The sequence below is a fragment of the Cibotium barometz genome, chromosome 19 (assembly GCF_041138505.1).
Source record: "Cibotium barometz isolate CiBa-2024 chromosome 19, ASM4113850v1, whole genome shotgun sequence".
NCBI classification, from domain to species: domain Eukaryota; kingdom Viridiplantae; phylum Streptophyta; class Polypodiopsida; order Cyatheales; family Cibotiaceae; genus Cibotium; species Cibotium barometz.
The window spans coordinates 6,170,265-6,314,443 of record NC_141064.1 but is presented as its reverse complement, the minus strand read 5'-3'; the positions used below and the strand labels follow the sequence as shown (position 1 = coordinate 6,314,443).

At 42.5% G+C, this 144,179-nt stretch overlaps 1 protein-coding gene across 1 annotated transcript; it reads right to left on the bottom strand.

Moving 5' to 3' along the window:
* Positions 1 to 67,464: 67,464 nt before the first annotated feature.
* LOC147628153 (COP9 signalosome complex subunit 4-like) lies at positions 67,465 to 141,993 on the bottom strand. Its single transcript, XM_086813186.1, has 14 exons — positions 141,772 to 141,993; positions 141,421 to 141,572; positions 90,392 to 90,495; positions 90,083 to 90,143; positions 87,408 to 87,500; positions 87,220 to 87,320; positions 86,834 to 86,942; positions 86,689 to 86,733; positions 86,511 to 86,579; positions 86,335 to 86,426; positions 86,160 to 86,202; positions 69,243 to 69,302; positions 68,143 to 68,202; positions 67,465 to 68,041 (listed from the first exon to the last, which is right to left on the bottom strand). The coding sequence occupies exons 1-14, from the start codon at positions 141,926 to 141,928 to the stop codon at positions 67,967 to 67,969; spliced, it is 1,221 nt and encodes a 406-aa protein (XP_086669312.1). The 5' UTR covers positions 141,929 to 141,993; the 3' UTR covers positions 67,465 to 67,966.
* Between the last annotated feature and the right edge of the window lie 2,186 nt (positions 141,994 to 144,179).

Sequence of the window (144,179 nt, the reverse complement as noted above, 5' to 3'; positions counted from 1 at the left end):
CTACTTTGATTAAAGAATCAAGCAATCTAGGAGGTAAAGTGTGGTTTTTTATGGTCTTTTTTTTTGAATCTCCAAATGTTTCTCTCTTCTCAACCCCTCTCAAGCTTGAGAATAATTCAATTGAATGGCTTTTTAATACAATTGAAGTTCTTTAATGAATTGTAGTGATAAAACACATAAATTTCTATTTATGCTTAAATTATAATGTTTTTTTAAAGCATTTCTCTCTCTCCCCCAAAGAATGGTCATTCCTATGACCTATTCTATATTCAAATGAAGCTTCTCATGAAGCAATTCTCTAATCTAAAAGTAATTTCTATGCTTGTCAAATTGAGGCCAAATAAATGGCTTTTTAATGCTGTTATGCTATTTAATTCATGGAAAAATTAGGAATCAAGTCCATAATTGGATATTGATCCAATTAATGGTTATTCTATTATATGATATTACTAAACTTTATTTTTTCAAAATTATTGAGAATTATCAGTAATAGCAGCGGAGCTATGGGAAAATTTTTAAAAAAATAACACATAAATCATTTTCATTCATAATATGAAAAGAGGACTTCCTACCATATTCTAGGATTAATCATCCTAGATTAATTGAATGATTCTCATTATAATCATGAAAATTTGAATTTTTATGTTCATGCATAAATAGTTAATTCGGAAAAAGAGGAATTTCTAGTAATCCATTTTTATGTTAAAAGAGTAATCCCCATGACAATGGAAATCCATGTATTCCAATGAAGTAAGAGAAAAATTGGGAAGCTAAAATAATGTATATTTTATTTAAATTTTAAGAGAAAATTTAGTTAAATTTATCTTTTTTGCATAGATAAGTTTAAATGATGAAAGAGGAATTTCCACCATATTAGAATTCAAATATTTAAATGAGGAAGGTGTAATTCCTAGTGTAAAGGAGTTAATGGAGATTTTCATTTAAGTTTTAAGAGAAAATTTAGTTAAATTTATCTTTTTGCATATTAGATAAGTTTAAATGATGAAAGAGGAATTCTCACCATATTGAAATTCAAATATTTAAATGAGAAAAGTGGAATTTTTAGCTTAATGAAATTAATGGATATTTTTATGTAATTTTTAAGAAGCATTTTAAATAGATTTAATTTATGGTAAAAGAGGAATGATAATTGGATTGCACTCATTAAAATGAGAAAAGAGAGATTTCAAGTTTATTAAAAAAAATAGGTATGATATTTAGTTAAAAAGAAGAATTTTTATGATAATTAAGAAAAGATGGATTTGAATTAAATTTTAGTGTCAAAAGATGAAATTTCCACCATAATTCTACCTAATGAATGAAGGTTGAGAAATTATGTGATAGTAGGAATATCTTTGGATATTATAATTGGTAAAATCACTAAATGGATATTTACTCAAAACTAGATGTTTATCTGAAGGGAATCCTTGTGGAAATAAACCAAATGAATTTGGTTAGACTACGAGGGGGACAGACAGTAAACCTACTTGTCCATCTCTCGATCTCAATCAAGTAAAACTTCATGACCAACTCCAGTTTCTAATCACAAAGAATAGACTACCGGAACTAAACTAGTTTTTCCTAACCAAACTCACTAAGAACCTAGTTGGACAATCAGACTGAATGATGGGTAGATTACCCTGATGAGAGATTAAGGATCCTCATTATGAAATTGGGAATTATGGGAAAAGGGTTTTTGGAACCAATCTCAAATTGGAATTTTACTTGCATTGGAACCTCTGTTTTTTTAATTTAAAGGACTGTTTTATGCCAGAATGCTGGAGGAAGCATTTGGCTTATGTTTTTCTAAGAGGAGGTTCATTGGAACATCTGGCGGGGAGTCGTCAAGGGACGTCACTCCCCACAAAGCTTGTCGAGGTCTTGACCAGCCTGGGTACGGTTAAAATGGTGCGATTCCAGTACGATGGGCAAGGACCGATGAAGCGGTCCCTGAGTGAAGTGCTAGGACACCTAAGGAGGATCCTAGAGGGTTCTGACTAGGCGATGCACGGGCTTGCGGTTGCTAGGATACCCATGCGTACGTCGAGGAAGATTTTGGATGGACTAAAAGGAAAGATTTTTGGGAACCAAATTTTGATACTAGATCTCGTTGGTTGGCCAGCTTGTCTTCAACAGAGAGTCCATAGAATATTATTGTAATACAATGGACTCGGAATTTTGGAAAATGAATCAAAAATATTATGATTTCTATTGAAGGATTGTTTTAAAGCCAATCGAATCTGTTATAAATGGTAATTTCATATTGGGTGTGTACGTGGTATGCCTACCTTAATTTTTGCACAAATCGCCGGCTAGGGGGCCTGGGAACTCTTTTCCTCTCGGTACTTGGGCAAAAACACAACCAAATCTTTATAAAGAAATCCCACCAATACAGTGGTTGGTCGGGTGGTTGGCTAACCCATGGGCCGGATGGGGTTAGGCTGCTGGATCGGAGGATTCCTGAGAAACAACTACATATGATTAGTTATGTTAATTAGTTTAAATCCTGAGAGGACCTTGTTCTGTGGGAGGGGATCAGCAGGGGCGGCTGTGCCTTGTAAGTGAGGAAAAAAGCAGTGATTCCATGGACCAAGTGCAAGTCTCTTCTTAATTTGACTATATGACTTCAAGTTTGGTCCGATCAGTTTAATTAGTTAAGACTTTGACCCGTTAGAGTAATTCCCCTATTAGAACATTTTTCCCAATGGCGGAATTGCCCGTGCCTTCCGAGCGAGGGGAGTCTTCGGGGCCCGGTATCGGAGGGAGTGCCAAGGCTAGCCTCTCGTCCTGGACATCTGCAGGCAAGGCCCCGAGTGTGTATCCCCACCCCGCGCGGGAGGCCGATGCCGCTTCCTCGCGCGCGGCATGGGCACCGCGAAGGGGGCAGGGACCTCACAAAATTAGTCGATGTGGTTGTTGGTAGCAACTTTAGATGTAAGATTTAAATTAGTTGATGTAGTTGTTGGTAGCATTGTCAAGTGGTGTAAGCATTCTCTAGAGAGCTTCGGTGTAGTACCTGACATTCAAGAAGGTTTGGGTTCAACCATGGATGGTGGTGATGATTTAAAAGTAGTGACATATGATGAAATTTTAGTCCATGAGAATTAGAGAGAAAAATATGTGTTGTTGTAGTCAGAGGGCAAAGAGAATCTATTGGAAAAGGGGTCATATTGTTGGTCTTTCCATATTAGGCCGTTGGTTTTTAAGTTTTAAGGGGAGATGATGTGGTGGTGTGGTGGTGGTTGATCAAGCCATCCAACAAGTTCAATCATCACTACCTTCTTTCGATAATGGTGCTAATATTGGAAGTATGTTTAAGGGCATGGTATGAGATCAGGGTATTCCAACTATAATATTTTATAGGTATAAGGGTTGGTTTGAGAATGGTATTATATGAAGATCAATGCACGGAAACAAGGGGAATATAAGAAAGGCATGGGATCACACTGAACTAGGAAGGGTAATAATAATTCAAGAATTTATACAAATCAATTCTAAGCAGATGCCTCATAGGATTAGGACAATGATAGATGGTTTTAGAAGAAACCAACTAGTTATCCTTGATTTCTACAAGTAAGTGGGCATTTTAATGAGGTTAATATGACAGTGAAGCATCTCAATCAGAAAGAAATGTCAACATCGACATTTTGGTACTAGGTCTGGAATACAAAATTCAAGCATGTTACCCTTACCAAAACAAGGGAGTTTTCAAAGTGCACTATATGTAATGGTATAAAGGATCAGTTGGGAGCCATAAAGATCCAAGATGAATGTAATACATTGGTGCAAGAACCTCTACTATGCTTGGAGATTGACCTCACAATTAAACCTAATAAGTACTTATGCATAATACATGATAAGATGGAACACAAGAAAATAATGATCCTTATATTGAAGGTGCATTTCAAAGAAACTAACAAGTTAACATAATTTCTAGTGTCACTAATGGGAATGATAACCCATAGACATGGACAAGGGCACTATGGACATTTTCCTATCAGCTTATGGCCATCTGATCCAAATTTCACTATAGGTTCTCTTGCCTTGTGTCCAAGAAACCTTGAGAGGTGTTGTGATAAACATAAGTATGGAAATCTTGTCAATGATGGTATGCCCAGATCTACTAGCACATTGTTGAATGGCTTAAAATCTAGAAAGGCTCTTGATCCCCATTACCCACATGTTGGATTAATGGGTGCTTGTTCAACTACATTTAATGACGTTTGGATAGCAACAAAAATAGTGAACACAAATCCTAGTTCATAATTCAAGAAGTTGCCAGATAATTTGATGTTGTAATTGGAAAATTGTGCCTTAGAGAAAAAGAATTGGTATTTGTTCGCATGTCTATACACAGTTGATTGCCAAAGGAGTATTTAAGATAGTCCAATTAGGATTTCTAATAATTGGTCATACACATGAGGATATTGATGCAATGTTTAGTAGGCTTTCTGAGAAACTAAGGGATAGCTAGATATTCATTGCCCCCCACATTTAATGAAACTATTCAGGGATAGCTAGATATTCATTGCCCCCCACATTTAATGAAACTATTCAAGGATAGCGAAGTATTTGCTCCAACCCCAATCTTGGTGATAAAGGTCCCAAATTTAAATGGCTTCATTGATGGGTACTTGTCTAATGGGGACAATATGTGCTAATGGGTCACTCAAGATGATTACAATTCAGATTCTTTCATGCAAGAAAAGGTTATAGTCGTGTAATATAAAGTGCATCCTAAATCCATTAATTGGTTTCTAAAGGGTGGTGGTATTTAATTATGGAAGAAGGATAGTGATGGTAACACAATACTATGATAGGGGCTTCATGTGTTATTCTAGTGTTTGAGAGGATTACATATGATATTGGAAAAGGGGGTGTGTCCCCCCCACATGCTTGCAAAGTTTGGTGGTATAATGGTATGCGGAAGAGCAGGATTTTCCATGGCCTCTTAAGCACCAAGAGACTTGAAAAATCCACACTGGGCGCTAATTACTAACCCAAATATGCTCTAATGGTGGTGACAAAACTTTGCAAGCATGTGGGGGTGGGTCCCCCTCCACGTGCTTGCAAAGTTTGGTCCCCATCGGAGCATGTTTGGGTACAATGGTATGGGGAAGAACCAGATTTTACATGGCCTCTTAAGCACCAAGAGACTTGAAAAATCCTCACTGGACTCTAAGAACTAACCCAAACATGCTTCGATAGGGACAAAACTTTGCAAGCCTGTGGTGGTAGGTCCCTCACACATGCTTGCAAAGTTTGGTCCCCATCGGAGCATGTTTGGGTACGATGGTATGGGGAAGACCCGGATTTTCCATGGTCACTTAAGCACCAAGAGACTTGAGAAATCCGCACTGGGCCCTAATTATTAACCCAAATATGCTCTGATGGGGACCAAACGTTGGAAGCATGTGGGGGTGGGTCCCCCCCACATGCTTGCAAAGTTTGGTTGCCATCGGAGCATGTTTGGGTACAATGGTATGGGGAAGAGCGGGATTTTCCTTGGCCTCTTAAGCACCAAGAGACTTGATAAATCCGCACTGGGCGCTAATTACTACCCAAATATGCTCCCATGCTCCGAATATGCTTCAATGGGGATCATAAATTTGCAAGCATGTAGGGGTGGGTCCCCCCTACATGCTTGCAAAGTTTGGTCCCCACCATCGGAGCATATTTGGATACGATGGTATGGAGAAGAGCGGCATTCTCCATGGTCTTTTAAGCACCAAGAGACTTGAGAAATCTGCATTGGGTGCTAATTATTACTAACCAAAATATGCTCTGATGGATGGTGACCAAACTTTGCAAGCGTGTGGGGGTGGGTCCCCCTCCACGTGCTTTGCAAAGTTTGGTCCCCATCGGAGCATGTTTGGGCACATTGTTATGGGGAAGACCCGGATTTTACATGGCCTCTTAAGCACCAAGAGACTTGAAAAATCCTCATTGGGCACTAAGAACTAATCCAACCATGCTCAGATGGGGACCAAACTTTGCAAGCATGTAGGGGTGGGTCCCCCCCACATGCTTGCAAAGTTTGGTACCCATCGGAGCATGTTTAGGTACGATGGTATGGGAAAGACCCGGATTTTCCATGGCCTCTTAACCACCAAGAGACTTTAAAAATCCGCGCTGGGCACTAATTATTAACCCAGATATGGTCCCACGTGCTTGAAAAGTTTAGTCCCCATCGGAGCATGTTTGGGTACAATGGTATGGGGAAGACCCGGATTTTACATGGCCTCTTAAGCACCAAGAGACTTGAAAAATCCTCACTGGGCACTAAGATTTAACAAAAACATACTCCAATGGAGACCAAACTTTGCAAACATGTGGTGGTGGGTCCTTCACACATGGTTGCAAATTTTGGTCCCCATCGGAGAACGTTTGGGTACGATGGTTCATCACCATACATATATATATCTTCCTCGACATACGCATGGGTGTTCTAAGCACCGCGAGCCCATGCATCGCCTGGTCAGAACCCTCCAGGATCCTCCTTAGGTGTCCTGGCACTTCACTCAGGGACCGCTTCGTCGGCTCTCATCGTCGGCCCTCACCCATCGTACCGGAAGCGTACCATTTTTCACCATACCCAGGCTGGTCAAGATCTAGGCAGGTTTTTGCTGCGTGAGCTGTCCCTCGAACACTCCCCGCCAGCTGTTGCTACCAAACTTCCCTTAGATAAACATATATGCCAAATACTCCCTCCAGCATTCTGGCGTAAGACAGTCCTTTAAGAAAACAGGGTTTCTATACAAGTTTTTAGTTTTGATTTTGATTGAAAACCATGAATAAACTTAAATCCGTATCCCAATACTTCTAGATCCAAGTCTAAATTCTAATAGAATTCCTCGAATTCTGTTAATTTGATCCTCATATCAAAATCAAAAGTCTTAACTTAGTTTCAGATTCGGTGGGGATTTGAGTACATTTTTCCTGAACTGGGCACATCGTCATTGATGAAAATTGACGAAGGAATTAGGTCTTGGTCAATAGTCTGAATCAGAGTTTGGGTCTGGAAAGGTTCCTCCTAAACTATCTTTCTCGAAAGGTACTATTTCAATTTCTCTTTTTCTAAATTTCGTTCTACGAATATTTACTTACAGATTTCTAAAACATGAATTTCTTATGATGAATAAAATAATCATTTATCTCGATCTCCGACTTCGATAGTTTAATTGAACTTTCTCATTTTACTATCTTAGTGGATATGAAACGGTAGCATTTCTTCTTCACAGATTATCTACTTATTCATTTTTTCCAATTTTTACAGGAATTAAATAGAGGGTTTAGAGAACCCTTATTTAAATACAATCATCTTATATGTATCTTTTTATGCATAAAATCTAATTCTGATGAAAGTCACACTTTATCATCATAAAAATCACTTATGATGAAAATCACTCTTTTAATATGAAAGAATTTCTTTTATGCATCCATTTATGCATAAAAATCATTTATGATAAAAATCACACTTTTAATATAAAAAAATACCTTTTATGCATATGTTTATGCATAAAAAACATTTATGATAAAAATCACACTTTTGATATAAAAAAATATCTTTTATGCATATGTTTATGCATAAAAATCATTTATGATGAAAATCACACTTTTCATATAAAAAATATCTTTTATGCTTATGTTTATGCATAAAAATCATTTATGATAAAAATCACACTTTTGATATATAAAAATATCTTTTATGCATATGTTTATGCATAAAAATCATTTATGATGAAAATCCCACTTTTCATATAAAAAATATCTTTTATGCATAAAAATCGTTTATGATAAAAATCACACTTTTGATATAAAAAATTTATCTTTTATGCATATGTTTATGCATAAAAATCATTTATGAGAAAATCACACTTTTGATATAAAAAATTATCTTTTATGCATATGTTTATGCATAAAAATCATTTATGAGAAAATCACACTTTTGATATAAAAAAATATCTTTTATGCATATGTTTTTGCATAAAAATCATTTATAATGAAAATCACACTTTTGATTTAAAAAAATATCTTTTATGCATACAAATCAATATGATGAAAGTAACTCTTTTGTAATAAAAAAAATTATTCTTTTATGCAAAGAAACAATAATGATAAAAGTAACACTTTCATAATTAAAAAAATTTATCAATAAGTATCTTTCATAGAATTTAATTCTATTAAAAATCATTCTTTTATAAAAATTAATCAATATGCATCTTTCTATGCATGAATGAAAATGACACTTTTAGAATACTCTAACGATGGGGATTATTTTTTTTGTTTAATAAAAGATGAAATTTATTTCACTAATTTTCAAAAAAATTCGCCATAACCTCCTTTGTATGGCTGACCATTTTTTAATTTTTAACTTACTAAAATTAATTAGAAGTTTACCAAGAGTATTTAAATCATTCTAATGTAAACAATCAAAGAGAAACATTATGAAAAACTTGATTTTATTCTTTAATCATTCATCTAGGATAAGAATGGTTGGATTTACTAAAGAAGAGAGGGGAATGCCTTTTTTCAATGAGGCATAACATCATTTGCAATTTAGAGAAGACAAAAATCATAAAAAAAACCATAAAAAACCATAAAATGAGTGGAAAAGAGAAGAATCTCCAACTTACTAAGGAATTTTAGAGCTTTCCTTTGGCTTGATGGTTTGAGGGTTCTACTCTTGTTTGGAAACAAGAGTGGCCACCAATCTTTTGGAAGAGGGAAAGTCAAAAACTAATAAATTATGAGTAAAATTCACTGTTTTTGGCACTTGGGAGAGGCAGGGTAATAGTGCAAAACACTAATGAGTTTCAACAAAGGGGAAGACTTCTATTTATAGAAAAAAGTGAGCTTCTAACCAAGCCAACTGATTCTAGAATTTTCCAGATCAGTTTGGTCAGTTTTTGACCATTTTTTGGTCAATTTTGCTCACTTTTTGGATCTAGTTGAAACAGGAGAGAGGAGAGATAAAAATATCTCATTATTTGGGAGTTCAAAACTCATTCAAGCATGTGAAATAGGCGCCTCCTTCATGAGGGGAATTCCCCCATACTGAGGTGTCAAAAATGCATCATTGCACCTAAATATCTCTCTTTTTTCACTATTAACCTTGTCCTTAGTCAACTCTTCATCTTATGTGAATATTTACTCATTTTTGGGGGATTTTTCTTTTATTCTTCTATTTATCTCCTCCCTACATTTGGTTAAATCTTATTGGTCCATAGGAACCTTAATTTAAAATTTTAAAAAAAAATCTTCACCCCCAGGATAATGCCTCTTGAACAGATTATACTTAATTTCTAATGCACCTTCTGAAAATCTTTTTGCATTTCTGTTTCAAGGGGAACTTATTTTAATAAGATGAGGTATTTTTCTATCCAAAAATATTTAAAAACTAAATTACCACTTTCTAGAAGATTTTCTCTCTCTAGGCCAAAACTGGTAGAAACAAGATCTTTTATATTTCTGAAGAGGGATTTGATTACAGGGGAAGATGTTGGACATCTTGAGAGGCTGGGGAGGAATCTTACATTCTCTCCCACTTGAAAAATGCGAGATGCCCTCATCTCGCAAACTGGGGGTAATCTCGCAACAAATCGGTTTCATTCTCCTAGGTGGCATCTTCAAAAGGATAGAACTTCCATTTTACCAATAATTCTCTGAGAATTCTGTTCCTGAGAATCTTTTCTTGAACATCAAGAATTTCTTTAGGTTGGAGTTCCATCTGCCCTTGGGTTGTGAAGAGGTTAAGATTTCATCATCAAGCACATGATTTGGGCTTGGCACATATTTCTTTAGAAGGCTTACATGAAATACATTATGAACTTTGAGATGAGGAGGTAGAAGAAGTTCGTAGGCTAAGTCACCTACTTTCTTTGTAATCAGATATGGCCCACAATATCTTGGGAATAATTTCTTGTACTTCCCAAGAGATAGAGAACTTCTTTTGGGCCGTACTACTCTAATGAAGACCATATCTGCTTCTTCAAACTTTCTGTCTGTCCTCTTCTTATTAGCATACTGCTTTTGTCGATCCTGGGCAGCTTTAATATCTTTACGAATTGACTGCATCTGCTGCTCCATGTCGTCAAGCATCTGTCTGGACATCTCGACCCTAATCAATGGGTCGGACCAAGTTAATGGAGTTAAGCAATCTTGTCCATACAGAGCTTTAAAAGGGCTCATCCCGATACTTCAGTGATAAGAAGCATTGTAGGCGAACTCGACTAGGTGCAGATAGCTTAGCCACTTCTTGGGTTCCCTACCACCACAGCATGACCGAAGTATATCTTCGATTACTTAGTTTACCCTTTCAGTTTGACCATCGGTCTCAGGGTGATAAGCTGTGCTGATATCCAAGAAAGTTCCCATTGCTTTGAAAAATGCAGTCCAGAACCTTGAAGTAAACTTGGGATCTCGATCACTTACTATTCTCCTAGGTAGGCCATGCAATCTGAAGATTTCTTTGAGGAACACTCTGGCCACATCCACTGTAGTAGTGTAGGTTTTTTTTTACTGGGATCAGATGGGCAACTTTGGTTAGTCTGTCCACTACCACAAAAATGGAGTTGTAATCTGATTGCACTAAAGGTAACTCAGTAATAAAGTCCATACTGATACATTCCCACTTCATCTGGGGGATGTCCAATGGATGTAACTTCCCAGGCATTTTTACTCTTTCAGCTTTGACTTTATGGCATGTCAAACATTGATGTACATAATTCAGTACATCCTTTTTCAGACCAGGCCAAAAGAAGCTTTTCTTTACAGACATGTAGGTTTTGATGAAACTTGGATGTCCTGCTATAAGGCTATCATGGGCTTCCTTCAGAATTTGATCCTTGGTTCCCTCATCATTGGGAATGCATAGCTTGTGATTATAATACATAATGCCATCATCCAGGTTGTACCCTTCAACTCTGTTCAACTCCTGTGGAGTTTTGCTTTCCTGCATAAGTAGGGTAGCAATAGGGCCAAAGAATCTATCCTGCATGATCTTTTCTCTTGCTTCAATAATCAAAGGATTTGATATTACAGTAATTGCAAGCAAGGAGGCTTTTCTGCTGAGGGCATCTACTACCACATTTTCTTTGCCTGGGCGGTACTTGATTTCAAAATCAAATTCCTGTAGGGTCTGCATCCACCTTCTTTGGTGCATGTTGAGGTCCTTCTAAGTGAAGATCCACTTTAAACTCTGATGGTCTGTAACATCAAAGTGAATCTTTTTCCCAGTAGGTAATGTCTCCACAACTTTAAGGCATAGACTACTGAAAGTAATTCTAGGTCATGGACAGCATAATTCCTCTCATGCGTTTTGAGCTTTCGGGATTCATAGGCCACTGCATGACCTTCTTGCATGAGTGCACCTCCCAGGGCAAAACCACTTGCATCAGTTACTACCTCAAAGGGTAGAGAGAAATCTGGCAACTTCAGAACGGGACTGGTTATACCAAGGCAGTCTTCAGCTTATCAAAAGCACTCTGACACCTGGCAGACCACTGAAATGGGGTATTCTTTTTGAGAAGGTTAGTCAGGGGGGAAGCTATGAGAGCATACTTTGGTATAAAAATCCTATACCAACCAGTCAATCCCAAGAATCCTCTGACTTCTTTAACTGTCTTTGGTTCAGGCCAATCTATGACTGCTTGGACTTTTGTGGAATCTAGAGAAATTCCATCTTTGGATACCAGAAACCCAAGTATTCAACATGGTCGACAGAGAAAGTTCATTTGCTCTTTTTTGCAAAGAGTTGGTACTTCCTTAGAATCTCAAGAACTTTTCTGACATGAGTCTCATGGTCATCTGCATTCCTTGAGTAAATCAGAATGTCATCAAAGAAAACTAGAACAAAATCATCCAAGTATTCTTTGAGGATGTCTTGCATTAGGCGATTGAATGTAGCTAGGGCATTAGTTAATCCGAATGGTATGACAGTAAATTCATAATGCCCATAGCGAGTATTGATGGCTGTTTTTGGTATATCTTGATCATTGATCCCGATCTGATAATACCCGAATTTGAGATCTATCTTTGTAAAGATCTGGGCTCCATTTAGCCTATCTAGAAGCTCATCAATTCTTGGGATAGGTGTCCAGCTGATTTAGACCTCTGTAGTCCACACAGAGTCTAAGTGTTCCATCTTTCTTTTTCTGAAAGAAAACTGGTGCACCCCAAGGTGAAACACTGGGTCTTACAAACCCTTGTTCTAATAGCTATCTAAGTTGTTCCTTGAGTTCAATAGCTTCAGGAACTGGCATTTTGTACGTGCATAGGGCTACTGGGACTGAGCTCCGGGGGTCAATTCAATCACATGATCTACTTCCCGAATTGGAGGCATTTCAGTTAGTTCTGCAGGGAATAGATCATCAAATTCACTTAACCATTCTGGTTCTTTAGCCTTAAGCTTTGAGCCTATTGGGTTCATTTTGACAACATAAATTTGCTGCTTCTTCCTAAGTCCTTTCAGCAACCTAGAAGCTTTTACTAATTGAAGGTCTGGGGATCCGAAAACTCTAGTTCCTTGAACTTTGTTCCCGTGAAGGTCATGGAAGGAAATGGTTCCATTGTGACAGTGTATGTCAGCTTGATTTTTGTGGAGCCATCCATTCCAAGGATCTCGTCAAAAACTCCCAGAGGTAAGACTTTGAACGGACAGCCAGTTACATTACCATCTAGATTGAACTGGATAAGATCTGTCTCATGGTGAGTGAAAAGAATCTTCCCACTGGCCAATTCAACTTGCATAGGTTTCCCTGATTTTTGTTCTAAGACTAGCTTACGCAAGCATCCAGGGGAAATGAATGAATGAGAACTGCCTGAATCAATCAAAATCTTAACAGGCTTACTTACCCTGATACTCTGCTAGAGTATGGATGACTGAGAAGTGATGGTTAGGCCCTTGGTTTTCAATTGCAGCATAGATCTGCCCTCTTTCCTCTTCTACCACATTTGAAATTGTGACTGCTCTGGCTGCTGCAGTCTGAGGTGGGACTCTTTCTCTTTGGTTGCCCCAGTTCTGGGAAGGAGTTCTGAGGTTACTCTGGATGACAGAGGCAGATGGCTGAGCTGGAGTTCTTCTGGGGTTTCCCTGGCTTGGGTGAGACGGACCTTGATTGGTGGACTGGTATGAAGGGGTTGGTCTCTGAACTCAGGGTCCTTAACTTCCCTGTCCCCTTGACATGGCAGGAGTCGGGCAGTCTTTCAGTTGGTGACCAAAACCTTGGCACCCAAAACATCGGTTTTCACTTCTGAGCTCATCCCTCTGATTTCTTGAAAGAGGGGGGGCTCCTAAGAAAGTATTCTGGGGGAAGGTCTTCCTTCACTTTGGAACCTTCCTGCATCCTGATTATGATTCGGGCCTTGCTGCCTCTTCGGGGGTGGAAAGTTTAATGGGCTTGGAATCTTTTAAAGTTAGAGGGTGCAGGCTTTGGCGGGACCTTTACTACAAAGGCTTTGGCAAAATCTTTTGCCATTCTTACTGCTTCAGCCATGGACACTGGCTTGGCATTTTTGACCAGTGTGTCCAAGGGTTCGTTCATTCCCTGAATGAACCTGGCCATGAGTTGCTCTTCATCTAGAGGTGGTGAATATTTGAGTAGGAGAGCAAAGGCCTGGTGATATTCCTCGATGGTTTTGCTCTCCTGCTTTAGCTCTAAGAATTTGTTCATTTTGATTTCCAAAAATCCACGGAGACAAAATCTCTTTCTTAGATAGGTTTTTAGGTCATTCCAGGACTAAGTATTTCTGTCCAGACGGTTGGTGTCACAGTGGTTCCTCCATGCTACCCTGGCTGTTTCCACTATTTTCAGTCGGGAAAGAGCCATTTTGCTCCACTCATTGTAGCCTATGACGTCAAAATATTCTTCCATGGCTTCCACCCATTTCTCCACAGCCTCGCCCAGGTTCTCCCCTTCTCCCTTGAAGGGTCCTGGTTGAGTCCTATTGCAAACATCAGGGTCAAGCTCGTCATCTTCAGAGAGAGGGTCTGGCTTATGGCCACGGTTTCCTCATCTCATGATTCTGCCAAAAATTTATATATTATTAAATTTTTATTTTGATATCATCGACGAGATCCTAAGACTTAAGAGGTTCGGAAAACAATTTCTTAAACAAGACAATGATCTTATTGGAGATCTATGACATATGTCCGATAACAGATTTTTCTTTATCAGATCGTCCATAAACAATCACTTATACAACAAAAAAAATTTCTTCAAAAAACATTTTTATATTTATATAAAAGTTGCAATATGTACATAGAGCAGCTCGGCTCCAGAATTCAAAATCTCCTCGGGAGTTGCATAAGACGACGGTACTGGGCCATAGGCATGCCCCGATACAAGCGTTCACTTACTAACAAGGGAGCTATTATTTTCTCCTTAGGAATAAAACAACTAAGGAGTCTGTAGACTTGGCATGAAAGTCTGAAATTCTGAGGCGTCGAATGATATAGAATGACGCCACGCACCATTTTCAGCTTTAACATAATCATAGCCAATGAGAGGCTTTGCCACAGCATTGCACGGTGGTCGCAAGAGGCGTGGACATACTGCCCTGCAAACCACTTATGCTGTAGTCTCTCCACTGGGTTAGGCAAATATAAATCCTCGAAATGGCGTGCGAGTCTTGCTCGGCTTGTTCGAGTTGAAGCGGAAGAAAAGAGATGCTCGAAGGCGAACGCAGTCATATCTTGAGACTGAGTGAGGTCGGGAATACTATATAAATAGGAAATTTTCATCTATAAAAATAATTTCTTTGATTAAAAATTCTTCATTAAAAAAGCTTACATAATGAAAATACATTATGAAAAATGCTTTTTCTGAGTTTTTATTATCAATTTCTGATAAGAATTTGTTTATCCTTATTAGCTTTCAACTTGGCTCTGATACTACCAACTATGAGATCCCTCTGCCCCCTCCACACACCGGACTCCCTGTATCTGGCAGCGGAACCAGCCCCCTCATGCGTGGGGCAGGGTTTCTCACTCGGGGCCTCACCCACGAATGTCCGAGCAGCACGAGACTAGGCTGGTGGTCACTCCAAAAACTGAAACCGAGAAAATTTTCCATGCTCGGAAAGCAGCGATTCCACCTTTTTGAATTTTCTTAACGAATTTTTCTAAACGAGATCAATTCTAAACTATCCTTCACCTGAATAAACCTGATAGAAGGAAACTATCACTGATAAAATTTGATCATCTGAGTAAATTCAACGCTTTTTTCCTAATCAAGATCAGGCACAGTCGTTGATTCACTCAATTGAGAAATTTATCAGGGAATTAACTAACTATTCGAATCCTAACGTAATCCTAAGATTTTTCAGTTTGATTATTAAAACTCCACTGATTCCAGCCTAACCCCATCTAGCCCATGGGTTACCCACCACCCTACCACTGGAATCGGTGGAACCAAACAAGTACTCACCCACCCATAATTGAAATGCCTTTCTTAACTTTCGCTTTAGAAAACAGATACGCACACACTCCTCTTTAAAACTTTCATATAAAAATAATCCATTGACAAAATAAATATGGTCACAGATTTCATAATTCAAAATTTCCATTCAATCCCTTGTTTCACAAAAACAGTACCACTCTGGACTCTCTGTTGGGACCAACTGGTCAGCAACCAGATCCAGTAACAGATTACAATAATTATTTCGTCACCATACATATATATATCTTCCTCGACATACGCATGGGTGTCCTAAGCACCGCGAGCCCATGCATCGCCTAGTCAGAACCCTCTAGGATCCTCCTTAGGTGTCCTGGCACTTCACTCAGAGACTGCTTCGTCGGCCCTCACCCATCGTACCGGAAGCGCACCATTTTTCACCATACCCAGGCTGGTCAAGACCTGGGCAGGTTTTTGTCGCGTGAGCTGTCCCTCGAACACTCCCCGCCAGCTGTTGCAACCAAACTTCCCTTAGATAAACATATATGCCAAATACTCCCTCCAGCATTCTGGCGTAAGACAGTCCTTTAAGAAAACAGGGTTTCTATGCAAGTTTTTAGTTTTGATTTTGTTTGAAAACCATGAATAAACTTAAATCCGTATCCCAATACTTCTAGATCTAGGTCTAAATTCTAACAGAATTCCTCGAATTCTGTTAATTTGATCCTCATATCAAAATCAAAAGTCTTAACTTAGTTTCAAATTCGGTGGAGATTTGAGTACATTTTTCCTGAACTGGGCACATCGTCATTGATGAAAATTGACGAAGGAATTAGGTCTTGGTCAATAGTCTAAATCAGAGTTTGGGTCTGGAAAGGTTCCTCCTAAACTATCTTTCTCGAAAGGTACTATTTCAATTTCTCTTTTTCTAAATTTCGTTCTACGAATATTTACTTACAGATTTCTAAAACATGAATTTCTTATGATGAATAAAATAATCATTTCTCTCGATCTCCGACTTCGATAGTTTAATTGAACTTTCTCATTACCATCTTAGTGGATATGAAACGGTAGCATTTCTTCTTCACAGATTATCTACTTATTTATTTTTTCTAATTTTTGCGGGAATTAAATAGAGGGTTTAGAGAACCCTTATTTAAATACAATCATTCTATATATTGTATCTTTTTATGCATAAAATCTAATTCTGATGAAAGTCACACTTTATCATCATAAAAATCACTTATGATAAAAATCACTCTTTTAATATGAAAGAATTTCTTTTATGCATCCATTTATGCATAAAAATCATTTATGATGAAAATCACACTTTTAATATAAAAAAATACCTTTTATGCATATGTTTATGCATAAAAAACATTTATGATAAAAATCACACTTTTGATATAAAAAATTATCTTTTATGCATATGTTTATGCATAAAAATCATTGATGATGAAAATCACACTTTTCATATAAAAAATATCTTTTATGCATATGTTTATGCATAAAAATCATTTATGATAAAAATCACACTTTTGATATATAAAAATATCTTTTATGCATATGTTTATGCATAAAAATCATTTATGATGAAAATCACACTTTTCATATAAAAAATATCTTTTATGCATAAAAATCACTTATGATAAAAATCACACTTTTGATATAAAAAAATATCTTTTATGCATATGTTTATGCATAAAAATCATATATGAGAAAATCACACTTTTGATATAAAAAATATCTTTTATGCATATATTTTTGCATAAAAATCATTTATAATGAAAATCACACTTTTGATTTAAAAAAATATCTTTTATGCATACAAATCAATATGATGAAAGTAACTCTTTTATAATAAAAAAATTTATTCTTTTATGCAAAGAAACAATAATGATAAAAGTAACACTTTCATAATTAAAAAAATTTATCAATAAGTATCTTTCATAGAATTTAATTCTATTAAAAATCATTCTTTTATAAAAATTAATCAATATGCATCTTTCTATGCATGAATGAAAATGACACTTTTAGAATACTCTAACGATGGGGATTACTCTTTTTGTTTAATAAAAGATGAAATTTATTTCACTAATTTCCAAAAAAAATTGCCATAACCTCCTTTGTATGGCTGACCATTTTTTAATTTTTAACTTACTAAAATTAATTAGAAGTTTACCAAGAGTATTTAAATCATTCTAATGTAAACAATCAAAGAGAAACATTATGAAAAACTTGATTTTATTCTTTAATCATTCATCTAGGATAAGAATGGTTGGATTTACTAAAGAAGAGAGAGGAATGCCTTTTTTCAATGAGGCATAACATCATTTGCAATTTAGAGAAGACAAAAATCATAAAAAACCATAAAATGAATGGAAAAGAGAAGAATCTCCAACTTACTAAGGAATTTTAGAGCTTTCCTTTGGCTTGATGGTTTGAGGGTTCTACTCTTATTTGGAAACAAGAGTGGCCACCAATCTTTTGGAAGAGGGAAAGTCAAAAACTAATAAATTATGAGTAAAATTCACTATTTTTGGCACTTGGAAGAGGCAGGGTAATAGTGCAAAACACTATTGAGTTTTAACAAAGGGAAAGGCTTCTATTTACAGGAAAAAGTGAGCTTCTAACCAAGCCAACTGATTCTAGAATTTTCCAGATCAGTTTGGTCAATTTTTGACCATTTTTTAGTCAATTTTGCTCACTTTTTGGATCTAGTTGAAACAGGAGAGAGGAGAGATAAAAATATCTCATTATTTGGGAGTTCAAAACTCATTCAAGCATGTGAAATAGGCGCCTCCTTCATGAGGGGAATTCCCCCATACTGAGGTGTCAAAAATGCATCATTGCACCTAAATATCTCTCTTTTTTCACTATTAACCTTGTCCTTAGTCAACTCTTCATCTTATGTGAGTATTTACTCATTTTTGGGGGATTTTTCTTTTATTCTTCTATTTATCTCCTCCCTACATTTGGATAAATCTTATTGGTCCATAGGAACCTTAATTTAAAATTTTAAAAAAAAATCTTCACCCCCAGGATAATGCCTCTTGAACAGATTATACTTAATTTCTAATGCACCTTCTGAAAATCTTTTTGAACTTCTGTTTCAAGGGAACTTATTTTAATAAGATGAGGTATTTTTCTATCCAAAAATATTTAAAAACTAAATTACCACTTTCTAGAAGATTTTCTCTCTCTAGGCCAAAACTGGTAGAAACAAGATCTTTTATATTTCTGAAGAGGGATTTGATTACAGGGGAAGATGTTGGACATCTTGAGAGGCTGGGCAGGAATCTTACATTCTCTCCCACTTGAAAAATGCGAGATGCCCTCATCTCGCAAACTGGGGGTAATCTCGCAACAACAGATCGGTTTCATTCTCCTAGGTGGCATCTTCAAAAGGATAGAACTTCCATTTTACCAATAATTCTCTGAGAATTCTGTTCTTGAGAATCTTTTCTCGAACATCAAGAATTTCTTTAGGTTGGAGTTCCATCTGCCCTTGGGTTGGAGAGGTTAAGATTTCATCATCAAGCACATGATTTGGGCTTGGCACATATTTCTTTAGAAGGCTTACATGAAATACATTATGAACTTTGAGATGAGTAGGTAGAAGAAGTTCGTAGGCTAAGTCACCTACTTTCTTTGTAATCAGATATGGCCCACAATATCTGGGGGATAATTTCTTGTACTTCCCAAGAGATAGAGAACTTCTTTTGGGCCGTACTACTCTAATGAAGACCATATCTGCTTCTTCAAACTTTTTGTCTGTCCTCTTCTTATTAGCATACTGCTTTTGTCGATCCTGGGCAGCTTTAATATCTTTACGAATTGACTGCATCTGCTGCTCCATGTCGTCAAGCAACTGTCTGGACATCTCGACCCTAATCAATGGGTCGGACCAAGTTAATGGAGTTAAGCAATCTTGTCCATACAGAGCTTTAAAAGGGCTCATCCCGATGCTTCGGTGATAAGAAGCATTGTAGGCGAACTCGACTAGGTGCGGATAGCTTAGCCACTTCTTGGGTTCCCTACCACAGCATGACCAAAATATATCTTCGATTACTTGGTTTACCCTTTCAGTTTGACTAGGGTGATAAGCTATGCTGAGATCCAAGAAAGTTCCCATTGCTTCGCAAAATGCAGTCCAGAACCTTGAAGTAAACTTGGGATCTCGATCACTTACTATTCTCTTGGGTAGGCCATGCAATCTGAAGATTTCTTTGAGGAACACTCTGGCCACATCCACTGCAATAGTGTAGGTTTCTTTTTACTGGGATCAGATGGGCAACTTTGGTTAGTCTATCCACTACCACAAAAATGGAGTTGTAACCTGATTACACTGAAGGTAATCCAGTAATAAAGTCCATACTGATACATGTCCAATGGATGTAACTTCCCAGGCATTTTTACTCTTTCAGCTTTGACTTTCTGGCATGTCAGACATTGACGTACATGATTCAGTACATCCTTTTTCAGACCAGGCCAAAAGAAGCTTTTCTTTACAGACATGTAGGTTTTGATGAAACTTGGATGTCCTGCTATAAGGCTGTCTCATGGGCTTCCTTCAGAATTTGATCCTTGGTTCCCTCATCATTGCAAATGCATCGCCTGTGATTATAATACATAATGCCATCATCCAGGTTGTACCCTTCAACTCTGCTCAACTCTTGTGGAGTTTTGCTTTCCTACATAAGTAGGGTAGCAATAGGGCGAAAGAATCTATCCTACATGATCTTCTCTCTTGCTTCAATAATCAAAGGATTTGATATTACAGTAATTGCAAGCAAGGAGGCTTTTCTGCTGAGGGCATCTGCTACCACATTTTCTTTGCCTAGGCGGTACTTGATTTCAAAATCAAATTCTTGTAGGGTCTGCATCCACCTTCTTTGGTGCATGTTGAGGTCCTTCTAAGTGAAGATCCACTTTAAACTCTGATGGTTTGTCACATCAAAGTGAATCTTTTTCCCAGTAGGTAATGTCTCCACAACTTTAAGGCATAGACTACTGAAAGTAATTCTAGGTCATGGATAGCATAATTCCTCTCATGCGTTCTGAGCTTTCGGGATTCATAGGCCACTGCATGACCTTCCTGCATGAGGGCACCTCCCAAGGCAAAAACACTTGCATCAGTTACTACCTCAAAGGGTAGAGAGAAATCTGGCAGCTTCAGAACGAGACTGGTTACCAAGGCGGTCTTCAGCTTATCAAAAGCACTCTGACACACTTGGCAGACCACTGAAATGGGGTATTCTTTTTGAGAAGGTTAGTCAGGGGGGAAGCGACAGCATACTTATAAAAATCCTATACCAACCAGTCAATCCCAAGAATCCTCTGACTTCTTTCACTCTCTTTGGTTCATGCCAATCTATGAGACTGTTTGGACTTTTGTGGAATCTGGAGAAATTTCATCTTTGGATACCAGAAAGCCCAAGTATTCAACATGGTCAGCAGAGAAAGTGCATTTGCTCTTTTTTGCAAAGAGTTGGTGCTTCCTTATAATCTCAAGAACTTTTCTAACATGAGTCTCATGGTCAGCTGCATTCCTTGAGTAAATCAGAATGTCATCAAAGAAAACTAGAACAAAATCATCCAAGTATTCTCTGAGGATGTCTTGCATTAGGTGATTGAATGTAGCTGGGGCATTAGTTAATCCGAATGGTATGACAGTAAATTCATAATGCCCATAGCGAGTATTGATAGCTGTTTTTGGTATATCTTGATCATTGATCCTGATCTGGTAATACCCAGATTTGAGATCTATCTTTGTGAAGATCTGGGCTCCATTTAGCCTGTCGAGAAGCTCATCAATTCTTGGGATAGGTGTCCAGCTGATTTAGACCTTTGTAGTCCACACAGAGTCTAAGCGTTCCATCTTTCTTTTCCTGAAAGAGAACTGGTGCACCCCAAGGTGAAACACTGGTCTTACAAACCCTTGTTCTAATAGCTATCTAAGTTGTTCCTTGAGTTCAATAGCTTCAGGAACTGGCATTTTGTACGTGCATAGGGCTACTGGGGCTGAGCTCCGGGGGTTAATTCAATCACATGATCTACTTCCCGAATTGGAGGCATTTCAGTTAGTTCTGCAGGGAATAGATCATCAAATTCACTTAACCATTCTGGTTCTTTAGCCTTAAGCTTTGAGTCTACTAGGTTCATCTTGACAACATAAATTTGCTGCTTCTTCCTAAGTTTCGGCAACCTAGAAGCTTTTACTAATTGAAGGTCTGCGGATCCGAAAACTCCAGTTCCTTGAACTTTGTTCTCGGGAAGGTCATGGAAGGAAATGGTTCCATTGTGACAGTGTATGTCAACTTGATGCAGCATAGATCTGCCCTCTTTTCTCTTCTACTACATCTGAAATTGTGACTGCTCTGGCTGCTGCAGTCTGAGGTGGAACTCTCTCTCTTTGGTTGCCCCAGTTCTGGGAAGGAGTTTTACTCTGGACGACAAAGGCAGATGGCTGAGCTGGAGTTCTTTTGGGGTTTCCCAGGCTTGGGCGAGACGGACCTTGATTGGTGGACTGATATGAAGGGGTTGGTCTCTGAACTCGGGGTCCTTGACTTCCCTGTCCCCTTGACATGGCAGGAGTCGGGCAGTCTTTAAGTTGGTGACCAAAACCTTTGCACCCAAAACATCGGTTTTCACTTCTGAGCTCATCCCTCTGATTTCTTGAAAGAGGGGGGCTCCTAAGAAAGTATTTTGGGGAAAGGGTCTTCCTTCACTTTGGAACCTTCCTTGATTATGATTGAAAGAAAGTAACAGAGGTGGGTTAGTCTCTCACCAAGGGAGTGGCTCATGAAGGAGTCACTACTTAGCATCTCACGGGAGAAGCTCACCATTGATTCTTGGAATAGATAACATTATCATGAATGAGCCATAATCCCATTTACATTGGTATTTATACTCCACCCAAGAGTTCACACCTACTTACTAGTTGTCCATGGCCTTGGGCCCATAATGCTTTCTTACAAACCATCCCTTCCCCAATGGTTTCGTCCTCGAAACCTCAAATGAATACCCCAAATTCGGAGAAGAATGTTCCATGTGGCTGAATTTACACCAACCCATATTGCTCTATCAATGCTTCATATCCCTCCAATGCTGAAATAGGTTGCCATGAAGCTTCTTCCTTAGGTAAACCTTTCCATTGAACAAGATACTCCACCAAGGTACGAGTGCGAAGTACCTTTTTCCTTGTACCCAAGATAGCTTCTGGAATGTATTCAATCATTCCCTCTTCATTCATTGGAGGTAACTCATCAACCATTTGATCGATCATACCCACATATCCTTTCAAGTGAGAGACATGAAACACATCATGAATCTTTGTTGTAGATGGAAGTAAGAGTTGATATGCAACCTCCCCAACTCTTCGTATCACTTGATAAGGACCATAATAGCGATGAGCTAGCTTGGTGTTGGTGCTTCCCTTCAAAGACACATATCTTGACTTTGGTATTCTCAAAAGAACCCAATCTCCCACTTTGAATTCCAATGGTCTTCGATGAACATTGGCATATTGTCTCATTTTCTCTTGTGCAACCTTCAAATTACTTTTGCATTGTTGCAACAAAGCTTGCATCCTTTCAGCTTCCTCCTTGGCATTATGGTTAGAAGTCTCATATGTACCCACCAACATAGGCAAATTGACCTTGTAACCATATAAAGCCTCAAAGGGTGACATGCCAATGCTCACATGATATGTTGAGTTGTAAGCAAACTCAGCCAAAGGTAACCAATCATCCCATGTGCTTTGAGTATCATGACAATAGTGGCGTAGATATGTTTCCACCCATTTGTTTACTCTTTCTGTTTGACCATCGGTTTTGGGATGATAGGCGGTGCTTGGAGTAAGCTTGGTTCCCATATATTCAAACAATGTTCTCCAAAAAGTGCTCATGAATTTGACATCGCGATCACTCACAATTTGTGACGGCATACCATGCAACTTGAAAACCCCATCAACAAATTGCTTGGCAACATTTTGGGCTGAATATGTGACCTTGGAAGGAATGAAATGGGCCACTTTGGTCAATCTATCCACCACAACATACAAGCTGTCCCACCCTTTCTTTGTGCGCGGAAGGTTAGTAATGAAATCCATTGATATATGACTCCATTTGCCTTCGGGAATGGGCAATGGCTGAAGCAAACCTCCCGGTTTATGTGTAGGATCCTTGTTCAATTGACATGACCGGCACCCACTTACATAAGCATGAATGCTCTTCCACATCCCCTTCCAAAAGAAACTTTTCCTTATTGCATCAAAGGTTTTGTAGACACCCAAATGACCAGCCATAGGAGTACAATGCATCTCTTCCATGATCTTCTTGATAAATGATGAAGTAGGAACCAAGTAGACTTTTCCTTTGTAGTAGAGGAGACCATTTTTCAGCTCATAATGGGGTAACTCTTCACATACACCTTGCTGTAATTTCTGCACTATTTGTGAGGTTTATTCATCAAACAAGTACTCTTCTTGTATCTCCATGATCCAATCTTTATGCACCTCAGAAATAGCATACAATGAGCAGGCCCACATACGAGACAAGGAATCGGCAACCACATTTTCTTTGCCCTTTGTGTATGTGATTTCAAAATCATAGTTTTGTAGTGTTGCTACCCACCTTCTTTGCTTAGGAGACAAATTGGGTTGTGTGAGGAAATACTTCAGCACCCTATGATCACTTCTCACATAAAAATGACTCCCATATAAGTAATGGTGCCATTTCTTGATAGCATGGAGTATAGCAATCATCTCTTGCTCATACACATGGAGTTCTCTTTCTTTGTCATTCAGCTTTCTACTTTCATAAGCAATGACTCCATGGTCTTGGTAAAGTACCGCACCAATCCCTCTTCCACTTGCATCCACCCTTATTGTGAAAGGTTTGGTGAAGTCTGGACATACCAAAATAGGTGCTGATGTGAGCATCTTCTTCATATCTTCAAAGCTTTTGTTGGCAATGGCATCCCAAAAGAAGGTTTCCTTCTTCAATTTATCCATCATTGGGGCTGCAATTTCTGCATAGTGGGCAATAAAGCGCCTATAGAATGAAGATAACTCCAAAAATCCCCTCAATTGAGTAGTGTTTGAAGGAACCCGGCAATTCCTAATACATTCCACTTTCTTTGGATCGACACAAATGCCATCCTTGCTCACAATGTGACCCAAATATTCCACCTCATGTGCCATGAAGGTACATTTTGTCTCCTTAACATACAACTTGTTTTGCCTCAAGACCTCCAAAACCTCTTTCACGTGCTTCAAATGCACTTCCTCATCTTTGCTATAGATAAGTATGTCGTCAAAAAAGACCAATACAAACTTGTAGAGGAAAGGTTGAAGCACTTTGTTCATCAATGCTTGAAAAGTTGCCGGTGCATTGCATAATCCAAACGGCATAACCATGAATTGGTAAAGACCCCTTTTTGTACGAAATGCTGTTTTGAACTCATCACCACTTTTCATCCTTATTTGATGGTATCCGGAACGCAAATCAATCTTTGAAAAGCATGTGGCACCCTTCAACTCATCCAAAAGATCATCCACCCTTGGTATTGGAAATCGATTTTTGATGGTGATCTTATTCAAATCACGGTAATCAATGCACATGCGGAAAGTACCATCCTTTTTCTTCACAAGTAGCACCGGCGGAGAAGCAAAAGGAGATTGACTTGGTTCAACCCATCCCATGTCAATGAGTTCTTTGACTTGCTTTGCCACCTCTTCCTTTTCAACCTTTGACAAACGATAGGGAGGCTTGTTGATTGGTTTGGCATTTGGTTCCAAATCAATAGCATGATCAACACTCCTCTTTGGCGGCATTGATTTTGGCATGGTAAACACATCTTCATAATCCTTGAGTAGCTTAACCATGTCCACATTTTCGATGCAATCCTTTTTGCTATTATCTTCCTCTTTGCAAAGCTGTAGTACATAAACATAGCCCTCTTTCTTGAACTCTTTCTTCATTTGAGTAGCATTGATCATGAAGAGCTTGGACCCTTGCATTCCATTCAATGTAATAACCCCTCCATGATGCACAAAACTCATGAAACTTTTCTGTAAGTTCATGGTAAAAGAGTTCAAAGTGGACAGCCAATCACATCCAAGTACTATGTCAATTGGTCCCAACTCAATCACCAAAAGATCAACTTTGCAAGAGTAGTTCTTGGACAACTCCAATTCTGTACTTTGACACTTCATATTGCAACCCATTGAATCACCATTGGCCACTTGCACCATGTGCTTGTTTGGTAAAGAAGTTGGTTGCATTTTGAGAGTGTTCAAAGACCTTTTATTGACAAAACTATGCATGCTTCCAGTATCAATGAGTGCATATGCTGTTCTCCCATTCACCTTGATCTTCAATCTCAATGTGTTGGCACCCTTACTTCCCGCATAAGCATCATGAGAGATTGTACACAAGGTAGTATGTGCACTATTGTTTTCATTCCACACGCATAGAGGCATCCCATCATCCATTTTGTCATGAGCAAACTTTAGTTTCCCACCCGGATCAAAAGGAAACTCGGGATTTTCTTCATCAAAACCATCATCATGAGAACCTCCACCCTTATGAGGATCTCCCCATCCTAAGGCATCATTGCATTCAAGGAATTCCTCCTCCTCATGATTAGCATTGTCCTCAGTGATAATGTAGCTTATGGAAATATCCTTGGATTTGCATACTTTGAAGTGATCCTTGTTCCATTTTTCTCCACATTTGAAACATAGACCTTTGAGCCTCATTTCATGCAAACGGTCCTCCTTGATAACCTTGCTTTTTGAACCCCCATTTGCTGGCTTGGACTCATTGTATGTAGCTTTGCTGGACATAAATGGTGGTTTAAATGGAAGTCTATTAGACCCTCTACCATACACGGTAGGAAATCTTGCAAGATTAGGTCTTGTGTTTGCATGAGAACCCATGTCAGTCCTTGTGATCACTTCCCCTTTGATATTCCCTTTGCTAGCCCACTTTGTCAAGTACTTCTCTTCATGAATTTCTGCAAGCATCATTGCCTTCTTCAAAGTGGCGGGTTCATGAGACTTGACATCACCACCAATAGGAGCTTTCAAGCCCCTTATATACTTGACAACAAGATAATGCTCATCAAAGTCGTCCAAGTATAATAGAAGCTTTAGAAACTTGTGAGAATATTCCTTCACGGTAGTGATTTGCTCTAGCTTGTCCCATTCCACAATGTGATTGTCCCTTTGCATGCGAGAAGTAAACTCTTCTGCCATGTCATTCTTGAATTCTTCCCAAGTAGTGATGACATAACCATGAGATTGCTTCCTCCTCCACCAAGTGTGAGCAAAACCTTCAAGATGAAGTGAGGCGAAGTAGACTTTGGCAATCTCGCTCCTTGGGCTGATTTCGAAGTAGAGATCCATCTTGTTTGCCCACTCTTCAAAGTCTTCGATAGAATTTGATTCTCCTTTGAACTTATTAAATATGATTTTGTCCTTCACAGCATTGTCAAAATTACCATGCATTCTTGAACCCCTCTGCCATGCTCTTGGATCATCAAATCCTCTTCCTTCACCCAAGTGTCTATGCATTTGCTCATCTTCCAATTGCCAATCACCTGCATCTTTAAATCCCTTCTGTTCATACCCTCTTCTTGCATCTTGCATAAAGGATGAAGTTCTTGGAATACTGGCATTTGATCTCTCATAAGAAGCATCACCCATAGGTCTCTTGCCCTTGTCCATGTAAGAAGAATGTGGCATCATTTGAGGTGGCATCATTTGTCTTACTTTGTTCTCTTCTGGCATAGAAGGCTTTCCATCATGTTTGGCATTATAATGTACACCATCCATTCCATTCATATCGGCTTCTTGATTGAGCTTGAGAGGAGCCAATTCACTAATGGCTTTCTCCAAGTCTTTTAATCCTCTTTGCATCACGTCATCCAGGTAGTGGTGTCGCTTGTCAAACCGTTCCATGAGGTGTTCACCAAATTGTTGTTGCCGATTTGTTTGGTTATTTTCAATCCTTTGAAACATACTCTCCATAGCCATTAACATCATGTCCACTGTTAGCGGAGTAGTTCTCAAAGATTGAGGCATTTCCACTGGCTGAGATTCATCTGGAGATGGTGCTTTTATGGTTGAACTTTCTTCATTCCTCGTTGATGAACTCATTGCCATCATTGCTTCTGGTTGTCTTTGATCATTTTCATTCCGGGCTCCCTTGTTTTGACCTCCTCTAGTCATTTCCATGCGCGTAATTGATCCCTCCTTGCAAAGACCACTTACTTGATTTTTTTTTTCTCTATTCAAACGGTATCCGATTTGGGTGATCTTTATATCAACGCGAAGCTCTCGACGAGACGAATAAGAATCCCCAAAAATAGATCTGAAAAAGTCAACAGCCTTTGACCAATCAACTGTACCGGCTGAAAGTCAACTCTTGATGTTAACCGCTCAATTCTTATCCGATTTGGGTGATCTTTATATCGATGCGAAGCTCTTGACGAGATGAGTAAGGATCCCCAAAAATAGATTTGAAAAAGTCAACAGCCTTTGACCAGTCAACTGTTCTAGCTGAAAGTCAACTCTTGACTTTGACCGCTCAATACTACTCCGATTTGAGTGATCTTTAGCTTGTTTGAAAGAGGTTTTCGGGTAGATTGAAGGGCTTTCAGGACAGATTTGAAAAGCTTTTGAAAAACCCTAGAAATTCAAGGATTTGTCCTGGCTGCAAGTAGGCAAATTTTGCAAAAAATTTGCCATAGTCTCCCCTCTTTTTGCACCAAATCTCAATCAAATCAAAGCATCTCAATCAAGTATTAAAATCCTTATGCATTTGACCACTATAAGCAAATCAATCCTCAATCATTTTTCCATCTGAGCATGTGACCTTATGGCATCAATTTTGTCCTTTTGCATAAGAAGTCGATGTAGAGGATTTGCTTGTTTGCTCAAGTCGAATGAAGTGGTCGATGAAGCGCGTCGATGCTTGCCGATCTCCCGGCCAAGCACTTCTCACCCCTTCACCAAGTTTACATCCAAGGTGAAGGTTGAGGCCATTTCTTTACCACCAAGTACCTAATCCTCTTCCTTACCGCGTTACCCGGCACTAACGGCAAGGAAGATTCAAGACATTCTCCCCTTGGCCTCTCCTCCAAATGCCAAGGTACCCTTACTTCATTCTAGATTCTAGGAATAAAGTGGGGTACAATCGTGAGTGGAATGTGGTTACAAGCTCAAATGAATGAGTAGAGTTGACTTACAATTGATTTATAGCATGACTCATGCTCATTCATATCATAATACATGGTTCATAGTGCTTCCTTCATCACATCCACTCATGGCAATGTCAATACATTTCCACATACATCAACAACATCCAAGTGTCACGAAGCGGTGATCTCGGGTCACGTTCTGGGTGCGAGTTCCCGCTCGGGACTAGAAAATCCAGTACAAAAGTGAAAACAGAGAGCACTTGCTGAATCCTGCACCTCAAGACCTATAGCTCGTCTCGAAGAGGACGACGAGCCGGTCGTTTTGAGTACTAGAACTCCAAAAACGGAGTTTGTATGAGAGAGTTATGACCAAAAACGTGCAACCGGCAATGGAAAACAGTGTCACCAAAAAGTGGGCTTCCAACCCAAAGCATTTTATTCAATCCCCCAAATGTGCCAAAAGCTATGCTTACTTATGCCAATATGCAAGGCATAGCATTGAATGGCTATGTGTAGCATTCAAGCATTCATAATGCATAAAGAGCAGCATGAATGGCCATGATTAAAGTCCAATTTCTGAAAATTAGGATTTTATGTGTAATAAAACCCTAATTCACTCCATAGCTTGAAAGAATGCTTCAAAATTGTAAGGAAGTGATGGAGCAACTCACCAATGTCACTCGGGAAGCCTTAATGCTTGAATTTGTTGAAGGAGATGAAGATTAGGGTCACTTTGGTGAAAAACGTGGGCAGCTTTGGTAGTGATTTTCAGCCACATTGGGAGCCCCATTGCTCATGGAAAATAGGTGAAATACTTCATAAAACATTGCTAGATACATGAGAGACTCAATGCCCTTTGCTCATGTTGAGATTCCATGGCTAGGGTTTGCAAGAAAGCTCCCAAACAAAAAAACGTTTTTGATTAACAACTGCTAATCAAGATTAGAAATTTTTCCCAATTTGGTCCACTCATTCAAAAAAAATAGGTCCATGTGCTCAGATTTGAACCACAAACTCTACCTTAGCCATATCCCCTTCCCCCATGAATCAAATGAAGCAGAAATTTCACGAAATGAGAAGAAGAAAAGAAAAATTACTAATCATGGATCAAAAGCCATGCTCTGATACCAATGAAAGAAAGTAACAGAGGTGGGTTAGTCCCTCACCAAGGGAGTGGCTCATGAAGGAGTCACTACTTAGCATCTCACGGGAGAAGCTCACCATTGATTCTTGGAATAGATAACATTATCATGAATGAGCCATAATCCCATTTACATTGGTATTTATACTCCACCCAAGAGTTCACACCTACTTACTAGTTGTCCATGGCCTTGGGCCCATAATGCTTTCTTACAATGATTCGGGCCTTGCTGCCTCTTTGGGGGTGGAAAGTTTGAAGTACTTCCCTGGGCTTGGAATCTTTTAAAGTTAGAGGGTGCAGGCTTTGGCGGGACCTTTACTACAAAGGCTTTGGCAAAATCTTTTCCCATTCTTACTACTTCAACCATGGACACTGGCTTGGCATTTTTAACCAGTGTGTCCAAGGGTTTGTTCATTCCCTGAATGAACCTGCCATGAGTTGCTCTTCATCTAGAAGTGGTGAATATTTGAGTAGGAGAGCAAAGGCCTGGTGATATTCCTCGATGGTTTTGCTCTCCTGCTTTAGCTCTAAGAATTTGTTCATTTTGATTTCCAAAAATCCAGGGGGACAAATCTCTTTCTTAGATAGGTTTTTAGGTCATTCCAGGACTGAGTATTTCTGTCCAGACGGTTGGTGTCACAGTGGTTCCTCCATGCTACCCTGGCTGTTTCCACTATTTTCATTAGGGCAAGAGCCATTTTGCTCCGCTCATTGTAGCCTGTGACGTCAAAATATTCTTCCATGGCTTCCACCCATTTCTCCACAGCCTCGCCCAGGTTCTCCCCTTCTCCCTTGAAGGGTCCTGGTTGAGTCCTATTGCGAACATCAGGGTCAAGCTTGTCATCTTCAGAGAGAGGGTCTGGCTTATGGCCACGGTTTCCTCATCTCATGATTCTGCCAAAAATTTATATATTATTAAATTTTTATTTTGATATCATCGACGAGATCCTAAGACTTAAGAGGTTCGGAAAATAATTTCTTAAACAAGACAATGATCTTATTGGAGATCTATGACATATGTTCGATAACAGATTTTTCTTTATCAGATCGTCCATAAACAATCACTTATACAACAAAAAAAATTTCTTCAAAAAACATTTTTATATTTATATAAAAGTTGCAATATGTACATAGAGCAGCTCGGCTCCAGAATTCAAAATCTCCTCGGGAGTTGCATAAGACGACGGTACTGGGCCATAGGCATGCCCCGATACAAACGTTCACTTACTAACAAGGGAGCTATTATTTTCTCCTTAGGAATAAAACAACTAAGGAGTCTGTAGACTTGGCATGAAAGTCTGAAATTCTGAGGCGTCGAATGATATAGAATGACGCCACGCACCATTTTCAGCTTTAACATAATCATAGCCAATGAGAGGCTTTGCCACAGCATTGCACGGTGGTCGCAAGAGGCGTGGACATACTGCCCTGCATGTAAGATTCCTCCCCCAACCCCTTTTTGATGTCTAGTATTTTCCCCTGTAATCAACCCTCTTCAGAAATATAAAGACCTTGTTTCTATCTGTTTTAGCCTAGAGAGAGAAAAATATTCTAGAGAGAGAATATTTAGATTTTGAATATTTTTGGATAGAAAAATATCTCTTATAATTCAGATGAGTTCCCCTGAAATAGAAATTCAAAAAGAATTTTCCAATGTGCAATTGGAATTAATTGGAAATAGGTATAAAGAACCTTAGTCTAAGGGTCTAGATTTTCAGAAATCTTTAGACTATGGTCCAATTAAGGTTCCTATGGGCCAATAGCATCAATCCATGTGTAGGGAAGAGATAAATCCAAATTTGTAAAAAGAAGATACCCAAAAATGAGTAAATGCTCACATAAGGTGAAGAGTTGAAAATGTACAAGGTTTATTAGTAAAAAACTATGAGCAATATTAAAAATATGAGATATTTTGGGTATCCAAAAATGAGTAAATGCTCACATAAGATGAAGAGTTGAAAATGTACAAGGTTTATTAGTAAAAAACTATGAGAAATATTAAAATGATGCCATTATGACACATATGTAAGGAAGGGGAATTCTTTAAAGGAGGTGCATATTTCACATAAGATGAAGAGTTGAAAATGTACAAGGTTTATTAGTAAAAAACTATGAGCAATATTAAAATGATTCCATTATGACACATATGTAAGGAAGGGGAATTCTTTAAAGGAGGTGCATATTTCACATAAGATGAAGAGTTGAAAATGTACAAGGTTTATTAGTAAAAAAACTATGAGCAATATTAAAATGATTCCATTATGACACATATGTAAGGAAGGGGAGTTCTTTAAAGGAGGTGCATATTTCACATGCTTGAATGAGTTTTAAACTCATAAAAATTGAGATATTTCATCTCTCCTCTCTCCTCATTCAAGTCTAGTTCCAAAAAGTTAGCTTAACTGACCTAAAAATGGTCAAATATTGACCAAACTGATTTAGAAAATTCTAGAATCAGTTTGTTTGGTTAGGAACTCAATTTTTCCTATAAATAGAAGCCTCCCCCTTGTTGAAAAATAGTTAGTGTTTATGCATCGTTACTCTACTCCACCTAAGCCAAGAACTGTGAATTCATTTAATAATTCACTAGTTTTTGGAGCTTCCCTCTTTCTTCAATCCCCATTAGTGGCTCCATCAACATACTTAACCAATTGATTGGTTGGGGGCCTCTACCGTGAACAAAGAATCAAGCAAGTTGTAAGGTAATTAGTGAATATTGATCTTTCTATAATTTCTCAATGTTTCTCTCTTCTCAACCCCTCTCAAGCTTGAGAAGTTTAATTGGTATGGTTTTTTTTTTTAAATACTATTGAAGTTTGAATAGTAGTGAAGAGTTACATAAGTTAATAAATGCTATTGAAGTTAATTTTTATTTATGTTTAAATTCTAATGATTTTTATGTAAATTCTCTCTCTCACTCAAGAAATGGTCATACTCATGACCCGTTCTCAATCCAAATCAAGCTTTTCATAAAGCTTTTCCTTAACCCAAGAATAAGCTATGCTTGAGGCCAATTTAATGGCTTTTTTCTATGCTTTTAGTTTATGCATATTGATGATTCAATCCACTATAGATTAATGATCCAATTAGAGATCATTTTAATTATTTCCTTAATGATAAGCTTTATCCCTTAGAAAAAATTGAGATTTATCAGTCATAGCAGCGGAGCTATGGCAAAATTTTTATAAAAATTATGCATAAAATAATTTCATTCAAAGCATAAAAAGAGGACTTCCTACCATATTCTAGGAATTATCATCCTAGATTAATTGAAAGAATTTCATTATAATCATGGAGAAATTGAATTTTAATATCATGCATAAAGGATAATTTTTTTATATCAAAAGTGTTATTTTTATCATTTTTAATTTTCATGCATAGAAGTATGCATAAAGGAAAAAATTTTATATCAAAAGTGTTACTTTTATCATTTTTTAATTTTTCATGCATAGAAGTATGCATAAAGGAAAATTTTTTATATCAAAAGTGTTACTTTTATCATTTTTAATTTTCATGCATAGAAGTATGCATAAAGGATAATTTTTTTTATATCAAAAGTGTTACTTTTATCATATTGGATTTCATGCATAGAGGTATGCATAAAAGTTGAATATTTTATTATAAAAGTGTTACTTTTAGCATAATTGAATTTCATGCATAGAGGTATGCATAAAAGATATGGGAAGTGATAAGATATGATAAGATGCATGTGGATGTGGATGTGGATGTATGAATGTGGATGTATGGATGTGAATGTGGATGTGGATGTGGATGTATGAATGTGGATGTATGGATGTGGATGTGGATGTATGAATGTGGATGTATGGATGTGAATGTGGATGTGGATGTGGATGTATGAATGTGGATGTATGGATGTGGATGTGGATGTATGAATGTGGATGTGGATGTATGAATGTGGATGTATGGATGTGAATGTGGATGTGGATGTGGATGTATGAATGTGGATGTATGGATGTATGAATGTGGATGTATGGATGTGAATGAGGATGTAGATGTGGATGCATGGATGTAAATGTGGATGTGGATATATGGATGTATGCATGTAGATGTGGATGCATGAATGTGGACGTATGGATGTGAATGAGGATATAGATGTGGATGTATGGATGTGAATGTGCATGTAGATATGGATGTATATATGTGAATGGGAATGTGGATGTGGATGTATGTATGCATGTAGATGTGGATATGGATGTGTATGTATGAATGTGGATATGGGATGTGGATGTATAAATGAGGATGTGAAAATGGAGATAAGCATGTAGATGTGGATGTATGGATGTGAATATGGATGTGGATGTGGATGTATGAATGTGGATGTATGGATGTGAATGAGGATGTGGATGTGGATGCATGGATGTAAATGTGGATGTGTATGTATGGATGTAGGCATGTAGATGTGGATGCATGAATGTGGATGTATGGATGTGAATGAGGATATAGATGTGGATGTATGGATGTGAATGTGCATGTAGATATGGATGTATAGATGTGAATGAGAATGTGGATGTGGATGTGGATGTATGTATGTATGTATGTGGATGTGGATGTATGAATGAGGACGTGATAATGAATGTATGCATGTGGATGTGGATATGGATGTGTACGTATGAATGCGGATATGGATGTGGATATGGATGTGTATGTATGAATGTGGATATGGGATGTGGATGTATAAATGAGGATGTGAAAATGGAGATAAGCATGTAGATGTGGATGTATGGATGTGAATGTGGATGTGGATGTGGATGTATGGATGTGGATATGGATGTGAATATATGATATGTGATGTGAAGGAATCTGAAGTGAAGAGATGGAAAATGATATGATTGGATGAGTACACATATAAATGAAATGTGGAATAAGTAATGTGGATTGCATGAGGGATAATGTGGAAAAATGAGAGTTAATATAGAAATTGTATTTGTAAACTGTTGTAAATGCTGTTTGTAAATGGCTGTTTTATGTCAAGAATGCTGGGAAAGCATTTTGACCGTCTTGTGATTAAGGTCGTGGAGACCTAACTGATAAAGTTGCAACTGCTGACGGAGAGTCAATGGAGGACGTCTCGCGTAGCAAGGTCGGCCGAGGTCTTGACCAGCCTCGGTTCGATTAAAATGGTGAGCTTCCGGTACGGTGGATGAGGGACCAAGGAAGCGGCCTATGAGTGAAGCGCTAGGTCACCTGCGAAGGATCCTAGAGGGTGCTGACCATACGGTGCTCGGGCTCTGGGTCGCCCAGGATACCCACGCGTGCGTCGAGGAAGATATTGGAACAAGGAGTAAGAGTTGTTTTCTGAAACCGGGCATGGATCTGGTTGACTGACCTTGCTGGTCCTCAACGGATGAGTCCATGGCTCTTTTATATGGATCTGTTGGTTGATCTTGCTGATCTTCAACGAGAGTCCATCTTGATAAGTGATTATATTGTTGAGTATTATGGGCTAGGAACTATTGAAACGGCCCCTGTGTGGACAGGTGGTGAGCGTTCTAGTTGCCAATGATGCCATAGATACTCTGATGAAGGAATGATGGGAAATTATGAATCAACTGGATAATTTGGGAGATTGTGATCAGTGGTACTATGGTTTCATTAAAGGATTGTTTTAAAGTTAGCTGATGCTAAGAAAAAGGCAATTTTTCATATTGGGTGTGTAAGTGGTGTGGCTAGTTTTATGTTTGCATGAAATTCCGGCTAGGGGGCCTTGGAACTCTTTTCCTTGGTACCCGGGACAAAACCTAACCAAATTCCAAATTGGATCCCATCACTACAGTGGTTGGGCGGTTGGCTAACCCATGGGATCGGATGGGGTTAGGCTGGACTGATGGATCCGTAAATCGAGACTCAATTTCTGTTATTACGATAGATAAAGTAAATCCCGGATAGTAATTGTTCTATGGATAGGAATCAACGGCTGTGCCTCCTTGGTGGGGAAAAAAGCGTTGATCCCAATGATCCAAGTGCAAGTTTCTTCCTTGATCTGACCAAGTATCTTTATAGATGCAGTCGGATCTGTTTGATCAGTAAGAGTTTTGACTACGTTAGAGTAAATATTATCCTGGTGGAATCGCCCGTGCTTTCCGGATAAGGGGAGTTTTTCCGGGTCTGGTTTTGGAGTAACCGACGGATTAGTCTTTTGTCCGGATATCCGTGGACGAGGCCCCGAGTGTGGGACCCTGCCTCGCGCAAGAAGTGCTACTTCCGCTGCTAGTACCCCGAATCCGTTGCGCGGTGGGAACAGGGATCTCACAGTTGGTATCAGAGCATTTGGTTAATTAAGATCAACTGAGAAGACAAATATGTCAAAAATTTATCAAGAAACACAAAAAGGTTATAATTGTGTGATATAAGTCATGTAATTTGATATTCAAACTAAAATTCGTAAATTGGTAATTGGGTCTTCAGATGGAAGTACCGCAATTATATAGAATCCCTGACTTGCTTGAGGCCTAGACATGATGGTATTTACCTTATAATTCCAAGGGCCGTGACTACCCGTATATACCGAGAGTATACTGCAGCTCTTTACTGACAGTATATACGAGTAAATCTAAGACTTGAAATTATAAGCGTTAATGCTATCCAGATGATGCATTCGAATGTGGTTGATATGATTTTTAATTCTGTTTGAGAATTGATGAATTGAATTGGATTCTGATTGAAAATTCTGATTGAAAAATGATGATTTCTGAAATTAGTTGAAATATAAAAATCTGAACAAAACCACAATGAGGATGAATGGGACGAGTCCCAGTGATGATATTCATAACTGGAATGATGATAATGAATTAAGCAAATCACTATGAGATTAGTGGGTTGTGCTGTCAAATTGTTACTGTTAACACTTGATCAGTAGATCAAGTTAAGGGATGACAAATTGAGAACTTGCTTGACTGAAATTCCCGTGGGTGGAGGAATGTTCAGAAGGAAATTTTTCGGTCTAATGGACCATTATCATGTTAAAGATATGAATGATATGATCTGAATATTAATGATGAGTTCTATATAAGGGATATTTATCCCAGTGTTCTGTTGGGTTGACCAGAATATAAGGAACCCCAAAATAAAATTGGATGTTAAGAAAAAGAGTTGTCCTCTACCTTGCGAGATGAGGACATCTCGCACTTTTTAAGTGGGGTAGAATGTAAGATTCCTCCCCAGCCTTCGAGGTATACAGGAGTAAGAATCTCCCTTTCTGATCTTATAATTATCCCCTCTCTAAAATAAAAGAAAGTTCTGTTTAACAAAGGAAGACCCTTTTCCTAGAATACTTCTCAAGAGTCCCACCTGTTTTAAGGATTCAGAACAATGAGTTCAGAAGTGAGAATCGATGTTTTGGATATCAAGGTTTTGGTCTTCATTCGAGTACGGCCCAAAAGAAGTTCTTTATCTCTTGGGGAGTATATGAAGTTATCCCCCAGATATTGTGAGCCTTATATCTGAATTCAATGAAAGTAGGTGACTTAGCCTACAAGCTTCTTTTATCTCTTCATCTCAAAATTCTTAATGCCTTCTATAGAAAAATGTGTCAAACCCAAATCATGGAAAGACGGTAAAACTTCAGTGGCAAGTTACCGTTGGCTTCTAAGTTACGCTAGCTCCTTCCTTTATATAAGTCGTAACTTTTACTTGTCGCTCACAGTAATCTTACTTCCATCGATCTCCTTTCTTTCTTAATCTCCTGCATGGCTTGGCAACAAGAACTAGTTTTATCCATAATGATTCCTCACCTTCAAGACGCAAGAGAGTCTGTGAAGAAAGATTTTATAGAGCAGTATGAGCGCTCACTTTTCCCTCACTTGGGAACTTCTGTAGCGCAGACAAAATGGCGGACCTATCAAGACATAACTAGGGTAACACCCTGGGGTCAGCAGCACTTTCGTAACAATGTCCGCTTGGCCATGGTTATTGAAGCTTTGGGTTTGGGTCCCCGATACTACTGCGTCATGAGATCAAGGCATCCTGGGTTTTCTGAGCGGGTCTTCTTACTGGCGTGTTTTCTTCCTCATGAGAAGATATGCCTTTACCCCGTTTTTGGCTTGCCTCTCAGAGGTCCTTTTGTTAGAACACCTCATACCACTGAGATAGGCGCAGCAATAACCCACAGAATCATTCCCATAGATGAGTTACCTTATACTTGTGCAGCTTGTGAGGACTGCTTTTGTGATCATATGATGGACGGGCTTATGGAAGTGTAAAGAGTTCTATCTTTACTGTATAAGTTCCGAGAATGAATAAAGTTTAAATCTTGTTCTTATTTTGAATCTTGCTCTCTTTAAGACTTATCTTGGTGGTTAATCTTGATTAAAATTTTTCTCTAAGTCTCATATTCGTGAATCTTGCGAAATTATCACAAGTTGCGAGATGAGGACATCTCGCGTTTTTTAAGTGGGGTAGAATGTAAGATTCCTCCCCCAACCCCTTTTTGATGTCTAGTATTTTCCCCTGTAATCAACCCTCTTCAGAAATATAAAGACCTTGTTTCTATCTGTTTTAGCCTAGAGAGAGAAAAATATTCTAGAGAGAGAATATTCAGATTTTGAATATTTTTGGATAGAAAAATATCTCTTATAATTCAGATGAGTTCCCCTGAAATAGAAATTCAAAAAGAATTTTCCAATGTGCAATTGGAATTAATTGGAAATAGGTATAAAGAACCTTAGTCTAAGGGTCTAGATTTTCAGAAATCTTTAGACTATGGTCCAATTAAGGTTCCTATGGGCCAATAGCATCAATCCATGTGTAGGGAAGAGATAAATCCAAATTTGTAAAAAGAAGATACCCAAAAATGAGTAAATGCTCACATAAGGTGAAGAGTTGAAAATGTACAAGGTTTATTAGTAAAAAACTATGAGCAATATTAAAAATATGAGATATTTTGGGTATCCAAAAATGAGTAAATGCTCACATAAGATGAAGAGTTGAAAATGTACAAGGTTTATTAGTAAAAAACTATGAGAAATATTAAAATGATGCCATTATGACACATATGTAAGGAAGGGGAATTCTTTAAAGGAGGTGCATATTTCACATAAGATGAAGAGTTGAAAATGTACAAGGTTTATTAGTAAAAAACTATGAGCAATATTAAAATGATTCCATTATGACACATATGTAAGGAAGGGGAATTCTTTAAAGGAGGTGCATATTTCACATAAGATGAAGAGTTGAAAATGTACAAGGTTTATTAGTAAAAAAACTATGAGCAATATTAAAATGATTCCATTATGACACATATGTAAGGAAGGGGAGTTCTTTAAAGGAGGTGCATATTTCACATGCTTGAATGAGTTTTAAACTCATAAAAATTGAGATATTTCATCTCTCCTCTCTCCTCATTCAAGTCTAGTTCCAAAAAGTTAGCTTAACTGACCTAAAAATGGTCAAATATTGACCAAACTGATTTAGAAAATTCTAGAATCAGTTTGTTTGGTTAGGAACTCAATTTTTCCTATAAATAGAAGCCTCCCCCTTGTTGAAAAATAGTTAGTGTTTATGCATCGTTACTCTACTCCACCTAAGCCAAGAACTGTGAATTCATTTAATAATTCACTAGTTTTTGGAGCTTCCCTCTTTCTTCAAGCCCCATTAGTGGCTCCATCAACATACTTAACCAATTGATTGGTTGGGGGCCTCTACCGTGAACAAAGAATCAAGCAAGTTGTAAGGTAATTAGTGAATATTGATCTTTCTATAATTTCTCAATGTTTCTCTCTTCTCAACCCCTCTCAAGCTTGAGAAGTTTAATTGGTATGGTTTTTTTTTTTAAATACTATTGAAGTTTGAATAGTAGTGAAGAGTTACATAAGTTAATAAATGCTATTGAAGTTAATTTTTATTTATGTTTAAATTCTAATGATTTTTATGTAAATTCTCTCTCTCACTCAAGAAATGGTCATACTCATGACCCGTTCTCAATCCAAATCAAGCTTTTCATAAAGCTTTTCCTTAACCCAAGAATAAGCTATGCTTGAGGCCAATTTAATGGCTTTTTTCTATGCTTTTAGTTTATGCATATTGATGATTCAATCCACTATAGATTAATGATCCAATTAGAGATCATTTTAATTATTTCCTTAATGATAAGCTTTATCCCTTAGAAAAAATTGAGATTTATCAGTCATAGCAGCGGAGCTATGGCAAAATTTTTATAAAAATTATGCATAAAATAATTTCATTCAAAGCATAAAAAGAGGACTTCCTACCATATTCTAGGAATTATCATCCTAGATTAATTGAAAGAATTTCATTATAATCATGGAGAAATTGAATTTTAATATCATGCATAAAGGATAATTTTTTTATATCAAAAGTGTTATTTTTATCATTTTTAATTTTCATGCATAGAAGTATGCATAAAGGAAAAAATTTTATATCAAAAGTGTTACTTTTATCATTTTTTAATTTTTCATGCATAGAAGTATGCATAAAGGAAAATTTTTTATATCAAAAGTGTTACTTTTATCATTTTTAATTTTCATGCATAGAAGTATGCATAAAGGATAATTTTTTTTATATCAAAAGTGTTACTTTTATCATATTGGATTTCATGCATAGAGGTATGCATAAAAGTTGAATATTTTATTATAAAAGTGTTACTTTTAGCATAATTGAATTTCATGCATAGAGGTATGCATAAAAGATATGGGAAGTAATAAGATATGATAAGATGCATGTGGATGTGGATGTGGATGTATGAATGTGGATGTATGGATGTGAATGTGGATGTGGATGTGGATGTATGAATGTGGATGTATGGATGTGGATGTGGATGTATGAATGTGGATGTATGGATGTGAATGTGGATGTGGATGTGGATGTATGAATGTGGATGTATGGATGTGGATGTGGATGTATGAATGTGGATGTGGATGTATGAATGTGGATGTATGGATGTGAATGTGGATGTGGATGTGGATGTATGAATGTGGATGTATGGATGTATGAATGTGGATGTATGGATGTGAATGAGGATGTAGATGTGGATGCATGGATGTAAATGTGGATGTGGATATATGGATGTATGCATGTAGATGTGGATGCATGAATGTGGACGTATGGATGTGAATGAGGATATAGATGTGGATGTATGGATGTGAATGTGCATGTAGATATGGATGTATATATGTGAATGGGAATGTGGATGTGGATGTATGTATGCATGTAGATGTGGATATGGATGTGTATGTATGAATGTGGATATGGGATGTGGATGTATAAATGAGGATGTGAAAATGGAGATAAGCATGTAGATGTGGATGTATGGATGTGAATATGGATGTGGATGTGGATGTATGAATGTGGATGTATGGATGTGAATGAGGATGTGGATGTGGATGCATGGATGTAAATGTGGATGTGTATGTATGGATGTAGGCATGTAGATGTGGATGCATGAATGTGGATGTATGGATGTGAATGAGGATATAGATGTGGATGTATGGATGTGAATGTGCATGTAGATATGGATGTATAGATGTGAATGAGAATGTGGATGTGGATGTGGATGTATGTATGTATGTATGTGGATGTGGATGTATGAATGAGGACGTGATAATGAATGTATGCATGTGGATGTGGATATGGATGTGTACGTATGAATGCGGATATGGATGTGGATATGGATGTGTATGTATGAATGTGGATATGGGATGTGGATGTATAAATGAGGATGTGAAAATGGAGATAAGCATGTAGATGTGGATGTATGGATGTGAATGTGGATGTGGATGTGGATGTATGGATGTGGATATGGATGTGAATATATGATATGTGATGTGAAGGAATCTGAAGTGAAGAGATGGAAAATGATATGATTGGATGAGTACACATATAAATGAAATGTGGAATAAGTAATGTGGATTGCATGAGGGATAATGTGGAAAAATGAGAGTTAATATAGAAATTGTATTTGTAAACTGTTGTAAATGCTGTTTGTAAATGGCTGTTTTATGTCAAGAATGCTGGGAAAGCATTTTGACCGTCTTGTGATTAAGGTCGTGGAGACCTAACTGATAAAGTTGCAACTGCTGACGGAGAGTCAATGGAGGACGTCTCGCGTAGCAAGGTCGGCCGAGGTCTTGACCAGCCTCGGTTCGATTAAAATGGTGAGCTTCCGGTACGGTGGATGAGGGACCAAGGAAGCGGCCTATGAGTGAAGCGCTAGGTCACCTGCGAAGGATCCTAGAGGGTGCTGACCATACGGTGCTCGGGCTCTGGGTCGCCCAGGATACCCACGCGTGCGTCGAGGAAGATATTGGAACAAGGAGTAAGAGTTGTTTTCTGAAACCGGGCATGGATCTGGTTGACTGACCTTGCTGGTCCTCAACGGATGAGTCCATGGCTCTTTTATATGGATCTGTTGGTTGATCTTGCTGATCTTCAACGAGAGTCCATCTTGATAAGTGATTATATTGTTGAGTATTATGGGCTAGGAACTATTGAAACGGCCCCTGTGTGGACAGGTGGTGAGCGTTCTAGTTGCCAATGATGCCATAGATACTCTGATGAAGGAATGATGGGAAATTATGAATCAACTGGATAATTTGGGAGATTGTGATCAGTGGTACTATGGTTTCATTAAAGGATTGTTTTAAAGTTAGCTGATGCTAAGAAAAAGGCAATTTTTCATATTGGGTGTGTAAGTGGTGTGGCTAGTTTTATGTTTGCATGAAATTCCGGCTAGGGGGCCTTGGAACTCTTTTCCTTGGTACCCGGGACAAAACCTAACCAAATTCCAAATTGGATCCCATCACTACAGTGGTTGGGCGGTTGGCTAACCCATGGGATCGGATGGGGTTAGGCTGGACTGATGGATCCGTAAATCGAGACTCAATTTCTGTTATTACGATAGATAAAGTAAATCCCGGATAGTAATTGTTCTATGGATAGGAATCAACGGCTGTGCCTCCTTGGTGGGGAAAAAAGCGTTGATCCCAATGATCCAAGTGCAAGTTTCTTCCTTGATCTGACCAAGTATCTTTATAGATGCAGTCGGATCTGTTTGATCAGTAAGAGTTTTGACTACGTTAGAGTAAATATTATCCTGGTGGAATCGCCCGTGCTTTCCGGATAAGGGGAGTTTTTCCGGGTCTGGTTTTGGAGTAACCGACGGATTAGTCTTTTGTCCGGATATCCGTGGACGAGGCCCCGAGTGTGGGACCCTGCCTCGCGCAAGAAGTGCTACTTCCGCTGCTAGTACCCCGAATCCGTTGCGCGGTGGGAACAGGGATCTCACACTGCAAACCACTTATGCTGTAGTCTCTCCACTGGGTTAGGCAAATATAAATCCTCAAAATGGCGTGCGAGTCTTGCTCGACTTGTTCGAGTTGAAGCGGAAGAAAAGAGATGCTCGAAGGCGAACGCAGTCATATCTTGAGACTGAGTGAGGTCGGGAATACTATATAAATAGGAAATTTCCATCTATAAAAACAATTTCTGTGATTAAAAATTCTTCATTAAAAAAGCTTACATAATGAAAATAAATTATGAAAAATCATTTTTCTGAGTTTTTATTATCAATTTCTGATAAGAATTTGTTTATCCTTATTAGCTTTCAACTTGGCTCTGATACTACCAACTATGAGATCCCTCTGCCCCCTCCGCACACCGGCGGACTCCCTGTATCTGGCAGCGGAACCAGCCCCCTCATGCGCGGGGCAGGGTTTCTCACTCAGGGCCTCACCCACGAATGTCCGAGCAGCACGAGACTAGGCTGGTGGTCACTCCGAAAACCGAAACCGAGAAAATTTCCCATGCTCGGAAAGCAGCCATTCCACCTTTTTGAATTTTCTTAACGAATTTTTCTAAACGAGATCAATTCTAAACTATCCTTCACCTGAATAAACCTGATAGAAGGAAACTATCACTGATAAAATTTGATCATTTGAGTAAATTCAACGCTTTTTTCATAATCAAGATCAGGCACGCACAGCCGTTGATTCACTCAATTGAGAAATTTATCAGGGAATTAACTAACTATTCGAATCCTAACGTAATCCTAAGATTTTTCAGTTTGATTATTAAAACTCCACTAATTCCAGCCTAACCCCATCCAGCCCATGGGTTACCCACCACCCTACCACTGGAATCAGTGGAACCAAACAAGTACTCACCCACCCATAATTGAAATGCCTTTCTTAACTTTAGCTTTAGAAAACAGATACGCACACACTCCTCTTTAAAACTTTCATATAAAAATAATCCATTGACAAAACAAATATGGTCACAGATTTCATAATTCAAAATTTCCATTCAATCCCTTCTTTCACAAAAACAGTACCACTCGAGACTCTCTGTTGGGACCAACTGGTCAGCAACGAGATCCAGTAACAGATTACAATAATTATTTCGTCACCATACATATATATATCTTCCTCGACATACGCATGGGTGTCCTAAGCACCGCGAGCCCATGCATCACCTGGTCAGAATCCTCCAGGATCCTCCTTAGGTGTCCTGGCACTTCACTCAGGGATCGCTTCGTCGGCCCTCACCCATCGTATCGAAAGCGCACCATTTTTCACCATACCCAAGCTGGTCAACAGGTTTTTGCCACATGAGCTGTCCCTCGAACACTCCCCGCCAGCTGTTGCAACCGAACTTCCCTTAGATAAACATATATGCCAAATGCTTGCTCCAGCATTCTGACGTAAGACAGTCCTTTAAGAAAACAGGGTTTCTATGCAAGTTTTTAGTTTTGATTTTGTTTGAAAACCATGAATAAACCTAAATCCGTATCCCAATACTTCTAGATCCAGGTCTAAATTCTAACAGAATTCCTCGAATTCTGTTAATTTGATCCTCGTATCAAAATCAAAAGTCTTAACTTAGTTTCAGATTCGGTGGGGGATTTGAGTACATTTTTCCTGAACAGGGCACATCGTCATTGATGAAAATTGACAAAGGAATTAGGTCTTGGTCAATAGTCTAAATCAGAGTTTGGGTCTGGAAAGGTTCCTCCTAAACTATCTTTCTCGAAAGGTACTATTTCAATTTCTCTTTTTCTAAATTTCGTTCTACGAATATTTACTTACAGATTTCTAAAACATGAATTTCTTATGATGAATAAAATAATCATTTATCTCGATCTCCGACTTCGATAGTTTAATTGAACTTTCTCATTACCATCTTAGTGGATATGAAACGGTAGCATTTTTTCTTCACAGATTTATCTACTTATTCATTTTTTCCAATTTTGGGGGGAATTAAATAGAGGATTTAGAGAACCCTTATTTAAATATAATCATTCTATATGTATCTTTTTATGCATTAAATCTAATTCTGATGAAAGTCACACTTTATCATCATAAAAATCACTTATGATGAAAATCACTCTTTTAATATGAAAGAATTTCTTTTATGCATCCATTTATGCATAAAAATCATTTATGATGAAAATCACACTTTTAATATAAAAAATACCTTTTATGCATATGTTTATGCATAAAAATCATTTATGATAAAAATCACACTTTTGATATAAAAAATATCTTTTATGCATATGTTTGTGCATAAAAATCATTTATGATGAAAATCACACTTTTCATATAAAAAATATCTTTTATGCATATGTTTATGCATAAAAATCATTTATGATGAAAATCACACTTTTGATATATAAAAAATATCTTTTATGCATATGTTTATGCATAAAAATCATTTATGATGAAAATCACACTTTTCATATAAAAAATATCTTTTATGCATAAAAAACATTTATGATAAAAATCACACTTTTGATATTAAAAAATATCTTTTATGCATAAAAAGCATTTATGATATAAATCAAACTTTTGATATAAAAAAATATCTTTTATGTATATTTTTATGCATATAAATTATTTATAATGAAAATCACACTTTTGATTAAAAAAATATCTTTTATGCATACAAATCAATATGATGAAAGTAACTCTTTTAAAATAAAAAATTTTATTCTTTTATGCATACTTTTATGCAAAGAAACAATAATGATAAAAGTAACACTTTCATAATAATAAAAATTTATCAATAAGTATCTTTCATAGAATTTAATTCCATTGAAAATCATTCTTTTATAAAAATTAATCAATATACATCTTTCTATGCATGAATGAAAATGACACTTTTAGAATACTTTAACGATGGGGATTACTCTTTTTGATTAATAAAAGATGAAATTTTTGTCACTAATTTTCAAAACATTTCGCCATAACCTCCTTTGTATGGCTGACCATTTTTTAATTTTTAACTTACTAAAATTAATTAGAAGTTTACCAAGAGTATTTAAATCATTCTAATGTAAACAATCAAAGAGAAACATTATGAAAAACTTGATTTTATTCATTAATCATTCATCTAGGATAAGAATGGTTGGATTTACTAAAGAAGAGAGGGGAATGCCTTTTTTCAATGAGGCATAACATCATTTGCAATTTAGAGAAGACAAAAATCATAAAAAACCATAAAATGAATGGAAAAGAGAAGAATCTCCAACTTACTAAGGAATTTTAGAGCTTTCCTTTGGCTTGTTGGTTTGACGGTTCTACTCTTGTTTGGAAACAAGAGTGGCCACCAATCTTTTGGAAGAGGGAAGATCAAAAACTAATAAATTATGAGTAAAATTCACTGTTTTTGGCACTTGGGAGAGGCAGGGTAACAGTGCAAAACACTATTGAGTTTCAACAAAGAGGAAGGATTCTATTTATAGGAAAAAGTGAGCTTCTAACCAAACCAACTGATTCTAGAATTTTTCAGATCAGTTTGGTCAATTTTTGACCATTTTTTGGTCAATTTTGCTCACTTTTTGGATCTAGTTAAAACAAGAGAGAGGAGAGATAAAAATATCTCATTATTTGGGAATTCAAAACTCATTCAAGCATGTGAAATAGGCGCCTCCTTCATGAGGGGAATTCCCCCATACTGAGGTGTCAAAAATGCATCATTGCACCTAAATATCTCTCTTTTTTCACTATTAACCTTGTCCTTAGTCAACTCTTCATCTTATGTGAGTAATTACTCATTTTTGGGGGATGTTTCTTTTATTCTTCTATTTATCTCCTCCCTACATTTGGATGAATCTTATTAGTCCATAGGAACCTTAATTTAAAATTTCAAAAAAAATCTTCACCCCCAAGATGAGGTATTTTTCTATCCAAAAATATTTAAAAACTGAATTACCACTTTCTAGAAGATTTTCTCTCTCTAGGCCAAAACTGGTAGAAACAAGATCTTTTATATTTCTGAAGAGGGATTTGATTATAGGGGAAGATGCTGGACATCTTGAGAGGCTGGGGAGGAATCTTACACATGGCCTCTTAAACACCAAGAGAGTTGAAAAATCCACACTCGGCGCTAAGAACTAACCCAAACATGCTCCGATGTGGACCAAAATTTGCAAGCATGTGGGGGTGGCTCCCTTCCATATTCTTGCAAAGTTTAGTCCCCATCACAGTATGTTTGGATACAGTCGTATGGGGAAGACCCGGATTTTCCATGGCCTCTTAGCACCAAGAGACTTGAAAAATCCATACCTGGGCATTAAGAACTAACCCAAACATGCTCCGATGGGGACCAAAATTTGCAATCTTGTGGGGGGTGGGTCCACTCCACATGCTTGCAAAGTTTGGTCCCTATCGGAGTATGTTTGGGTACAACGGTATGGTGAAGACCGGGATTTTCCATGGCCTCTTAAGCACCAAGAGACTTGAAAAATCCGCACTGGGCACTAATTATTAACCCAAATATGCTCTGATGGTGGGGACCAAACTTTGCAAGCATGTGGGAGTGGATCCCCGCCACGTGATTACAAAGTTTGGTCCCCATCTGACAATGTTTGGGTACCATGGTATGGGGAAGACTGGGATTTTCCATTGCCTCTTAAGCAAGAGACTTGATATATCCGCACTCGGCGCTAATTACTAGCCCAGATATGCTTCGATAGTGACCAAAATTTGCAAACATGTGGGGGTAGGTCCCCCCCACATGTTTGCAAAGTTTGGTCCGCAGCATCACAGCATGTTTAGGTACAATGGTATGTAAAAGACCCATATTTTACATGGCCTCTTAAGCACCAAGAGACTTGAAAAATCCACACTAGGTGCTAAGAGCTAACACAAACATGCTTCAATAGGGAACAAACTTTGCAAGCATGTGGGGGAGGGTCTCCCCCACATGCCTGCAAAGTTTGGTCCCTATCGGAGCATGTTTGGGTACGATAGTATGGAAAAGACCTGGATTTTCCATGGCCTCTTAAGCAAGAGACTTGAAAAATCCGCATTAGGCGCTAAGAACTAACCCAAACATGCTTCAGTGGGGTGGGGGACCAAACTTTGCAAGAATGTGGGAGTGGATCCCCCCTACATTCTTGCAAGAATGTGGGAGTGGATCCCCCCTACATTCTTGCAAAGTTTGGTTTCCATTGGAGCATGTTTGGGTACAATGGTATGGGGAAGACCCGGATTTTACGTGGCCTCTTAAGCACCAAGAGACTTGAAAAATCCTCACTAGGCGCTAAGAACTAACCCAAACAAGCTCTGATGGGGGACCAAACTCCGCAGGCTTATGGTGGGGTCCCCCCCCACATTCTTGCAAAGTTTGGTCGCCACATCGGAGCATGTTTGGGTATGATGGTCTAGGGAAGACCCGGATTTTCCATGGCCTCTTAAGCACCAAGAGACTTGAGAAATCCGCACTCGGCACTAATTATTAACCCAAATATGCTCTGATGGTGGGGACCAAACTTTGCAAGCATGTGGTGGCGGTGGGTCCCCCCCACATGCTTGCAAAGTTTAGTCCCCATCGGAGCATGTTTGGGTACGATGGTATGGGGAAGAGCGGGATTCCATAGCCTCTTAAGCACCAAGAGACTTCATAAATCTACACTGGGCGCTAATATTAACCCAAGTATGCGCTGATGGTGACGAAACGTTGCAATCATGTGGGAGTGGGTCCCCCGGACATGCTTGCAAAGTTTGGTCCCCACATCGGAGCATGTTTGGGTAAAATGGTATGGGAAAGACCTGGATTTTACATGGCCTCTTAAGCACCAAGAGACTTGAGAAATCCTCACAAGGCATTAAGAACTAACCCAAACATGTTCTGATGGGAACCAAACTTTGCAAGCATGTGGGGGTGGGTCCCCCCACATGCTTGCAAAGTTTGGTCCCCCATTGGAGCATGTTTGGGTATGATGGTATGGGGAAGACCCGGATTTTCCAAGGCCTCTTAAGTACCAAGAGACTTGAAAAATCCATACTGGGAGCTAATTATTAGCCTAAATATACACCGATGGGGGGACCAAACTTTGCAAACTTTGGTCCCCATCAGAGCATGTTAAGGTACAATGGTATGGCAAAGATCCCGATTTTACATGGCCTCTTAAGCACCAAGAGACTTGAAAAATCCACACTAGGCGCTAAGAATTAACCCAAACATGCTTTGATAGGGACCAAGCTTTGCAAGCATGTGGGGGAGGGTATCCCCCACATGCTTACAAAGTTTTGTCCCATCAGAACATGTTTGGGTACGATGGTATGGAAAAGACCCGGATTTTACATGGCCTCTTAAGCACTAACAGACTTGAGAAATCCACACTGGCACTAATTATTAAACCAAATATGCTCCCCATATGCTTGCAAAGTTTGGTGCCCATCCGAGCATGTTTGGGTACGATGAAGAGCCAGATTTTCGATGGCCTCTTAAGCACCAAGAGACTTGAAAAATCCGCACAGGGCGCTAAGAACTAACCCAAACATGCTCCGATGGGGACCAACTTTGCAAGCTTATGGTGGTGGGTCCCCCCCACATGCTTGCAAAGTTTGGTCCCTATCGGAGCATGTTTGGGTACGATGATATGGGAAAGACCCGCATTTTCCATGGCCTCTTAAGCACCAAGAGACTTGAGAAATCCGCACTGAGCACTAATTATTAACCCAAATACTCTCTGATGGGGACCAAACTTTGCCAGCATGTGGGGGTGGGTTCCCCCCACATGCTTGGAAAGTTTGGTCCCCATCGGAGCATGTTTGGGTACGATGGTATGAGGAAGGGCGGGATTTTCCATGGCCTCTTAAGCATCGAGAGACTTGAAAAATCCGCACTGGGCACTAATTCTAACCCAAATATGCTCTGATGGTGACTAAACTTTGCAAGCATGTGGGGGTGAGTAGCCCCCATGTGCTTGCAAAGTTTGTTCCCCACCATAAGAGCATGTTTGGGTACAATGCTATGGGGAAGGCCCGGATTTTACATGGCCTCTTAAGCACCAAGAGACTTGAAAAATCCTCACTAGGCGCTAAGAACTAACCCAAACATGCTCCGATGGGGACCAATCTTTGCAAGCTTATGGTGGTGGGTCCCCCCTACATGCTTGCAAAGTTTGGTCTCCATCAAAGCATTGTTTGGGTATGATGGTATGGGGAAGACCCGGATTTCCCATGGCCTTTTAAGCACCAAGAGACTTGAGAAATCCGTACTGGGAACTAATTACTAAACCAAATATGCTCCGATGATGGTGACAAAACTTTGCAAGCATCTGGGGGTGGGTCCCCCCCACATGCTTGCAAAGTTTGGTCCCCATCAGAGCACGTTGAGGTACAATGGTATGGGGAAGACCCATATTTTACATGCCCTCTTAAGCACCAAGAGACTTGAAAAATCCACACTAGGCACTAAGAACTAACGATGGGGACCAAACTTTGCAAGGATGTGGGGGTGGGCCTCCCCCATATGCTTGCAAAGTTTGGTCTACATCCAACAATGTTTGGTATGGGGAAGAGCGGGATTTTCCATGGCCTCTTAAGCAAGAGACTTGATATATCCGCACTCGACGCTAATTACTAACCCAGATATGCTTCGATAGTGACCAAAATTTGTAAACATTTTGGGGTGGGTCCCCCCCACATGTTTGCAAAGTTTGGTCATCAGAGCATGTTTCCGTACAATGGTATGGGGAAGACCCATATTTTACATGGCCTCTTAAGCACCAAGAGACTTGAAAAATCCACACTAGGTGCTAAGAGCTAACGCGAACATGCTGCTTCGATAGGGACCAAACTTCGTAAGCATGTGGGGGAGGGTCTCCCCCACATGCTCGCAAAGTTTGGTCCCCATCGAAGCATTTTTGGGTACGATGGTACGGATAAGACCTGGATTTTCCATGGACTCTTAAGCACCAAGAGACTTGAAAAATCCTCACTGGCCCCGCTCTAAGAACTAACCCAAACATGCTTCAGTGGTTGGGGACCAAACTTTGCAAGAATGTGGGAGTGGATCCCCCCCACATTCTTGCAAAGTTTGGTTTCCATTGCAGCATGTTTGGGTACAATGGTATGGGGAAGACCCGGATTTTACGTGGCCTCTTAAGCACCAAGAGACTTGAAAAATCCTCACTGGGCACTAAGAACTAACCCAAACAAGCTCCTATGGGGACCAAAATTTGCAAGCTTGTGGTGGTGGGTCTCCCCCCCACATTCTTGCAAAGTTTGGTCCCCATCGGAGCATGTTTGGGTATGATGGTATGGGAAAGACCCGGATTTTCCATAACCTCTTAAGCACCAAGAGACTTGAGAAATCCGCAAGCACTAGGCACACTAATAATTATTAACCCAAATATGCTCTAATGGGGACCAAAATTTGTAAGCATGTGGCGGTGGGTCCCCCCCACATGCTTGCAAAGTTTAGCCCCCACATCAGAGCATGTTTGGGTACGATGGTATGGGGAAGAGCGGGATTCCATGGCCTCTTAAGCACCAAGAGACTTGATAAATCCGCACTAGGCGCTAATAATTAACCCAAGTATGTGCTGATGGTGGTCACAAAATGTTGCAATCAAGTGGGGGTGGGTCCCCCCGACATGCTTGCAAAGTTTGGTCCCCATCGGAGTATGTTTGGGTACAATGGTATAGGGAAGACTTGGATTTTACATGGCCTCTTAAGCACCAAGAGACTTGAGAAATCCTCACTGGGCACTAAGAAATAACCCAAACATGCTCCATTGGGACCAAACTTTGCAAGCATGTGGGGGGGGGGTCCCCTCCACATGCTTGCAAAGTTTGGTCCCCATCGAGGCATGTTTGGGTATGATGGTATGGGGAAGACCCTGATTTTCCAAGGCCTGTTAAGTACCAAGAGACTTGAAAAATCCGTACTGGGAGCTAATTATTAGCCTAAATATACACCGATGGGGGGACCAAACTTTGTAAGCATATGGGGGTGGGTCCCTCCCACATGCTTGCAAAGTTTGGTCCCCATCACATGGTACGATGGTATGGGGAAGAGTGGGATTTTCCATGGCCTCTTAAGCAAGAGACTTGATAAATCTGCATTGGGTGCTAATTACTAACCAAAATATGCTCTAATGGTGACCAAACTTTGCAAGCATGTGGAGGTGGGTCCCCCTCCACGTGCTTGCAAAGTTTGGTCCCCATCGGAGCATGTTTGGGTACAATGGTATAGGGAAGACTCAGATTTTACATGGCCTCTTAAGCACCAAGAGACTTGAAAATTCCTCACTTGGCACTAAGAACTAACCCAAACCTGCTCCAATGGGGATTAAACTTTGCAAGCATTTGGGGGTGGGTCCTCCCCATATGCTTGCAAAGTTTGGTCCCCATCGGAGAATGTTTGAGTACGATGGTATGGGGAAGACTTGGATTTTCCATGGCCTCTTAAGCACCAAGCGACTTGAAAAATCTGCACTGGGCGCTAATTATTAAGCCAAATATGCTCCAATGGGGACCAACCTTTGCAAGCATGTGGGGGTGGGTCCCTCCCACATGCTTGCAAAGTTTGGGTATGATTGTATGGGTAAGAGCAGGATTTTCCATGTTTGATGATGAGAGCTCGGATAGGAAAGTACATGCAGGAAAGTATATATGATTGCATAGCAACAAAGACATTTTGATTTTGTTATATATGGTATAAATGGCATTTTGGAGCACACATCTTGCTAACAGGCATTTCACTCTTTATCTATAACAACCTTGTTCCAAAATTAATCCCTCTCTAACTAATAACCTTGTTGTAATAGGCACTTATTGGAACAAATTTACTATGTACTCTCTTTTTGTACTCCCCTCTATTTTTTTAACAAAACAATTATATACTCTAGCTTTGATCCAAAAGAATCAATAGTGTAATGTACATATATATAAAGAGTTCTGTACATATGGCACTAACCAAAGCTTCCAAACAAGGCTGAAGGCTTTGTTCCAAATAAACTTCACCTTCATCTCACTCAAAAGACCAAGTCACCAAATTCTCTTCCTAAAGAATTTCTCTATGTGAATTATCTTCCTAAATTCTCTTGTGACATGCTCTTTAACCTTGACAAAATCCAAGAAATTGCTGAGGTTAGAAGATTGCAAACTTCCTCAAACTTAAAAAATTAAAAAATTGATACATTGCAAACTTCCTCATACTTAAAATTATACAAGAAGGCAAGAACATCACTTTATCCAACATATATTATGATAGCCAATTGGCACAAAAACACCCCTCCATGTGAATCCAAATACCATATGCGCGCCAAATGGCTATCATCCCAAATAGCATAAAAATTATTACTAGAGAGAGAGAGAGAGAGAGAGAGAGAGAGAGAGAGAGAGAGAGAGAGAGAGAGAGAGAGAGAGAGAGAGAGAGAGAGAGAGAGAGAGAGAGAGATAAAGAATTATATCTACAAACAGCGCCAAATGGCTATCATCCCAAATAGCATTAAAAATTTACTAGAGAGAGAGAGAGAGAGAGAGAGAAATAAAGAATTATATCTACAAACAGAGATTATTTCTCTCTCTCTCACTCACTTTATGATCATAAATGCTAGCTCTATCTCTCCCCCTCTCTATGAACATGAATGCTAACCCTATCCCTAAACCTAACAAAAAAGATGAAAATGAATTCTGTAAAAAGAGAGTAAGAGAGAGAGAGAGAGAGAGAGAGAGAGTCTCTCTCTCTCTCTCTCTCTCTCTCTCTCTCTCTCTCTCTCTCTCTCTGAACATGATGCTAACCCTAACCCTAAAAATACCAGCTTCTCTGCCCTAACCCTAAACCTACCTCAACCTTAACTCAAGCCCTAAATAATATCAACTTCCCTTGCCCTCCCTCAATATCATGAAGATGTCATCATGATGACATCAGCAAATAGTACTTGCAATCATCCCCCAATTATATTCATCATAAATTCACACAGGCAAACATGTTTGAGCCAGTGGTTAAAAGACACCCCCTTGGTTAACATTACACACACTCCTTTGTCAACAGAGCCACTTTATCAACACACCATCCTTTGTTAACAGTGAGGTAGTGTAAAAACTATTGAAAAATTACCTTTTCTACGAACCAGTTGTATTCATCAAAATTTCACATGGGCACACACGCTTGAGCCAGTGGTTAAAAGACACCCCTGGTTAACATTACACACACTCCTTTGTCAACACAGCCACTTTATCAACACACCATCCTTTGCTAATAGTGAGGTAGTGTAAAAACTATGGAAAAATCGCCTTTCCTACGCACGGAGGAAGTATTAGACTTTATGGAGCTTTTCAAGCCCCTCCAACACCTAGTGCCCCCTCAATCATTGGGAAAGAGACTGAATAAAATAAAAGTGCTCAAAATTCTACAAGGTTTGGAGTTGGCCCTTCTAGAGGTAAGCCTTTCTCCTTCCCTTTTCTCCTTGATGCATAACTTAACGGTTAACTCAGTGCTTAACTCAGTGGTTCCATAGGAAAGCCCAACTCAATGATGTCTCTTTGCAAGAGAAAAGAGAGGTTGGAGAAGCCAACAAGCAGGCCCTATAGAAAATTGTTGAGGCAAAATCTGAGTGTGACCAGGGGATAGCCCAAGCTGAAGAGAGTGGCCAAAAAATGAGGTCAGGGATGCAAAACTGGTGTATCACAAAATATATAGAAAGGAGGGACTTGAGTACAGTGGTTGCTTCAGCAAAGATGTTGAAATATATGCTCAACTTAAGAAAGTAGTAGCTCTGAAATACTCTTTTTAAGCAATAGTCTCCCACTTTTGACATCTAGGTTTTGTGGATGCTCACTTTTGACAAGTTAGGCTTCTTTTTTAAAATCCATTCTATAATATCTCTCATATAGGACCTCAGGATGCTCACTTTTGACAAGTTAGGCTTCTTTTTAAAAAAGTCATTTTGTAATATCTCTCTCTTTTTATGTTGATAATATAAATCTATGCCCTTATGTCCTTATTCTCACTCTAATGTATACAAAAAAAATGATCTTGTTGAAACTCCCTCAGCTCTTTGCCTAAGTCTTTTCCCTGAGTCTCTCTCTCTCTCTCTCTCTCTCTCTCTCTCTCTCTCTCTCTCTCTCTCTCTCTCTCTCTCTCTCTCTCACACACACACACACACCCTTTGAGAAAAAATTAAAATTGGTGGAAAAATGCTCCATACATATGCCCTTATTTGTCGCTCTTTGCAACAGAAGTATCACTCTATATCTCAGGCAAAAGAAATAGACACAACAAAAGAAGTAGACAGAAGTATCACTCTATATCTCAGGCAAAAGAAGTAGACACAACAAAATTTCAGTTGGTGGGAAAATACTTTAATCAAATGTCCAATTCTCTCATATCTTTGCCTTAGACTCTCTCTCTCTCTCTCTCTCTCTCTCTCTCTCTCTCTCTCTCTCTCTCTCTCTCTCTCTCTCTCTCTCTCTCTCTCTCTCTCTCTCTCTCTCTCTCTCTCTCTCTCTCTCTCTCTCTTTGCAATGATAGTCATTTGGCGTGCATACATTTTTTGGTTTCACTTGAAGCGTTTCTATCGTGCCATTTGGCTATGAAGTAGTTGGAAAAAGATATATTTTTTGATAGTCAAACATCTTTATATTTTTTTAAGTTTTTTCTAGTGAGAGAAATTAGAAAAAAGTGAATTTCTTACAAGGCCCTCCAAATGACCTCCAAAATGTCGTAATGCATCTATATATCATGATGGCATATCTACTTGTCATTATTCCATCGCCTCTTTCTCCTTCCTCATCATTCCTTTAACCCTAACATATATATTACGATGGTCTATCTACTCGTCATTATTCCATCGCCTTTTTCCCCTTCCTCATCATTCCCTTAACCCTAACATATAGGAAACCCTTAGTTATAGAAGGGGGGGAGAATAAGAGAATGAGGGGAAAGACATTGAAGCACTTGAACCTACAAAACATGAAAAAGAAAAAAAAAGAAACTAAGTTTTAAAAAATTAAACAAAAAAAACCTAAATATACACAATAGCCTTAACTGCTTAAAGTACCTTCTTGCGATGGAGAGGATAAGGGAGAGAATAAGAGAAAAGGATAAAAACATTTGCAGAGGGAGCACACATGAGAGGACTTGCACAAGAGAAGTAAACCTTTTTCAAAAATAAAATATTGGAAGGGAAAATAGAGGAAAGCCATATCCACTTTAATTTTTCCCAAGGTCTGTATGTGCATTAATAAGAGCGTCGGTGTATGCACCATTGTCGGTATATACATCGATAACATCATTGATGTATATACTGACACTGTTATCAATGTATATCTTAACACTGTTATTATCAATGTATAAATTGATACTCTGTAGAACCCCAATGCATATATTGACGTCGCGTGACTTCTCTTTTTTTGAATCATAAGTTATCAACATCTTTTATTATCATATTTGTCAATTTTATTATGCCCATGATGGATGGAAGCCATACTATGTCATGGTTTGAGGACTTAGAAATTTTTCTAGGGTTGTAAACAATCCCAATAGCCTATATTGCAGGGCTTGTGATTAATTTTCTTCCATGGTGTAAACTAGGAAGTTTAAACCTTATAATTTTCTTTAAAATATGTCTCACCTATCGAGTCTCAAAAATTACTTTGTGACTAATATTTCCCTTTTATATTTAATTATGATTAAATATCTAAATAATCAATAAGCTAATTACCTCAACCCCAAGAAGATTCATAAAATATTTAACATAAAGAAAACTATAATGATTATGCCTTATAGAAAATTATAATGATTATAACTTGTTAAAAAAATAGATTAGTGTTTCGTTGATATCTCAAGCTAAAAAGCTGTGATTTTAGTGATCTTTAGCTACTTAGAAAGCTTGCGAGTAAACACATGTCTTTTGTAATTTTGATCCTAATTCTAATCTCTCAAGATTGTGAAAATCATGTATGAATGTGCACTGGTACAATTTCACTCATATAGGATGGTGACCTAAGGGGTGAGGGTAGCCTCTCACATGAGGGAGGAAGTTGATTATGTGGAGAGGTGGGTAAGGGAGAATCAAATAGATCCACTCCATGTATGCATGTGCATGGCTAACTTCACTTGCATGGCCTTTCTAGTTTGCATACTCATGCTAGCTCCACTAACACTACTCGTGCTTATCTAGACCTCTCATTTAGTTAACTAATTGTAGCTCTAGTTATTTGATCTCTAACTTAGTTAACTATGCCTCTAACTTAGTTAACTATGCCTCTCACTTCGTTAACTAGTTATGGCTCTGGTTAAACCCTAAATTCCACTTAAATTATTATTCGATGTTTAAATAAATACATTAATTCAACCATCCAATTTGGCTATCTAATTCCACATACGCATATTTAAATTTTAAATTTTCTTGCACCAAAGCTTCTAGCCTCTTCACATTCACCTCTCTCCTTGTGCACAAGGAATTTTTTCCAAGGCTCAGCCCCAAGGTCTAGACTAATTACATAATATTCATGATCATTCACATTTGTAGAAAATGTCATTACATCAAGGTGGAAATTTATATCTATAGAAAAAGTGTAGTTAAAAGTTCACATAAAATAGTTAATACTTCTTATATAATTAGAGGGATCTCACATTCGCCCCCACTGAAAGAAATCATCTCACAAGCCATGGGGATAATCCTTCAGTAAATTTTCTTCCTTCTCCCAAGTGGCATCTTCTATTAACGTACATTCGACTAGACATTTCCTTAAGTTTGTTTTTCTAAGTGGTTTTTCTCGAACATCCAATATATGATTCCAAGTTTTAATTCCATCTAACCCTGGGCTAGAAAAGTAACTTAGCTTCTTCTAGAACATGGCTAGGATCTCCTACATACTTCTTGAGCAAGCTCACATGAAATAGATTATGCACCTTCAAATATGGAGGAAGTAGAAGTTTATAGGCTTACTATCCCACTTTCCTCGTATGTTACTGACACAGTATGTGGCCCACAATATGTTAGTGACAACTTCTTCTACATAGCCAATTGTTGAAATAGAAACCAACCATCTTCTATCATTTACACGAACCTTTTTTTAATCTCATGTGGGGTCTTACTTTCCCACAAAAGCAAGGTGATGATGGGTAAGATTGATCCTTTCTTTAGCTTCACCCATCAAAGGATTTGAAACCATGGTCTTTGTAAGGAAGGAAACTTTCCTCTAAGTGCATCCTGCAAGATTAAGGTCCAGTTGTACCAGCATTGTTGGATGTAGGTGAAGACAAAATCATATTCTAAAGGCTCTCCTACCATATACAAATGGTCGCTAAAAACACTTATTGCAAGATTGGTAGAAACCTGAAAGAAGTTGCGTTCTTCCCCCCCTCGTCTGTTGATTGCGCCCGACCCTACCCTCTTTTTTTAGATTAGTCAAACTCCTGAAGAGGTCTTGCTTTCATGCAAGAGAAAGTTAATGATGGGTGTAAAGAATTTATGTTGGTTGATCCTTTCTTTATCTTCGCCAAGCAAAGGATTTGAAAACATGGTCACTACAAGTATTAAGATCATCTCAAGTAAAGATCCATTTTAGACTCTTATGGTTAGTCACTAAGGTCAATCTTGGTCCAAAAGAGGCAATGTCTCCATGATTTCAAGTTATTCACTATTGCAAGTAATTCCAAATTATGGAGAACATAACTTTTCTCATGCAGTCAAAGTTTTCAAGACTCATATGCCACATCATGTCCCTTTTGCATAAGGACTTTTGCATAAGGACTCCTCCTAAAGCGAATCCACTTACATCATCTATAACCACCTCTAAAGGCTTGCCAAATTTGGGTAGCTGAAGAAAAAAATTAGTTACTAATGTAGTTTTTAGCTTGTCAAAATCACTCTCACATTGAGGTCCATTGAAATGGAGTATCCTTCCTTTAGAAGAAGTACAATTAATGGAGAGGCTATCTTAGGATATCGTGGAATGAAATTTTGATACCATATCCAATTAACCTCAAGAATCCTCAAAGTTCCTTCACTCACTTTGAATCTTGCCAATCTAAGACTGCTTGCACCACCTCGACTAGGTCTGTGGATATTCTATCATTGGATATACCACAAACCCTAAGTAATCAATAATATGATCAATGAAGAAGGTACACTTACTCTTTTTAGCAAAGAGTTTATGCTTCCTTAGAATCTCTAAGGACCTTTTGTAAATGTCTCTCATGATTGATACCATCCTTGGAATAAACCAAAACATCATCAAATAAGATGAGGAAAAAATCATCCAAATGATCTCTGAAAATCTCTTACATGAGATGGTTAAAAGTAGTGAGAGCATTTATGAATCCAAAAGGCATTACTGTGAACTTATAAAGTCCATATTGGGTATTAAAGGATCTCTTTAGAATATCCTGCTCCTTGATCTTGAACACCTAGACTTATCAATCTTATTAAACATTTGGACACCATCTTTAATCCTGATCAGATAATACCACGACTTATTGATCTTGATCTAATAATACCCCGACTCGACGATCTTGATCATACCCCGACTTATTGATCTTTAGGATATCCTACTCCTTGATCCTGATCTGATAATCCTCTAACTCAATCTTGATCTTACCCCAACTTATCAAGATCTTTGGGATTTCCCAATCTACTAATACTATGACTTATCAATCTTCGTAAACATTTGGGCAATCGGTCCAAATGGAGGAAACATTTATAATCTAGCTCCTTGCCTAACATATATCGCTTATTTCTTCCTAGGCCCTTTTCAACAAATTCGAGGCCTTTACTTATTATAGGTATATATTTTATCATTTTTTTATGCTTAATAATCGTAGAAAAATATGCTTGATTTAATGTGTGCAGAAATCAGCTTAATGGAATGTGCAAATGTGCACAAGGTTATTTTATGTGTAAATGTGCACAAGGTTATTTTATGAGTTATTTTTGTGGCCACATACCAAATGTTTGTACAAATTATTTATGCACGCTTCTATATGGCACTGCTATATTCCTAGCACATATGCTATAAGAGTTTTGATTATTTACACTTACTATGACTCTAGTGCTTGAGCTATTTTTGTAAAAGTGGGAAATCAAGCTAATCCTCTTCATAATCCATCTACATGGATTGACTCAGCAAGAGATGGAGACTATCCCTCTAATTTCAGTTTTGCAGAAGCTTCATCATCCAAGTTTTCTATATTGGACAGTGAGAGAGTATTTCTTCAAAGAAATTATTTATATATAAAAAAAGAGGAGGAACTCTGTGCCGATTTCAAGAGAGGAAGAGTTTAAAATTTTTCATTTTTTTTCCAAAGCTTTCCATAGAGCTCAAAGAGAGCTCTATGCATAAGGTAAGGAATTAAAGAGAGCTCTATGCATACTTGAGATTTGTATCTAGAGTTGATTAGGGTGTGTAGAAATAAATTAAATCATCATTGCATTCGAGCTAAGTGATAGTTTCATCCATCACATTGCATCAGAAGATAATTCTAAAGGAGCATGGGATGAAACTATCACCTAGTCTCAATGCAATGATGGCTAGAGCTCTCTCATCTGTCCCTATCCAAAATCTTTTATCTTACCCTTCTAATCCTAGACATTTTTTTCTTCTACTATCCCCTCAAAAGCTCATCTTTCATGAGAGCAAACTTTAGTTTGCTTGCTATGCATGAAAACCTTCACCATTAAATTTATCTAATATGAGTGGATTCGACATAGTTTCCTTATGGGTGGGGATGGGAAGGCCTTTGCAATGGGGCTACCCAAAGTCAATATCTAGTCCCTTACAAAAGTGGAGATATGCAATCGATGAGATTAACACTTCCCAAATTCAAAAACTGTACTTGGGATATTAAATCAAGGGGGACAAATTATTTTTTATGATATAAAAGTGTTTAGTAACACTCCAATGGTAGAGTAGAGCCCTGAATGGCTTTGGAACTTAACTATAATTAGCACTAATTATCTTATTAATACATGTATTTTTTGGTAACAAAGCAAAGAATGATTTGAAAATTAAAGCTTCAATGTGCTCGACAATCTGAAGTACATATTCTCCATGGCAGAATTATTGAACCCATGTAGCAAAAACTTCCAAAAACAATGCATTAAAAAATTTATCCTTTAGGCTGAAATTTTTGCCGCCAAATTGCTACCCGCTTTGTTGTTATTTATTTGATCAACAAGACTCTTCTTTGATGAGTTACAGCTCCTTGAGATGATGTACTAGCTCCAAGTTAAGCTTCTTTGAAGAGAATGAACTAAAAAATGCTTGATTCTTGATGATTTGGAACTTGACAAAAGAGGAAAAAACTGCTTGAAAACTAATTAAAAAAACTAATCATTTTCCTAATCTAACCTATCCTATGGTGTGCATAGCTACTCAAGGGATGATGGGTGGCTCTGATACCAAATTGAGATTTGCATCTAGAGTTTATTAGGGTATATAGAAATGAGTTAAACTCATCATGTTTAGCATGCTCAAAAAACATCAAAAAAGAAATTAATACTAATGATAATGCTAATGATAAAAGTAAAGCATAATGACAAGATAATGACAAGGCAAGAGGTTTAGCTCAAAAGCTCATATATTTGATCTATTAGATAGAGTGTCTTCTATAGGCTTCAGTATATCTCCATTAGCCATTAATAATTGCCATAAGCTTGCTTAGATATCCCCTAATCTTTTCTAGATTTGAGCACTATCTCCCTTGAAGTGAGAACCCATAAGGCATTCTTTCCCACTTCTTCTAGCACCTACTTTAGGCCTCCACATGGACTAGCCAATCCACCTTTTTCTTGTCCTTTGGGTTAACCATTTGAACCATATTCTATACCTTATGCGACAATTACAAATTTTTGAGGACCACACACCACTCCCCCTTGCTACAAACATATATCCCACATCACTTGCTATTTCAAACATGCATAAAGTAAGAGCAGGTAAGAGCGCTTAGGCATAGAGATCTCATGCATTTGGTAGAGCCCTCTACGCATTTGTATAAGGGCTCTACCTAAGGTAAGAGCCCATATGATGCAAATGCATAGAGAGCTCTCATACATTTGGTAGAGCCCTCTATGCAAATGCATAAGGGCTCTACCTTATGCATAGGGCTCAAAGATATCTCTATGTCCTATGTATTTGCATAAGGGCTCTACCTTATGCATAGAGCTTATGCATTTGGTAGAGCCCTTATACATAGAGATCTATCTTCTGCATAGAGCTCTCATACATTTGGTAGAGCACTCTATGCATGCATAAGGTAGAGCCCTCTATGCATGCATAGAGAGGCATAGATAGCCCTGTAAATGCATAGAGGAAACTCTATGCATGCATAGAGCTCATAGAGGAAACTCTATGAGCTCATAGAGGAAACTCTATGCATGAGAGCTCATAGAGAGAGCTCTCATGCATGTGAAAAAAAAGTTCTGCCATAGCACCTGGGGGTACGACAATGGGTTTAGAGCTTACCATAATGAATGGAGAGGAAGAATAGAGATCATGTAAGAAAGATGAAAGACATACACATCAAAGAAACATGGGTTATATGAAAACAAATATGCATTATACTTTATGCATAGCGTATAAAGTAGACAGCTCATACTTTATACTCTATGCATTATACTTTTTCTTGTTCTTTGGGTTAACCCTTTGAACCATATTCTATACCTTATGCGACCATTACAAATTTTTGAGGGCCACACACCACTCCCCCTTGCTACAAACATATATCCCACGTCACTTGCTATTTCAAACATGCATAAAGTAAGAGCCCTTATGCATAAGGTAAGAGCGCTTAGGCATAAAGATCTCATGCATTTGGTAGAGCCCTCTACGCATTTGTATAAGGGCTCTACCTAAGGTAAGAGCCCATATGATGCAAATGCATAGAGAGCTCTCATGCATTTGGTAGAGCCCTCTATGCAAATGCATAAGGGCTCTACCTTATGCATAGGGCTCAAAGATATCTCTATGTCCTCTATGTATTTGCATAAGGGCTCTACCTTATGCATAGAGCTTATGCATTTGGTAGAGCCCTTGTACATAGAGATCTATCTTCTGCATAGAGCTCTCATGCATTTGGTAGAGCACTCTATGCATGCATAAGGTAGAGCCCTCTACGCATGCATAGAGAGGCATAGATAGCCTTGTAAATGCATAGAGAAAACTCTATGCATGCATAGAGCTCATAGAGAGAGCTCCCATGCATGTGAAAAAAAAGTTCTCCCATAGCACCCGGGGGTACGACAATGGGTTTAGAGCTTACCGTAATGAATGGAGAGGGAGAATAGAGATCATGTAAGAAAGATGAAAGACATACACATCAAAGAAGCATGGGTTACACGAAAACAAATATGCATTATACTTTAAGCATAGCGTATAAAGTAGACAGCTCATACTTTATACTCTATGCAAATGCATAAGGGCTCTACCTTATGCATAGGGCTCAAAGATATCTCTATGTCCTCTATGTATTTGCATAAGGGCTCTACCTTATGCATAGAGCTTATGCATTTGGTAGAGCCCTTATACATAGACATCTATCTTCTGCATAGAGCTCTCATGCATTTGGTAGAGCACTCTATGCATGCATAAGGTAGAGCCCTCTATGCATGCATAGAGAGGCATAGATAGCCCTGTAAATGCATAGAGAAAACTCTATGCATGCATAGAACTGATAGAGAGAGCTCTCATGCATGTGAAAAAAAAGTTCTCCCATAGCACCTGGGGGTACAACAATGCGTTTAGAGCTTACCGTAATGAATGGAGAGGGAGAATAGAGATCATGTAAGAAAGATGAAAGACATACACATCAAAGAAACATGGGTTATATGAAAACAAATATGCATTATACTTTATGCATGGCGTATAAAGTAGACAGCTCATACTTTATACTCTATGCATTATACTTTATGCATTATACTCTATGCTTTATACTCTATGCATAGCGTATAAAGTAGATAGTTTATACCTAAACCCTAAACGTTTAAAGTATAATGCATAGAGTATAAAGTAGATAGCTTATACCTAAACCCTAAACGTTTTTAAAAAAACATAAATCATAAAACAAGAGCATTGCCTTCTTTAGGGTTTGAGCTTACCTCAAGAGTTAGCCAAAGAGAGCATGTTCTAAAGAGTCTTTACCTTAATAAAAACCAAAAACATAAGGAAGAATATTAAATCAATAGAGAGAGAGGGATTGGAAAGGCAGAATGGAGAAGAACATAGAAAAAACAAGCATTTTGATTCAAAAACATAGAAGGGAGGTAACATATACCTTATGATTGAGATCAATATGCTTATGGAAGAGAGCACTATGCTTGTGGATGAGCAAGGAAGGAAGAAGATGAATGAGATAAAGGTCAAAGAGAAGTAGGTAGGTCATGCAACGAGGGTATTGCAATGCATTGTGGGGCCCAGGTGAGAGAATCCAATTTTTCCCCTATCAATTGGTATGGCTACACACGCGGCACAGCCACACTAGTAGTCGTCGTGTGTATAGTCACATGTAGTTGCTAGGGTCGATGCCATCGATATCACTACTTGCACCACTCTCTCTCTCTCTCTCTCTCTCTCTCTCTCTCTCTCTCTCGGATACCTTTCATGGTTGGCTAGTGTACATACATTCCTCTAAGGTTACAAACGACATAAGAATTATAGAGTTATGCAATTTAAATCATCAACACATTATACAAAAAGAAAGAAGTCTTAATATCTGCACACTGTAGCCTAATCCATGATATCTTTTATGAAATGAAAACTCATAGAGTGAAGCTTAAAGGAAAATGTTAGCATCATAGATGTGCTCCATTGATTTTTCTCTCTCCGCATTTGATCAACTAGGTGTCATGGTGCTATAAATATATTTGCTTGTTTAACAAAACCTAATCAATAGGATCATACTCTAAAATCCAAACAAGATGAGTCTTACCCATATGAGATGCGCAATACTCACTAGTGTTTTAATATGGCATGGGTTTACACATTTCGTAGGTAGTAAAGTTCCGTTGAAAGGCCATTGAGGGGTTGAGAGGGAGTTCAACTTGCCTCGCATGGGCCACATGGAGATGCCAAAAGAGGGCAGAAATGTTATGATCTGCGGGCGCGCTACATAATTTGTGTTGGAGAGGGCGCGTTTTTAAATGGAGTTGGTGGGACGGGGGGACACGGTGCATTGGCCTTTTGGGGCAAAAGGCCAGGACATCGACACTTTTAATTGGTTTTCGTGCTCAAGTGTGCAGCCATGGGGAGATGAGAAAGCAACTGTACTGGATCTTCAGACAGCATGCTACACTCATGTGCCATCAACCATTTTCTAAGCTGCTTGGCAACTCGGCAGATGCCATACCACATTACCACGCATACACACAGGTTTCGGAAAGCGTGATGCTTTTTGGGCATGTGCTAGAAATCCACCTATATATAAAGCTCTGCCGGTTGCAGTCACCCACAACACATACTTGCAAAGGCCCCTGCACATACTCACAGTTATGGCTATGGGTCATCATGATCTCAGCTACAAGACGCAGCACTCCTCCTCTTCATCTCTCTCTAATCATAATTGTAATCACATGAGTGGCAGTCAAGATCACGATGGAAGGAGAAGCAGGCCGTTGCCACGGCGAGGGCAGGTGAAGGCAGCCATCGCTGCGTCGCTCGTCCATTCTCTGTCATCTCTCTTCACCCTGAAGGGCCACCCTTCTTCTTCCTCATCCTCGCATGCATATGACGCCGAATCTTCAATGGGCACGTCTGCAACCTCCTCCGATTCTCCCTCCTCTCCTCGGTCACCTAGCCAGCACTTTTCCTAGGAGTAACACAAGTGAAGGGAGACGTGGCTTTTATTTTCGTTTGTGTAGTATGAAGTCGCAGAAATATAGTGATATTTTAATTGTACTCTTTCGTGCGTGCATTTGTGCGCCTGCATGTGCATGTGAGAGGGAGAGAGAGAAAGAGATTGAGATTGAGATTGAGATTTTGGTCCGTACCCCCCCCCCCCACCACCACCACCACACACACACACACACACACACAAAAAAGACAACATTCGGAATGTTGAGGCAAACAATCTAGGTGCTATGGCATATGCATCGCCTAATACAAGTTCACGAAATTAGTCTCGAGTTGAGCGAGATGGATGATTGACATTATGGGTTTACAGCTAAACATGAATTGCGATAGACTTGCAATTTAATTTATGATGGTGGCAAATGCAATCAATAATAAGCATCACAGAGGCATCACTTTTAAGAAAACCCCATATCACCTCCGTGCTGATGGTAATTATATATACATAGATTATTTTGCGAATACATTCATTCAAAATGTTGTAGCTGTTAATAATGAATGTAAAGACTCTTTCATAAGAAATCTGATTAAGAACTGGTTTCCTATGCACTATACAGCGTTTTTTAGGCTTTCAAGTTTATGCATAAGCATTGTGATTAATTTGGTGGCATACCTGAGCGAGGCCTATAAAAGAAAAAAATGACACAAAGTCAACGCCAATCAGGTAATAAGTCAATGGCACCAGGTAAGGCTATCAAGTCCAATCTATCCCGATGCATAACGAGGGTTGGCACTTTTTTTTTCTTCTATTTAAGCATCAATTTTGTGCTGTAATTCTGTGTTATAGAATTTATAACCATGGTATAACAATCTAGAAACAATACGATAAGTTTTTTCATCGATTGATTGTGTTGACACCTTATTTAACTTGTGGAAATGGAAGCTTGATTGTCTCTCTTTTACATTAGGATGTTTAAACAAACGATGGCTTCTCGAAATCCCAAGGAGGCACCATCTTGAAGCAAAGTGGCACTGTAACAAAGATTTTCATAGGTTTTACTTCAGGCCATTGAAGTACTTCACTTGTTGTCATCAACAAATCACCAAGCAACGTTGGAAGGGAATATCCTGCCTTAGGAATTAATAAATCATGGGCTTTCAACTTTACAACGGTTTAAAACGAAAATTACTTTAAGCTTTCACCGCCCTCTCCAACTTAACACTCTTTGTTTCTTCCCCTGCTATGGTTTGTCTTATGTCAACAAAAGTGGGCCTCATAGAAATTATTTCTTGCTTATGTTTTATCACAAGGCAAATGAAGACTTACGTTTTATCACGTTTCACTTTTCCTGTGGTTTTTAAACACTTCATGTTTTGTGCTTATATCGTCAGCATGGCATGTAACAAAGGTCATGCCTCTTTTTCTTGGCCTCATGCCATGCGCCGTGCATGTATGTGTGTGTATGTGGCCTTGTACTTTCTATTTTATAACAAGTATGCAATCCATTTTACACTTGCCCGGTGGGGTCATCCAAAAAAGAAGATGCTTTTAAGTTGCTATAAATTGCCTTCTAAGGTGAGATCCAGTCTAAGAAAAAAAATGAACAAGGCTGTGAGATAAGGAGCAAAGATTGCTGCCTTCCAGACATATTTAATTAAATGTGTGTACAGTGGAAGAGATTTTGACCACCACACAAGAGTAACAAAAATCTTGTAGCCATGAGCATAAACTGGGTGATCTTATCTTTACCAGTGTGTATAACTATGCATGCTTACATGTGTGTAAATACCATGTACAACAAAAGCAAGTGATAAGGTTGCTGCTTACTCGACGATGCAATCACCTACCTCCAAAGCATATAGACACATTCGACATACCTAGAATCTGAAACTCTTAAGCATCAGCTGTAACAAAGGTATATCTCATTCCGCTGTAACATTACTTGCATGGTAAAACCTGGTCATCATCTATCAGCTTATTTCTGAGGGACAAGTTGCAGTCCCACCCAAACCAGCTTGACTTAACAAAACAAATCTTGGGCTAAGATCATGACCCAAAGTTGTGGCTGATGGGAAAAATCTAACCTATCCTTGGTTGCACTATCATCCGAATTTGTGTAGGTCTACACTAAATTTAAGTGCAATTATGCAAAAGCCAAAGAAACCAACTCAAAAACACAGGTGGTCTCTGTAGAGAATCTTGGCTTATAGCATACAGGCCACTAAACAGCTACAGGAAGACCTTTCCTTGCCATGCTATCCAGAACATCATTTAGAGCTTGACAAATGTTGACAATCTGCAACAAAATGAAACACAACATTAAATCTCTGAAAACAGGAGCTTAAACTTTGAATTAAAAAGCCAGGGCTTCATTTGAAAACTTGAAACACCACGAACCTGTTGATCCCATTGTTGCAGCTCTTCAATGTCAGTACCAAAGTGGATGACCCCTTCTACCTGCAAGCAACCACACAAAAAAGATGAGTGTGCATGCATGTGTGCGTGCGTGCGTGTGTGTGTCTGTGTCTGTGGGAGATCGAGAGAGAGAGAGAGAGAGAGAGAGAGAGAGAGAGAGAGAGAGCGAGAGAGAAATGAGTCTTTTAACATCAACCTATATGGCGACACGGAACTGCAGAAGTGAATGTTCTTTTTTTTTTAAAGCTGGACCGTGAGATTAACAGGAAACAATACACATTGATATGTGATATTTTCTGAGACCTGTCATTCTGAAGAAAAACCATACTAACAAAATACACATTTCACAGCTGCCGTACGCCTCCTATCACAACATTCATCCTTTGAAAGCATTTTGCCCAATTTAGGGTATTTTTTACCATTTTTTCCTGTTCTGCTTCTGCCTTCAATTTGTGCTCCCCATTTTGGCCACATTCACCCAATTTTAACTGCTGTTGCACGCCCTTGCTTCCATGTGTCCAATTGCAACCCCACAGCTTGCCCAATCCCAGCTCACTGCTTTTCTTCTCCCCTTCTAATAAGCCCTCCCCTCTTCTTCTCACTTCCTCTTCTCCCCTCCTCTCCCTTCCTCTTCTTCTCCTATTCTCTCTACCATATTTTCATTTTCTTCTTCTTTTCCCTTGAGTAGATCCTTCTGTAGTCACAATTTGATACCCACCCGGAGGCAGCTTGGTAGTCGCAATTTGGTCCCCACCCAGAGGCAGCTTGGTCTTCCCACCCAAAGGCGATACAACTTGTGGCCGCTTTCCCAATGGAGGCCTGCAGAGATTTGAATTCAGGACCCCCCCCCCCCCCCCCCCCCCCCCCCCCCAAGTCACTCCTCTTAATTTTCATTTGAGCTTCAACATTTCAAGAGTTCTAACTTTTGTGATCTTTGAAGTTTCTCCCTGATTCCTGAAAATATTGTTTTTGAAACCTACCAAATTTTGGAGGAACAAAAAGTCTCGACACATTCTAAAATAGTTAACTGCGAAAAAGTAGAATCAAAGCAATGCACTGACAAAGTTTAATCCTATGCATACCTGATCAATAGAACCTTTCATCCGATCTTCAGATATCATCCTCGCTGCTATCTTTTCAGCCTACAGGAAAAAACTGATAATAATCAAGTCTCTCCTAAATCACACTAATCATTACACAAACCACCATTGCTGAACACATAAATCTAGGTGCACCAGTGCGCTCAGCACTGAGTATTTCAGCTCAAGCAAGAGAAAGTCTCGTCACCGACTAATCACGTGAATGGGGTGTAACATGGAGTCGATGATTTAAAGTTTTGTGGGTAGACTCAAGCTTGCACTTTGGTTGTTTGGGAAATAACCTGAACTTCCATTACTATATAACAAACTCCTGGTATTGCTTTTGTTTGTTTTAAAGGAATCTTGGAACAGGCAAGAGTCAAAGCATTTTAAAAGGCTTGTAATGCCCTAATGGGGGACTGCCCATCTTTCATCCCTAGTTCAATCACAGATAATGCATTTGGTCAACATCATCTGCATCATTGGCAAACCTGGAGAGGCGTACGGTGTCCAAATATGGATTGCTGAAGCTGGTGCAGCTGTAGGGAGCATTTCACCAATCTCCCCACCACCTCCAAGAACAGGAACCAGAATCTGGTCCTGACCCCACAAGTCTCCTGGTCTTTGTCATTGGTGGCCATGTTTGTAGTGCAATCTGAGTGCAACATTGAAACAAAAACCAAAATTTCTACTCGTAGGGAAAAACATTTTAGTCTGAATATCTGATGTCAAAGCAATAAATTGTGATTGATACCAGTGTAAAGTGCTCTTCTGGAAGAGCTTTCTTAATAAGTATTTGATGCTCTAACTTATTTTGGATAATTAAATAATTTAAGATTCATTCACACAACAGACATTGGGTCCCAATGCCCAAAGATAGTACGGTCCCACATTAGGGCATTACAAGATTTTTAAAATGCTTTGTAAGATCAGATGATTTTCACGTATTCAAGTCTCCTTGAAAACAATGCACACAAAAGCATTAGGCCAACATCATCAGCGAATCCAGCAAGGTGGCCGCCGTCAAAATGTGGATTGCTGGAGATGGTAGAGAGCATTTCACTGGTCTCCCCACCACCTCCAACCAAGCACAGGACTTGACCCCAGGAGTCAGCCTGTCTATCTCAATTTTCATAGCGCAATCTAAGTGCAACATAAAAACAAAAACCAAAATGTCTTCCTGAAGGGGAGAAATTTTAGTCTAAATATCTGATGTCTAAGCATTGCATTGATACCACTGCCAAGTACTCATGTAGAAGCAAGCATTCTCACAAAGTATTTAATGCTGTGAATCCTTTGAGACAGCAACTAGATAATTGAATACTTGAAAATGTATTTTGTTTACTGATAGGAACATGAAATACCAAGCTTGGCTATGACTGAAACACGTGCGCCTCACTGTCTCTCTCTGCAAAACGAGACCGAGAACCCTTTTGTCTCCTTCAAAACTTTGCTGCATTGCAAGCCGTCAAGATCATGCAACTCCTGGCTTGTGCACTGGGTTACAAATGAGGGAGATTTTAGAGGAATTTCCCCCCTCCCCTACCGCTGGTCAGCTTGACTACTCCAGGACAAAGGAGGAAGACCCCCAAAGTTGCCTTGCTAGGGTGCTTTCGAGATTCAAATACCCAGCTTGAACCCTCCAAAAACAGACCCAAAGCTGTACCTTGCTGGTCAATGCTCCAACTGATGTTAAAACCTGTTCCATCTGTCATCTGCTGCTGCTGATGTTCTGGTCATTTCTCCAATCACAAGCGTGCACCTGCTCATTGGCCCTGCCCCTTTATACCATCAGGTATCACAATAGCACTCTCCTAATCTACCAAATAGGTGCCTCAGTAGTGATGATGCTTGCATCTGAGGCCCGATGCATGTGCCATTCATACCGCATAAACAAACAACTCAGATTGTATGCACATCACATGAAGAACCCAGTCTCTAGAACTTCCTCTTCTCATATACCTTCATAAGCTTGAAATGTATCCAAGAGAGTGTTGACAAACACGTGAAAGCAACGAACTTTTTCAACAAACTAATCAAGTAACCCACGAGAACAGAAAAACAGCTAGTGGGGAGATCCCATGGAGAGAGAGAGAGAGAGAGAGAGAGAGAGAGAGAGAGAGAGTTATATTAACGTCTTCAAAAGACCACTAGGGTCTTTGAGACCAAAAATATGTTACAAAGTATCCATGGGTTACAATGATCCTGGTAAATAACATAAATGAAAAAGAACCTAAAACTAACAGCATCGGCTGCATACTAGTGGCTAACTGAGGTATGGCCTGTACAACTAGAGAGACTGAGGCTCATGGGGTGGTGGCATCCTGGAGAATTCAGACCCAGCCTCCTCAACAACTATGTAGAGCTCCTCAATATCCACCTCTTGTGGGAAAGTACTGTCATGTCTCTCTGGAGTATCTCTCGGATTTGAGAGAGAGAGAGAGAGAGAGAGAGAGAGAGAGAGACGAGAGACAAGAGAGAGAGAGAGAGAGAGAGAGAGAGAGAGAGAGAGAGAGAGAGAGACCAAAAATACTTGATAAGAGCTCTTCCCTTACTAAACTGCCCACTTGCCTTCTTTCCAAACTGCTCTGATCTTGGCTGATTCTGTGTTCTTCTTCTTGAGTTGCATTGAGGATGATTCCTTTGAATCCATATCTTTGTACCTTCATGTTCAACTTTCAAGTTTGGTACAATTAGTCATTGCTGCATAAATACCTTGTCATGAGACTCAAATAAAAGCTCCCAGTCAATCAGTCGCACGGCTTCACATAGCTAAACATCTAATTATGCCTCCTCGCCTCCATCGATGTACCATTTCTCAGGTAAACGGGCCACATTGATCTGAAGGGCCTTGGATGCATAAGTTCATTTTCCTTGGCTTCAGTTGTCACCTCTGATTTGATATGTTCTCTCAAATCTTCCTTGACCACTGCTTTGATGCTATTAACAGTCTCATTCAAATCGTACTTCATCTCTTCTTTTACCTTTGCAGCAACTTCTTCTCTGGATAAGGTTTCGATTGCCTGGCTTGGTTTGTTTTCAAGGGCTTTGAGATGATCTTCCAATTTACGAAGCTGCTCCTTGACTACTTTGTTCTCTTCTCAGAGTTTGTGATTTGTTCCAGCAGGTAGATACCACTCGTTCTATACAGGTCTTCTTGGTGACATCAAAGCAATCACAAAGGAAAGTTTTGGCATACTTGATTGCATGTGAGCCAGCCCTCCTTATAGTTAGGAAAAGGTACTTGTTCTTGTATGTGGTGAAAAACGGCTGGTTGAACTCAGGTGTGTTGTGTTGGAGCCGGCAAAGTTGGTGGGCAGAACCTGGCCGAATGAGAGAAAGAGAAAGTGTGTGTGTAATGTCTTCAAAAGACCTCAAGGGTCTATGAGCCAAAAAATAATACAATAGCTCCATGAAAATACTGATCCATGGGAAAGTTCAAAACTAAGAAAAAGAAACTAGCTACGTATACTATAAACGTGTGTCATTGAAAAGGTAGTACAAGAGGCTACGTGGCTGATACAAGATGCTAGTATGTACAATAGGGTGGGAGGAGTGCATGCCTCATCCAATAATAGTACAATCCTCCTCCATAATAGAGCGCACAGCTCAGTTGATGTACCTCACCTGTCATGAAACCACTCTCTAGTGCTGGATTACGCCCTGGATCCCTGGGGGCAGGGGTGTCTTAACTCTCGAAAGGGATCAGAGTCTCTCTAGTGACTCTCCAGGAGCGTGCGGCGAAAGGACTTAAGATCTGGTGTTTATTCAGTAGAGAGAGAAAGAAGAAAGAAAGAAAGCTGTATTGACGTCTACTAGAGGCCGAACTAGACCTATGAGACAAATCAATGTACAATTGTCAATGTCTTCTGGATGTCCAGAAAAAAAATGAAGTAAACTATGAAAGTACTGAGCTAGTGGGGGGGTGTGATGGATGGAGCACTACTGCTAGAGGCTCAGTATGCAACCTATATGCGCAGGGTATACAAGAATGCAATGCAGATCTGTCTAGCTCCAACCAGCACCATAATGGGGGTGTAATATGTGATACATAGGCGATGGCGAGGCAAAATTCCTCGGAGCATGATCTCCGAGTGTGAGTGTAAGTGAGCTAGCCGCTCCTGGATATGGTGTTGATGTCGAGCCCGTATCTCTGTGATCTCCCTCTAATGTAGTCTCGGAGTCTGGCGTCTGGCTCGGAGGTCCGCAGCACGCTGAAGTGTAACCCCCTCCTGTGTCAGAATAGGCACTTGGACAGATCTCTAGAAGAAATCAGTGAGCTGGAGCTATCGCCCACCTCTCCCTGTGGTATGAGTCTGTAGCAGTGTCTCTCTATGGCGCTGTGTCTCTAGCAAGAACTCGCCAAATCTGCGCTGGTCTGCGGACTCCATGATCTGGCGGAGTGAGGGATGTCCACTGAAGATGGTGGTGTATCTCTCTCTAATGACACTATATGCTGTGCATCTGCATACATAATGTTCCTCACTCTCAACCTCCTCCTAGCATAGTCTGCATATCCTCTCTGCTCTGGGGATCCGTGCTGCCCTACCTGCCTCAATCTCAAGCTGGTGTGATGACACTCTGAGCTGGCCAATCACCACTCGGGCACTGTGAGAAATGTACACATCCATGTATCCAGGTCTCTGTATGAATCCATCCGCTGAGATACACATAAACTGATCTCTGTAGTATAGCATGTTCGGCGGTAGAGGCTGACTGGGTGTAATCCAAGTCTCTTGAGTGTATCACTGCCATAAATCCTGTCGAAGGACTCTGTTCCTCTCACTGTGAGAGAGCTGGGTGTGGTGCATGTCTATCATACTGGAAAGGTGGCAGGTGATCTATGTCAAGATCATGCTGAGTGAGCCACTGTATCATCTGTGAATACCGTGATCTCCTATCTCCGGCGCCTCAAAAGCTCTATGTGAGAGTCGATTTGATGGCATATCTCTGACCCTCTGTATGAAGCAAATCGTCTCGAAGAGGGCCTCTACTAGCATAGGAGGTACAGCAAACTCCGTCCGGACCATGTCATATGGGACGAAGGGTTTGCTGCGGATCATCCGTGAGAGCATGAGAATCAGAGGCCTCTCTTTCTAGGACCATCTGGAGGTGGCAAGTCCAGGTGCCCATACTGCTGCAGCATACATCAACGCAGGGGTGACTAGTGTGTCAAACAACCACCCCTTCGTGCGGGGTTCTTGGAAGTGTGCCTGGTAACACTGTCTCTCTAGCACGGCCAGAGCTGCATATCCTTGTGTGAGTCTATCACTAGCTGCCTGTGCCATAGTAAATCTTCTTGGCAGAGTCGTAAATGTAATCCCCAGGTACACATATGAGTCTACCACCTCTACCTATCCTTCTGCTAGCGTGAAGATGGCCTGTCTCGTCGAACCGGCCTTGAGGTGTGGAAAATCATGGCCTTGGTTTTCCCAAGGTTCACTGTAAGCCCCCTCTTTGTGCAAAAGTCATCGAGTGCATGGAGATGGTGTTGTAGTCCCATCTACGACTCAGAGACCACAATAATATCATCTGCATATAGCATAATGTGGACTGTGGTACCTGAGATGTCTACCCCGTCCCCACCACCGTGACCAATGAAGTCAGCCACCTCATCGATGTATAGCCCAAATAGTGTAGGAGAGAGTGGGCATCCTTGCTTCACCCCTATGGTGCTAGCAATAACATCAGATAGCCCCCCGGGGCATCGTATGCGCCCGAGACCTGCTTATATAAAGCATAGATGCCCCAAACCATCTCTGATGGGATCCCCAATGACTAGGCGCTGGAAGAGTCTCTCTCGTGGCACCATGTCAAATGCTTTGCGAAAATCCACAAAGCAGTAGTATAATCTCTTCTCCCGCGCCCTAGCCTGGTCAATCAAACATCTCAGAGTGAATATATGGTCAATAGTGGAGAAAGCTCGTCGGAATCCAACCTGCCCTGGTGCTCGCAGTCTCTCCTTCTCTGCATATGAGCTCAACTCTGCCTCGAGCACTGCGCCATAAAGTTTGGCCAATGTATGACCAATCATGATAGTCCTGTAGTTGCTGGGGTCTAGCATGTCTCCCGCTTTGTGGAGAGGCACAATGGTGTGCATAGTCCACTCAGTTGGTAGGCCCTCCACTAGTGCCCTATTAAAGAGGTGAGCAACAAAGGGTCCCAGTGTGTCAGCTGCATAAATAAGATGCTCACTCTATATCATGGTTAGTTAGTACGAAAGGTACGATACGGTACGGTACGATAAAATACGGTACTAATTGGTACCTTAAAATTTTTTGAGGTACGGTACGATATTAGTACGTTTTTAAAAAAAATACTTCCTAAACTTAAAAATTGTAGACAAGAAGTTACAAAATAGTAGAACCATGAACATAATGTCATCATGCCATTAGAGTACAAAATTGCTACAAAAGGATAGGCCAAAAACTCATGGCATGGGCGACCGCCAACATGCGTACATACATGATACTACATACTACAATACATCATCGATGGGCTAGAAGGAGATAGATGCCCAATGCCTAGAGAGCTATAACATATCAAAAGTCTACATCATCACCAACATCTGCATGATCATCAACATGATCACTACTAGAGTGTCCATCAAGAGAGTTCTCTGAAGAGGACTCTTTGAAGGTGGACGAGACACTCTGGGGATCATTCTCGCTAAGTAGGTTGCCATCATCATCAAACAAGGGCTCTCTAGGCAGTGGGGTATCATCATGAGGGGGCAATGGAATATCATCATGAAGGCGGGGATTGGAGCTCGAGGATTCCCATCTCACATATGTGCGAAGGCCACCCTTTGCCGATACCGAAGGCGGAGGCCTATGAACTCCAACTGCTCGGCCCCGTCCACGCTGACTCCTGGTGCTGCGAGTATCTGCTGCCACAAGCTCACTATAGAGCTCCATGAAGATTGCCTCCTCCTCCTCATCAGGCAATATGATCGCTTGCCTAATATGGCAATGGCAAGTGCACACGCTCCTGACAAACAGCTCCCCATAGGCTCCAAAGGGCGATGAATGGCTCTCTAGAAGACTGAAATTGCTCCACGCAACAACACCACCACCACCACCACCACCACCCAAAAAAAACGTACGGTATCGTACGAATCCGTACGGTGCCGTACCGTACGGCAAGAACGTACGGTTTCAGTCGTATGACGTACGGAACTATATACCTGTGTGGTCAGCCGATCTCCCATGTTGTAACTAGCGCATAGCTCTCTCTACCATCGAGGCGATAAAGAAAGTAGAGGTGGTAGGGCAGGATTCCTGTGGCTGTGGTATCGGCGGCTGCTGAGGGATATGGTAGAGGCTCTTTGCATATGTGTGCCATGTGTGTGGATCCTCAATCGGGGTACGAGGGCGAGGCTCTCTCATCCTGCGCCATGCAGTGGCTGCATCTCTGCTCATGAGAAGGTAGTATATATCCCAGTACTGTGTCTCCTCATATGCAAGCCTCTTACGGCGTGTGAGGATCCTCATTTGTCGGCTCGCCTGTCTCTGTGTGATGGTCCCCAATGCTCTCTGGGCACAGAGGTGTCTATATAGCTCTCTGCACTCATCATCATACCACCGATTCTGGGGCATGCTCCCAAATCTATCTGTATGTGCAATGTGTGTATGATGGGGGAAGCTGCGGGTGGCAGCCGTATGTAGTAGAGATGACAGCTGGGTGGTGAGTGTGTCTAGAGGTGACAGGGGATCCATCTGGAATAGCCCGTCATATACATGATGCTCATATATGTCTGCCAAGTCATGGGTGAAGTAGAAGCTTGTATGCGATGCCTGTGTGGGCTGTGTGTGGGCTGTGTGGGTGCTGGTGTGGAGCTCGCCAGTGACAATAAGAGGTACATGTGATCCGCACCAATAGGACAGGGGGGGATGGTGAAAGATGTCACTACCTGTATGGTCTCCATGGACCCCATGATGTAGTCCACTGTGCTACCCCCCCTGATCGTGGAAAGCATGTCAGTGCTCCTGAATCCTGCCAGTGTCTCATCCCGTTATAAATAACGAGATGGTGTCGCGCTCCGAGCTCAAGTAAGTGATGACCATATCTGGTGTTATCCGGCCCATGTCCTCTGACACCCTGCAAGCTCCCGTGTCCTCCACCTCTAGTGTCTGCATCACCTCAAGGTGCTCGAAATCATAAATGTCGCACTGTCGGTTCTGTGTCCGTGCATTGAAGTTCCCCATAAGGAGGACTTCCCCCAGGTTGGAGTAGTGTATGATCTCATCTGAAAGGGCTGCATACGGTGACTCTCCCAATGGCCCTGTGTCCTCCTCCTCGCCTCTACTCTCATCCTCTGCTGTCATGGCATATCTCGATCCTCTAGGAGAGAAGTAGCATAGAGCAATGTATAACACCCTGTTTGCTAAGAGCTCCAATCTAATCCACATGTATCTAGCCTCCTAGTCACGTGTTACCACCTGTAGGCGCTTCTGTAGCTCTCGCTTGAAGAGTAGCGCTATACCTCCAGACCCTCTCGATGTGCTCTGCCGTGTGGTCCCCATGTATGTAAGCTCCCACTGATAGCCCTCTACTTTGGGTAGCCCCCTCTCTGGGCTCTAGAGCGTCTCTGTAAGTAGTATGATGTCCCGTCCCTCCATGACCTCCTCCATCCTCCCACGATGTGTCCAAAGTGCTCCATTGCAGTTCCAAACTGCTATGTGTATCTGTGAATCTGGATCCTCCATAGCCGATGTCCCATAGACCGCCTGGCGCTAACCGGTGGCCTTGCCATCGATGATGACACGGCCATCGCGCTAGAATGCTCTCTTGCCCTCTTTCCGGGCCTGTAGGACTCTCGGCATGCATGTTTTCCTATGTTCTATCTGCATCCTTGTAAGGTCATCATCCAAATAGATGGGATCTCCCTAAAATCCTCGCAGAATCATCCTCTTTCTCATGAAGGTGACCCTCTCCGTCCCTCCTACAAACTGTAGGATGAGGACTCGCTTGCGTGTTGAGTCTTTCCCGGCTCTCCATGCTTTGGTGAAGGGGAGAGAATCCTCTTCCCTATAGCCGAGCTTCATGCATAGAAGCTGTCCATCTTTCTCGGGAGTGGAGTCAGGTGTCTCGGCTATACCTGTGACTCGAATGTTGAGGCAGCGGGCATGCCTCATCTTCTCCTCCTCAATGGTGGTGTGAATGATTTGGTGTTCTTCCCTCTGAGTCTCCTCCCTCACTTCTTTACGGATGTTCTTCTTCACCACCTCAACCCATACTGACTGCTTGGCTTCGAGTTTTCCCTCCATGTCCTTTGTGATCTCCTTGGAGATCTCTTCTTTGATGGTCGTGAGAGTGTTGTCATGGATCTCCCCTTCTTCCTTCTCGGTATTCTTGACGGCTACCAGTTCCACTTTCAATGCACTCACCTCCTCCTTGAGTGCTGTGTTCTCTTGTTCAAGGTCTGTGACCCGTGCTTCGAGGGCCATGATGTGCCGGTGTAGTTTGTTCTCCACCTCATTGAGGTTGGAATCGGATGTCTTCTTGTTCTCTTTGATTAGTGCCTTCATTGCCGTCTCGAGGGCCTCGAGCTTCTCTTGGAGGCTCAGAGCCATTCCTCGAGCTTACTCTGCAGAACTTCCCACAGAGAGAGAGAGAGAGAGAGAGAGAGAGAGAGAGAGAGAGAGAGAAATGAAATGAAATGTTATATTAACGTCTTCAAAAGGCCAAAGTGACCTATGAGACCAAAGTTACAACCATGTGACATCTGATACACTATCTGGAAAAGAAAAGAAAGGACTGAAGGTAAGTATCTAGCCCTACAATACATCAGTAGGGAGCATCCGGAAGCAGCAACTAGGGAGAGTGGGAAGCTAATGCTACTAATCAAAATGGGGTACATGAGTACATGGATACATGAATATGGGGGCGTACAAAAGTGACAGTGAGTACAACAGTATATGGCTGGAGTGGTAATCATCCTAGGAGCTCTAGCATGGGTCTCTGCCGGATGGCTTGGATATCTGCCATAGTGAGATGCCTGGTCGGACGAGCCCGATGCCTCGCAATGATGCTCTGAATCCTCCGGTGTAGGCACCGTCTTTGATGTAAGGATCCGCAAACCCTCGGGCATCTAGATCTGCCCAACTGGATAGCTCTCTCAACTAGAATCCCACAGGGTGCCCATTGTTGGGCTGTCGGCTGTGTGTCCTCCCGGGTAGTCCCTCTAAAGAAGTCAATAATCTGTCTCTGTGTGGACTCCCTGCCAGTCGGGCGTCTGCTCCTCATAATGGACTCTCTGAGCCTGCGGATCTCCAGGAGATAAAAACCCAAGCATCGCTGATCACAATAGTCCATGACTCTAGCCAGTGGTCCAAATCCCTCTCTGAAAAGGCAATGGTAGCGCCCTCGAATCTCATAATATGCTGTGCAGCGACAGATGTAGTGCTCCTCCGTCTCTGGCTCTATCCAACAAATCTGACATATCCTGTCCCCTGGAGGTATGCCTCTAAATCTGCCCGTCTCTATCTCTAACTAATGTGAAGAGGTGCGGATCTGCCCAATGGCGCACCTCAATCCATGAGACCTGGAAGGGTGGAAGTCTGTCTAAGCTGAACCGGTGGAGCTCAAACCAGGATGCTATCTGCGCATACCAACATGAAGTGTCTCCCTCCATGGCTAGCTAATGAGAGGACTCTAGAGCAAGTCGTGCATACTAGTGTCAGGGAAGCTCCCAGGTGCTATGAATGAAGGACACTGATCTGGCAAGAGCCTCAACTACGATAGGTGGTGCTCCCATCTCGACTCGGATAATCTCATGGGGTACCAAGGCCTTAGCCCGAATCATCCTGGAGATCATGGACACAAGTGGTCTCTCCATCGATCTCCATCCATCGTATGTGCGTCCTGATCGACTGTGACGATCTAGGCTAGGCCCCCAGATCTGTACTCCATATAGCATAGCCGATGTGACCAGCGTGTCAAAAAGCCACAGCTTAGTGCGTGGCTCCTGAAACTGTACCTATGAGCACATCCTCTCTAGACCTCCTAGTGCTGCATGTCCTCTAGTCAATCTGACCTTTGCTGCCTCCCTCATGGAAAATGTGGGCCTAGTGAACACCACTCCAAGATATGTGTATGAGTCAACATACTCCACTGTCTCCTGCCCATATGTGAAAATAGGCGCTGATCTCCAGACCCACTCAGCTGTAGTGTTAAACACCATAACCTTTGTCTTACCAAGGTTAACTGAGAGCCCATTGTCCTGTGCATAAGCATGTAAAGTATCCAACTGCCTCTGCATACCCTCTGGGGAGTCTGCTATAAGCACAATATCATCAGCATATAAGAGCTGAGGTATCCAAGTGCCAGCCAATTGGGCTCCTCTGCCCCCTCGTGTCCCAATATAATCAGAGATCTCATCAATGTATAGTCCAAATAGAGTCGGAGAGAGCGAGCAGCCCTGTTTCACCCCTATAGTGGAGTGTACTGGCTGGGAGAGACCCTTTGAAGACTGCACCTGCCCAAATACTGTCTCATAAAGTGCCATAATACCCCAAATGAGCTCACATGGAACCCCCAAGTCTTGCAGCCTGCGCATCAATCTACCTCTGGGTCAAAGGCCTTGCGGCGGAGATCCACAAAGCCACAGTAGATCCTCCTCCCATGTGCTCTGCCCTCCTCAATGATAACCTTGGGGGCCTGAGGAAGGGTGGGTGGAAAAAGGAAGGCGGACGGCCTAGCGGAAATGCAGATGGGTTCGAAAAAGAGAGGGAGGCGACACAAGTTCGAAGAGAGAGAGAGGACAGCAGGCGGGAGAGGGAGGCGACACAGGTTTGGAGAGAGAGAGAGAGAGAGAGAGAGAGAGAGAGAGAGAGAGAGAGAAAGAAATATTTTATTAACGTCTTCCAAAAGACCGAACTCGGCCTATGAGACAAATCGGTGTACCTGTATGGGGTATCCTCTGTCATCCCAACAAAATGAAAAAGTACTGAACTAAAAAGCTGAATCTGGGTATGCAATAAGTACAATGAGTGGGGGAGGGGATGGAGCTCTACTACTAGGAGAATGCAAAGCTATATGCATGGAGTATACAATCATGATATGCAACCTAGCTAGCTCCATCATGTACCATACTGTGGGTATAAAATAGTATACATCAATGGAGGGGGTGTCCACAGCTCCCTGAAGAACATGCCTGGGTCTGCTCTGAAGCGAGCCAGTCGCTCCGTACCCTCTCTATGAAACTGAGCTCTGATCTCTGTCATCTCTCTCTGGTAGAGGCGTGGTGTCCGAAAGCCATGTGTCCTCTGTCTCCTGTGGGCTCTGGTGTCTCTGCTCTCTGGAGAGTAATTCCTTGCTGTAAAGGGGCTGGGAGTTGGGTGGATCTATGAAAAAATGTAGTACTCTGTGTCTGTCGTCCCTCCTCTGGAGCTGTCTGAGCCTGTAATGATGTCTCTCTGTGACGTTGTATGTCTAGAATGAATCTCCCCAATATGCGCTGGTTTGCTGTCTCAAAGAGCTGGCGTAGGGAATGTAGCTCTCTGAATAAAATGGGATATCTCTCTCTGATGGCTGTATATGCTTTGCATCTGCATACATAATGCTCCTCACTCTCCACCTCCTCTCTGCACAATCTGCATACCCTCTCCTCTCGGGGGATCGGTGCTGCTTTGCCAGTCTCGATCTCCAATCGATGTGATGAGACTCTAAGCTGACCAATAGCTACTCGGGAGCCGTGTGGTAAAAAGCCCTCCATGTATCTAGGCCTCTCTACAAATCCATCATCAGTGATACTCATGAAGTGATCTCTGTAGTACAGCATCTTCGGTGGAAGAGGCTGTGTAGGCGATATCCATGTCTCTCGTGTATAGAGCTGCCATAGGTCCTGTCTCGATACTCTGTTCCTCTCACTATGAGAGAGACGGATATGTGGTGCATCCCTGTCATACTGGAATGGTGGTAGATGATCCATGTCTAGGCCATGCTGTGAGAACAAATGTGTGACCTGTGCATACCATGATCCACTGTCTACCTGCCTCAGCCAGCTGTCTAGATGTCTTAAAAGCTCTGTATGACAATCTGTCCTGTGGCATCTCTCTGAATCTGTCTAGCAGGCATATAGTCTGGAATATGGCCTCTACCATCATAGGAGGTGCATCAAACTTTGCTCGGATAATGTCATATGAGGTACTGACGGTTTGCTGCGTATCATGCGTGCCATCATGAGGACCTGTGGTCTCTCTATCTGTGTCCACCAATGGGTAGCAAGGCCTGGCGCCCATACCGCTGCTCCATACATCAATGCCGGTTTGACTAATGTGTCAAATAGCCACCCCTTCGTCCGGGGCTCCTGAAAATGCGCCTGGTGGCACTGTCTCTCTAGCATAGCCAATGCTGCATATCCCCGTGTCAATCTAGCTCTGGCTGCTGAACCCATGGTGAAGCGTGTGGCTGCTACAGAGAAGGTAACCCCTAGGTACACGTATGATGTCACCACCTCCACCTGGCGTCCTGCAAGAGTGAATGTCAGCTGACTCCTGCCCTGTCTCGATGTATGAAAGACCATAACCTTAGTTTTCCCAAGGTTCACAGTAAGACCCCTCTGTGTACAGAAATCATCAAGTGCATGTAGATGCTGCTGTACACCTCCTGGAGACTCAGACACTAATACAATATCATCAGCATAAAGCATAATATGTACTGAGGTACCTGCTAAATCAACTCCATCTTTGCCTCCCCGTGTAATGAAGTCAGCCACCTCATCAATGTATGACCCAAATAGCGTGGGGGAAAGTGGGCATCCTTGCTTCACACCAATGGTGCTAGCAATAGTTTCGGACATACCTCCTGGACATCTCACTCGCCCAAAAACCTGCTCATATAATGCATAGATGCCCCATGTCATATCTACTGGTATGCCAAGAGACTGCAGGCGCTGAAAGAGCCTCTCTCGTGGTACTGTGTCAAATGCCTTGCGGAAATCCACAAAGCAGCAATAGAGCTTTCTCTTTCTCACTCTGGCCTGATCAATCATACATCTCAAAGTAAATACATGGTCAGTGGTAGAGAAAGCTCTCCTGAAGCCTGCCTGCCCTAATGAGCGTAAACCTACTCGCTCAGCATATAAGCTAAGCTCTTGCTCCAACACTACACCATAGAGTTTGGCCAGCACGTGGCCAACCATAACCGTCCTGTGGTTGCTCGGATCGAGCATATCCCCTGTTTTGTGAATCGGCACAATGGTGTGCATCGTCCACTCTGCAAGCAAACCCTCTACTAGTGCCCTGGTAAACAGGTCTGCAAGAAAAGGAGCCAAAGAATCTACTGTATATATGAGATGCTCACCCTGCAGGGCCATATGGTCGGCGGCCCGTCCATGCTGTAGGCGGCGGATAGCTTCTTGTACCATCGAGTGGGTAAAAAAGCTAGCTGTGGTAGGTCGAGGCTCCTGTGGCTAAGGTATAGGTGGCTGCTGTGGGGCGTGGTATAGGCCCTCTGCATATGTCTGCAATAGGTGTCGGTGTCTGGGGCTCTCTGAAGTGCTGCCATGAGATAAGGCTCTCTCTACTCATGAAGAAATGAAAGATCTCTAGCTCCTGTATCTCTGCGAAGGCCCGCCTTTTGCGGCGAGTAAGTCTCCTCATCTCTCTCCTCGACTCCTGCTCTGTGATGGCTCCCAAGGCTCTCTGTATGCGGAGCCGTGAGTATAGGGCTCTGCACTCGTCATTATACCATCTGTTCTGGGGCATAGTCCCAGATCTCACAGGCTCTCCTGAGTGGACACGATGTGGGAAGCTCTGTAATGCAGCCGTGTGTAGGAGTGATGCCAGCTGGGTAGGTGCCAGGGGATCCATGAGTAGGAGCCCATCCTCTACTCTGCCAGTGTATATGTCTGCCATGTCATGTGTGAAGTAGATGGGAGTGTGTGGCATCGATATGTGGGGGGTTGTTGATACTGGTGATCCGGCTAGTGAAAATGCCGAGTATGTATGATCTGCCCCAATAGGACGAGGTGGAATGGAGAATGAGGTGACAAGTTGTGATGCCTCCAAAGACCCCATGATGTAGTCTACCACCGTGCCTCCTGTCCGTGTATGACCCCCATGTGGGAAGCATGTTAGCCCTCCTGATCCCAGCCACTGTAGCATCCTGTTATAAATAACGAGACGATGCCTGGCTCCCAAATCTAGTAAGTGGTCCCCATAATGTCCTCTGTCTGGTCCAGTGTCCTCTGATGCCCGACTAGCCCCTATCTCCTCTGAATCCACAAGGTGGAGGATCTCCATGTCATCATAGTCATACACCTCACACTATCTGCTCTGTGTGTGGGCATTGAAGTCGCCCGTAAGAATTACTTCCCCTAGTGTAGAATAATGCATAATCTCGTCTAACAAACAAGTGTATGGCGAGGCTCCTGTCTCCTCCTCCTGTGGCATGTCCTGTGTAATGACATAGGAGGATCCTGATGGAGGAAAGTAACATAGGGCTATGTATATAACCTTGTCCTGTGAGAGCTGTAAGCTGATCCACATGTATCTGGCCTCTGGATCCTGTGCTACCACTCTCAGTCTCCCCTGTAGCTCCCGTCTGAATGGAACTGCTCCCTATAGCTCCCGTCTGAATAGAACTCCCCCCCCCCCCCCCGACCCTCTCGAGGTACCCTGGCGTGTGGTCCTCCTGTATGCTGACTCCCACTGGAATCCCTCTACTCGAGGTAGCCCTCTCTCTGGGCTCTGATGTGTCTCTGTCAGAAGTATGATGTCTCTCCCCACCATAACATGCTCCAGTCCTCCAGCACCCATAGTGAACCATTACAGTTCCATACTGCCATGTGTATCTCTGTCAATGGCCTGGTCTGTGTCCCATAGGCCCCAGGGCCCAAACTGCTAATCCATGGGCCGGCCATCAATGATGACACGACCATCGAGAGAGAGAGAGATTTCTTTTCTTATTTGCAGATTAAGGCAGCAGTTACAGCTCTCCGGAACACTCGTGGGTCACCAGGGCTGCCTGAATCTCGGGCATCTAGACAAAAAGGCATGGAAGTTGATCTTTTTGGTTGTTTACAAAGTATGTTTGGGTTTCAGGTGAGCACTTGTGAAACATTAGGCGCATGCCATGTAGAGAAATACTTAACACATGCGCATTTGAATGCAGAGCTTGGGTTGTATTTTGAGCAGTTTAGGCAGTACCAGGATGGATGTGTTTGACCAATATGTTTTCTCAGAAAGATAATGTTGCGAATCAGAGAGAGAGAGAGAGAGAGAGAGAGAGAGAATAAAATATCAAAGATCTCAGTAAGGAAGAATCTGCTGGATGGAATGGGACAAATTGTCGAGAAAATCAATTCCAAAAGCACCTCTAAGGAGCATAGTAAGAACCAGCTTTCCTTTCTGAACCCCCAGATACACAAAAGGAGAGGCTTGAGATGTTTTGAGACAAATTTTTATATCTCTGGAGGAATTATGGGACAGATTTAGTCACATTGCATCAAAACAAGAAATCCCCTCAGCACATAAAAGACAGACCAGTAATTTCTTCAACAGCCCAAGGCCATCATAAATATGCATTCATCCTCGTGCATTACAGGGATACATGTTAATCTGGTTTTCTGAATTTCAGCAGTTTTCGAAGAGTTGGCAGTAAAAAATTATCAGGTTACCAAATAAAAGCAGGTAAGAAAGGTGACTCTTACGTATAATCCATGAAGGATAGAACACAGTTAGCATCACATCGTTCAGCTTTTAATGACTTGATGAACAAACATAGAGCCATGGTCATTAGGCTTCTCAATGAGAGCTATTAACACCTCCATCTGACAATTTTAAAATTGTTTGATAAAGATTGCCGGTCTGACAGCTGGTTTGGCTTATGATATGATGCTAAAAGACCCGTCAGTTTTAGAACTCCATAAATTAGCATAACAGTAATTTTCATTGCAAAAGAGAAAAATCTTACCTTTTGAAATCCAATGCCTAGCAAAGCACCCAACTCTTCAAAACTGGGTTTTGGGGGGTGGGGGTGGGGGTGGGGGGACACAAAACAATAATAAGCAGTGTGAATTTCTTGGCACACCATACTTTAACTTCTGATGTCAACCATTGCAAAAAAACATATTTTCTGACTTTGGCACCTTATGTTTGTGTAAAGTTTGCTTGCACTTAACAGGTTGTGCTCGATCATAGCACGATCTAGCACTGTAGAATTATCTGATAACAACGCTTTCTGGGCAGCAGATATCCATGGCATTCAATAGTCAGTAGGCAAACATCAAAATAGCCTGTCCACAAAACAGGTTTTCCCACTTGCCTGATGAGGCTTAAGCTCTTCGGCAAATGCATCCACTTCTGGTTTCCGCAAAATCCTCTCTAAATAGACCTATGTATAACAATAAATGCACAGCATGAGGGCTATGAAGCCCTTTAATAATAGCTAGCTTCAACACCTGCAAGTTTACTAGCCAAAACCACTTTACACACTCTCAGACCTTCTGGAGAATTGGGTAGATCTTTAGCTTTGAGCACCTTTCATCCTGCAAGAACAAATCACGACAACTAAACAGTCCTGCAATCCACAAATCATGTACGACCTTTCCAAAAGGTTGACAAGATAGAAAGTGAGTCGGTGACCACCTTGTACAGAGTTGCAAGCACTCTGGATCTCTGAGGACCCGCTGCAGCAAGAATGGTACACGTTACGGCTGCTGTGAGGGCTTGTTGCAATTCTTCTTCATCGATCTGTCTGCACCATATATACAGGAAATTAGATGTAAAACAATCAATTATGACAAGAAAAAAATTCACAAACTCCTCTCCAAGATGAAACAGATCAAAGAGAACCTTATACCTTCATAAGACCTAAACATACACTTAATTGAAGTTGCCTTTAATCTGTTTCATCTCTTGAAGCCAGATAGAGGCCCCTCCAAGAGAACCTTATACCTTCATAAGACCTAAACATACATCAAATTGAAGACCCCTTGACAAAAATTGCAAGCTGAAAAGTGTGAAAACTTTACCTGCCTTCAAACTCGCGTTTCTCCAATTGTGACAACTCATAATATCGAAGGGCGGCCTCCAGAAACTTCCGCTTAAGATCCAATATACGAGCATAGCAGACCTGTATGACAGATTGTATGGTTAAAAAGATATACTAACTTGACACTAAACACTTGAGCTTAGCAACGCAATCTATTTAGTAAATTACCTTGTACTGAAGATTGAGACCCTCATCTTTGCTGTTATTTACCAAAAATGATGCCTTCTTGATGAAAGTCTCTGCTTTCACCGCATCATCATCCTGCCCAATGATGAATTTGAATACCAAAAACAAGGTTCCACTTACATGATACTCTGAATCAAAGCATAATACCCCTATAAGCTAGTAGGAAATCATGCTGCATGCATGCTTTTATTATGTACAGAATAATGAATTCGCAAACCAATGTGCACATGCACACACACAAACATGCATCAAACACAACCATTTCTCTTTGTGAACTCTCTCTCTCTCTCTCTCTCTCTCTCTCTCTCTCTCTCTCGGGAGTGGGAGACCTCTTCTCAGACAGCATCTGCCATGCCTTGGAACTATCTGCACCTAGAAACAATCTGTAAAACTCCTCCTCCCATCACAGACCCAGCTACAAAGACTCTCTGATGTCCCAGCCCAGCCACCTTTGACACATCTCAGATACCCCGGCCAACCAGATCCTCTCTCTTCTCTGTGGCCAATGTCACTAGGGCCATACACAAGTTTAGCAATGGGAAGGCCAAGGACCATGATGATCTCCAAGCTGAGCAAATTCTGCATGCATGTGACACCTTGGCACCCTTCCTAGCTGAACTGTTCAACATTGCCGTATGCCAAGGTCTTCGTCATTCTATAATTCCAATCCACAAAGCCGGGGATGCCTTCAACACCAACAACTATCACACCATCATGATTGGTCATACCTTAGCCAAAGTCTTTGGTTCAGTCCTAGAGGCAGAAACCAGCAGAGAGAAGGGACAGGTGGGTCCTAACATTATCATCCACTTAACAAGAATCATATTCCTCAATGGAAAACTTGGACAAAGCTGCCAACAACGCATGTCTAAACCTACTTGGTGTTTCTTTCTAAAATAGCTAGCTTAGAATTTCAAACAAATCAATATGACCAGCACAAGTTTAACTGTATTTCATGCTCCATTTCTCTCCTTTCCTTCTCCTGCTCTTCCTGGCTCAACTGTTATGTCTTTCTCTCCCACCTAGAAAAGGTGAAGTTTGATACACAAAAGCTCCACATTTGCTTCAACTTTTGCATGTTCCTTCCCAACGTTGGGAAGGAGCATTGCTATGTATTTCACCCAAGACTCAAGTCTCCATATGGGAATCATGCTATTTGGACCATTGTGGATAGATTTAGCAAACAGTCTCACTTTTTGCCAATCCCCTGGGACCTGTAAGAGTCCTCAAATGCGTCCCCAAAAGAGCAGTAAGATACCGGTCCTGTCCCTTGCGTCTCCGCGCACATACGATTCGTATAACGACCCGCTTAAGGGCCTCCTCTCGTATTGGCAGGTGCAATTACCACGTCATCAACCGATTGAAACTCTAATATCACCTCTTCTGACCCATCCAATTGCGGTTTGAATATCTGAAACCGTAACAATGAAAGTTCAGGTTGGTGAGCCGAGTGAGAGGAGACTATCCAGGGACCATAATAAGATAAGAGTTGAAAGGTCCCACGTTTTTTGCCGGGATGTCGTTCAGTCTTCCGTCCCCAATAGATAGGTAATCCGCTCGGACGACCATTAAAGCCTAGCTTATGGCTTGTATTTTTATTACACAAGCTTTCAAGCATCATGGTGCCCAAATTCATAATAAGGCATCATGATCCCAAAACTACGAGCCTTTTCTTGAGAGCTCTATTTGAGAACATGGAAACTCAATTGAACTTCTCCACTGCCTATCATCCTCAATCTGATGGACAGTGTGATGGTGCAAATTCAGCAGTGTTGGACATGCTTAAATGGTGAGTTGCGGATCAAAAATCTCTATGGGAGAAATATGCTTACAACATCCACCCCCATTTGAGGTTGTGTACAGAAAAATTATTATGCCGCGTATCCTTATTACTAAGAATAAGCTTTTTGCTGCAAATGAACATCCGAGAAATCTTGACACCACAACTTGCCACTGAAAGATCCAAGACAAGCATAAGAAAGCCATTGACAAGCATAGAAGGCAACTAAATTTTAAAAATGTGAATAGGTATTGCAGAAGTTTGAGAAAACCAAGCTCTAGTAAAGGCCATGAAAAAAGAGGCTTGCCCAAAGTTAGCCAACAACTACTATGGGCCTTTCCAAATCATTCAAAGAGTCAATGAGATAGCTTATAAGCTAAAGTTACCAAATCACTGGCGTACTCATGATGATTTGTAAGTCTTTTCAAAAAGTATAAAAGATGTTACCTTTGTGAGCTTACTCAATCAAAGGTTGCAGGCTTGAGATTTGGGAAAATTTGTAGATGCTAAGTGGTTGGATGAGAAAAATATTTTTAATATTTTAAAAAACTTAAGGCATACTAGGAGCTTTTTCAGTTGAGGTCAACTATGCCCGGGGGATATCACCATTTGGGCCAAATCCCTAGGAACCTCTTAAGTTTAGCTAGCTTATAGATTGTTGTTGAATATCCCAAGGGCATGTTGGATCTTTTTGGCCTTAGTCTTTGCATGAATTTTGTAACACTTTCTTGGTCACATTGACCCTTTGGGTCTTGTGTAGACATTACTCTCTCTCTCTCTCTCTCTCTCTCTCTCTCTCTCTCTCTTACACAAGCACACACAATCACCTCCTTTTTATATGCATGCAAAAAACCCCAAAAAAAAAGGGAACTCCTACCTCAAGGTACAAAAGAGCAATCTTCACACACTTGGAAAGCTTGTATGTGTCATCCAATACCCTGCATGATTGCCAAAAAACCATCTGTTGTCTTGTACCTTTATGTTTGAATGAATTTGAATTGGCCGTTTTAACAATCTATAAGCATTCATTTGAAATTTCCTGCTTAAAACCTACAAGCATACAATTAAACACATTTGAAATTTCTTGCTTGACCATCCCACTATTCCTTCAAAATATTTGGAAAAACATAACCATCAAAGCTCAAAATGACAAAATTAGGCCACATAAAGGCATAGCCAAGCCAACCTGATTCCTGATTCCAAATCAATGCCACTAAGCATCTGGGCAGCTTTTGACCACTCTTCCTCATTCACATAAAGCTCGGCCAATCCTTCACGAATCACAGAGACCTGTCAAGCAACTAAGCATTAGAAATCATTCCAGAGGTTGAAACATTTTCTAAAGTTGACAAGAAAGAAGAATGCGATTTGAACTTCCAAAGAGTCTAATCACAGCTCTGAAGTTTCAAACCATCAAATCCACCTAAATAGGATAGACTACACAGCACATAATCCGCATCAAAGGGTGATAGCAAGTCACAGCAGCACGGAATAAGTAGCACCCTACACATCATCATGGAATCTAGAGCTCACCAACCAGCCATTGGCAACGCAAGCTTGATCCTACAACCACCAAGGCTTGTTTGTCTACATGCAACTACTTGTCACATGCACCTGATGTAATAGGTTGCCACATGAACATAATTGGACATCAAGTATGGCCACCGGTACCAGCCCGTGTCCAAGGGCAGGTCGTCATTTGTCATTTAGGTTTATGAGGTGTCGAGTCGTGCATTGTCCCACATATTTTATTCAACATATTCTTTGTACAAATGTCTAGGACGATTATTAGACCAAGGATCGAGTGCCAGACATAGTCAGATTAGCGTCCAGAGAGAGTTACACAATTTAGGGCTGATTGCTTAGTGTCCAGGGCACCCATAAGAACACCAGAAACAGGCCCTTGAAGGCACCAAACAGTGATGAACCATATATGGTCTTGTAGACAAGTTTATGGGCAGCCAATTTGAATAGCCAGGTGCCCGAGAGATCGGAGACACAGGACGACCAGCACAAACATGAAAACGCACCAAATAAAACATTATCTATTTTCCCCACTCATGGGTGTGTATAGTGTGTAGGGCTAATTGATTTCAAGCTTACGAGGTACAATGCTTCTATAGGCAAACTGCTTGTATTAATTGATTTGATGCTTACAAGGTACAATGATTTGAAGCTTGTACAATGCTTTTATAGGCAAAATGCCTTATCTTTCTCAACACACAAACCATGGGACAGTGACACATGGCTAACTGATGACTGTCAAAGGGCAGCAGAAAGATGTAGACGAATGACAAACACACTGAAGCTCCAAGTGAGAGATTAGAGAAAACAGCAAAACGCTCATGCACTAATATCAAGAAAAGAGTGGATACAATCAGCCTGTAGGTGAGGAGTGGACTCCGTAGGCGGAGGGTTGAAGGTGCTCACCAAGAATGATGATGAAATGAGTAAGAGGGCAGCCCATATATATACGCCAATATGATCTCCTACACGACCTGAAAATAGGTGAAAAACTCCATAAAATGAGTGGGCAACCCACATCAAAGGCCCATAAAATATAGGGGGAAAATATGGGAAATGCCTACGCATAGAAATGCCCCCCATAAACACCAAAAAAGCCACCAACAAGAGATGATATATGCGAACACCCCCTCTCGGGTCCTAGGGGTGGCTCAAGACCCAAGGAGCTGCCATGAGCGTCGATAGCTGACCCTTTGATGAATAAGTCTGCAGCGTTGTCCTAGGTAGGACAATATTCAAGGATAATCTCTCCCTCCAAGATCCACTCCCACACAAAGTGGTACTGGATCTCTATATGCTTGGTCCATGCATGAAATACCGGATTCTTAGCCATAGCCAAGCAACTCTGGTTGTAGCATGAGATAAGGGTAGGCTGCTGATGTCAAAAACCAATTTCCTCAAGTAACTGCTGCAACCAAATCACCTCACAAGCAGCTGAACAAGCCACTCGATACTCCACCTCAATTGATGAAACTGCCGCCGTAGGCTACCTTTTACTGATCCATGAAATGGCTCCAGATCCAAGAGTAGAGCAATACCCTGTAGTAGATCGTCGGGAATCTACATCTCCAGCCAAGTCGGAGTCGCTCCAACCACGTAAAGTGGCCCCCTCTCCATAGAAAATGCCAAAATCCTCATACCTTTCAAGTACCGCAACACGCGGAGTGCTACCTAACAATGGGTGTCCAATGGTGCCTGTATGAAGGCACTAAGAGTTCCCATCACAAATGCACAATCAGGCCGTGTGTTGAGCAACCAAATCAAGGAACCAACCAGTTTCTTGTATGGAAGTGTATCTGCTCCACTGGATCGGATCCAGAAGAGGAAAGTTTGATGCCTAGATCCTTGGGCCAATGGGAGTGTGCACCAAGAGAAAGAACAATCCGTATGGTCACCATCCGAGCAGTCAGTGCAAAGGTATCATCAAATCCACACCAACTTTCTGAGAATAGCCTTTGGCCACAAGCCTGGCCTTGTGCTTATCTAGAGTCCCATCCGATTTGTACTTTGTCTTATAGACCCATTTGACACCAATCACATTCCGCTTTGCCGGTCTAGGAACTAGCTCCCAAGTCTGATTCCGCTCAATAGAGTCGAGCTATGCTTCCATGGCCCGCTTCCAAGTCGGTTTGGAAAGCGCCTCCCCAATATGAGTAGGTTTCGGTTCCTTCTGGATGCGTGACATCAGTGCATAATTGACGCACACGTTCTCCTGAGATGATGTCGTGATACGCAACCGCTCCAATCGACAGGGACCCCCGGCTGGAGGTGAAGGCAATTGTGCAATGTCTCGTACAACCAATTGGGAATCTGAGATCCCCCCTCAAGAGTCAGAAGTCGAACCCTGCTCCTGAGATGAAGCCTGTAGTGGAGCATCTGCCAAAATCCCATCCTCTTGATCAATGTTGGAGGATACCTCCATATGACGTGCTCGAGGACGTGCCGAGTCAAGTCGAGGAAGAGGAACACGAGGAGCCAAGGAGAGGCTGAGTCAAATCAGCCCCGTCGTTCTCAGCCATAGTCAGTCAGTCAGTCAGTCAGTCAGTCAATCTAAGTCCCTTAACCCACTTACACAGACGCATTCATGCATATACAGTCAGTAGAAACCTTAGGGTTTGCATCAGAAAGCATCCTGCATATTGCATAGCATCTACACCATTGCAAGAACCTCACATAGCATCTTGGAATTATCTAAGATTTATCTAGGATTTTTCTGGTATTTTTTCCATCATTCTCAGCATTTATACGTCATCATTAAGCATTTAATGTTTATGGAGCAGTCGGCCAGCATCTAGTGCCAACCGACTGGCTATATAGCTAGTATAAATAGGAAGGCTTGACCCATTCCCTCATTCATCTCATAATTCAGCCGGAGCATCCCACTCAACCTTGCATCCACCTCAAATCCATGCGTTTTGGAGAAGCGAATCATCCTTCAACAAGAGGAGCATCAACGCTTGTGCTTTCAGCCCTCCATCAGCAAACGCATCAGTCCTCAGCATTCAGCCATCAGTAAACCTTGCGTTTTCTGCATCCGTGCATTTATTCATTCATCGTTTTGCTCCAGCCACTTGGTGAAGGTAACAGCCATTCATATTCATTTACAGCATTCATACTCAGTCTAGAACAGTCCCAAACAGCCCCTCTCTCAGCCCTAGCTTTGCATCCCTCCCTCATTCCATTGGGAATAGTGCATAGGCTCGAGATTGGACATCTTTGGTGTTTCTACAGTAGTGTACAGTTCAGCCCAACACTTGGTCTTCAAAGGTCTTGCGTTTGGCTTATCGTCAGTCACACCTTCAGTCTCTTTAAAGATAATAAAGTAAATACTATCTTGGTAACGGGATAGGGGGCCCTTCAGTGGATAATTCGGGACCCCATGCGGTGTACAGTTCTCATCTCTCTCTAAAGTTCGAAGTATTAAAGTGGATTGCTAAACTCATGAAATTTTGAATACAGAAGACGGTGTGAGCATTTGTGTGACAGGATCCTCCAATACGAAGACTTCCGCTGCATGTTACATTGGTATCAGATTCAGCTTGTCCACACACACCGTATCCTAGCGTGAAGGCATCCTTGGATGGTTAGATTGCGTTCCGGCGCACGACCACCGACTTCAGCATCATGTCTACAGAAGAGAGTACTCATCAGCCCGAAAGACGTCTCCCCCGAAAGAGACCTTGCTCTTCCGTCTACCGCAGACACTTAGAGCTGCTCATGGAGCGCCTCCAACTCTTGGAGGCAGCAACAGCACGTCCTCCTCCTCCTCCAGCAGCACCCGACTACATCTCCCTCTTCTTTCAGATGGAACAACAAGGGAGAGAGGATGAGGCCCGAAGGAGAGAAGAAAAAGCAACAAGTAAAAGCAAAAAGACAGGACTATGAGGAAGCCCAACGGAAGATCGACAAAGACCGACGTTTGGCTGAACTCGCCGCTCGGAAGCACGAACGAGACCTCGATCGAGAACGTATGTTACTCGAACACCAAAGGGAAAAGGAGGCCAACCATCTTAGATACCAGCACCTCTCTTCAACATCCCCAGCCTCAAGTGCCACCAGCCAACAGTCCGCAGGATCAACTACCGTCATTCGAAGTCAACCTAATTTCAGTAAGTATGATGGTAAGTGTGATCATTTAGCAGTGAATCTGTGAGGATTATATTGTTAATCCTGCATATTGTGTACTAATTACTACTTAAGTAATTAACTTAGAACAAGAACCTTCAGGAGAACACTTGAGACAAGATTGAATTGACTTGTTGTTATTAAACTGAGTACAATAGGTCTCTTATATAGGAGATGAAGAGACACATTTGAAGAGGCATGTCCTTTGATGAAAGGACATGACCTTAGACGAAAGGGTACAACTTTTAGGCTAAGGGATGTGTCTAGTCGATGTAGAGGCACAACCATTCATTAAGGGATACAACCATTCGTCCAAGAGATGTGGCTATTCGCTGAAGAGGTACATCTTTTGACGAAGAGTCGCAACCAGTCGAGGGTAGGGGTTCCCTTTGGCTGGTAACTCTTTGCATCTGCAATAGTAATCAGCAATGAAGAGAGAATCTGATACATAAACACGTCACATATGAAGATAAGTCTGGAACAGGCGAATCTCCTTGAATATACTGTTTGAGCCAAGATATGTGAAAAGTCGGATGAATCTTTCCCCATGACGGTGGAAGTTCCAACTTGTAACTGACAGCTGAATTTTTCTTAAGAATCTTGAAAGGCCCATAGAAGCGAGGTCGTAATTTTGGAAAAACTGACTTCACTGTTTTGTAGCGGTGAGGTGCCACATATAATAAGACCAAATCTCCTTCTTGAAATTCTGCATGTCGACGATGCTTGTTGGCCTGTTTTTGATATTTTTGTTGCACATGGACCAATTTATCTCGAGCTTGCACAAGCACATCTTGCATCTCCTGAACCAACTGATCTGCCAACGCCACTTTGTGTTGTAAAACAAAGTTTGTAGGCACAAGAGGAGTATGTCCATATGCTGCTTGAAATGGAGTTAATCCAATTGCTGAATGATGGGAATTATTATAAGCAAATTCCACGAGTGGTAAATAATCTTCCCATGATGCCAGACGGAATTGAATGTAATGTCAAATCATTTCCTCCAAAATCTGATTGTCTCTTTCAGTCTGCCCATCTGTTTGAGGATGATAGGCTGAACTGAATAACAAATTCGTGCCAAGAGATTTGAACAAAGACATCCAAAAATGTCCAGTGAACTTTGGATCTCTGTCAGAGATGATGGTCTTTGGCAAACCATGCAATTTGAAGACATGTTGCACGAATAATGACGCCACATCTGGGGCTGAAGCAGCTTTCTTGCAAGGAATGAAATGTGCCATTTTGGAAAATCGATCAACCACCACAAGAATCTGAGCATTGCCTTTGGATGAACGAGGCAAGGTGGTGATAAAATCCATACTGATACTTTCCCATCTCTCATTGGGAACTAGCAACGGTTGAAGTAACCCTTGAGGAAGTTGTCGAGAGGCTTTCATTGTTTGACATGAATGACAAGCTTTGACAAATTTGATAACATCTTGCTGCATCTGAGGCCAGAAGTATGTAGCAGACAAAAGTCGATATGTCTTGTTGATACCAGGGTGAGCAGCATAAGGAACTTCATGATGTTCTTGAATAAGAATCGTCCGCAATGAAGTATTGTGAGGCACACAAATGCGGTCAGAGAAGAACAGCAACTCATCCATGATAATATAGGCTGCAAACACGTTCATTTCTGCAGGACTGGGATTAGAAGATTTGAGAGCACGGAACGCATCTCCAAAATCTCTATCAGTCAAATACTCATTTTTGAAACAAGCAGGGATTTCCATTTGCACATCTGTGATGGCAAAATTAATGGCTCGAGGCATGCGACTTAAGGCATCTACAACCACATTCTGAAGACCAGGAACATACTGAATAATCATGTGGAAATTAGCCAAGAATTCAACCCATCTGCCTTGTCGAGAGTTCATAACAGGCTGAGTGAAAATATACGTCAGAGATTGATGATCTGTACGTACAACTGAATCTGCTCCAAGAAGATAATGTCTCCATGTTCGATAAGCATGCACGATTGCCAAAAACTCCTTATCATACACAGGATACCTGCTTTGAATGGCTGAAAACTTTCTGCTGTCAAAAGCAATGACACGATCATTCTGCATCAAAACTCCACCAGAAGCACGATCTGAGGCATCTGTCATTACATCAAAGGGCTGAGTGGGATCTGCAATGGCCAAGACCGGGGTTGTCGTCAAGGCATGCTTGAGATCATTGAAGGATTACTCAGCTTCCGAAGACCACTGAAGTTTGTCCAGCTTTGTCAATTCTGTCAAAGGGGCAGCAATCTCCGAAAATCTATGCACCTTGTTGTGATAAAAGTTAGCAAGTCCCAAGAAAGATCGAACATCTGAAATGGTGAGAGGCAAAGGCCAATCCACAATCGCCTGAATCTTCTTAGGATCTATTGCAATCCCATTAGCAGAAATGATGTGACCACGATATTCCACATGATTTTTGAAAAATTCGCTCTTCTTTTTGTTGATGTACAGCAAATTGTTGCGTAGTACTTCAAAGACTATCTGTAAATGCTCTTTGTGATCGACCATAGATCGGCTAAAAACCAGAATATCATCAAGGTAAACGATCACGAACTTATCCAAGTATGGCCCAAAAATTTCATTCATCAGGGTCATGAAAGTGGTCGGGGCATTGGTTAACCCAAAAGGTATGACCAAGAATTCATAATGGTCATATTTTGTCCGAAAGGCTGTCTTGTATTCATCACCATTACGGATACGAATTTGATGATAGCCGGACTTTAAATCAATCTTGGAAAACACCTTAGCACCAAGCAGTTGGTCGAACAACTCATCGATGCGAGGCAGAGGAAATTTGTTCTTGATTGTCAGCTTGTTGAGAGCTCGGTAATCAATGCAAAGTCGCATTGATCCATCCTTCTTCTTGACAAGTAAAACCGGGGCTCCGAAGGGACTTTTGCTGGGACGGATGTGACCTTTGTCCAGCAACTCCTGTAATTGCTTTTGTATCTCCTGAGATTCAAAGTAAGAAACACGGTAAGGAGCTCGGGTTGGAGGAGGTTGACCTGGGATAAGATCAATCGGGTGATCCACAGGACGACGAGGAGGCAATGTCGTCGGAAGATCATTCGGAAACAAATCCTGAAAAGGCCTGAAGAAGGGTTGCTCCAAGTAAGCAGTAGTTGATGACGGGGCTTGAGAATGCTCACTGGTTTCTGCTTCAATCTCCCGTAACATGACCAAGGATGTTGTACTGTCACGTTTGCGAACGAGACGTTTGACTTGCAGGGCAGAAACAACGGTGATGGGTTTGGCACTGAAAAGGCCATGAAGTTCCAGCTCTCGACCATCATGATATAATTGGATTGAATGGGAACGAAAGCTGATCACCGGATCATATCGATACAGCCAAGATTGTCCCAATATCATGTCATAATGTGACAACAGCATTACTGAAAAATTAAGGTGATCCTGGTAATCTTGTATCTGGAACTGGAGCTGTTGCACCTTTTGGTTACAATTAAGGAAGGAACCATCAGCAAGCTCCACTTGAAAAGCATCCTCAAAATGTCGGGTCTGTAGGCGAAGCTTATGAACCAAAGAAGTGCCCACAAAATTAGTGGAACAGCCACTGTCCACCAGCACATTGATGGGATGGTCGCCAATGAAGCCAAGAAGACTAAGGACCTGTTTGGAAAGATTCACCGGAACAGGGTTGGTACTTTGGCCATTAAGCATCAGGGTACTGACAAACTCCGAAACGCGAACACAACAAGCCATCTGTTTGTTCTTGTCTTTCACAGGAGGCGGGTCATGGTCAGCATGGTGACAACTGTCCACCTGAGAATTGCGCCGAGTGTTGGAGGGTTTAGGACGCTGAGGGCATTCATACCACCGATGATCGCCAAAACAAATTGTGCAGAGGCCTGGGCGACTAGGTTGGGATGAAGGGGCAGTTGATGAAGAGGTTTGCTGTCCTGAAGAGGAGACCGATCTCGGTTTCTGCTACTGCCAGAGGATTCGGTCTGAGAGGATCCTGCATTTGACGAGAAAGTTTGCCCGGAAAAGCGCGGCCGGAAGGACTGTTGTCCAGAATATGGTCGCCGAGAGTTGGGTTGTCCAGAATTAGGACGCTGGGGTTGGCTAGTCCCATTGGATCGATTCCGCTGGAAGGAACGGGCACCGGAGGAAAAGTTCTTGGGAGGACGCCGGTAATCACTGATGCGCTCGACATACGAGATTGCTTCATCCAGGGTGGCAGGATTATACTTATGGACTTCGTCTTGGATTGTGGGTTCAAGCCCGTCAATGAAGCTGTGAAGCTGGTCAGAGGGGCTGAGTGTCTCTATCTCCAAAGCCAGTTTTTGAAACTCTGAGATGTACGCGGCCACGGAGCCAGTTTGACTCAGGCGGCGGAGAGAAGACCTGGCATGAAAATTCGCATTTGCAGGCTCAAAAGCCTTGCGAAGAGCACGCCGGAATTTATCCCATGTTGGAGTAGACTTGCCATCTGCAATCCTGCGTCGCCACCAGAGGAAGGCGGTATCCTTCAAGAGGGTACTGGCCAATGCCACCTTTTTGTTCTCGGGCAATTCAGTATTCGAGAAATAAACCTCCATTTTGTAGAGCCAATGATCGATTAACTGCTTATCACGGCGGCCATTGTAGGGCTCAGGTAACTTGATGTCCATCTTTCGTGTTTGTGCTGTGGTCATTAATTTATATAAAAGTTTAAGTTCAACATTGTCTACCTCGGCAGTCGGATCGGGAGGAGTTAAGGGATCGTCCTGCTGGCCCACCGAGGATGATGATGATGAATGTGGAGAATGCGAACGATGCGCTCGCTGTGACTTCCTGGATCCCTCGCGCTGATGTTGGTGCCGCTGCTGCATGTCTTCCATCTGGGATCTCATTGATGCCATTCCATCGAAAAATGCCTTTTGCAAGTCCTCCATCTGTTGTTGGAGAGTAGTCATCAGCAAGGCTTCCATCTGAGGATCGGCGGGTGGCACGTTGTCGTGCGAAGTCGACATCTGGAGCACTCAGAGAGAGTACTGTGGTGAAGCAGGAAAGGTCCACCCGAAATGTAGAATGGAAGGAACAGCTGCTGGAGAGGCAGTAATAGGATCCTCGTACGCGAAGTCGGGGTCTTCCACTTCGTCGGGATCGTCCTCCGAAGTTACTGCATCGGCTTCCGCCAAAGAACTGGGCACCGGAGATAATGAAGTATAGTCGGGGACGAAGATCTCGCAGTAAAATATCACAGGAGGGTGCCAACTGCGGGTACCGTGATAGAAAATACTCGAAATGAGTAAGATGCAGTGGCTCGCAGGTGAGGAAAATAGTCCAAATCGCCCAAGTGTCGGGTTCGGTCACATGCGGGCTGCTGATATGAATGAGGTACACCCGAGAGGCCGGGGATGCTGGGATAGGAGAGGCCGAAAGACTTGGAATCCACCCAACATCGGCGGGTAGTGGCACTGATTCCAGAGTGAGGGCACGAGGAGGGCTGTGTTCGGGAAGAACAGCCTCGGGGATCTCGTCGATGTAACTCAGGTAAGAGATGTGCATGTCGGGTTCCTTCAGGAAGTTGTCCATGAAGCATGCACGTGGAGGGCGAGAGCACACAAGGTATGTGGTGTGGGCAAAGCCAGGAAAACCCACGAACAGCCAGGAAGAAGGGCGCCTATTCGCTGGAGAGGAGGAGGCGAGTAAGAAATAGGCGACATCCTGACAGCCGGGTGGTGGTTTCCGAGTCGCCCACGGTGGCTGTTCACACCAGCAAATCCCAAACGGACGCCCAGCGCACGCCCAGCGGGTTACGCACGCCTGTTGGGTGTTTTTTTTTTTTGAATTCCACATGGCAGTACACGTATTAATGTTGTGTATTGTTTTTTTTTTTTTGAAGGTTGACGCTTCGAAGGCCGTTGCCAATTGGAGGTGCGAAGGTGACGCTTCGAAGGGCTGAATCGCCGACTGAATCGCTTCGAACAGGGCTGAATCGCCGACTGTGAGTCGCCTCGAACAGTGTGCCACCAGCAATCGCTGAATATATTAAGGCGGCTCACAACTGGCCGCCACGCTCAGCAAACAGGAGCGCACGTTGGCAGCAACCAAGGCGAAGAGAGGGGGGGGCTCCATATTCAGCAGCGAAGGGGGCAGTTCCTGCCATGTTGCGAACGCCACCGGTCAGCAGGGAGGGAGGGTATTCCGGAAATACAGCAGGGGGTCCCTCTCTGCTATACACACAATACGTGTATATGGGTGTGAGACCTTGTGTATTTGTTTACATTACTACGAGCAAGGATTCACGCCAAGTCCACCATCGCTCTGCTTCTTCCATGCAACACCGAGAGGAGAGGTGGATGAGGGAGTGCCGCGGAGAGGGTGAGGGCTTCACAACCCACGAGTAGGAAAAAAATTTGCTCTGATACCACTGTGAGGATTATATTGTTAATCCTGCATATTGTGTACTAATTACTACTTAAGTAATTAACTTAGAACAAGAACCTTCAGGAGAACACTTGAGACAAGATTGAATTGACTTGTTGTTATTAAACTGAGTACAATAGGTCTCTTATATAGGAGATGAAGAGACACATTTGAAGAGGCATGTCCTTTGATGAAAGGACATGACCTTAGACGAAAGGGTACAACTTTTAGGCTAAGGGATGTGTCTAGTCGATGTAGAGGCACAACCATTCATTAAGGGATACAACCATTCGTCGAAGACATGTGGCTATTCGGTGAAGAGGTACATCCTTTGACGAAGAGTCGCAACCAGTCGAGGGTAGGGGTTCCCTTTGGCTGGTAACTCTTTGCATCTGCAACAGTAATCAGCAATGAAGAGAGAATCTGATACATAAACACGTCACAATCGTGACAGAATCAGTTTATTCATCAATTTATTGCTCATTTTCCATTAGCTAGGATCACAGATCCTCAGAATAGAGTCCACGCAGCGGCTCCACATCTCACTGGTGAGGCAGTAACTTGGTGGCAGCATTGGTCTAATCTTTATACAGACCAGACCACAGGTGTCACAGCTTTTAGCTAGAAAACCTTTGTCCATGACCTGAAGACCAGATTCCTCCTACCCCAGTACATGACCGGTCTCGTAGATGAGTTCTATGGACTCAGACAGAACGGATCCCCAGTGCTTCATTTTTATGGCAAGGTTATTACTTTAGCACAGCAGTTAGGGCTATCTGTGCAGGCCAAGATGGAGCAATTCATTCGTGGATTGGATCCTAACATTCGGTTCACAGTTCGTAACTTTGAACCCAGTACATATGACCGGGCTCTAACTTTCGCTCAGAATGAAGAAATGAAGATGAACAGAGGCAAGCCCAAGCAATCATCTCAGACCAGTACTAAACCCCAGCAGCAGCAATCTGCTGCACAGCCAGGAAAAGGTAACGCATCTTCTAAAGATGCTAAGAAGGACGGCAGTAATAGCTCCAATTCAGTGGGTAAGAATGATAAAGAATCTAAGCCTAAGAAAACCTCCCATGAAAAGGCTAAAGCAGGCATTACTGGAGGTTATCTTCCTAAAGAGGAGCAAAAGAAGTATCAGTCAGAAAATAGATGTTTTTTTTGTCACATCATAGGGCATGGTAAGAAGGATTGCCACAAATGGCAAGTGGAACAAGCCACCAAAGCTCCTTGTGCCACAATTGCCACAACCTCCCCAACTCCTCCAGCCCCGCCTACTACCACCGATGTGCTTCAACTTTACCTTCTATGCATACTATGCCATCAGTGGTATTTGATGCTAAGCAGGAGGGTGAGAGCAATGCTGCATAGAAGAGCCTCATCCGAGCTTATAGCTCTGCCAAGGGCCGACAATTTGTAGTCCTTTTCGATATGGGTAGTTCTGAAGACGCCAAAACTCCCCTGAACTGCACATTAGTCCCATATCATCTGGATTTGGACGGGTTTAGTCCCATATCATCTGCACATTAGTCCCATATCATCTGGATGTGGACGGGTTTACACATGGTCTTCGCACCCACATTTCTCAGAAGGCACAGCAATTTGCCTTTCAAGTTCAAAAGGCCTCATTTCAACGAGATTTCATCGTCTCGCGTCTGTTGGGGTGTGACATGATCTTAGGAATTCAGTGGTTCCGTCAATATGAGCTTATTCTCGATTGGAGACAGGACCCTTTTACTATCTATAAAGGTTTTCCTGAGCCTGTCATGATTCGTGGGGATAGAAGCATTCTTGGCATCCCATTGATTTCGCATCTCCAGGCCAGACGAGCTATCCGCAAGGGAGCAGAAGGAGCACTACTTTATGTTCGTGCTCAAACAGCCTCTACCTCATTGGTAGCATCCATTTCATCTTTAGTCCCTCAGTTAGCAGACCTCCTGTCTAGACATCAGGACATTATGCTTAGGGACGATCTCCCGCCCAGTCTCCCACCCTCTCGCCTTGAGGACCATCACATTGATTTGGTCCCTAGATCAGATCCTCCTTGTAGGTTTCCCTATCAACTTTCCAAGACTTCAGAGGGCGAGTTAGAAAAGCAGTTATCTGAGCTTCTCCGAGCCGGATTTATTTGGCCTTCTTCCTCACCATTTGCTGCACCTATCCTATTTGTCCAAAAGGAGGACAAGTCTGCACGCCTTTGTGTAGATTACAGGGCATTTATTCCGCCTTCTTCTTCACCATTTGCTGCACCTATCCTATTTGTCCAAAAGAAGGACAAGTTTGCACGCCTTTGCGTAGATTACAAGGCATTAAACAAACTCACCATCAAGAATAAGTTTCCAATGCCAAGGATAAAGTACATTTTGAAGATTTAGACGGTGCTAAATTTTTCACTAACATCGACCTCAAGAGTGGTTACCATCAGGTCTGCATTTTTTAAGCTAACATTCCCAAAACAGCTTTTCCGAGAGAGCGTGGTCACTACGACTTCGTAGTCATGCCTTTTGGGCTGCGGAGCAACATGAGAAAGATGTGGAGAAAGTCTTGCAACTTTTGCGAGATAATCAACTCTACATAAACGCCAAAAAGTTTGTCTTTGGTGTTAAGGAAGTTCAGGATTTGGGCTATATCATCGGTTCCGATGGGATTAGACTGGATCCATCAAAGGTTCAAGAAATCTTAAATTGGGACATTCCTAAGACCGCCCAAGAAATCCGCTCATTCGTAGGTCTTTGTCAGGCCTTTAGTACCCATGTCCCCATCAGTTTTCCAACCTTACAGCATCTCTTACCGACTTGCTCAAAGGGGTGAAGACTCGCAAGCAAAAAGTCTCAGTTACAGGCAAGGCACTTGATGCATTACGTGCACTCCAAAAAGCTGCCTCAAAAGCCCCTAAATTTCAGTTAGCATCTTGGGATGAACCTTTCGAGATCATTACCGATGCAAGCAATGTAGCAATCGGTGCAGTTCTCAAACAGGACAATAGACCCGTGGCATACTGCAGTAGAAAGTTGGATGTCGCCGAAAAGAATTATTCAGTATATGACAAAGAGCTTTTGGGTGTGATCACAGTGCTCAAACATTGGAAGCCTTTTGTTTATGGACAGGTTTTCACAATGACAACAAACCACCAAGCACTTTAGTGGCTTCAAACTATGCCAAGTGTGAAGGCACAAGGGGTGTTAGGGTTAGGGTTTGGAGATGCTGCAAACAAGCGTGGAGAGCAACAGAGAGAGAACACGACTTTAGTGTATTCAGCTTAATAAAAAGTGAAGTACAATAGCCACATAATAGTGACCTAAAGAGATGTGTTCACATGTCCGGCCATAAAATGTGCCGGGTGGACCAAAATACCTATAAACTGAATATAAGTGAAACTAAGCTAAACTGGGGAGAAAAAACCTCCACTAACTAAAGTAAAAAGTGCCCCAGTAATCTACTGATGATCACTAGCACTCCTCTGGGGTGCATACACAGCATAAAACCCAACAAACCCCCCTGGAGTGATATGTGATCACTGTACATCATCCACCAAAAGGAAACAAATTCAAAGCACTACGGAATGCTTCAAATTTCGGACGTGGTAATGCCTTGGTGAAGATGTCTGCCACATTCTGATCTGTAGGACAGTAGATCAGACTGATATCTCCTGCCTGGAGTCTCTCCCGAACAAAATGATAGTGAATCTCAATGTGTTTCATGCGAGCATGAAACACAGGATTCCTGGCCACAACAATGGTACTCTGACTATCAGTATAGATAGGTGTAGGCTCCTTCACTGAAATATCCATATCAGTCATGAGACGATGCAGCCAAACACACTCAATAGTAGTAGTGTAGGCTGCTCTGTACTCTGCCTCACAAGATGAAGTGGCCACTGTGGTCTGTTTCTTGCTTCGCCAAGAAATGCATGAAGAGCCAAGAAAGAAACAATTTCCACTAGTGGAATGTCTGGTATCAAAATCACCAGCCCAATCTGAATCACTGTAAGCGTATAATTGCATGTCACCCCCCTCAGGATAAAGCAATCCAAGAGACAAGGTACCCTGCAAATAACGGAATACACGCTTCACAGCTTGCCAATGTGACAACCGCGGGCTGTGCATGAATCTGCTCAACTAAGAGACTGCATACTGAATATCTAGCCTTGTATTACACAAGTAAATGAGGCACCCAACAGCCTGAGCATATGTAGTGGAATCAAAGGAAATACTGTCATCTTGTAGTGACAGTTTCATCCCAGGCTCCATAGGAGTACTAATAGGTTTGCAATCCTGAAATTTAAACTTCTCCAAAAGTTTAGCAACATACCGTGATTGCAACAACCCAATGCCTCTGTTATCCTGCACAAACTGTATGCCCAAATAGTAATGTACAAGCCCCAAGTCAGACATGTCAAATGTCTGTTGCAGTATCTCCTTAAAAGCTGCAATTTTGTCATCATTTGATCCCATGAGCAAGAGATCATCCACATAAAGACTGATGACCAGCAGATCTGTCTCTTCTTTCTTTACATACAGAATGGCTTCTGATGGACTGTTCACAAATCCCTGAGTGAGTAGGAAAGCATCTATTTTTGCATACCAAGCTCGTGGAGCTTGTTTCAAACCATACAAGGCCTTTTTCAGCCTGCATACTTTCCCCTCATGACCATGTTCTGCAAATCCCATGGGCTGAAATACATAAACTTCCTCCTCGAGGTCCCCATGTAGGAATGCAATCTTTATGTCCAACTGGTGAACAACCCAACCACGATGTGCAGCCAATGCAATGACACACCTAAGTGTCGACATACAGGATGTAGGAGCAAATGTCTCCTCATAATCAATGCCCTTCTTCTGTGCATAGCCCTTCGCAACTAGACGGGCTTTGTACCTGTCAATGGATCCATCTGCATGTCTTTTCAACTTATAGACCCATTTAGTACCAATTGCTTTCTTGCCTTTGGGCAGATCAACCAAATCCCATGTTTGATTCCTTTTAATAGAATCAAGCTCATCCTGCATGGCTTTGTTCCAATGCACATTACCTCGTGCATCCACAAATGAATCAGGCTCATCATCATCCTGTAAACTGGTTGCCATAACCAGATTCAAATCCATGATGTGTACATGCTCATTGGTCCGTGTCTCCCTACGAGTACGACCAGCAAGAGGACCCTCTAAATGGCTGTCCTGTAATGTCCTCAAATACCATCTAGGTATGTGTCTGACTTGTGGTGCCTGCTGCCCCATATTTGGTTTAGCTTCTGGCTCATTTTGCTGCTGAATTTCTGCACCACCTACATCATTTGCTGGCTGTCCTGTACCCTCATGAGTTGGATCACCAACTGTGGAATGAAACTCCATAGGTAGTAGACCTTCAAACACATCATTTTCAGCCTGATTTGCCTCATAACCAGCCATGGATATTTCTGATTTTTCATCAAAAATCACATCCCGACTAGTGAATATCTTCCTAGATAGTGGGTCATATAACCGGTAGCCCTTGCTCTCACGGCTATACCCAACAAAAATGCATTTTGTGGCTTTATCATCCAGCTTCCTCCTCAACTCTTTGGGTATGTGTGCATATGCAAGACACCCAAAGATACGAAAATGTGATACAGAAGGCTTGCGGCCATGCCAAGCCTCAAAAGGAGTAATGGAAACCAATGCCTTTGTGGGACATCGATTCAAAATATGACGAGCACACATAACAGCTTCCACCCAAAAGATATGTGGTAGCCTCTTTGCCTTTAGCATACATCTGGCCATCTCCATGAGTGACCGATTCTTCCTTTCTGCAACCCCATTCTGCTGTGGAGTGTAAGGAGTAGTATACTTGCATCCTGACTCTGTCTCAGCAAGTGCTACAAAGGCCAAAAATGCATCATATACCTGTGATTTCTGTGTCAAAGGATAGACTTAGCATATACGAGAGCAGTCATCAATAAATGTTGCAAAATAGAAGCAACCACCTAATGACTTCGTCTGCATGGGACCACAAAGATCACTGTGTATAAGCTGCAACTTTGCAGTTGCTCTTAGAGCCTGATCACGTGGGAAGGAAAACCTATGCATTTTTCCCAAAATACATCCTTCACAAATGTGATCTGGAGGCTTCTCCATGAGAGGTAGATCTGTAAACATGTTATGTCGCTGCATAAGCATAAGACTACCAAAATTTACATGCCCCATGCGAGCATGCCATAACTCCGCATCAACCATAGCTGGAGTAAGAGTGAATGCATTATAAGCAGACTGATCCACTGGCTGAAATGCATCCAACTGATAAAGTCCATGACATAATGTACCAGTGAGCATCAAGGTCAAGGCATTAGCTTTGTCTCTGACCATGCATTTATCATCATCAAAGTGGACTTGCATACCACAATGTGCTAAAGAAGAAATGGACAACAAATTCTTCTTTATCCCTGGTACATATAAGGCATGTGTAAGGTGGAGAATGGAGCCATCAATGGCTGTGAGCTGAATCTCCCCAATGCCACGAACTGGATATGAAGCATTGTTGGCACGCTGAACAGTTTTGCCAACAGGGGCAGGGCCAACATGACTAAACAAATCCCTGCGAGATGTGATATGCTTTGAGGCACCACTATCAAAATACCAAGTACATGCATGCTCTGTCATACTGAGTGCCTGTGAAGACCAATAGGCATCATAACTGCATGTATAAAAACAGTAATCCTTGTCCTCAACAAAAGAAGCAGTCTCTCGAGGAGCTTTAGAAGCATCATTAACAGACATCCCAGCTTCCTTTGCCTTCTCTTTGGCAATCCTCTTCCTACATTCAGTGATGTAGTGACCTGGCTTCTTACAGTAATGACATTTGCCCTTCTTCTTGGGCTGTCCATCACCTTTCTTGGTATCCTGTGAAGAACCACCATCACCTGAATTTTGATTTGAACTCTTTGGCTGAGTTTTTCCTTTCCCCTTTTGACCTGTAGTAAATGCTTGTTCAGCATTTGTGTTCATATTCATATTCTTCCTCATTTGCTCTTCTTGTAGCAAGAGAGCAACAAGTTCCTGATACTTTAGGGGTTCAACAGCATTCCTCATGCTGAGGTTCAAAGAGGTATGAAAAGCCAAGTAAGATCTTGGCAAAGAGTGCAAGATGGTGGACACAAGCTGTGTCTCAGGAATAATCTCATCCACATTGATGAGTTGCTCTCTCAAATCCTGCAGCTTGTTTAAGTGGCTAGACATATCATCTCCTTCATTCAATTTCTGATTTTCCAGCTCTCTTTTCAAAAATGAGATTCTAGCCTCATTACGAGCAGCATACATCTGCTCCAAAGTCACCCATGCATTCTGTGAAGAGCCAGCTGAACGAATATGAGGTATAATGGACTTTTGTACTGACAATGCAATGAGTGACAAAGCTTGTGCATCCCTGGCATCCCATGTCTTTTGAGCATTTGTTCTTTGAACAGGCAATGGCTGTCCTGGAGCCTGTACCTGTTGTCCTCGTCCACGAGCACCCCCTTGGGGAGGAGTCTCTGGAGCCAATGGACCTGGACGTGGTTCATCACCACTAACAAAATCCCAAAGACCTTTTGCCACAAGCACATTTTTCAGCATAAAACTCCACAAGGAGTAGTTCGTGCCATCCAATTTGTCTTCCTTAGACAAATATGTGAATACATCACTTTGCTGTTGATTTGCCATTATGCTTTACGCACAATGTTGTACCTGTTTACCAAAAAACCCAATAGCAGAAACCCTGATAATAACTGTACTCCACTGAATACAGTTCACCCAAATATGCCTGCACTCTCAATCCTCTGAATGTGCAGCTCAATGCACCAATGACTGAGTAGAGCAGCAAATGGCGTACACAATGCCAAAATGCCCCAAAAATGCCCAAATTTGCTGCACCCAAACTGTGCAAAAAACCTGTATTGTTCTTTGCTAGAAAATCTGCCTGTAGTGCCTGTATATTTTCACAGAGAAAATAGTATTGCCCAAAAACAAATTTTTAATGCTTACCACAGATTGATTGAGCAGATTGTGGTACTTATGCAGGTACAGTCCACCAAAAGAGCAAGTACAGTTGACTGTACTGTGCAAGTACAGTCGAGTTGTACTTTACAGGGCTGAAGGCGACTGCTGGCATATACTTTGCAGGTACTGTGAAGGTACACTGCATGCAGGTACAGTCGGGTTCACTACAGGTACACTGCAGGCAGGTACCACGGGTACAGAATCAGTCGACTTAATACAATCGACCACTGCAGTTCGAAGCTGGTACACGTGCGCTGACAGATATAGTCGGCGCTGACTGTACGGAGCAGGTACAGACGTACGTAGCAGGTACGGGCGCTAACAGGTGCAGTCGGCGCTGACAAGAAGCAGTCGGCGCTGACTGTACGGGCTGTACGGATGGCTTCAGTACTCCAACTGGCGGCGGCGAGCGGGTACGACAGCTGCAGGCGAACAGTGTACGGTCGGCAGCTGTACGATTACTGCAGGCGGCGCACTGTGTACGGGCAGATGTATCAAGTGAAAGCGACTGTGTACAAGCAGGGCAATGGCAAGCCTTCAATGCTCTGATACCAAATGAAGGCACAAGGGGTGTTAGGGTTAGGGTTTGGAGATGCTGCAAACAAGCGTGGAGAGCAACAGAGAGAGAACACGACTTTAGTGTATTCAGCTTGATAAAAAGTGAAGTACAATAGCCACATAATAGTGACCTAAAGAGATGTGTTCACATGTCCGGCCATAAAATGTGCCGGGTGGACCAAAACACCTATAAACTGAATATAAGTGAAACTAAGCTAAACTGGGGAAAAAACCTCCACTAACTGAAGTAAAAAGTGTCCCAGTAATCTACTGATGATCACTAGCACTCCTCTAGGTGCATACACAACATAAAACCCAACAAAGTGCCGAGTGGAGTGATCGACAAACCAGGTGGAGTCAACTCTTCCAACAGTTTGGAGGAATGATTGAATATATCCCTAGTAAGCATAACCCAGTAGCAGATGCTCTTAGTCGAAAGGCCAACATCCAAGCAGTCCAAGAATCTACCATTCTCGAAATCACGGGGAAGGACTTAGATAGTATGAAAGACCAATATGTCAACTCCCCTGAGGTTGGTACTCAGTACAGTTTGGTCCTCAATTCTAAGCCGAGCCATTATTCCATCCAGAACGGTTGGTTCTTCTTCAAGAACCGCCTGTGTCATTCGGAAAAAGCGTTCCCCTCTTCTCCATGATGCCCATGACTCCTTAGTTGGAGGACATAGGGTATCAACAGTATCCTCGAGAAATTAGAACGGTCCTTTTATTGGCCAAAGATGAGGCGTGATGTCTATGCACATGTACAAGCCTGTAAGATTTGTCAAAAAGTTAAAGTTGGATACAAAGAAGGCTGGTTTACTTCAACCTTTGCTTATCCCCAACGGACCTTTCATCGACATATCTATGGACTTTGTAAGGCCTCTACCAACATCCACCGGATCTTGTAACACTCAATGTTTTACCATTGTGGATCGCTTTAGTAAATTCTGCATGTTCATCCCATGCAAGCATACGGCCACAGCCGAGGACGTAGCCCGTCTGTTTCTCAAGCATTGGTACCCAATTTGTGGTTTGCCTAGCACCATAACATCAGATTGAGATTCCAAGTTTACCTCGCATTTCTGGAGGGCATTATTTGAAAACTTCGGAACTAAGTTGTAGTTATCTAGTGCATTCCATCCACAGACAGATGGCCAAACAGAAATTTATAACCAGTTGGCCTTTGATGTTCTCAAGTCGTACTGTCATGACCAACAGTCCAAATGGGAACATTATCTTCCATTGGTCCAAGCTATCTTGAACGACACTCATTCATACAGTGTCGGACGGACTCCATATGAAGCAGCCTTTGGTCGCCGCTTCTCCACTTTTAACGTGATTGGTGTCTCCATCTCTAGAGGCTAATAAAGCCACGGAAACATTTTCCGAGATCATTGAGTCAGTCAAGGACCGCTTGACCAAAGCACGGGAAGCATATAGCAAAAAGGCAAATAAGTCTAAACCAGATGTCGACTTTCCGTAGTTTTGGCCCTTTTCCAATAGTTAAAAAGTTAAGTAATGTCTCCATGAAGTTAAAGTTGCCTACCAGTTGGACAATGCATGATGTTTTCCATGTTTCTTGGCTAAAACCATATGTTGGTCTAGAAGTGTTTGATGTTTCAGATGAAGAGCAGCCAGATGTGGTAGACGAAGCAGAAGTCATTGAGCCCGAGCAGATCCTTCTTCATCGTTGGAAGCATTGTTCCGATCGACGAATACGTCACGGCTGCATGTTACAGTTTCACGAGCGAAGCGACTTGGAGCTTAAGAAGCCCTCTGTCACCAATTGGCCGACCATTTGGTCCATCTCCAGATTTGTCTCTCGTTCACTTGAGGCCAAGCCCGTGTCTCATGTGAAGGGGCCAGTATTTTGCATAACATGGACGAGAGCCAAACTGGTGCCACCCGTGTGTTAGCAGGATGGTGTTGTATAGACGGGAGCCAGACTGGTGCCACCCGTGTATGACCTGGAATGTGTTCTATCTATGGGATTGTCACGCCATGGAAGAGCCAGTATATGTGCCGTGTTTTGCCTATGGGACTGTCACTCCATAGGGAGGCTCGTGCCAAGTGCAGACATATGACCTCCAAGAAGATGTCATTATGTTGTCAGAAATTGACTTGGCTGAGATGGGACTCTAGAGAGCCAACCAGGATATGGGGAATGCAACATCATATGGTAGACACTTCTTGGAGATGGGGGCAATGCATGAGCTCGTTATATATAATGGGCTGTCCAGATGGCCGCAGTCGCGGACAGCCTTACATCTTTTCCGCATGGGGGAGGCACTAGTACAGTGGATTACCTCATGGGGTCTCCCGCTCTTATACCACCCATCCCAGACTTCATCCCTCCTCCCCCCATACTAGCTAACCACGCATTACTTTCTTTCACGATCTCATGCCCCACCTTACCCCTTCCACCACCTTCACCCAGATTCAGAGGGGCAACCAAGATATGGGGAATGCAACATCATATGGTATCCCCTCTAGAGGGCCAACCAGGATATGGGGTATGCAACATCGTATGGTAGACACTTCTTGGAGATGGGGGCAATAAATGAACTAGTTATATATAATGGGCTGTCCAGATGGCCGCATTTTCCACATGGGAGAGGCACTAGTAGAGTGGATTACCTCATGGGGTCTCCCACTCTTATACCACACATCCCAAACTTAGGAGTCACTTTTACAGGCCCTTTGTTTTGCATGACCACAACTACCACTGACCGACTTGCAAGGGGACATGCCTCCCTAGCCCGTATGGAGAGACAGTGTTTCCAAGCACATTTCCAAGAACCTCGCACTAAGTGTTGGCTCTTCGATACTCTAGTATGACCAGCGGCCATGTATGGTGCAGCCTTTTGGGGACCAGGCCTGGGGAAGGATCACTAGAGGAGCATAGAGAGGCTATGTCATGCGCACAGTGTGTATCTACCGTGTGCTACACGCACACAAGACTAGCTTCGAGGCTTGGGGAAGCTTGGAGCTAGGCAAGCTCATTGGCAAGCTGGGCTAGGGATAGACTAACGGGCGGGCACCCAAGTATGGACAGGCGGGCGCCCAAGTGTGGATGCCCGGTGACCGGCCAAGAGCGTAGGTAGGCGTACCTCATAGGTATGATACTATGATCGCTAGGTGTGTGTCAAGACCCAATTTCTGCACAAGTTTGTAATTAACAAAGTTGTGTGAGCTGCCAGGGTCCAGAAGAATATGTATTCTATGGCCATTCACTTCTCCATAAACTCGGAGAAGATCATGCAAGCCAAAAACTTTAGAGTTGAACATACAATCAGAACATGAACTAGGGCGAGAAAGTACAGTGACTGAAGTACCTATCAAAGACAACTGGTTGGCTGCCTTTGGCTTGGATCGTGCGTTGGTCTTTGCACCCTTCTTCTTTGGGCACTCGTTACGCATGTGTCCTTTTTCTTCGCAGATGAAGCAACGTCCCTTCTTCTTGAGCTTCAAAGCCTTGAGGAGACGGTTTTTCTTTGCTAGGGTCGAAGCACGAAAAAACAATAGTCTTCTCGAATTCGTACCTTTTCTTTGACCTCTTTTTCCCTACCTACCGACTTGCTCGTTCTCGAGGCTTGCTCTGATACCACTATCAAATCCCCAAAGGATCACCTCGTAGAACGCTCCTGATATAAGACTCGAAACCTGCAAAACAAAGCCAAGCAACGAGAAGGGAGTGGAGGCCTGACTCACCTCCCAACCTTGACAACCGTGGGCAAACCCCACAAGTCTTGGCTGCTCCCACCGAGCCACGAGCTGAGCTAACTAGTTGGACGTACCGAATATTTTCTACCTCGTGACGTCCCATACCGCCAAGAAGCTATCCTCGTGGGCCTCGAGACTGCTGCCGGCCTTGGCTGCATAAAGCAGGTGCACGTCTGCACTAGATCTGGGCTCCTGACCATAGAGCTCTCACAAAGACACGCGAGACTCTATGAACTATTGACTAACCTTGGCAACCCTTTTATAGGCGGATCGGCAAGTATGGGATCGAAAGGTGGAGAAGCTACCGATCCGGATTCAGGACTACGAAGATACTCTGGAGTGCTATATTACGCATCTAGAGCATGTAGACTTGTTATTAGGGATTGAGTGGTTTAAGACTCTTCACGTTCAGATAGATTGGTCTAGTCATACTTTTTCTTTTGAACATAGGAACACCCAGTATTGTATCTTAAGTGATTGTATACATCTCAACTTAGCTCATCCTGTAAGGTGGAATACTAACACATTGAGCACCAGGGACCAGGTCAATACGATGATCTACTGCCCTTTCAGGTGGTAAGCCTAATGGCAGTTCCTTAGGAAATACATCTTGAAACAAATCGAGTATCTTCTTTAATTCGTTGCTTTCAAACACACTTAATTCATTAACATCCATAGTAGGTATGAGAAATGAAAAAAGTGGAATCCATGCTTCCAACGATAAAGAAGGATCTCATCGGGCTCAATGACTTCTGCTTCATCTACGACGTCTGGCTGCTATTCATCTGAAACATCAAACACTTCTGGACCAACATATGGTTTGAGCCAAGAAACATGGAAAACATCATGCATTGTCCAACTGGTAGGCAACTTTAACTTCATGGAGACAGCACTTAACTTCTTAACTATTGAAAAAGGGCCAAAACTACGAAATGAAAGCTTGGGACAACGTTTGCCCACTTGTTTCAATCTTTGTTTCATGATACGCAGATAGACCCAATCACCTTCCTTGAAGTGGACATCTCGTCTAGACTTATTCGCCTGTCTGCTATATGCTTCCCGTGCTTTGGTCAAGCGGTCCTTGACTGACTCAATGATTTCGGAAAATGCTTCCGTGGTTTTATTAGCCTCTAGAGATGGAGACACCAATCTCGTCCAAAGAGAAGAGAAACGGCGACCAAAGGCTACTTCATATGGAGTCCGTCCGACACAGGATGATGAGTGCCGTTCAAGATAGCTTGGACCAATGGAAGATAATGTTCCCATTTGGACTGTTGGTCATAACAGTATGACTTGAGAACATCAAAGGCCAACTGGTTATAAATTTCTGTTTGGCCATCTGTCTCTGCGGATGGAGTGCACTAGACAACTGCAACTTAGTTCCGAAGTTTTCAAATAATGCCCTCCAAAAATGCGAGGTAAACTTGGAATCTCTATCTGATGTTATGGTGCTAAGCAAACCACAAACTGGAAACCAATGCTTGAGAAACAGACGGGCTACTCCCTCGACTGTGGCCGTATGCTTGCATGGGATAAGCATGCAGAATTTACTAAAGCGATCCACAATGGTAAAACACTGAGTGTTACGTGATCCGGTGGATGCTGATAGAGGCCTTACAAAGTCCATAGATATGTCGATGAAAGGTCCGTCGGGAATAGACAAAGGTTGAAGCAAACCTGCCTTCTTTGTATGTGGAACCTTTACTTTTTTGACAAATCTTACACGCTTGTACATGTGCATAGACATCACGCCTCATCTTTGGCCAATAAAAGGACCGTTCTAATTTCTCGAGGGTACTGTTGATACCCCTATGTCCTCCAACTAAGGAGTCATGGGCATCGTGGAGAAGAGCGGAACGCTTTTCCAGAGTGACACAAAGTCGGTTCTTGAAGAACAACCAACCGTTCTGGATGGAATAATGACCTGGCTCAGAATTGAGAGCCAAACTGTACTGAGTACCAAACTCAGGGGAGTCGACATATTGGTCTTTCATACTATCTAAGTCCTTCCCCATGATTTCGAGAAGGGTTGATTCTTGGACTGCCTGGATGTTGGCCTTTCGACTAACATCTGCTACTGGGTTATGCTTACCAAGGATATATTCAATCATTCCTCCAAACTGTTGGAAGAGTTGACTGCACCTGGCCTATCGATCACTCCACTGGGCACTGGGCATAGTTTGAAGCCACTTAAGTGCTTGGTGGTCTGTTTTCACTGTGAAAACTTGTCCATGAAGAAAAGGCTTCCAATGTTTGAGTGCTGTGATCACACCCAAAAGCTCCTTGTCATATACCGAATAATTCTTTTCGGCGACATCCAACTTTCTGCTGTAATATGCCACGGGTCTATTGTCTTGATGGAGGACTACAGCTATGGCTACATTGCTGGCATCGGTGATGACCTCGAAAGGTTCGTCCCATGATGCTAACTTTAATACAGGTGCTTCTCAGGCAGCTTTCTGGAGTGCACGGAATGCATCAAGTGCCTTGCCTGTAACTGAGACTTTCTGCTTGCAAGTTTTCACCCCCTTGAGCAAGTCGGTAAGAGGTGGTGCAAGGTTGGAAAACTCATGGACATGGGTACTATAGGCCTGACAAAGACCTACGAATGAGCGGATTTCTTGGTCGGTCTTAGGAATGTCCCAATCTAAGATCTCCTGAACCTTTGATGGATCCAATCTAGTCCCATCGGAACCGATGATGTAGCCCAAATACAAAACTTCCTTAACACCAAAGACAGACTTTTTGGCATTTATGTAGAGCTGATTATCTCGCAAAAGTTGCAAGACTTTCTCCACATCTTTCTCATGCTACTCCGCAGTGGCTGAGAAGACTAGTATGTCATCAAGGAATATGAAAACACACTTCCCAATGTGGACTGCAAAAATCCTAGACATCATCTTATTGAAGGTTGTAGGTGCATTTGTAAGCCCCAAAGGCATGACTACGAACTCGTAGCGACCACGCTCTGTTGAAGAGCTGTTTTTGGATTACCAGCTTCAAAAATGCCGACCTGATGGTAACCACTCTTGAGGTCGATCTTAGTGAAAAACTTAGCACCGTCTAAACGCTCCAAAATGTACTCTATCCTTGGCATAGGAAACTTGTTCTTGATAGTGAGTTTGTTTAATGCCCCATAGTCTACACACAAAGACGTGCTAACTCACCCTCTAAAGTCTTGGAAAGATGATAGGGAAACCTACTAGGAGGATCTGATCCAGGGACCAAATCAATGCGATGGTCCTTAGGGCGAGAGGGTGGGAGACTGGGCGGGAGATCGTCCCTGAGCATAATGTCCTGATGTCTGGACAAGAGGTTTGCTAACTGAGGGACTAAAGATGAAATGGATGCTACCAATGAGGTAGAGGCTGTTTGAGCACGAACATAAAGTAGGGCTCTTTTTGCTCCATTGCGGATAGCTCGTCTAGCCAGGAGATGCGAAATCAATGGGATGCCAAGAATGCTTCTATCCCCACGAATCATGACAGACTCAGGAAAACCTTTACATATAGTAAAAGTGTCCTGCCCCCAATCGTGAATAGGCTCACACTGACGGAACCACTGAATTCCTAAGATCATGTCACACCCCAACAGAGGCAAGACGATGAAATCTCGTCGGAATGAGGCCTTTTGAACTTCAAAGACATATTGCTGTGCCTTCTGGGAAATGTAGGTGCGAAGACCGGGTGTAAACCCGTCCACATCCAGATGATATGGAACTAATGTGCAGTTCAATTTATTAGCCAACTGGGGAGAGATGGCGTCTTCACAACTACCCATATCGAAAAGAACTCCAAACGGCACTTGGCAGAGCCATAAGCTCGGATGAGGCTCTTCTGTGCAGCATCACTCTCACCCTCCTGCTTAGCATCAAATACCACTGATGGCATAGGATGCATAGAAGGTAAAAGTTGAACCGCATTGGTGGTAGTAGGCGGGGCTGGAGGAGATGGGGAGGCTGTGGCAACTGTGGCAGAAGGGACTTTAGCGGCTTGTTCTGCTTGCCATTTGTGGCAATCCTTCTTACCATGCTCTATGATGTGACAGAAAAAACATCTATTTTCTGACTGATACTTCTTTTGCTCCTCTGGAGGAAGATAACCTCCAATAATGCCTGCTTTAGCCTTTTCATGGGGGGTTTTCTTAGACTTAGATTCTTTGTCTTTCTTACCCCCTGAACTGGAGCTATTAGTGTCGTCCTTCTTAGCATCTTTAGAAGATGCGTTACCTTTCCATGGCTGTGCAGTGGATTGCTGCTGCTGGGTTTTGGTACTGGACTGAGATGACTGCTTGGGCTTGCCTCCGTTCATCTTCATTTCTTCATTCTGAGCGAGAGTCAAAGCTCGGTCATATGTACTAGGTTCAAAGTTACGAACGGTGAACCAAATGTTAGGATCCAATCCACGAATGAATTGCTCCATCTTGGCCTGTGCACATAACCCTAATTGCTGTGCTAAAGTAATAACCTTGCCGAAAAACTGAAGCACTGGACATCCGTTCTGTCTGAGTCCATAGAACTCATCTACCAGACCGGTCATGTACTGGGACGAGAGGTCATGGACAAAGGTATCCCAACTGAAAGCTGTCACACCTGTGGTCTGGTCTGTATAGAGATTAGACCAATGCTGCCACCAAGTGACTTCCTCACCAATGAGATAGGGAGCCGCTACGTGGACTCTATCCTGAGGATCTGTGATCCTAGCTAATGGAAAATGAGCAGTAAATTGATGAATAAACTGATTTACTGCTAAATGATCACATTTACCATCATACTTACTAAAATTAGGTTAACTTCGAATGACGGTAGTTGATGCTACGGACTGCTGGGGCTGGTGGCTCCTGAGGCTGGGGATGCTGAAGAGACGTGCTGGTATCTAAGATGAATGGCCTCTTTTTCCCTTTGGTGCTCGAGTAACATACGTTCTCGATCGAGCTCCCGTTGGTGCTCCCGAGCGGCGAGTTCAGCCTGACGCCGGTCTTCGTTGATCCTTCGTTGGGCTTCCTCATAGTCCCGTCTTTCTGCTTTTTCTTGTTGCTTTCTAGCTTCTGGCCTCGTCCTCTCTCCTTTGTTGTTCCATCTGAAAGAAGAGGGAAATGAAGTCGGGTGCTGCTGGAGGCGAAGGAGGACGTGCTGCTGCTGCCTCCAAGAGTTGGAGACGCTCCATGAGCAGCTAGTTTTGAGCTCTAAGAAGAGCTATGGTGTCTGCGGTAGACAGAAGAGCAAGGTCTATTTCGGAGGAGACGTCTTCCGGCCGATGAGTACTCTCCTCTGTAGACATGATGCTGAAGTCGGTGGTCATGCCAGAACGCAATCTAATCATCCAAGGATGCCCTCACGCTAGGATATGGTGTGTGTGTGTGTGTGTGTGTACAAGCTGAATCTGATACCAATGTAATATGCCGCGGAAGTCTTCGTATTGGAGGATCCTGTCACACAAATGCTCACACCATCTTCTGTATCCTGAGTTTCGTGAGTTTAGCAATCCACTTTAATACTTCAAAATTTAGAGAGATATGAGAGAGAGAGGAGATCTGTACACCGTATGGGGTCCCGAATTACCCACTGAAGGGCCCCCTATCCCGTTACCGGGATAGTATTTGCTTTATTATCTTTAAAGAGACTGACGGTGTGACTGACGATAAGCCAAACGCAAGACCTCTGAAGACCAACTGTTGGGCTGAACTGTGCGCTGCTGTAGAAGTACCAAAGACGTCCAATCTCGAGCCTATGCACTCTTCCCAGTGGTATGAGGGAGGGATGCAAAGCTAGGGCTGAGAGAGGGGTTGTTTGGGACTGTTCTAGACTGGATATGAATGCTGTAAATGAATGGGAATGCTGCGTTTTACCTTCACCAAGTGGCTGGAGCAAAACGATGAATGAATGAATGCTGAAAACTGTATGGATGCAGAAAACGCAAGATGGACTGAAGGCTGAATGCTGAACTGCTGCGTTTTACTGATGTAGATGGCTGAATGCTCATGCGTTTGAGGCGCCTAGGGCTGTAGGAGACAAACGCTGAAACGAGATGGCTGAAACAGCAATCGCCTATGCTCCTGGAGCTGAGGATGGTAAGCGCTTGATGGCTCTCTTGCTGAATATGATGAATGACTAAATGATTATGCCAAGCCTCTATTTATATGGATAAGATGTGCCACTTGGCTGGCTACAGAGCTAGCCGACTACACATGTCCAAATAAAATGTCTCAATGATGTATAAAATGCTAAAAATGCCGGGAAAATTACCAGAAAAGTCCTAGATAAATCCTGGATGCTATCTGAGGTTCCTGCAATGGTCTAGATAATATGCATGAATGATGTGCAATATGCAGGATGCTTTCTGATGCAAACCCTAAGGTTTCTACTGACTGTATATTCATGAATGCGTCTCTTTAAGTGGGTTAAGGGACTTATATAGACTGACTGACTGACTATGGCTGAGAATGACCTACATAGCTCGTGCCTGACTTATCCTGGATTGAGGATATACAATGGGGTCACGGGGTACGACAAATATCATCCTGAATGGAACTAATACCGTACAAATGTTGCACTGCTGATGATGAGCCAGTTTGTCACCATGCACTACAGTGTAGAGTGCATGTGACAGTGGATTCTTAATTGTGGTGCTTCCACGCACATGACTCCTTCTCGTGAGTTCTTACAGGATCTTAAACGACAGTCAGGTTGCATATTCATTCGCGACAATTCCACTATACCGATTCATAGTGAGGGCAGGATGGAGATCATTCCCGATGGCAGAGGAGGGAAGCACTCCTCTCGTATTCCTTACGTCCCCGCACTTGGTTTTCATCTATTGTCAGTGCATGAGGTTTGCAAGACTGGCTGCCGGGTAGAGTTTGAGGAGCATTCTATTGCTCTACGGGACAGAGAAACAAGCCACGTTGTTTGAGAAGGCGGAGTGGAGAATGGTATCTACAAACTCTCAGCACTCTCCTCTCTTACAAGCACTCAGATCAGTGACTTGTGGCACTTTCAGTTTGGCCACTTGAATGTGGATGCGCTGCGGCAAGCTTTCCGAGACCAAAAGGTGGATGGCTTCCTAGATGTTGGCAGCACGCAAGGACGTTGTAGTTCATGCATTCGTGGTAAGCAGCACAGGGAATCTTTTCCAACTGTGGATGCGCTGCGGCAAGCTTTCCGGGACCAAAAGGTGGTTGGCTTCCCAGATGTTGGCAGCAGGCAAGGACGTTGTAGTTCATGCATTCGTAGTAAGCAGCACAGGGAATCTTTTCCGAAGCAAGCTTCGAGGCGGGCTTCGAAACCTTTAGAGTTGGTACACACTGACTTGTGTGGACCTATGCAAACCCCATACTTGGGAGGTTCTTTGTATTTTATTCAGCTACTTGATGATTGTAGCAGATTCACATGGGTTTATTTCCTTTCCCAAAAGGACCAAGCTTTTTCTCGGTTCAAGGAGTGGCATGTGATGGTGAAGAAAGAGTCTGGCTTGCAAATAAAGACTCTTAGGGCTAACAAAAGAGGAGAGTTTTCTTCCAGTGCATTCGTGCGGTTTTGTGCGGAACATGGCATCAAGCGGGAGCTGGCCAACACACGTTTGCCTTCAGAGAATGGAGTAGTTGAGCGTAGGAACCGGACCGTGGTGGAGATGCGGAGGACGATGCTGGAGCATCGTGATCTTCCTGGTGGCTACGGCAATCCATATCCTCAACCGATCTTCGACAACTTCAATACAAACCATGACTCCCTTTGAGGCTTATTTTGGCAAGAAACCAAATGCCTCCCATTTCCGTGTGTTTGGGAGTGATCCCTATGTTCACATTCCAAAGAAGCAGAGGGGGAAGCTTGACTCAAAGTCCCAAAAGCTTGTCTTTGTGGGATATAACTCTCTTTCCAATGGATATAGGTTGTATGACCCGGAGCGAAACGAGATTGTCGTCAACAGAGACGTTTTTGATGAGCATGTTCCAGCTTCCACTGTTAATGAGCCGCCACTTCTTGGAGACCTAGATGAGTCTGACGATGATTCCCAGTCGATTGTTCCAACTGGACAGCCTCAGTCAGTTGAGGAGGTTGAGTCCGCGGCTGGAGATGATCCCCCGCAGCAGCAGGAGGCTCCGCATTCTGTTAGAGTACCCAGGTGGTTGTTAGACACTCTTCGGGAGCCAGGTGTTACGAAGCTTCCCTCCAAGTAGACGACAGAGGACGGACCTCGAAGATCGCATAGAGTTCGTGACAAAAGTCATTCAACAGAGCTCTTACAGATAAACTATGCTTTGATGTCTCGTATCATGCGGGACAAAGAGCCCACTTCCGAAAAGGAAGCCCTTTCACAAGATACTTGGAGAAAAGCCATGCAGGTGGAACTGGATGCCATAGAGAAGAATAAAACTTGGGAGTTGGTTCCGAGGCCGTCAAAACGGTTAATCATTGGTGTCAAGTGGGTCTTTAAGACCAAGTATATGTCAGATGGATCGGTGGACAAACACAAAGCCAAACTTGTGGCTAAGGGTTATGCTCTGCAACCTAGCATCGCCTATGAGGATACCTTTGCACCGACAGCGAGGATGACCACAATTCGGACATTTCTTGCCCTTGCCTCTTCTCAACAGTGGCCCGTGTATCAGATGGATGTTAAATCCGCGTTCCTTAATGGTGACTTGCAGAAGGAGCTGTATGTTCAGCAGCCTCCAGACTTTGAGGTTCCAAGATCAAAGGAAATGGTTTACAAGTTGCGAAAGGCCTTGTATGGTCTTAAGCAAGCTCCCATGGCTTGGAATCAGAAGATTGATTCCTTCTTTCTACGGACTAGATTTCAAAGATCAATTGCAAATCCTAGCTTATATCTCTTTCGGGAACGCGGTTTGGTCACGTTGATCATCCTTTATGTGGATGACTCATTCTCAAAAGTGGTCATGTGGAGCACATTGCAGTGACAAAGGTTGCCTTGTCAAAGGAGTTTGAGATGACTGACTTAGGCTTACTCCACTTCTTCTTGGGATTGGAGATCTAGCAAATCCAGAGAGGGTTCTTTGTCTCTCAACAGCGGTATGTCCATGAGTTGCTTGAGGCCTTTGGGATGGAGAACTACAAGCCTATCACCTCACTGATGGACCCGAACACGAAGCTTACTGTGAATGATCCTTGTGAGCCAGTTGATGCCACTTTGTACCGAAAGCTGGTTGGTTTACTGAATGCCAAATTGGACTTGGGCTTTCCTGTGGGGCTGTTGACCTCGTTCATGCAAACGCCTTTGAAGTCTCATTGGGAGGCAAGATTGCGGATCTTGCGGTATCTGCAAGGTACGAAGGATCTTGGACTCTTCTACGACACCGGAGGTGAAACGAAGGACCAAGTCCGACTCCAAGGTTGGAGTGACTCAGAATGGGGAGGAGATCCAGACACGAATAGATCTACAACACGCTACAGTGTTACCCTCCGCTCAAAAGCTGTTTCATGGAGCAACAAGAGAGAGCCAACTATTGCCTTGTCGTCTACAGAGGCAGAGTACCGGGCTGCTTGTGGTGCTACTTGCGAGGTTGTGTGGCTGCGGAGATTGCTTGGCGAGATTGGGTTTCCACAAAAGGATCCCACGGTCATCCAGTGCGATAACCAGAGCTGTATTGCTATTGCTCGGAACCCAGTCTTCCATGCCCGGACCAAGCACATATAGATACAATATCACTTTGTTCGTGAGAAGATCTTGGCTGGTGACATCTTGCTTCTTTATTGTTCAACAAAGGACAATGCGGCAGACCTCTTCACAAAGTCTCTACCTCAGGCTATGCTCCGACGACACTCCAGCTCACTAGGGTTGGTTCCACATCCAGGAGCTAAGAGGGGGCGTTAGTAGTCATCTCCTGTCTATACATTACACCAGGGCCTCTGTTGTGGGTGTGCCCACCCAGTTTTGGTGTTTTCCCATTTTTCCTCACTCTCCATGTATTTTTCCCATTTTTGTGAGGTGTGGTTGGGCTATCAACTGATTCAGTTAATGGCAGACTAGATTGATTTGCTACCCGACTCCTTTTGGTGACCTGGCCGACTGTTGGTCACCTAGCCAATTGGAATATAGCAGGTCATGAGCACACCTAGTGCTGGTCGTGAGCATATGCTGGTGTCAGCCTGTTTTAGACTAGCCGACTAGCAACCTGGGGCCCCTTGCCCCCCACACTCTCTGTTGTGTATTCCGGGATTTTCTTATGTGAATATAGCAGAGTTACACAGCTTCTCTCTCTCTCTCTCTCTCTCTCTCTCTCTCTCTCTCTCTCTCTCTCTCTCTCTCTCTCTCTCTCTCTCTCTCTCTCATCTGTGTTTTGCTCTCTACGGCAGTTGTCTTCATTTCCGCGATGCATTCTGACAAAAACAGGCGCACAAGAACGTCGGCCAACTCGGATGGTGCACACCTAGTCGAACAGGTCATCGACTGCCCATACATGTGAACACGTCGATATTATGGTTTGTCATGGGTATTTATAATAATAGGCGGACATGAATAAAGTTGGTCGACCAACGATAGTGATGCATCTATATATACCTAGATGAATCCAAGAACATGCCCAAATTCACCTTGTGAGAAAGTGCAATTTATAACCTCATGGTAGAAAGTGCAACTTATAACCTCATGGTAGTGCCCATAGCAAAATCATCATAACCATCTGCAAACCCTGAGCGCTAGTCTTGCACAAGAGCATTTCTATACTTGGGTGGGCTGCCCAGGAGAACGTCAACAAACTGGTTGTGATTTGACAACTTCATTCGCAGTCATCTTTTGTACTAGAGATTTAGTTGTAACACTTTCATTTTGTACATAATACAAACAATAGTTTAGGGCTCTTATGTGTGATGTATGTATTTATTCCGCTACCATTTCTCTAAACCCTAGCACATAGGCACAAGTGTTCTACAGCAGAGACATCGCCAAGCTATCTAACTTCAGCACTTACGAGCTGATGTAGCACATGAGGTCGATGTTCAACGGGCTACTCTAGCACATGGAGCCAAGGCTATCCGTCGTGCCAAGGAGGACCAAGAATCGGACAGTAGTTGTTACATACCTCGTACTAATCTTTAGGATTAGTGGTCTAATTGATCAAGGTTAGGGGAGCCCTGGCCCCTAGGACTAGAGGAAGCAGGCTGATACATGCGACTAAGGCTTGTGGTTAATAATGCAAAGTATACTCACTATTTGTGACTGGACAGTTATTTATAGCAACACTAGCCAATATATAAGTGAGACTTGGGTTAATATTGTTCACAGAGAGTTATTCACTCTGTGGTCTATGATGGACCAAGAATCAAGATTACTGTCGAGAACATGATTAGATTTAACGGATCACAAACAGTCAAGCCGACGGCCTCAGCGGGTAGGTGTTGGTGGTATGCTTGGTACTATTAAAACATGAGCCTTAGCCACCTGTATTAGCCTACTTCCTCTATTCCCAGGACCCTACTGGTTTAAACCACTACTAAAGATTAGTACTAAGCAGTCCGGTACGATTGGGCAGTACTCAAGCAACGGGTGGAGCAAGCCAACCCCTAATTGAGACCCAAAATGGCCTTATAAATAAAACAAACGTCTCCTCACTTATTCATCATCAAATATTCAGCCTTCAACAACATTGCGAACACAAGCCCACATGCGCACCTGAAGTTGAGAACCAACAGGAGTCTGCCAATAATTGAGGAACATACACATTTGTCAACTTGGACACCTCTATTGTATCGTTTATCATTTTGTACTTTCAAACAGCATTGTACATATTTTCTTGTATAATAAGGCTCGGGTTCTCAAGAATTATACCAAAATTGGCATAAATACTTGTGTGTGATTGTGTATATTCAACTCTTCTGTTTCTCCTTTCTCTCTTCATTCTCATAGCACCAATACGTCTAATGGATTCCAGGGCTCTATCCTCTCCTCCTCCACCGGCATGGTGGTCCTCATCCTCTTGAAATCCAGCCATGTCCACCCATTTGAGTCTCCCTCAGGTACAAAAACTAGTATCATCCATTGATCCATTCTCAAGACATTGAATGAGATGTTAGCAATTGCAATCAATGAAATAATCCTCTACTTCAATCTCAGCAACCCTTTGCCTCTCTCTGATCCAAGATTGTGAAAACAAATGAGAGTAGATGGTGCGCCACCTGGAAGGTTATGCAATAAGCATAGGAGAATCATCTGTACCTGCATAATCATAAGTCATGGCTAGGTGTTGTAACCGATGCATCACTGGCTACATCATGCCCTTGTGTAGGCAAAAGATTGCACAACACATCATCTTCAAACAATGGTCTACCAATACTTTTACCCTTGTCGGACTCTTTTGAGTTCTCCAAGATAATTGCACAATGCATCAGCCGAATGCCTATGGTATCATCCACCAATGTCCTTACCACCAAGCTTGGACATGTGACCATCACTCATAAAATGGAGCTCAAATTACAATGCCAGCATTGTCAATACCATGTCCAACAGCCAGATATGAAGTGGTGCACAATGGTGTGGGCAGCCTAGTAGGAAATGAAAAAATAAGTGCCATGGGAGAAAATTGCCCCCAAAAAAAAAAACCTCAAAAACTTGGAGAAATTGGAAAATTTAGGGCAATTGGGAAATGTGGAAATTGAAAAAATGCAGACAATAGGAAACATGGGAAATTTGAGAGAGTTATGGCAATTTAGAAAAAAAATAGCAGAGCATTTAGGGAAAATGTTAAAATTATGGCAAGCCCCCCCACCCCCACCTTCCCACATTTTTTTAATTGGCCTAGTTTGCTCAAATTTGTTCTTTTTAGCCTAAATTTCCACTTGTATTAGATTTCCCACGTTGCCCCAATTACCATAAAATTTTCCATTTTCCACAATTTCCAATTTCTCTTTTAAAAAAAATCCTTAATTCCCTAAAGGGAGAAAGAAAGAAAGTTATATTAACGTCTACGAAAGACCCCAAGGACCTATGAGACCAAAAGTAATACAATGGTACCATGGATATACTAAGCCATGGAAAACTGAAAGAAAAGGTAAAATGAAAACATCTGACAGTACATGCGATCAACAGATGATCCTCTGTAGAGTGAGATATGTTGTGACCAGATAATGTCGATACCTGCCTCGGCCAGAACCGATATGATGGTGGAGTGAATGTCAAGCCTTTGTGATGCGAGCATGACATGTCGGCGGAGAACCTCACGAATCCGCCTCTGTGTGGTAGAGGGTCGTGATGCTTTGGATCGGGGACGTCTAGCTCGCATAATGGATCGAGCTCTCTCACTAAGAACTCCTCTGGGGCGTGGAGCTGGAGCGTGGGTACGGGTGGTGGGCTCCGATGTCATAGTAGAGGAACTGTTGTGGGTAGTAGATTCCGATGTGGATGTATGTACCACAAAGAAATCTGTGATGGCTCTCTGTGAGGTGTCCTGTCGGAGCCGAGGCTGTCTCTCAGCATGCTGCCTCAACACTACATCCCTGTGTCGCCTGAGCTCCATCAAGTACAAGCCCAAGCACCTCTAATCCTCACATTGCATTACCCATATGAGTGGCCCGAATCCCTCTCGGAAGAGGCAATGGAATCTTCCCCGTATCTCATAGTAAGCCGGGCAACTGAGGATATAATGGGCTTCATCCTCTACTGCTCCTATGATGCATATTGTGCATGTCCTCTCCTCATGTGGGATATCCTCAGCTCTACCAGTCTCTACTTTGAGGCGGTGGGAGGATACCTTGAGCTGGCTGATCGTGATACGCATAGCATGTGACATGTGGGATCTCAAAGAATCCATCCTCAGAGAGTCTCAAGAAGTGATCTCTGTAGAAATCACACTTCTTACCACTCTTTGACAGAGACACCCATATCTGGTGTATGTGTAGCCCAAGTAGATCTAACCAGATGATCCGGTTGATCTCCTGACGTGAGAGATCAAGGTATGGGGAATCTAGGCTATACTGAAACCGGGAGAGACGGTCCATCTGTATGCCGTGTGCATGAAACCACTCGACTACCTCAGAGTACCATGCATGTGTCGGTAATGGTGGTGGCCGTCGCTGAGGAGGAGGGCAGTCCAGCTCATTCAATCGCTCCCTCTTCCTCTCGCCATATAATTGCATAGAGGACTCTAGTGCTAGTCGTGGGAGGCGATCTCTATCAAGTGTGTATACATGCTGAATATAAGTGACAGTCTGAAAAAGGGCATCTGTAACCAGTGGGGCCACACCAAACTCTGCGTGTAGAATGTCATGTGAGAAGGCGGAGTGGAGAACGGTATCTACAAACTCTCAGCACTCTCCTCTCTTACAGGCACTTTCGGTTTGGCCACTTGATTGTGGATGCGTTGCGGCAAGCTTTCCGAGACCAAAAGGTGGTTGGCTTCCCAAATGTTGGCAAGCAGGCAAGGACATTGTAGTTCATGCATTCGTGGTAAGCAGCACAAGGAATCTTTTCCGAAGCAAGCTTCGAGGCGGGCTTCGAAACCTTTAGAGTTGATACACACTGACTTGTGTGGACCTATGCAGACCCCATCCTTGGGAGGTTCTTTGTATTTTATGCTGCTACTTGATAATTGTAACAGATTCACATGGGTTTATTTCCTTTCCCAGAAGGACCAAGCTTTTGCTCAGTTCAAGGAGTATCATGTGATGGTGGAGAAAGAGTCTGGCTTGCACATAAAAGACTCTTAGGGCTGACAAAGGAGGAGAGTTTTCTTCCAATGCATTCGTGCGGTTTTGTGCGGAACATGGCATCAAGCGGGAGTTGGCCAATACAGATTCGCCTTCAGAGAATGGAGTAGTTGAGCGTAAGAACATGACTGTGGTGGAGATGGCGAGGACGATGCTGCAGCATCGTGATCTTCCTCGTCCACTTTGGGGAGAGGTTGTGGCTACAGCTTGTTGGAGGAGAATGACTCAAACACAAGAGCTTGCAGCCAAGGAAGTGCAGAGGAGATAGAGAAGAGTGAGAGAGAGAGAGAGAACTCACACAATGCTCAAGAATATCTTGATTGTCTTATTGAGGCTCAAGGGAGACCTCGTATTTATAGTGATACAAGGGTAAAGTTAGGGTTAGGTCTTATATGGGCGGGCGCCCAACTTATGGGGCGCCCGGCGGACCAAATACAAAGAATGCCTTTACAAGGCCCAAATGAGGGCCAAATGTACAAGTAAATATATGGCCGCGAAGCTCTCGACAAGAGCTACGCGATGATCAAGGTCCGGAGGCGAAACTGGGACTTTATACCCAACAACCTCCCACTTAAAGGGCCAGTGAAGCTCCTCTAAGTGAAGCTATGTAACTCCCACCCGCTGTAGACACATATCAAGCTGTGCTTTTGGCAAACTTTTGGTGAGAGCATTTGCAGGGTTCTCATGGGTGCCAATCTTGACCAAACTGACCAAACCATCATCTAGCACCTGTCTGATGAAGTGGTACCGTACATCAATGTGTTTGGTACGAGCATGAAACATGGCATTCTTAGCCAGGTATATGGCACTCTGGCTATCACAACCAAGGACCGGAGCCCTCTCTGGCAATCCAAACTCTGTGACAAGGCGTGCTAACCAAATGGCTTCCTTAGAAGCCTCTGTGACGGAGATGTACTCGGCCTCAGTAGTAGAAAGTGCTACTATCCTCTGGAGTCTAGAGCACCAAGAAACAGCACCACCTGCAAGAGTATAGATGTACCCACTAGTAGACTTGCGGGTATCAGAATCACCTGCCATGTCTGAATCACAATAACCCTGCACCTCAAGTGGACCTTTACCATACATAAGGCATTTCTTCTGTGTCCCCTTCAAGTACCTCAATATAGACTTTATAGCATCCCAATGTGCTTTGCCTGGGTTGGACATAAAACGACTGACTACTCCCACTGAATGAGCAATGTCTGGCCGTGTAGCAACCATAGCATACATAAGAGATCCACAAGCAGAAGCATAAGGGATCCCACGCATAGTACTGGCTGCATCATCATCTTTTGGGCAATCATCCTTGGATAGTTTAACATAGGGCTGCAATGGAGCACCCAAAGGCTTAGAATCAGCCATGTTAAATCTATCAAGGACTTTCTGGATATACTTCTCCTGCGTGAGGAAAAGCAACTTCTGTGCTCTGTCCCGTCTAATCCGAAGACCCAAAATATGTTCAGCTGAACCCAAGTCCTTCATAGCAAAAGCTGACTTCAGCTGGTCCTTAAGAGCTTCCAAACGCTCTTATTCTTCCCGGCAAGAAGCATGTCATCAACATACAGCACAAGTATCACTGGGCTGCCATCTGCATCAGTTTTAGTATACAAGCAATGATCTGCATGGCTACGATTAAACTTCTGGTTAAGCATGAAAGCATCAAACTTTTTGTACCATTGCCTCAGGGCTTGTTTCAGCCCATAGAGACTACGCTTCAGCTTACAAACCAGATTTTCTTTGCCAGGAATGACAAAGCCTTCAGGCTGCTTCATATACAGCTCTTCATCTAAATCACCATGTAAGAAAGCTGTCTTTACATCCATCTGATACAGTTCTAAATCCAAAACAGCAGTGAGAGCAAACAAAACACGAAGGGTGGTCATTTTGACCACAGGAGAGAAGACCTCCTGAAAATCAATCCCTTCCTTCTGAGCATAGCCCTTAGCAACAAGGCGGGCTTTATACTTAGGCTGGCCGTCAACTGTCTTGACTTTGTACACCCACTTGTTAGGAATAGCCTTCCTTCCTTTGGGCAACTCAACCAAATCCCAAGTGTCATTTGCATGTAGAGACTTAATCTCCTCCTGCATAGCATGCTCCCACTTGTTTCGGAGTTCACAAGACTTAGCCTCTTTGAAAGTAAGAGGCTCACCCTCATCTGTAAGCAAAACATGTTGCAAAGAGGGATCAAAACGCTGAGGTTCCCTCCGAAAACGAGTAGACCTCCGTACCCAATGATCATTGGCTGGTTGGGGGTCAATATCGGGAGGAATCATAATTTCAGCATCAAAAGGCTGCGGGTTTTCACGAACAGCCTGATTTTCAGCATATAGGGGTTGCTGCCCTACACCTCCAGGAGCATGAAGCGGCTGTCCAACCTCTTCTGGCTCAAATATCACGGACTCATTATGTTCAGCCCTGTGTGAAGCATCCTGGGGCTCATTTTCAGCATCAATGGGTGGCTGCCCTTGCTGAAATTTGACCTTTTTCTGATCACCATGAGAGGCACAAACATTACGGAGCAGCTTTGCCTCATAAAATACAACATCCCGGCTGCGAACCACTTTGTTGGTTGATGGCAACCACACACGGTAGCCCATCTCACCTTCATCACCGTAGCCAACGAAGGTGCCCTTCTCGGACTTAGCATCAAGCTTGTTCCGGTCTTCCTTGCGGATATGCACATATGCATCACAACCAAAGATGCGTAAGTGGTCATATGAGGACGGTTTGCCAGACCAAACCTCCTCAGGGATTCCACCTTTCAAAGCTGTGTGTGGAGATCGATTGCAAACATGAACTGCAGTTTTCAAGGCTTCTCCCCAAAAATCCTGAGAGAGATTAGCTGTGGACAGCATGCATCGAACTCTTTCACACAGTGTACGATTATACCTTTCAGCCACACCATTTGAAGAGGGGCTATAGGGGGGTGTAAGTTCCCTCTTAATGCCATTATCATCACAAAATTTCTGAAATTTAGTACTAACAAACTCACCCCCATTGTCAGTGCGTAAGCATTTAATCTTCACTCCAGTTTGAGTATGAACAAATGCATAAAACTTTTGAAATGCAGCAAAAGCATCATCCTTAGATTTCAACAAAGTGATCCATACTTTTCGTGAGTGATCATCCACAAAAGACACAAAGTACTTTGAACCACCTTTAGATTTAATGGGCATGCTGCATACGTCAGAGTGGACCAAGTCCAATTTTTCAGCCTTGCGAGAGGCACGAGAGGAGTAAGAACTCCTATTCTGTTTCCCATACAAGCAATCATTACAAAAATCAAGCTTGCTTCCTTTTGCATCAAACTTGTTCAAGGAGGACAAAATGGAGAGACCCTTATGGCTCATGTGGCCAAGTCTCTTATGCCAAAGCTCCATGTGGGAGCGTACCTCTGCAAAAGCAATAAACTTACCAGACAAAGCCTGACCATGAAGGCTATATAATGTTCCTTTCTTGCATCCTTTTGTAATCACCCTTGTGCCTTTGGTCAATTTCCATGTGCCATTTCCAAATATGGCCGTGTATCCCAAGGCATCAAGCTGGCCCACAGACAGGAGACTGGTTTTCAAACCAGGCACATACCTCACATTTGGCAGCACAAACTCACTACCATCCTGCAAAGTCAAATTCACGGTGCCCATACCTTCAATATTGCAAGCATGATCATTCCCCAAGAACACCTTTCCTCGGGAGCCTGCAGTGAAAGTTGCAAAACACTCCTTGATAGGAGTTACATGAAAAGAGGCACCCGTGTCAATAATCCAAGTCTGTGAAAGCACATCAGATTCATACATCAAGGCATGAATAACATCTGGTTCTGTGACATGCAAGTTATGAACATCAAGAGCATTAGCAGAAAAAACACATAGCACATCATCTGAGTCAGACAGTTCCTCTATGACAACACCAGAGGCCACATTGGCCTTGCTCTTGTCCTTTTCGAACTCTTCTGCTTTGCTGGAATTACTCTCTTTTTCCTTCTTTTTGTCATTTGAATGACTGGGTTTCTTCTTCCGGTCTTGCTCCATCTTGTAAAACTTGCAATCTGGCTTCTTGTGGCCTTTACGACCACACTGGTAGCATGTAACATCAGATTGCTGGCCCTTGCTCTTGCTTCTACCCTTTGAATTGGTAGTAGTATTTCCCCGCTTGGTCGTCCTCCCTCGTGAGACATTTGCAGAACCGCTAGTTCCTCCGGATATCTTCATTGAGAATAGCACCCCTGACTCCATCAAAAGTTAGGTTGGGATTTGTCCCAAGTGACACCACAAGTGTTTCCCAAGAGTCAGGCAAAGTAGTGAGCAAAAAGATAGCTTTCAACTTATCATCAAAAGCAGGCAATCCAGAATCCTGCATCTGATTAAGCACCCCTGTGAAAGTAGTAATATGCTCTACTGCATTCTTAGATTCATCAAGTTGCATATTCATGAGTTTCCTGATGAGATGTACCTGGTTCACTGGCGTGGTGATCTCATAGGTGCTTCTCAGCTTCTCCCAGACGGCATAGGCTGTTGTCAGCCCTTTGAGGTCAACAAGAACCTCATCAACAACAGCCATCTGGAGATAGGCAACGGCCTTTCTGTTCAGGATTCCCCATTCATCATCTGTCATAGCAGCGGGTTTGAACTGCTCAAGTGCAGTATCACATTCCCGCAGATAGAGGATATTCTGAATCCTCACCTTCCAAAGATCAAACCCAGTGCCTGCAAACTTCTTAATCTCTAGTAGACCCTTAAGATCACTTGTAGATGCCATGACTTATCAAACTGACACTTCAGAAAGTAAGCAATAGCAAGATGTTATGTACCAGATATGGATTGAATGTAGGATGCTCGTAGATTGATGAAACAACTTCAAGTGAAGGAGACGGCGGAAGAGTATCACCGGATGTCGATGTAAACCCGAGGGGCAGTATGTTGCTGTCTTTTGGGGGTTGCTCGTAGATCCTGTCTGCTGGAGGCAACGTCGGCTGCTGCTAGTGGCCGTGGGGCTGCTGGCTGCAGCCCGGACTGCTTGCTGGTGGCCTTGGGGCTGCTGGCTGCAGCGTTGGCTGCTGCTGGTGGTCGTGGGGCTGCTGGCTGCAGCCCTAGCTGCTGCTGGTGGTCGTGGGGCTGCTGGCTGCAGCCCTAGCTGCTGCTGGTGGCAGCCGTACAGCAAGGAGAGAACAAGGCAGCAAACGCTGCTGATTGCAGCAGCGCAGCAGCAGAAACGCAGCAAAGGGGGCAGCAAGGGAGAGGAAAACGCAGCAGAAGGGCAGCAGGGGTGGAGCAGAAAACGCAGGAGAAGGGAAGAGCAAGAAAAAACCACAAAAGAGGCTCCTGCGTTAAAAAGAAAAGAGCAGCACTCTAAAAAAAAAAACGCACCAGATTGATGATAGAAGGGAGGTGTTTGACGCGAAAAACGCAGACGATCCCGTAGTCAAGTGGTGGAAGACACCTCTAACTCCATAGCTTCTGCATACAGCTTCCCTCCATAGCTCTGATACCAGTTGTTGGAGGAGAATGACTCAAACACAAGAGCTTGCAGCCAAGGAAGTGCAGAGGAGATAGAGAAGAGTGAGAGAGAGAGAGAGAGAACTCACACAATGCTCAAGAATATCTTGATTGTCTTATTGAGGCTCAAGGGAGACCTCGTATTTATAGTGATACAAGGGTAAAGTTAGGGTTAGGTCTTATATGGGCGGGCGCCCAACTTATGGGGCGCCCGGCGGACCAAATACAAAGAATGCCTTTACAAGGCCCAAATGAGGGCCAAATGTACAAGTAAATATATGGCCGCGAAGCTCTCGACAAGAGCTACGTGATGATCAAGGTCCGGAGGCGAAACTGGGACTTTATACCCAACACAGCTGTCCATATCCTCAACCGTTCTCCAACGACTTCAGTACCGAACATGACTCCCTTTGAGGCGTAGTTTGGCACGAAAGCAGATGTCTCCCATTTCCGTGTGTTTGGGAGTGATGCATATGTTCGCATTCCAAAGAATCAAAAAGGGCAGCTTGACTCAAAGTCCCAAAAGCTTGTCTTTGTGGGATATAACTCTCTTTCCAAGGGATACAAGTTGTATGATCCAGAGAAGAATGAGGTCGTCGTCAACACGGATGTGATTTTTGATGAGCATGTTCCCGTTTCCACTGTTGATGAGCCGCCACTTCTTGGAGACCCAGATGATAATGATGAGGATTCCCAGTGGATTGTTCTAGCTGGACATCCTCAATCAGTTGAGGCGGTTAAGCCCGCAGCTGGAGATGAGGCCCCACAACAACAGGAGGCTCTGCATTCTATTCAAGTACCCAGGTGGTTGGTAGACACCCTTCGGGAGTCAGGTGTTATGGAGCTTCCCTCCGAATGGACCACAGAGGACGGACCTCAAAGATCGCATAGAGTTCGTGACAAAAGTCATTCAACGGAGCTCTTACAGGTAAACTATGCTTTGATGTCTCGTATCATGCCGGACAAAGAGTCCACTTCCGTCAAGAAAGCCCTTGCACAGGATACTTGGAGGAAAGCCATGCAAGTGGAACTCGATGCCATAGAGAAGAATAAAACTTGGGAGTTGGTTCTAAGGCCGTCGAAACGATCTGTCATTGGTGTCAAGTGGGTCTTTAAGACCAAGTATACGTCAGATGGGTCGGTGGACACACACAAAGCCAGACTTGTGGCTAAGGGTTATGCTCAGCGGCCTGGCATCGACTAGGAGGATGACCACAATCCGGACCATTCTTGCCCTCGCTTCTTCTCAACGATGGCCCATATTTCAGATGGATGTGAAATCTCCGTTCCTTAACGATGACCTGCAGGAGGAGGTGCAAGTTGAGCAACCTCCAAGCTTTGAGGTACTAGGATCGAAGGGGATAGTTTACAGGTTGCGGAAGGCCTTGTATGGTCTTAAGTAGGCTTTGTCAAAATATGCAGTGGAGATGATGACAAAATCTGAGAAAACAAGAGCAAGTGCACATCAGAAAAAACCAGCAAACGAGAGGGGGGGAGAGAGAGAGAGAGAGAGAGAGAGAGAGAGAGAGAGAGAGAGGCATGTAACTCTACTATATACACAAGAAAATCCCGAAACAAGATACAAAGAAGTGGGGGGCCATGGGGCCATTTTATATGGCCCCATATGTGCAGTCAGCCTGTATAAGGGGCAGCCAACCGCTTGTGCAGACACCTGACCAGCCTCAGCTCTAGTCGGCCAGCCCTGGTTGGACAGCCCTCACACGTGTGGAGTCGGCCAGCAAAACAGATGTAGCCGACATGCACAAGGCAACCTCCCATAGCAAAAAAATAGGAAAAAATTAGAGAAAAATATGGAGAGTGGGAAAAAATGAGAAAACACCTAATCCGGGCAGGCACACCCACAACAGAGGCCCTGGTGTATATGTTTAGACAAGAGATGACTTCTAACACCCCCTCTCAGCTCCTGGATGTGGAACCAACCCCAGGGAGCTGGAGTGCCGTCGGAGCAACGCCTGAGATAGCGACTTCGTGAAGAGGTCCACCGCATTGTCCTCCATCGAATAGAACTCTAGCAAGATGTCATCAGCAACGATCTTTTCACGAACAAAATGCCTCTGGATGACTGTGGGTTCCACCAGTGGTGGAAGCCCAATCCTACCAAGTAACCTCTGCAACCTCACCACTTCACAAGCAGCCCGGTACTCTACCTCTGTCGACGACAAGGCAAGAGATAGCTGACTGTTACTACTCCTGAGCCGAGGGTAAAATTGTAACCTGAAGTAGATCTCCTCGTGTCTGGATCTCCTCCCCCATCTGAGTCACTCCATCCATCAATCCCCCTCCTCTGTAAAAGAGTCCAAGATCCTTCGCGTGTTGCAGTAACCACAAGATACGCAATCCTGCCTCCCAAAGAGTCCTCTGCAAACATGAGCTCAACATCCTCATCAAGAAGCTCCCGTCCAATCTGGTATGCATCAAACAAATCAATGAACCATTCAGCTTCCGAGTTGAGGAGGCATCATACTGCTCACAAGGATCAACACCTATTACGGTGGGATGCCAAGTCCTGGAAACCTGCTGAAGACCACTCAAGGCCTTCGGAAACCTATAAACCACACCCTCTAAATCCGGAACCACAAAGCCTGGAGAATGTGCAACATCTACCTCCTTCTGCAAGTAATCAACTGTTACCTTCCTGGCTTTCCAATAGGTCCCTGTGGAAAGAACTTCCTCATCTACAAAAGTTTCTTTGTCTCGAATACTACGAGACATCAGAGCATAAGTTCCCTATAAAGTTTCCTTTGACTGACGAACACAAGAACTACCAACATCTGTACTGGAAAGTTCTTGCCAACTGCTGCCATCATCTGGTAAGCTATCCTCCATCTGGTCCCGGAAAGCCCGCACCTGTAGCGTATCCACACTTAAGTGGCCATTACCAGACTACCATTCATCACAAAACTAAGGACCTGGGAGAGAGAACTCCATTCTCCACTCCGCCTTCCCAAACTACCTGGCCTGTTGCTTTGTCTCGAAGAGCAACAAAATGCTCATCAAACTCCACCCGTACGCCAGTCTTGCGAACCTGATGCACTAACAATAGATGAAAACAAAGTGATGGAACATACAACACCTGGGAGAAATGCTTCCCCCCTCTGCCATCGGGAACTATCTCCAACCTACCCTCACTGTGAACTGGAATAGTGGATGCATCCCCAGTAAGAATGTGACCAGAATACCTGCAGAGATCCTGTAAATCTGAACAGGAAGGAGTCATGTGCCTAGAAGCACCATTGTCTAGAGTCCACTCCCGAGTATCCGTAGCAGCGAGTCCTCCAACCTCCTCCCTACCCGAAGAAAATGAAACATCGGTGTCCATCACCTCCAGGTGCACAAAGGCTGGAGTCTTCACGGTTGCTAAAGGCTGGAGTCTTCACGGTTGCTGTTGAGGATTCTGCACCCTTGTCGGTGCTCCACTTGGGAAGTCCAATAGTGACCTTTCTCGCCACAATCATTACAAGTCCTCTCTGCCTTTAGTTTCTCGCAGTCTGAGTCAAACATCTTCTCAAAAGACTTCTCTGATGAAGCCTTCCCTTTGCCCTCGTTACGGCCTTTCGATCATTGGCCGGTTAAGGCCTCCGAACCTCCGCCCTATGAAGGGTTCGAGAATCTTCCCTCCTGGTCCAAGACCATGGACACAAGCTCCTCCCACGTGATGGTGCTAAGCCTGCCACTGGTAATCAAAGATGAGTAGAATGCTGATTACTGAGAGGGCAAATGCGACAGTAACATTATGGCCAAATCCTCTTATGATATCTCCTTCCCAGCCTGAAGAACTTCTTGCTGAAGAGCAAGCAGCTTGTTAATGTGCTCCCGCATCGTCAACAACTTTGCAGGATTCATAACCCGCATCTGTACTTCCAAGGAAATCCTCTTCATGGGCGATACCCTGTTATAAAGAGAAGCCAAATGCTGCCATATACCTCTGGCCAGCGTCATATGCTTTTTATGATTGATTACCTGCGGTGTGCAGTTGAGGAAGATGAATGAACGGACCCTCGCATTGACATGATCCCACAACTGTGCTTGTGCCTCACGTTCCTTCCGAATCAAGGGTAACTCCCCTTCCTCTACCTCCGGCCGTGAAACCCCAACAACAATGAAATCAACAAGGTCGTAAGACTCCATAACAGATTCCATCATTACCTTCCATATGCTGTAGTTGTTCCCGTCCAACTGACGGTCCACTGGGAACATGGAGAGTGTCCAGATCTTCACGTGCCTCTCAGCCATCTCAAGTAAATCTGCCATTGCGGGGATGTAATTGAAAAGGGTAAGTGGGTGGGAAAAAAAGAACTTAAATCTACAAGTGGCTGTCAAGTAAATCAACCCGCCTTCCTCTTGCTTCTTCTCTTCCCGAACAGTCCAAAACAATCCACCAATCAGCAACACAACAGTCCTCCTCTTGCTCACACAATTCCCAAGATCTATCAAGAGCCTAGAGCTCTGATACCATGTCAGAATATGCAACGGAGATGATGACAAAATCTGAGAACACAAGAGCAAGTGCACATCAGAAAAAACGTGCATGCAGTCGGCCATGACACAAGAGCAAGTGCAACTGACAACCCATCCACTCCTCCAGATAAATAGGAAGAATATACGGAGAGTGAGGAAAAATGGGAAGACACTAAACCGAGCGAGCACACCAACAACAAAGGCCCTGACATAGTGTACAAACAGGAGATGACTACTAACACCTCCTCTCAGCTCGTGGACGTGGAACCAACCCCAATGAGCTGGAGGGCCACCGGAGCATAGCTTGAGGTAGAGACTTCGTGAAGAGATCCACCGCATTGTCCTCCGTCGAACAATAAAGAAGCAAGATGTCACCAGCCAAGATCTTCTCACGAACAAAGTGATATTGTATCTCTATGTGCTTGGTCTGGGCATGGACGACCGAGTTCTGAGCAATAACGATACAGCTCTGGTTATCACTGGATGACCGTGGACTCCTTCTGTGGAAACCCAATCTCGCCAACCTCCGCAACCACACAACCTCGCAAGCAGCACCACAAGCAGCCCGATACTCTACCTCTGTAGACGACAAGGCAATAGTTGGCTGCCTCTTGCCGCTCCATGAAACAGCTCCTGAGCCGAGGGTAAAATTGTAGCCTGATGTAGATCTCCTTGTGTCTAGATCTCCTCCCCAATCTGAGTCACTCCAACCTTGGAGTTGAACTCGGTCCTTCGTTTTACCTCTAGTGGCGTAGAAGAGTCCAAGATCCTTCGCACCCTGTAGATACCACAAGATCTACAATCCTGCATCCCAATGAGGCTTGAACGGCATCTGCATAAACGAGCTTAACAACCCCACATGAAAGCTCAAGTCCAATCTGGTGTTTAGCAACCAAATCAATGAACCAACCAGCTTTCAGGTCCATCGGTGACGTGATAGGCTGGAGGTAGGAGGAAGATGCCACAAGGAGCAACAAGAAGAAGTTGTAGAGGTTGTGTCACAACCCTGTGTATTTGTACACCATATCCGAACGTTGGGCATGGTGATCAGTGTGCAAGACATTGGTTAAATGTTCACTTGGGAGTCAAAGGTGACCCTAGGAATTAATAAGGTCCCTTTTCATAACCCATGGGGACAAAGGTTTGAGTTACTACCTTTTTTTTGGGATCATGGCCCCTACGCTATTATTGGAGAAAAACCCCTCTTTTGGAGAGAGTCGGGACTCGGGCTGCAGCATACATACATGCATTTTCTCTTGGAAAAGCAGGCTGGACTGCAAAAGTGCTTTTGGCTCGTGGGAAGGCTGGTCGGTCAGCAACACAGGCTTCTCTCTCTCTCTCTCTCTCTCTCTCTCTCCTCTCGTGCTGCAAGGCAGGCAGGCTGGACTGCACGTGGGCTGGACACAGAAGCAGGGCTGAACAGCACGCTCTCTCCCTCTGTGCAACACGCCGGCGGGCTGGACTGTCTCTCTCTCTTTTGGAAGGGGGGGCGGGGAACTGCAGACGGCTGCAAGAGTGCAGCTACACGCACGTGCTCTCTTTTTTTTGAAGGGGGCAAGCAGGCGGGCAGACTGCAGGCAGCGCAGCTTAACAGGCCTCTCTCTCTCTCTCTCTCTCCTTCCTGTGGAGGGCGGCGCACAGCCGAACAGGGCTTTCTTCTCTCCCTCTCTCTCGTGGAAGGCGGTGCGAGACTAAAGGTGGCTGCTGGAGGTGCAGAACCGCAGGAGTACACAGGACTGAACAGGGTGTGAGAGTCTCTCTTTTCACTGGCTCGTGACTATCTCAGAGGTACTCCTCTGGCTCTTTGTGAGAGGAAGGGTTTGGCAGTTTTGAGGGTGGAAACAGGGCAATCCGAGGGATGTTTTTGGACGAGTTTGTGGACTGATGTATGGCTGTGTTGGTTGCGAGTACAGGTAAATTGGCTACGTTGTTCGAGGCCTCTTGAATGTATTTTCTTGGCATATAGGGATGCAGGTTTGTGTATTGGAATTAGCACAAGACTGTGCGGGGCTTCTAAGCTGAGAGTATCAAAGGTGTGAACATATTGGGCATGCTATTACTCTCAGCCATGTTTGGCCATGTTGTACTCAGTTGGACTCTTCCTTGAATGCAAATAAAGAAATACCGAAAGGGGCGCCAAGCTTTGGGGCCAACAGGTGTCGTTGTTTTCTTGTAAAAGCGCTCTAGCTCCCTTTTATATGTTTTCTTTGTTGATTTACAGCTGTGCTAGGGCGATAGTTAGTCTAGCACACTTTGGTTTCTACTAAAGGCCAGTTCCACGCAGCAGATCAAAAGGAAGAAGCACTATGCATCTGCCTCTTCCTATTCTTATTCCACCTGTCTTTAGCTTCCTTTGGGTGTCTTGCTTCTTTTGCTTCCTCTTCCAGTGCCCTAAAGCTTTTGAGGTGGCGGGTTGAAGTCAGAAAGAAATTCAAAGCAGACCCTCCTCCTTGGTGTGTTCACAAGGCAGGCCCTTCCACTCGGAACATCATATGCATCTGCTCTCACCCACCTTCTCTTTGTTTGTAATCATCGCTATCAGTCCTACATAGCTAGTTGAGTATGATTTTGTATCTAGTTCTTGCTGTCTTTTTACGTGAATACTTACCACAATCTCCCTTGCGGTCTCGCCATCGCCTATGAATCACATATTACACCCCAATATGGTACTGGTTGGAGCTAGACAGATCTGTATTGCATTCTTGTATACCCTACGCATATAGGTTGCATACTGAGCCTCTAGCAGTAGTGCTCCATCCATCACACCCCCCCACTAGCTCAGTACTTTCATACTTTATTTCATGTTCATTTTGTCCTTTTTTTCCTAGACATCCAGAAGACATTGATAGTTGTACATTGATTTGTCTCATAGGTCGAGTTCGGCCTCTAGTAGACTGTTAATATAGATTCTCTCTCTCTCTCTCTCTCTCTCTCTCTCTCTCTCTCTCTCTCTCTCTCTCTATATATATATATATATATATATATGTGTGTGTGTGTGTGTGTGTGTGTGTGTGTGTGTTGTGGGGGGGAGCTTGTGGCCTTCACTATTCATAAAATGATACTTAGGGTGGGTTCAAGAAGCCCCACCAAAACCACAGCATGGAAAACATCTCTCGCCATAAAATGCTGAGGTGGCCAGAATCTGAACCCTTACTTTGTTTCAAAGGTTGACGGATGAGCCCAGAATCTGAACCTTCCCTTACCTTGGATGCCTTATGGTAATGAAGCTGCTGAACTTAGCACAAAAAATTCTGATGAAAGTAAACTCACTTGTTCTTCAAAGGAGACCACGCGGGGCTGAATCTGCATCAAAGCATACTGAGCAACATCTTTATGAGCTTCTGGTTCCATCTTTACGAGATCCTGAGCAAAAGTCTGCAGCAACTGGCGGGATGCAACCAGAGGGACATCATCGGACACCACTGCAAACCGCAGCCAATACACGAAAAACATCAAAAATTGTGTAGTTCCGCCTCTCTGTGCATTAAGAGTTTAATGTGTTGAAGCCCTAAGCACCACACTAAGACACAGAGACAGTTCGTGAGGGAATACAGAAGCAAATCCTAATCACTGCATAAAAAAACCCTAACCACTGCAGAAAATTGGTTTAATCGAGCCTACTGTGATCGACGAAGCCCTTAGCATGTGCCACATTGTTGGTGGAGATGATCGAAGAGAGGAGGAGCTTGTACTGCTCGATCTTCTGACGCTGGTCGGAGATAGAAGCAGCAGCTTGCAGAACACTTCTGATGTCCGCGGCCATGGTGGAGGCGTGCATGCGGACAGTCTAAAGACCCCGGCGCCCTCTGTAATTGTTTGTGTATGTATTTTTCAAATTTCACACCAAGAGGGCCCTATTTAACGATACCTCAACTGAAAAGCTTTAGATGAGTTTGTTTTTTCTTACGGTACCATCTCTTGAGTTCTAGGTCTAGATCTTTTCTTCTCAACCCAATATCTCACCTGCAGAACAATCCATCATTAGGGGAAGAACCCTAGTATGTTTGAAGCTTCTCCAGAATCAGGGAAACCTTCAAAGGAGATCTTTTCTCTGCAAGTTCTAAATCAACAAATCCAATTCCAGAGATCTAATTTTATTTACCTTACGTACAGACCAGCACATGCACACACATTTATACATCAACTCTGAATCTTGTAACCCTGTACATGTAGCCCTCAAGAATACAATTTCATTACTGCTAGTCCAGATTCCCCATAAGATGCAAGTTATGATAATGTTAAACACGAGTCCACTTAGTTCATCTCACTGACTACCCACTTCCCAAGTAACCAATCCTCCCAAAAGGTTTGCATGTTTAGACCCTTCTCTATCCACTTACAGACAAGGTTTGGTCAAAGCATGGGGGAATGTTTGAAAAACAGTCCCCCCCATGGTTGCACTACAGATGCCATGATGGAGGCTTGCTTACTACTGGGGTATCAGATCTCTTGGGAACAATCTTGTTTCTTGTGTGAGGATGAAAGATGGGAGTTTTTATGTAAAATCTTGAATGAGGTGAAAAAAGAGTAGATAGTAAGTTTTCTGGATTTAGTGTATGACAGATTTGAAACAGTTAATATAAATAAATATTATTGGTCCCAAAAAAAAAAGCTTTTGGGCAGATTTTATCATCATCCAATTCACACCAAATCAAACCCTTGGGGTTTCATAATGAGCCAATGTACAGACACTGGTTGACCATGCCTCTCATCGAATGTGCCTGCTTCGCCATGGCAACACTCTCAATGCAAACGCCTCAACCACAAAGATGATGCTCATATCACAAAGATGATGCCCGACATGCAGAAGGCCAGGCTTCCTTGATCTGTAGATGATTTTTTTCTATTTGCTACACACTTAACACTCTCACTACGCTCTTTTGCGTGTTGTTTGTGCAAGTTAATCCATGGAGTACACTGCCCAAAGCCCCTAGTAGCCCACATTCATACTTGGTAGGCAAAGGTGAGACCTCACTAGGTGGACTATTGTGCATGGTGCCAAGAACTTGTGTTTCATCCCTTGTTGTTTACTCTTCTGCAAGGTTGCTTATTGGCACTTGACTCACCTTAACCCCACTTTATCTTGTACAACTCCATCTTCACCATGCTCGTCCTACACTTTGGAATTTGAATAAGCCACATCCCATGTTGCCACATGGGAAACCATCAAAGCAGCTGCTCCTTCCATTTGCTCACTAGGTGGACTATTGTGCATGGTGCCAGGAACTTGTGTTTCATCCCTTGTTGTTTACCCTTCTGCAAGGTTGCTTGTTGGCACTTGACTCACCTCAACCCCACTTTATCTTGTACAACTCCATCTTCACCATGCTCGTCCTACACTTTGGAATTTGAATAAGCCACATGGGAAACCATCAAAGCAGATGGCATTTGAATAAGCCACTTCCATGTTACCACATGGGAGACCATCAAAGCAGATGGCATTGTGATTCAAAGGGTAAATGCATGTGGCCCTGAAACCAAAACAAATGTTGCTCTCTGTGCTAGTGCTCTAGATGCAATACCTGCAAGATCGCTTTTGGATACTTGTATGGAGAAATTATGAGCCTGCGTGGACCTCTCCGCTTGAAGTGGTGCTTGAAAGACGTGAAGAGAGAGACATCTAAAGGCTGTAGTTTGTGTGCAGTGCATGTAGGAAGTGTAATTATGTGCAAACCCCATTCCCTTGCTTTTTCAAGACTACTGTGATGATCAAGAATTAGTAAGTGTCAGTTTCTGGGAGAGACACCGCTAGGGCAAACCTCCTTAAAATGATCTATCCATGCCATAAGCAGCTCACCTATCATCCATGCCTTATTTTACACAGCTGCCCTGGTTCACATTGCTCCACATAGTTATGCTGAACACGCATGTATTTGAAGATGTGTACACTGGCAGTGCATTCCCAGCTGCATTCACACAACAAAGGATAGTCATTTATTCACGAGAATCTAGTGTAAGCCCATAGACTATGCGGGTTTCTTTCCATGCCAAAATTCTCATCCCCTTGTCTCTTGAGCCTAACACACCTG

Excerpts from the sequence above, each read along its gene's own strand:
- LOC147628153 (XM_086813186.1), bottom strand. The coding sequence starts at position 141,928 with ATGCACGCCTCCACCATGGCCGCGGACATCAGAAGTGTTCTGCAAGCT. Across the intron at positions 69,303-86,159 it reads TAGGCATTGGATTTCAAAAG|GCTGAAAAGATAGCAGCGAG; the intron begins GTAAGATTTTTC and ends TTTTTCCTGTAG. Across the intron at positions 68,042-68,142 it reads TGCAACAATGGGATCAACAG|ATTGTCAACATTTGTCAAGC; the intron begins GTTCGTGGTGTT and ends ATTTTGTTGCAG.